Raw genomic sequence first — 103756 nt, 5'->3', positions numbered from 1 at the left:
CTAAAATAGTCTTTAAAATCTTAATTCAATACATCCCTCTAAGAGGTTAATGGTCATGCATTGATGATGTAAAATAATTTTACACTGTCATCCAATCATAAACAGTCAATATAACTTTTAAAGTCAATATCATAAAAATCAACAATTTTATTATATATAATGAATATGATTAGATGACGGTGTAAAAATTTTTATACGATCAATATATAATATTTTTTTTCTAAAAATAATCCCAATTAATCATTTTTTTAATAATACCTAAGAATAACATCACAATGTTATATTGTCATAAAAAAAAATATTTCCTACACTGGAAAAAATATCAATGAAACAAACACACCCTTAAGGATTTGTCCCACTATAAAAAAAAAAATTGACGCTAACTCTTATTTAAAAAAAAACATTTGATGGAGTTAGTTAGTTTTAAATTGTTGAAATGTGTACTAAAATATTTTTTTTAAATTTATCGTAGATTTTGCATTAAAGTATTAGTAAATAAAGCATGTATTGGTAATGTAAGATGTCTTTTATATTATTGTTTAATTACACATTGTGGTATATAATAGATTTATTGATTTTAATAATTATTATTTTAAAATTTATATTTATTATAATTTCTATTTAATTAATAATGTAAAAAAACACAGTAGCAGTGTATAGAAATTAAAGTATACTAAAATATATACTTAGTAGAAGAAATTATTTTTTAAGGTTATATATATATATAATTGACAATTAGTTTCATGTTTTTGTTGATTATTATTCATATTTAATTCCTCTAACTGATGAGTTTTATCTTTTTATTATTTTGTTTGAATTTTATAATTTGATATCAACTTCTCTATTTTTAGTTTACTTAAATCAATAATTATTAAATAAGGGAGTGTGGGTGCTATAAAATTTCTTTTGATATCGTGTTTAACTCATTCAAATTTAAAAAATTATTATTATTATTTTACTCAAATTCTTTTATGTGAAACAACACTTTAAAGTTTAAACCCATAAAATTCTTTGATGTAATAAGTAACCCATCCAAATCGTGCTTAAAGAATAACTGACTTATTATAATTTGTTTGTGTAACTTCACACGGGTAACCATTTTACTATTTTACTATTCTTTATAAAAACATCAGCATCCCCTTATGCACAACAATAGATAAATAATCCTACTCTATCTTTCCTGCAACATAACTACATATCACCATTCCCTCCCATATAACCGTACATTATCTTTCCTCCCACATAACCGCATATCTTCCCTCAAATGAAACATGATATATTCTTTTAAATTTCCTCTCACTTTTAATTTAATTATTTTCTCCTATCTCTATCATAAAAATATATATAGTTTTTTTATCAGTAACAACTTCCACACTTCATCTCGCATAACTCCCATTTTTATCCATCTTTCCTCTCATAAAATTAGAATTATAAAACAGTATTATTATATTTGTTATTTTTTCATTCATTTATACTTGTATCTAATGAACTTTGCGATTTCTAACATTACTTTATTAGATTGATACAAATGCAGTCATGCACGTTTAATCCAAGAGACTGGTTTTTCAATATAGATGTGTTTTTTTTATTTTTTAAAGCATTTTTTCTGGTGCGAGTACACGGTTTTGAAGCATTTTTATTTGGTTTTATTATTGTTGGATTAAACATGGTAGGTACTTCAACTTTAATCTCTTTCCTCAACTTTCTCTTTCTTTGTTTTCATAGTTTTATTGTTCTTACCTTAGTTCTAACCCAGGTCAATTTTGTGTTTAGATGTACATATGGAACAATATAGAGAGGTTGGGTTGAACTGATAAACATCCTAAGACCCAAAGATCTACTACATCTATCTTTGGGATATTGTACTTAAATTTTTTTCTCTTGCCATTTGAACCACCATCTCTCTTTGCATCTTATCATGTTGGACTTACTGTTCCCAAATTTTTAATTTGGATTTGAGGTATTTTGTTTTACTCCCCAAAAGGAGAATTTGATTAGTCTCTATCTCATCTATTTGGACATTGCAAGGAATGGTGAAAATATCCTAAGCAAAAGCATGTCTAAACAACGAAAACAATCACGTTGAAAAAAATGAAAGGTGTGTGCAACTTTGTTCTATATTTAAAAAATAAAATAATTTTTTTTTGGATTCTGAATTAAAGTGAAAGAAAGAAATGCATATTGGTTTGTTAAAGAAAACAAATGTTCCAAAGAGTCTTTAATGGAGATAAAACAACATGTATCTTGATGGGCTATAGAAGAAGAAAGTTGGAATTAGAATGATTTATAGAAAAAATAAAGATGTGTCACTATACTCTTTTTATTATTAGTTTAATTAGTTTTTCTTTTTTCATTCTATTTTTGTTTGACACACCTATATGTAGTATTAAATAATATCAAAATTAGTATCACCTTATTTGCTTTGACTTGACATGTTATTAGTATCCAAAATAAACCTTTGAAATGCAACTTAATTTTAAACCAACTTTTAAGAATGGATTTTTTAATTTTTATTTAAAAATGAAAATTATGATTTTAATTTTAAAACTGAATCAGGATAAAAAAACTACCTCGATCCACTTTTCAAATTTTAAAATTTCCTTTTAAAAAAAGTAAATAAGTTTTGAAAATGAATACTGATAATTGTTGAACTGAATAATCCACCATTTTGATTAAATGAAAAATATTTTTAAAATAAAAAGTAAATTTAAAGTATTGAATTCTTTTTAAAATTATGATATTTTTTTAGAATAAATTTAGAAAAATAAAAGCAGAATTATTTTTTTTATTATTTTGATTTATTTTAAAAAAAAATTTATAAAACTAAAAGCAGAAAAAAAACTCTGAAAATGCCACATAATTATAAACCTATTTTTAAAAATGAATTTTTATAATTTTAAAATCAACAGTAACTAATAATTTAAAAAGTAAAAAATTTTATTTTAAAAATTCTCATATTCCGAGAAAAGAAAAGAAAGACAAATCTTCATATAAAAAGTAATAGCAAAATAGAAATATGGATACACAGGCCCAACAATGTTTTTGCTAGTTTTTATAAATTACCTAGACTAACTAAAAATATGTGTAAATAAAATAAATTTGAGCATAAGTATTAATATTACATTAAAAAAATTAAAGTGATACTTATTAGTAGAAAAAAAGATTAATATTATATTAAAAAGTTAAAATGACAGTTTACTTTTTTTAAAAAATTATTATTTTTATACGAAATTTATTATAAGATAAAGATAATAAGCAAATAAAATTTATGTTAAATTAGAAGTTTGGTCTCTTAGTTTTCCAAATCCATAATTCTGATCCTCTTGACTTTTAATTATAACATTTGATTCCATAATTTTATAGATTATCGATTTTAGTTCCCTTGGTAAATTATTAGCTAATAATTGTGATGGTTATAGATATTAAATTAACTATAAATTAAATAAAATTATTAATCATTAAAAAAAAACAACATTAATTCTGTTATGATATTATTGTCGTTAGAGTCGCGTGACAAAAAAAGAGGGCAGAAGATGTATTTGTGAAAAAATGACAAGTGAAAAATTAGGATTAATAATTTTTTTTTTAATTTTTTTAAATAATTAATCATTTTAATTAATTTATAATTAACTTAATAAATTAATTATTCATAATTGTTTATTAATAATCTATCGAAAAGATAAAATTATTAATTTATAAAACTAATAAGACTAAATGTTACGATTTATCTCCAGAGAGAGCAAAATGATGACTTAAAAAAATTAACAGCCAAAATTGTAATTTACTGTACAGAATACTGCGTGATAGTGTGTTATAATACAATTATTGTGCGTAATATGAGGCTGTGAAAATTTGCATTATGATTTTTGGGTTGTTGGATAGTAACATGTTTGTTCTCTTGATCGTTGGTTCGATATGTACTGCTATTATCCGTGGAGATGTCTCATGACATATATTTCATGTAATCCATTGAATATTGTGTTTGGTGGGTTTTACATCTATTGATTGTGATTTACTACTGTGAGACTATCAATGCTTGGAATTGATTTTTATTATTATGCAAATCCTAGAACTGCCTGTCGCTTTCTAGTACTATAATTCATATATCTCAAGCAATTTTTTTTTCTTTTTTCCTTCTGAATGTGAGATTCTTGTTGAAGTATTCAAGAATAATTTTTCATGCTCAACAACAATGACGAATCACTTTTCTCTTTTCTTTTTCCTTTTTTTTTTTCATTTTTGAGGTCAAAGTGGTAGTGAGGCTCATTTGTTTTCTTTCCTAGATGAAACACTAATCATCTGTTTGGATTAAAGAAAAGAAAATGAGAAAGGAAAGAAAAAAATTAAAATTAAAATTAAGAGAAAAGAAAATTTAAAATTCTTGTCTCTACCGGTCAACTTTTTCTTCTAATTTATTTTCTTTTTCTCTTCAATAAAAAATACATCAATGTTCATGTTTTTCTTTCTTTTTATTTTCTTTCCTTTCATTCAAACATATAATAACATTCTTTTTTCATTAGATACAACTATCTTTAGGAAACTAGTAAATATATATTTAGATACTTGTGATGTATTGCTCAAAATGTATTTTAAATAAACCACTATATTTCATTTAGATTTTGTAAGTTAAGTCTAGATTTAATCATGATTAAGTTAAGCTAAGCTAAATAACCCAGATTTAATTTATGCTCGTAAGTTAAAGTTGAACCCTTATATTTCATCTAATAAATTTAGGTAAAGTTAATTGCGGACTGCCCACCAAAAGCTTTATGAGTTCGAACAAAAAGTTGATATTCAAGTTAGACTTCTAAAATGCGACTCAAACCCAAATAATGTTGCCTGGGAAAAGGTTTTTTGTAGGCCAAGTTTAATTTGGATTATGATTGAATTGAGGTAAAAAAATAAATACATTTAATTTGTGTTGAAAAATTTATAGATCGATCCCTTATAATTTTGCTTTTTTATTTGCTCTAAGGTTATTCATTACATGAGTGCATGTTTAAATTAAAATTGGGAGATTTTAAAAATGCTTTTTTTATTTTTTATTTTGAAAGTAATGTTGTTTTCCTTTTTACTTTATTTGTTATAATTTATTACTGTATATTGGAATTCATAAAAATGTTTTTCTAAACTTTAATCCAAAAATAGAATAACTTGGGTTGATTTTCTTTTGTTTGGAAAAATATCAATAGATTGTGCAAGATATGATTCCATGTAGCTGGTTGACACTTCACTCCTACATATCATTACTTGCTTAAAAAGCAACTTAAGATACTCTAAACTAAAGAAGGGAACAAATGTACTTTGTTAGAACCCTTAACAACGAAGTTCACATTATTATTACTTAAAGAAATCAACACTTGTTCTTTTACTTGTAAAGCTTCCAGATGTATTTTTTTGGGTACTTAACTATAAAAAAAGGTAGAATACTAATTCTCGTTAACCGAGTTTTCAGATCAATTCAAGAAATGATTAGGACTGTCGTAGATTTGTTTATTTGTTTATTGTCCATGAAAGCGACAGAGGTTGAATGGGTATATATTTCCATAAATTTTGAAGACTGTTTATAAAATAGAAGGATAAGTAAAACAAAAAAAAAGCAATAAAAAAAATTGTATAACTTGTCTGGATAATTTGTTTACCCAAAATATATAAATCACAATTGCCGTCTCAATACAAAGTTTTAGTAACTGTGATTTTTAAAATAACTATTATAAAATTTATAAATCTATCACACATTATCATCTTCTTTAATTTTTTTTCCTAACAGCGTTATGTTAATATGAATGGAACAGATAGCTTTTTAAGGTAAAATATTGTATTTGAGTATTTAATTATTAATTATACAAATCCCTAATTTATATTGAAAATTTTGGCTGACTGACTCAGTGAGCTTTTTCATTCCAATTTTTTATTTACAAGATTTAAATTGAGGACTTTATTTAAGAATTTAAATTCATTTTCAATCAAACATTTTATTTTGTTGACAGAAGTTTCGCTCAAACTAATATATGTTAATCTTCACATTTATAATAATCGGTAGCTACTAAGTGCATAAGATTAATTGATGGTGTTGTTTTAGGCTTCTAGCTTAATTAATGGTCAAAAAGTGAATTTTGTGTCCTATAGTATTTATCGTTTTTTACCTGGCTTGAAAATAAAAAGGAGTAAAATATATATGCGGTGATGAGCGAAATTAAGGTGTCGCGTGATACCATTTAATTTCACAGCGATTAATTATTTATAGTTAAGTGTGGAGTGCAGTGCAGGTCAAGGCCTGAGATTCGGTTCTTTACTTGTTGGGTTGTTCTGATCTTCTCTCATAGCAATCAAATCACACTCCCATCTTCTCATCTCGTAAACCCTAAACCCCGTTTTCAGTGACATCGAGATCGATCGAACATGGATGAGGAGTACGATGTGATCGTGTTGGGCACGGGTCTCAAGGAGTGCATTCTCAGCGGTCTTCTCTCCGTCGATGGCCTCAAGGTACGTACTCATCACTTTCCTATTTCTTTCATTTTCTTTTCTATAGATCCAATTCTCTCATGCTAATTCCTATTTCTTGTTCGATTCAGGTTCTGCACATGGACAGGAATGACTATTACGGAGGAGAATCCACTTCGCTCAATCTTATTCAGGTCTTTTTTCATATTTTCTTTCTTATCTTTCATTTCTGCAAAAGAAATAAAATAAAATAAATATTTGTCTGCGAAATGATGATTTCTCTGTCCTCTTCTTCAGCTTTGGAAGAGATTCAGGGGAGATGACAAGCCTCCTCCACATTTGGGAGCTAGCAGGGACTATAACATCGATATGAACCCTAAGGTCTTATAATTTATTTCACTATTTTTATTTTAGTATGCTAAATCGTGATGGATATTTGATATATATACTTACTTGATGTAGCGTAGTGGTATGATTCTTCTCAATTTGTGTGACATTATTTGTTCATTTGTTTTCTTCTAGTTTATTATGGCTAATGGCAATTTGGTGCGGGTTCTCATACATACTGATGTTACTAAGTATCTCTCTTTCAAAGCTGTGGATGGGAGCTTTGTGTTTAATAAAGGAAAGGTATGTTTGTGTGTTGGTGTTACTCGTTTATTTTAACGGAAGGTTTCTTTTGGTTTAGATGTTAGATGTCTTAATTAATTGTTTTGCTTGTGGGTTGGTGCAGGTTCATAAGGTGCCCGCAAATGACATGGAGGCCTTGAAGTCTCCACTTATGGGGCTATTTGAAAAACGCCGAGCACGCAAGTTTTTCATTTATGTGCAAAATTACAATGAGAGTGATCCCAAGACCCATGAAGGGATGGACTTGACAAGAGTGACTACTAAAGAGTTGATAGCGTATGTGTACACTTGTTTTCTTGCCGTGTTCATTATTTATGCAGATTTTAACGTCTCAGGCTCAGCATTTGCATTGCTTTCATACTCTGCATAAATATTTTGAAATTGGTTTAGGAGTAATTACTGTGGCCTTTTCCATGTCCTTATCGATAAGGTCATGAAATTTTGATTTATTTATATTTTTATGGATTTGCCTGAACTGCTACATGAATCAGTCATGTAAAGTTGGCAGTAAAGGTAAGTATATGGTTTATGGTCTGTTTTGTAGTTCTTATATTATATTATCATATAGAGTCAATATGTGCTTATTCGTCCAAATTCTTAGCATGTGATGATTTGCTCTTATTTGGCATCTTTTTTGTGTGAATATGTAATCTAATTACACACCAAATTTATTTTGCATGCCAGGATGGTCATATGTTTCTCTATATTAACGTATAGATCTCTTCATCCCTGTAATGATAAGAAACAGGAGTATTTTAAAGATTCTTTTTCTTTTTTTATTGATCTGTGACAGAAAATACGGTCTTGATGATAACACTATAGACTTCATTGGTCATGCTTTGGCGCTTCATAGTGATGATCGCTACTTGGCTGAGCCAGCACTGGACACTGTGAAGAGAATGAAGGTAAGTTTACTGGGTTATTATGCACTTGTAATTTATTCTCAGTCGTGGATTCTTCTTAATTGAAAATTTCTTCTGTTCCATTTGGTTCCCATTAGCTATATTTTGTTTCCTACTTGTAGTTATATGCAGAGTCTCTTGCACGCTTTCAAGGAGGGTCACCTTACATATATCCTTTGTATGGTTTAGGAGAGCTTCCCCAGGTATCCCACTTTCCACATGTCTACCCATCTGCTTCATCTCTTTTCTGGAATGTACTGTTGGAATTTGTTTTGCTAAAGGTTCGTTAATTTTCTTTTGTTCAGGCATTTGCACGGCTTAGTGCTGTTTATGGTGGGACATATATGTTGAATAAGCCTGAGTGCAAGGTATATACTCTATTATTATACATACATACACACATCTCTCTGTCTATATCTCTCAATTGACACTAGTGTAAGACTTGGCACTCTTGCACAATTACAACTTTAATAGGTTTTTTTTTATTAATCCAGTCTTCAGACTATCATCATTATTTAGATCTTGAATGCCATATTTTTGAAAAATTTGAAGAAAATCATGTTGTCAAATTGTCATCAAGTAGTTGATGTTTTAGTTTCTTTGAAAAATATATTAAATGCTAGTTTGAAGACACTTTTATTGAGTGGAAAACAATATTTGATTATGTGAAAATTATGAGTGCTAACTTTGAAAAATTTATTCATTGGTGTATGATTGATTATGAATTTGATATACACCACTGTCAGTAGATCCTAACCCAGTATATATAGCCTCTTAAATTATTGAACTTGTGCTTATTTCCATCCCTATTTTTGTACTATAATTGCTATGCGATTTTGATTTGTTTTGAAGTTTAAACAGCATGGTGATATACATTCTTACTTGTGGAATTTTTATTTTTTGCTTGAATGCCAGGTAGAATTTGATGAGGAAGGAAAGGTTGTTGGTGTCACATCTGAAGGGGAAACTGCAAAGTGCAAAAAAGTTGTTTGTGATCCATCATATTTGCCCGGCAAGGTATTAGAAACCAACCTCTAGTTTGACTATTTGCAACCAGTTCAGGTGATGGTGACAGCGAAAAATTGTTTGCTTATAAAGTCTAGGAGCCATGCTATGCAAAAAGTTTTGTTTCTGAAGGATGTTTAACTACTGTTGATAAAAAAAAATTAGTGGCTAATGGTGAACTGATATTAATTTCTTAAATGACTCTTGATGGGAAACTGCATCCTTCTTTAAAACAAAATTGTAATCATTTCAACAGGTGAGGAAGGTTGGTAGGGTTGCAAGAGCAATAGCCATAATGAGTCACCCAATCCCCAGCACTGATGATTCCCATTCGGTGCAAATTATTTTACCACAGAAACAGTTGGGTCGGAAGTCAGACATGTAAGTTTACATGCAGCATATTAAAAATATATGTATTTAGTTAAATTTGTAGAATATGTTACAATACAGATATAGCATGGGCAGTGGTTTCTTAACTGAAGTTAAAGTGTTCAGTTTCATCTGAATTATCAAACAGTTCCAGCATGAAATAAGTTTGCTTCTATTTTATTTATTTTGGAAATTGCTTATAAAATAATTTAAAAAATTTAATGAAATACAGGTAAAATCACTGAACCGTCAAGCTGACGAGTGAAAAATATTAGTATGCTTCTATTTTATTTGTAACAATTTGAGAGCTTAACAAGCTTTAGCTTACAGAGTTTTAGAATATTTGGATTCTTATGTTCAGAGTTTCATGATCTTAACAGTCCTATTGGGCCAGGGTTCTACTATTTGTATTGCATTACTACTAAATTGACCTAGACTATTGGTATAAAATATAAATGACCATTAGGTATGTGTTATGTTTTACATATCAATATCAATCTCCTGTCATGTTGTCCTTTGGTTCTCTTTTCCTCCTTTCTCAGCTATATATATTTTCACCAACTATAAATGTATGATGTTAAAACTTCTTATTAAACATAGTAAACAATACCATAAACATCATGATCTGGTTAGGCCTGTTAATTTTGCAATCATTCACAATACAAAAGATATAATAAAATTCTAAAATGATTTGATATTTAAAACTTGGAAAAATTTCTATAATGTTTTTAGCATGTGATGTCCAATCAATTATAAATCGTGTATTCCTCTTTAAATTGAATGCTCTATTCTGTTCTGCTGGGCAGGTACCTATTTTGTTGTTCATATACTCACAATGTTGCTCCAAAGGGAAAATTTATTGCATTTGTATCAACCGAGGCAGAGACAGATCAGCCAGCAATTGAACTAAAACCTGGAATTGACCTTCTAGGACCTGTTGATGAGATATTTTTTGATATCTATGACAGATATGAACCGGTCAATGAACCCACTTTGGACAACTGCTTTGTATCAACAGTGAGTTTACTCTGGTATTAATATTTGTGCTATATGTTGATAGGTTGACAATACCGTATTTAAAACTTTTTGACAGAGTTATGATGCTACTACTCACTTTGAGTCGACCGTGGATGATGTTCTCAACATGTATACATTGATAACTGGAAAGGTAAGTGTTATGCCTTGGTTACCACTTGTTTCCACTTCTTGAATTAATTTTTGAGCCACAGATAGTGACTGAGATTGTTCTACAGTAATACTGTATTTTATAATATCATATCACATATTTATAAGTCTACATACTGTAGGAATCGGTTATTCTTAGGGCCCTAATTCCTATATGGGAAAATAGTTGCTTAGCTACAACTAAATGCTATTAGTTGAACCATGTTGGCCATTAGTTTCACACTGGCTTTGGATTTTGATATGGCTTTTGGTTCTTGTAAATCAATTTTCTGCAAAAAAAAAAATGTTTTTTGTATTTCAGTTAATAAAATGAGAACAAAGTGACATTTTGGTAATTGAAAGTGAAAATAAGAAATGAAAACAGAACATTTTCTCAAAGTAGAAACATCCTTAGATTCCCTTCTTCCCCACTCCCAAAAGCTAAAAATGGCTTAGATCAATTTTATTTAATCATTTTAGAATGAGTTGGATTTCTTATGGGTGGACTAGCAACCTGTTTGGGCATGGGAAATCTTGATTGACGATTGATGATATTCTCTGATAACTTTCTTCTTGGTAATTGGGTAATATTGTACTCATAATTTTGAACAGGTTATTGACCTGAGTGTGGATCTTAGTGCTGCTAGTGCTGCAGAAGAGTAAAGAAAACTCGGTGATGTCCTTCCTTCATGATTTGTTGCTGATGGGATCCGTAATGGACTTGATAATGAATGTTATTAACGTTTATAATAAATTGATATAAAATATTTCTTTTTTTTTTAAACAAGATTTGTGTGGCTGGGGAACTTTTTCCCGTCCAGAAGCTCTGTTGTGCGTAACATTTTTATATGTAGACATACATTGCCTTCTGATGCAGTGGATTTAGTTTGGTAATGTAGTGTTCTTTTCATATTGTTAATTGCACGGCCCTTCAACCATTTCATCCCCCTGGCAATTCGTGTTTGGATACTTTTTTTTTCATTAGTTGAAATTCATGTGGGTTTTATTAATCTAGGAATGAAATTTACCAAATAAAGAATGAGACTCATTTTGTGGGATTTAATTGAATTTCATTTGATGAAAGAGTGTTGGCATTTCTTTGTAAGAATTTTTCTTAAATATTTTACACATGTTTGTGACATTAGATAAATTTCAGTAAGTTATAAATTCTTCCAAATGGTTTTTTTTTTTAAACTTTGAATAGGATCACTCTGTATTTGTAATAGTGGTTTGTATAAATATGAATTTTAACAAATTAAAAATTTAAATTTAAAAAGTTATGAACTGTTTTTTAAAATAAATCATATATTAAGTTATTAATTTAATTCACTTGTACATATTTTTTAACACATCATGCAAGCTATTAACCTCATTTAATTTTCAAATACGTAAAAAATTAATAAATAACAAGGCTTTAATAACCTTATAGTCTTAATAAAATAAAATTTTATTTTGGTCATTTGAAGATTTTTGTTTTGATTTTAGTCATTTTACTTGATAGCAAATACTAAAACTAAATTTAAAATCTTAAAAGGTCTAAATAATAACTTAAAGAACTAGCCAAAAGATTATTTAAGTTTAATAATATTAAAAAATAAAAATAATAAACATTAAAGTGCTATATTACTTTTACTTTTTTTAGTGAAAATGTGTATTGTTTTAACTTTACATTTAAATATTATTTTATTATAATTATATTTTTAGTAATTTAACTTATTGTTTTTTTTGTCTGTTATTATCATTCTTTTTTGTAAATTTAATTTTTTTCATTATTTATTTTCTTGAAATTTAATGATCATAATAAGTCATTAATCTTATTGATTAAATAATGACGAAAAATTACTCTAAAGGACTATCCTTGATGTAAATTGATCCCACGTCTAATACAAAATATATTTATATTATTACACGCAATCTAATATTTGACCCAGGAATGTTGGCAACTTGGTATTATCATAAGAAATCAATACGAGAAAATATTACTATATGTTTAAAAACATCACAATTGTATAAGCAATAAAATTAATGTCCTAATGCAAGCAACATAGGATTCGACAGCATTAATATAAGGAATTTAATTTTGAACAGACAACATCCAAGTAAGAAACATAAATATTTTGACAAGCAAAAAATTTGTCCCTACACAAAATAGTAAACTGTAATTCCACCAAAAAATGAAGCAAAGTTGAGGAGAGGAAAACCTTTTTTTTTAATCTCAGATGTCATCCCAAGCCTATATTAATCACAGAAGGACTTATTAACATTATAGTTCAGAAGGCAAGAATCCGTAGGCAAAGTTTAAGAGAAAGTACAAGCTCTAAAATCCTAAGATTTTGATGGTTCTTCGACCCAGGTGAAGTGATTACAAAGGATAAGAGTATCCACGCAAGTACTTGGAGTCCACACCTGACTCACGGACTAGAGCAATTCGCCCAGTTCGTGCCACCTGAAACAATAAGAAACATCAGAAAAACTGGATTAGAAGTGGAGAGTGCTGGTGCAATAGGGTGCATGAGCAAAAACAAGGCTGAACCAGCCAGTTGTCCGATAACATGTTTAGAACTGCAGAAGCCTTGAACTGGTGATAACTGGCCGGATCAGCACTAAACTGTTGATCCAGCACAGGCTTGGTAAATGACAGTGTTTAACAGTCTTTTCTTTAGTCCACCAGACGATGAACAATAGGAGTATATCACATGCTATACTGGCCACCGTGCATGCTATATTTTTCCTTTTTTCTGATGTATTTTGTTATTTTTATATTTTAATAAAATACATATACTCCAAATTCTGGTTGAAATGCAATTCTTAACCCTCTCCTTTGACTGTTATGCTCCCTAATTTGGTTTTTAAAATAATGGCTACTGGTGTGCTTTGTAGATGATAAAAAATGAACATCAGGCTACTACTGGTGTGCTTTATAGATGATAAAAAATGAACATCAACGTGTAAGAATGACATGCTAACTGCGTGTGTAGGGGGCTCATCCTCTACAGAGCATCAAAAGAAAACAAGGCCATCTAGCCAAGACCATCAAAACTGACTTCTTTCCTCTGGTATGAATATTCTGACCCGTGAAACAAAGGAAAACCTCAGAACAAAATAATAGCAATTGAGTAAACAATCTTGGACAGAATCAGGAGATACATTTGAGGAAGCAAATGCACCAAATTCGGTTCCGGAGATTTATGGAATAAGGAATTTAAACAAGTCAACTGTCTCAGCAAAATATCTACTATGGTAAGTGAAAGAAAACTTATAAAACATACCTCACAAATGCCATATGGTTCTAACAATCTCTGCAATGCAACCATCTTGTCCAAATCTCCAGTAAGCTGGTTCAAGATCATATCAATTAGATAAAAATTGAAAATAATGAAGGATCTGCCAATCTGAAGTCATCATGGCAGACATTTCCAAACTAGCAAATACTTTGAAGCAAATAAATAAACATAAAAATCAAATATCCGATTTTCTGTCATCAGCATAACCTTATTAAGAAAAAAGCAGTAACCTGCTGTTTTAATAACCATAAGCCTAGTCGGAAGGAAGAAATAATGAACTTAGAAGAAAAGCAAAGAAATTTGCACCAATATGGTGTCATCAGTTGTTAATTTCTACTATTTTTTAGGAAACATGTCATCTCAGTGCCCCACTTTTGTCATTAATATTAATGTGGAAGAAGGATAAATAGAGTTACTTACAAAGGTTAGGATACAATTCTTATTTAAATCTACAATTATATTTGTTAAGATGAGAAGAAAAGCAATTCTATTGCTGATAGCTTATCATCTCAATGAAAAAAAAATAGATGTGGAAAGCTGCAGACAAAGTGCATCACAGGATTCTTAGAATGTTAGGATGCTGGATAAATAGCTTTTGTTATCTATTTTCATGACCGAGAAAAATCTTTATGATAAACTGAGGACCAGTTGGGGCTCTAGTACCCTGCCCAATTGGTGGTGGTTTCGTTGACTGTTGGAACAAAACTTGATGCATGATCCAACAGATATTAAACTGGCAACAATGCAGGATCCAATGAACTTGTAGCAAAGTAACAATGTAACATTTAGCTAATTTAAATTGGTTTTAATGTAAATTTTAATTACACTATTGTCACTAAATTCAACATTCTCTCTACAGTATAGCTGTATCCAGTATCCACCATGTTTATGAGTATCAATATAAGTTGACATTAAATAAGATGCCATATCACTTGGTTGAAAAGTCTACATAAAATTCACCTCCAGAGTTATTGTGTGACCAGATACATCAACGGCTTTAGCCCGGAAAATGCTAGCAATATCAAGGACATCACGCCGTGCAGCAGCATTTACAGCAATCTTTATTAGCATCAATTCTCGCTCAGCAAATGGCAAGTGGGTGATATCACGAACCTGAACAAATATCAGTAATCAGTTTAAATACAGAAGAATGCAATGGCCAGATTTTTTAAACATTTAAAATGGTAAAATATTTATGCACTCTGTATCAATCTCATTCGCAAGTAAGAGATTTGATAAGAAAGAAAAAGAAGATAGGAAGATAAGGATTTACGCTTCAAGTAAGAGATTTGATAGAAAGTTTTTTGATAGGAATTCCAGAACTATACTATAGAGGAATGTCAGGGCACCCAAAAACTAGTAAGGATTCTAAAAATAAGACTAGTGCAAAATCTCAAGTTTCAGAATACTCTTTTTATTATTCACATAATATTAGGAAACAGAATCTGCTAATATTTAACTCTGCATTTAGGTCCCAACAAAGGCTTTCAAGAAAATGTCCTGTGCTAGTCATGTCAAGGTGCACAAACAAAAAAAGAAAGGAATTTAATGTGGTTTGTACGGTAAACTAAAGGCAAAAACAAGAGGGAAAGTCACTATGATCAATGAAGATTTCAAGGATTACATACTCAATGTTGAAATCTGTAGCTTAGAGAAATAACCTAACAACTTTGGCAAATTCCTTAACCTAATACACCTAAATCCTTACTGTACCTGCAATTTAGTACACTCTGATATAACTACTGATTTTACAACATAATAGGATTATAACATGGAATTACAGTTTCATGCTAATCAAGCATTAGCCTGTTCCTCCTCCACTTCAACAGTTTCAACACAAATTGCAAAAACAAAAAACTTAGTTGGGTTACATTGTGGACTACTCAGGTTCACATGTTGGGCTACGCCTGATATGTCAAATTCTGTATCCACTAGGACACTGGTGGGAGATCTACACTTAGTTTTTTTTTTTCAGAAACACTTTTATTTGATACTTCTCTCAGGAAACTGGCAAAAGTATGTGAATATTTCTCCAAAAAAAAACATAAACAGGCACTCAAAGTGCTACACGACACTGCAAACAGAAACACTAAAAAAATATATTACTCAAAGCAAATAATTTATGTATAGGATATGATGCATTTTTTTTCAAAGAGATTTTGAACCTCATGTAGCTCTACTAGCTTATAGAGTTGCTGCACCAACTTGCTAATTGACTCATCTGTCCCAGGAACCACAGTCGTAAGTCGAGAAAGTCCTTCAACTTCTGCATGTCCTACAGCTAAACTCTGGAAATAACAAAGCAGATTCAAGAAGATGAGAAAACAGAGAAACCAAAAAGGATTGGACTTGTGTGCTTGCAATTTGTACACAAATATTATAAAATAAAAAAGCAAACCTGAATGTTATAGCCTCTTCTAGCAAAAACTCCTGTAACAATGTTTAGAACTCCAGGAGCATCGTTCACAAGCATGGATAAAGTGTGTGATCGAATTCCACTAGTCTGAAGGCATTATCCCACCAACAGTAAGACATGTCATTCAGAAAATTGATGAATATTACATGCTAATGTACAATAAACATAGTAGTGAAGGCACAGGAGAGGGAGAATGGTACCTCTCTGATACCATGTTTGAATTTTGGGGATTTAGGTATTAAGGGAGGAAGAAAGATAAAAGAGAATGAAACACTGATTGATATTAACTGAGATGTATTTATAATGTATTCATGTGTTGATATGTTCATAAAACCTAAAAGTACCAAGCCTTATTTATATTAATCATAATCATAACCATAATCAATTAAGGAAACATATTATGATAAAATAAAGAAATATGGTAACTTGATAGAAGTATGGTTTGGATAGAAGTATGGTACTTGATAGAACATTATGGCGGAAGTTGATCCATGTAGCCGACCCCACCTAGTGGGATAAGGCGTTGTTGTTGTTGTAAAGAAATATGGTAACTAATCCTATTAGGTAATAAGGAAATTGGGAAACTATTCTCACTTCTCAGATATGATAAAATATTTTTTTGGATATTTCCATATATTTTATAACAAATATATTCAAATATACCAAAACCTAAAATAGAAATGACATCACTATCTAAATCAAACTCTAAAGGGGAAACATCAAACAAAAAAACACTAACAGAAACTGCAAATGAAGATAGTATACGTATATCTACAATGCATTAGAAGGAAACAAGAAAAGGGATACATTTAACGACAATTAGCAACGACAAACCACTTACATCTTCTTCATTGAGGACACCCCAGTGAGCATCAAGTACTTGATTGACTGTAAAACCATCTGGTGGCTCTATAGGATAAACATCTCCCTTCACACAAGCAAACATGTCAAAAGAAGAGGTCAGACTATATTTGAATTTACTAATGAGCAAATAAATCAAAGAACAGAAGGGAGGGAAAATATCAAACACGTAATGGAGTGCATTTATGCCAACGTTAGCTTCATTCTTTGCAATAGTTACTGATTTGTTCTTCTTTAGTCAATCATTGAAATTCTATAAACCAAAATATTAGAACAATTGATGTTAAGAAAAGAGCCAAAGACAACATAAATCTAACAAGAATATAATCCAAAGCACATGGGACAAACGGTGTTCAGTAGAAAAGACCATTAGCTGTAATATCATTAGGGTTTGAGATATGCATAAGTGTTAAAACCATTTTGCAATATTTGTCTAGTGTAATTTTACTATAGGAAACTAAACTTGTTTGTGATTTCTAAATTTAACACTTTTGATAGGATATGTCAATTATTTAATTTCAAGCTACTTCATTTAAATTTTCAAGTTGAAGTGTTCAAACAAAGGTTTAAAAGGATATGGTAGAGTTAAAGAGTAAATAAGATCATACCCCCACAGGTGTATCATGTTTGGCAACAGGTTTCATATTTTTTGCTCCCACCATGGCATTCACAGGTGTTCTTCCTTCAAGATCTGGATAAGAAGCAGCTGAATACCGCCAAAATGGAGCAGATGCACCCATCTTTTCCCTTCTTAATGCAATCTAAGTATAGTTACATCATCCAATAATAACGAATTAGTAAACTTTGCACAGCCTTACAATATAATGCTCAACAAAGTGGACAAGATACAAAAGTTAAGGAAATTTGTTGGGTACTCAATTGAACTTTCCAACCTTTCCAGTTCTGGCTATCTCTTTAATTCCAAACTTGCTGAAATTTCTTTGAACCGCAGCCATCTTCCCTGGATCTCCAGTGACCTGTCACATTAGCAGGAAAAATTCACTCAAAATTATGACCTGATTTTATCTCCAAGAATATCTAATGACAAATTGCAAGTAATGATGGTAATGATTGTGACTAAGTAATAGGTAGATAGAAAAGAAAATAATCAAAATATGAAAGAAACACTTGTACAAATAAGGTTAAAAATATCTACCCAGCTCATATCAGCACACTATTTATTCCTGATATCATTTAAAGAGGAGCAAAATCCTATTTGTGTAAAAATGAAAGACTCCTATCAAGAACAAAATAATAACATAAAAACAGCCAGTCCAACAAGTCAACCACAATACAGTCATACTCCAACCTTAGTGACCAAATTATACCATTACTATTTATGCAATGAAAGGAAAGAGTATATGAATGCATATAGTATGTTCCCAAAATGAGCTGTTTACAAGGCACTGTACCACTCTCATAACACATTTCACCTCCAATAGTAAATAATTATCTTAATGAAACAACAATGATATTTTTTCCCCACTTTACAAGTACAATCCAATTGATTGTGAGTACATATGAATACAGAGCATGCACTAAAACATGGAAATTAAAAATTAAAACATATTTAAAGGTGTCCAGCAATAACCTCAATTGTCACCGAATGTTGCGAGATATCCACAATCTTAGCTCTGAAGATGTCCACCAACCACTTCAACTGAGAATATTCCAGCAAAAATAAACAAATCGAACAAAATAAAACAGACACATAACATAACAGATGCATGCATGCATAAACAACAACCACAAACCACCAAGCAGGTACCTCCGCATGGTGCTTCGGATCCGCATGCACTTTTATGAGCATCAGTTCACGTTCCACCTGCGGTTCCCTCGAAAGATCCTCTACCTAGCAAGCAAATAACACAAACAGCATCAACTAGTCAGTGCACGTTTCCTTCAAATTCATTCTCTCAAAAGTTTCACTATCAAACACTTTCTTCAAATAGCATCTCACAAAAGCACACAATAAAAACGCTAGTTATACGGAATTAGCATGTTACAAAAAAAAAAAAAAAGGTGAACCTTTAAGACATTGACGAGCTTCTGAAGCTGCTCCATGACTTGGCGCAGCACCTTATCAGTCCCTGACACGACGATGGTGAAGAGCGCCCTGTCCTCATTGAGGCCAACGGCGAGCGACTCGATGTTGTATCCTCTCCTCGCGAACACGCCAGCAATCCGGTTTATCATTCCGCTCTCATCGCCGACGAACACGGAAATCGTGTGTCGCCGAACCCTGCATTGTCAATGGTAGTAATCATCAATTAGTAACGAATCGGAACAGAACAGTAACTAACCGGACGCAGAGGACTGAGTGAAAGGGAACAGAATAGGAAGACGTGCTTTGAGCGAGCAGGGGAGGGAGGAGAGGGAGGGCCGTTGGTGGAGACGGTGGCGGAGGAGGTGGCGGAGGAGACGAAGAGAGTGAGTTTATCGGCGCGGAAGGTGAGAGGTGTGGAGATGGGAGGCGGTTTGGGAGAGAAGAGAGGTTTGGGATTGGGAGAACGGAATTTGAGGGTTTGGATTGGAGATAGAATGGTTGCCATTCGGAGAGTGAAAGCAATGGTGGTGGTGGTGGCGGCGGCGGCACCGGGAGTGTGAGTGTGAGTGTGTCTGTGAGCGTAAGTCGTGCTTTCGTCTACTACTACTTTCACTGCACTGTGGCGGCGATTTTTATTTCGTTTTTTTTTTTTGGAAATGTTAGAAAAAGATTTTGTTAATGCAATTACTTCATGTCATAATGTTTATAAAGCTTTAATTACGTGAAATTTTATCACAAATTTAATGGGAATTGATTTATAAATAAGTTTTACTTATTTTGTTCTCCCTAAAAAAATATTATTTTTTTCCTGATCACGAGTCTCTGATGAACATATTAGGTTAGAAATTAATTTTGATTCGCGATAAATCCAAATTTAAATGATGATGCAAAACACAAGGTAACTTATAATTTATATTGTCGTTGATTTAAAAAATTGTACACACAAAAAATCATACATAATTATCTCCAATTAATTATTCTCTACTTATAAAATACAACGAAACCTTACAAGTCAAACTCAGTTTAAATTAGTTTATTCAGTATGTAACACTTTCCTTTATTTATAAATATTGGATTTTGTTAATTCAAGTCTTGAACTGAGAATTTATTTCAAGAAAACAAGTTCATAAATTTTTTTTATAAAATTTCAAAATATTTATTATTTTACAAATTAATTTTAATTTAAGTTAATATGAGTGCCAAAAACATATTTCTAAAATAAGTGTATCCGTTCCCAAATTTAATTATTAAGTTATTACAATTAGTTAAAAATACTACTTTATAAGAATCGTAAGTTATTTCTATTAAAAAAAAAGAATTGTAAGTTATTTTCGTAAGTTGGAATAAATTTGGTAAAAATTATTTTTGAATACCTTTTAAGTGCCATAAATTAAAAATTACAACCCCTATCCCCAATTACATTTATAAATGTATAACGTGGAAATAAAAATTAAACTCTAACCCTATCATGCTTCTTCTTCCTTGTCACCATAGATTCAAAGCAGGGGGTTGTCGGAAATTTTGTAGCAACGGTGAGCAAGTTCCCTATTCAAAGTTGTTGGAGTGAATTTTGGCAATTTGAAAGTTTGAAGCTGGAGTTTGGTAGTGGCAATGGCAAAGGAAGTGACAACTGAGGACCACTCATGTTCACTTGTTCAAGTATCATATTGGACTTTCCAATGACATTTATAGTGAATTAGTGACACATGTGCCTTTGCTTTTTTTTATTTTTTATGGTAGCTTCCTCTTCTTTTTTACTGAAAAGTTCAGGTGAGTTTTTATGTTAGCATAATTTTTACTCATAAACTTTTATTAGTTGTTAATCTTTTATTTTAATGCTATTTTAGTATGAACACTCAATTGTATTTGAGTAAATAAAAAATTAAATTAATAATTTGTTCCTTATAATTTTAGGAATCTTAGTTTGAAAGTGTTTTTTAGTCTTATAGTTTAGATTTTAATTCTTATTTAGTCATCTAATTTAAAAGTGATTTTTTTAATCTTTATCATTTGCATTTTAATTTTCTTTTGGTCTCTATAGTTTAAAAGTGATATTTTTAGTTCTTATATTTTATATTTTAATTCTATTTTAGTGCTTATCATCAAATATGAGTAATATTATCAATTACAATTAATTACAAAAATATCAATAAGTAATTCGTAATTAATTTATCGTAAGATAATTTGTAATAAAAAAATAGTTGATAATTTATAACTAATTTGTAATTTTATATATATATATATATATATATATATATATTGTAATAAGGACTAAAAGGTAACTCAAATACAAATTATAAGGACTAAAAATATTACTTTCAAATTATAAGAACTAAAAGATAATTAAAATATAAATTATAAGGATTAAAAAATATACCTAGATTTTAAGTTGAATTGTTATGCTTATATTAAAGAAGAAAGTTGTTATGGGGTAGACCCAACAAAAAAAAAAGGAACCAAATACAAGGTAGATAATTTTAGACTAAATGATTTATTTGATTATTTATCTTTTTTTATTCAATTTTATTTTTTATCTTTTAAAAAATTTAATTTAATTATTTATATTATTTTTTGTTTGAATTTAGTCTTTTATGTTTTAAAAAGTTTAATTTGATGTTTTATCTTATATTTTAGTTCAAATTTAGTCATTTATCTTAATTTTTTTTTCAATTTGATCATTTAGTCTATTTAAGATGAACATTGTTAATCATTTAAAAATGAATTTTTCTTGTTTAGTTTTTTCCCCTTCCCCTCCACTTTATTTTTAACTAAAAAAATTCATTCTTAAATAATCAAAGACATCAATCTTAAATGAATCGAATGATCGAATTGAATAAAAAAAGATAAATACTCAAATATAAAACATTTTAAAAGATAAAAGATGAAAAAAAAATAACATGACCAAAATAAATTCTTATAAAATAAAGGAGTAAACTGAATAAAAAAATAAGATAAATGATCAAATTAAACTTTTTAAAAGATAAGAAATAAAACTCAATAAAAATATAAAATAAAAGATCAAATAGATCATTTGGTCATGATTTTATAATAAAATATACATTAACTATTTATTTATAAGAAAAAAAATCCAAAATTTAATAAAATGAAATTTGACAAACACCTTGTACAACTCAATATTTCTTTTTATTATATTATGTTGTTGGTATGAAATATTTATCGACTTTATCAATAATTAATCTTTATTGAAAAATCTAATTATTCATCTTTATTAGGTCTTATTTTTCAATCACCTTTTTTTTATTATTCAAGGCTCAAATTTAAGATCTTGTTTGAGTCCACTGGTATTCAGACCAATAATTTATTAATGTACAACTTAATATTTAGTTTGTTTTTTCTAAAATCAAAGTCCTCAAATAAAAACAATTAATTTAACATTATACATTAAAAAAATGGAGGTACCGTGTTCCACCTCCGGTTACGAGTGTGGGAGGAATGTTTACAGGATGACTTTTTTTTTTTTTACTAAAATAGATTATTTGGTAAAAACATGTTTCACAAAACTATTTATCTAACATAGTTTTGTAAAATACCCACTTTCATAAATTAGTTTTGCAAAATAATTTATTTTGGTAAGAAAAAATTGTTTAGGAATTATTGTGGTTTCTTGTGCCTCTAATATTGACTTTTGTTCAGTTGTGTATGCAAAACCAGGGCAATTTCCAATGGGATTGCTATAACATGGAATTATAAGGATGAATTGATGGTTGAAGGGAGAATGAGAGTTAAAGGAAGAAGGAGGAGGGAATTTCCCCATTAGTAATATCAACTACTAACATTTAGCTGATTAAAAAAACCATAGAACCGTGACTTCAAACAATTTACCGTGGAGTTGGATTCTCAGATGGCCAAACCAATGTGAGTAAAGTTGTTTTTTAACAACCATATGACACTAATGGCGGAGAAATGATTACGCTGAATATATTATTCATTGCTATGTTTTTAAATTGCCAGACAACAAAAAAGGTCAAGTATCCAAATATGCATTTCTGGCAGTGTCTTTTTGGGGACACATACAATTAATTCATCAAAACAAGTTGATTAAAGGCAAAAATAGTAGAAAGTTTTTTTTTACCAATTTGAGAAGAAAGTTTAAGTGAGATTATTGGTCAAGTATGATATTTATATCATATCATTACACATCTCACTAAAAAATCATACAAAATCTATTAAAAATTTGTATGTTCTTTTAATATTAGAAGATTTTTTTAAATTATAAAAATTTTCAATAGAATATTATCAAATTTTGACACTTCAAAAAATCATGATTATCTTGATGAAATACTACGGTATTTATTTATATTATTTAAAAAACCAGCAAAAAATTATATTATTTAAAACCTTTGGTCGGATACCAAAACTTTTTTATGACAAAAAATCTTTTAAAATCTTTAAAAATCTCAATTCAATTCATACCTTTAGTCTTTTTAAATAGTATAAGTTTTTATCATTTTTTTTAATATTCTGTTATTCAGAGACACGTATAAACACTTGTTGACAAGACGAGTAGCAAATTGATAAAAAAAATTAAGAAATTAGAAAATTATGAAGATTAAATTATACAATTTAAAAATGAAAGATGAGAGGAGAAATTCATAATATTTAAATATTTTTTTAAATTCATGTTTAAGGAATTAGTTTACTCAATATCTTTTTGACATTGGAATGAGATAATATTCCTGTACAATTTTATTTGTAAATTCAATTATGCATGACTTTAACTAAACTATGTTCCACAAAAAAAATATGCACTATCATTATAAAACAACTGAAACAAACAAAATATTATGTTCTGAAATGAAACATCAAACATTCAAGAGAGAAAAAGTTTACGCTGACACCTTGAATTAATGCGTGTTGTGTGTTACATTTCAATTGGATAACATGCATGACTAAAGAATCCATCTAGCATAACTTAAGTGACACTCGCACAAAATGACATTTGCATATGTTTCCATCTTCTCTTGTCTCTTGCAAAAAAGAAAGGAATTGAAACCTTCAAACTCTTTAATGATTTAGTAGGGGGTGGCCTACAAGGACTATCGTGTGGCTATCTTTCTATATTTTAGGTGAGAAGTGATTATTTTTTTAGGTGAGTAGTGATTAATGTAGGCCACATTTAGATTAGAGGTATTGCACAGATAGAAGGAATAATATAGTATGATTGATAAATAATTATATATTTTAACAATGTAGTTAAAAAAAAATGGTTTAAAAGGTTCGTGTATATATATATTGGTGAAAAATGTAACTTAAATGGATATTTGTAACTTAAAATATTATTCTTTAATTTTAGTTGTGAGATACCGTAAGCACTAAACAATATTTAATAAAAAGCATGTAAAAAAGAAGAGAAAGATAGTCACGTATAGAATAAATGAATAGAAAAATAATTAAGTGAACAATGGAATAAAAAAAAAGAAGCAAATGGTTAAGGAATAAAAATAGTTTTTTCTCCATAAAAAATGTTTTTTTTTTCGTTAAAAATTGATATTAATACACATTTACTATGTTTTTCAATATATTTCTAATATAAATTCCAATAAAAAAAATTAAATTCCTCAACAAGTATTCCAAAGACATTGGTCGCCATTCAACAAGATTCAATAAAACCAAAAACAAAAAACAAACTAGAATATCAATATGTACAATAATTATTACTTTTAGACACACCTTGATCTGTAATCCTAAACCAAGTGATGGAGTAATGTATAATCCATCAAACAATCTAGACTGACACTCCAATCGTTCCAGATTATGGCACTTCAAAAATAAACATTTTAAAGCATATGTTATTTTATAAAATCAATGCTAAATTATTTTTTTTCTAAAACTATAATTTTTTTTTAAAAATTATTATTTTTCAAAAAAAAATATAATTTTTACTTAAATAAAAAATTTATGAGACACTTGCTAGTTGAAATATAAAAGATACATTTTATAATTGTTTTTCTTAAGTTGATCATAGCCATACGACATATAGGTAAGGGAAGACTTTGAATCCAGATGTAGTTTTTTTTAAAGGAAATCCATATGTAGTTAGTCGTTTTATAACTAATTTGTCTTATCAGCATTCCCTGCGATGAATTCTTTCATTGTAAGTTTGAAAGCGTGTTTAATTATAGTTCTATTAGAGACTTATTGTTATATTTGCAGCAAGTTAATTGTGAATTTAAATTACAGTTTCATGTGCTTTATCAATCAATTAAAATTTAATTACTTTAAAATATATTTTTAAAATAATGTTACAAAATCAACAAATACAGAACAATACATAATTAAATGAAATGTAAAACATCTCTGTAATTGTTAGTACATTATAATTGAATTCTTAAAATTATAAAAAAGTATATTATTTACGGAGTTTATTTTAATAGTCAGTGTAAAAGTGTGTATATTTTTATCTGATTAAAAATAATTTATAATATGAATTTTAAGGTAGTTATATTGAAAGTTAATAAATTTATTATATATAATTATCATGTGATTAAATTTGAAAATATCTTTACTATCCAGTAAATGTAAATGCATGTATTAAATATATTTGAGATCTTTGATATATATCTAATTTTTATTTTAAATGTTTGATATATTAAATTTTTTATTTTAATTTCCATTTAACTGACTTGATATCATCTTAATAACTCTATTAATATATATTAATTATCAAAATGATATCATGTTATCACTTTGACTAACAAAGATCTAAACTAAAACTTTCAATACATTGAAGATTCAGAAAAATAATATTTTTATCAAGAACTAAAAAAAATCAAATATATATCAAAACCTAAATGTTATATTTAAACATTATTATATTATGAAAAAAAATAATTATACACCAATAACATGAAAATTTTGTCATATATAATAAATTTATTAAATTTTTAAATAATTATTTTAAAACTATTCAAATGATTTGTGATTAAATGTTTTATAGTGTTATAACATAAACATTATTTAAATTTAAAGTTTTTAAATCAGCATTTATATACGAAGTTACGAACTGATCGAATTATTTAATTTTTTTTGTCAAGTTGGCTGGAATGAGTCAAACTGCAGGAATCATGGAGTCAGAATTATTTAAACTTTTTTGTCAAGTTATCTGGAATGAGTCAAACTGCGTGATCGAATTATTAAATTTTGAAAGATGTACCCATCTTTTATAATCGTTAATAAAATCAGTATCTTACCATAAAAAAAAACACTTTCTTACTAAAGGTTTTCTGTACTATATAAAATTTAAACTCAAAGTCTTACTGTAAAATATCATGCATGCTAACATGCATCGCTTAATGTAAATAATTCCATTAATAAATTAGTCAATCCAACTTGTGAATGAACAATAAAAAAAAAAATCCAATTTGTGTGTCTTTTATTAAAGAAAAATACAGGAGAGATAACGTAAGAAATGGTGGAAGAAGTAAATAAATAAATAAAAAATCTCCCAAAATGAGAATCAATATTGCTACTACATAGTGTAATAAACTTCTATAGTCAATTGAAGACAAATCGTATGAGTTATTTTATAATTAAATTGCTGGATCCTAACGGGTTGCTTGACTTCAAAGTTTAGGATTGAAATCGTGTTTAAAAATAAACAAATGGACAGTCAATATTGGAAGTTTATATTTAAATTTTTTTAGCAAGTTGCTACTAGCATCAAATTTAAGAGAAATTATCAAACATTTATTAATGTTTAACTAAATAATTTTCCCACGAGCCTTATCCTTTAAAAACAATTTAATTTGAAGGAAAATGAAACATTAAACACCTGTTTTTAGGAAAGTAGCTTCTTCCATTAGACCTGTATGCTAACGCAATTATGAATGTTTTAGTTTTATGTTTTAGGGTAGGGAAAATTTCATTTTTCAGAAAAAAGAAAAACTCTGGAAAGCAATGAAAAGGAGTCTCCGTAAGTCAACCGAAGCCATGGACGCACCAGCTGGTATAATTGAGAAGCAGTCAAAGAAGAAAAGAGATCCGCGCCATCTTTATCGCAATCGCGTTTAAGCCAAAAATAAAAATGAAAAGGAATTCCTATTCTTATTCTCATTCTCGGCGTTAATATTTTCCCTCCATCCCTGGCGCGATTCATTTTCTCTTTGGAATAAGAGAACAGAACCGAACCTGCAAAGGGTTGGTTCCATTCCAACATGTAGAGCACGCTCTTTGTTCTTTTCATTTCTGCCAAGTTTTTTGTTGTTGCGTTGCCAAATCCTTTCTCCTCGGGGCGCCGCCATGGAAAGCATTGCCGCGCAGCTGAAGCGCGGCATCTCCCGGCAGTTCTCGTCGGGGTCGCTGCGGAGGAACCTCTCGCGCCAGTTCACTCGCCAAGCCTCTCTTGATCCCCGGCGTAACAACCAGCGCTTCAGCATCGGCCGCCAGTCCTCTCTCGATCCTATTCGCCGTAGCCCCGGCCCCGTCCAGCCCGAGCTCACCGTGCCCGAGAACCTGGACTCCACCATGCAGCTCCTCTTCATGGCCTGCCGCGGCGACGCCAAGGGAGTCGATGATTTGCTCAACGAAGGCATCGACGTCAACAGCATCGACCTCGACGGCCGCACCGCCCTCCACGTCGCCGCCTGCGAAGGCCACGTCGAAGTCGCCAGGCTCCTCCTCACCCGCAAGGCCAACCTCGACGCTCGCGATCGCTGGGGCAGCACCGTAATTTCACTCTCTCCTCTCCTCGCCATATTAATTTACTATTATCTTATCTTTTTATTAAAAAATTTTAGTCACGAATAATAATTTTGTTAATTTTATAATAATAATAATTATTTAAAGAGAAAATAGTTTTACAACTCTGTATGCTGAAAGTATAAGGAGCGTTTATATTCATGATGACAGTATACACCTATAACGTATGAGTATAAGGAGCGTTTATACCGTCATTCAATTAGAAATAATGTTAAGTATAACTTATTTTTAAGTTTTAAGGTAGTTTACAGAAAAATCATTAACTCATACCTATGATTACCATAAAAATCATCCGACCTTTGATTGGTTGATTATATAAAAAGTGTATGATGATTAAACTCTATTATTATTAAGATGAGTTTAATTGTAAAGATTAAACAAATCAAAAGATGATTTTTAAGATAGTTATTATAAAATTCAATAAACTTTAACATACAAATCTTTGAGATTGGATGAGAGTGCAAAATTGATTTGATTTTCTGTGTTAAGTGGTGATGGATGTGTGGATGTGCAGGCGGCCGCCGATGCCAAATATTATGGAAATACAGAAATTTATTACATGTTGAAGGCTCGGGGAGCGAAAGTGCCGGTATTGTTCTATCGTTATTTGTTTGTCATGGATCAATAAGTAAGTGTAAATATGTTGGATTCAATTTAGGGACTTACTGATTAATTATCTTTGACGTGGTTAGAAAACCAGGAAGACTCCAATGACTGTTGCAAATCCTCGTGAAGTTCCGGAATATGAACTCAACCCGTTAGAGCTACAGGTTCGGAAGAGTGATGGTATTTCAAAGGTATGTTTCTCTTTCTTTCACTTGGTTACATTTGATTTGGTTATTCAATAGTTATGGCTTTTTTTGGCTTATTAGATAGCTTGGATTCCACCTGGACATGCTATTTTGTTTTGTTCATGGAAATTAAGGCATGTTGATACTTGCAACTGGCACAACTATTCTCACTCTGAGGGAGCATTGTTGCTTTCAAATTGGTCAACTGAGATACTGTGCTATAACATTTTTCTTTAGTAATGTAATTTGCATGACTAGTAATGTGTCATGTGATGTTTTCTACTGTGCATTAAATATTTGCATTGCCATATTTCGCGACCTATGCACTGGGCTTCCTTTGATGACCAATCTTATTATTTTTTTCCCCCAAATCTTTCATTTTTCCTTTTATATTTTGTTGTTTGGGTTTTATTTCAAGTGAGTACCAGCAAAATGGTAATTATTAGTATCTAATGTGCTGATGCTTCATGTGTAATAAAAGTTGGTGATACTTGTGGGAATTGAGTTCATGAATCTATAAACATCCAACATTATTAAGCTGAATGATGATGCATGTTAAACTTTCTTGTTTAGTTCTTCATTGTTGTTTGGTCAATCTGTTTTCAGGGAACATACCAAGTAGCTAAATGGAATGGCACCAAGGTTGCAGTGAAGATACTTGATAAGGACAGTTATTCAGATCCTGATACCATGTATGTATACAACTTAGCAATTGAAAATGTTTGTGTGAGTTTCTGTATGATATGCTTCTTGCCAATCAACCGGGTTGTTTGATGCCGGTTGGCTATGATATAAGTTCCTGTCTGAGTAACTGCATATATCACTACTTTTCACTTTGATTTCTGGTCAAGTTGATGATGGTCTAAATTGGTGTTTGTTTCTATACTTTATTTACTCAACATTGGCTCTAAATTTTGACCTTTTCAATAATTCACCCAGAAATGCTTTCAAACATGAACTCACATTATTAGAAAGGGTGCGGCATCCGAATGTGGTCCAGTTTGTTGGAGCTGTCACCCAGAATATACCCATGATGATTGTGAGAGAGTACCATTCTAAGGTAGGCTTACCCTCTCTGTTCCTCTGTATCTTTGCAAAGTACTCACCTTTCTTTGCATATATCAATGTTGATTTTCAGGGTGACCTGGCAAGCTATCTTCAAAAGAAAGGGCGCTTGTCTCCATCAAAAGTTCTACGGTTTTGTCATGATATTGCTAGGCAAGTAACCATTTTCAAGGGACTATGCTGTACGAAATCTCTGTCAACACACCTTTGAAAAACTTTCATGTCTTTTTCTTACTTCTATTATATCTTTCTTATATGGTCATTGATTTCTGAAAGTCGCCTTGGTCATTTTCTTGGCTTGCTAAGCTTACAATGTACCAAATGATTATAAATTTATTGGAGATTCTACCAGATTGTTTATATAAGATATCTTGATAATTTTTTGTTATCAGGGGCATGAACTATCTTCACGAATGCAAACCAGATCCGGTTATTCACTGTGATTTAAAGCCAAAGTAAGACCACTTAATACAATTTGAAGTTTATTTATGACTATGAGTGCGTTTTGAATTATATTTTTTCTCATGGGATTACTGTTCCTTTAATATATGAAATTTTGGTAAGGTGCCAGAAATATTTTGCTGGATAGTGGAGGGCAATTGAAGATAGCTGGATTTGGCACTGTGAGATTTTCACTAATTTCACCTGATGAAGCACAGCTGGTACAGCCTGAGCCTAACATTGATCTTTCAAGTAAGTTTTTGGGTATTTCCAAAAATAAAATCTTGGATTTTGTCTCCTTCCAAGTTGATTTGAAGGTTTTTATTTTCCAGTGTCCCATTTTCTTGCGTTAAGATTCAGCTTAATTGTAACTGGTTCAACTTATAAGTTTTGCGAATGCAATAGGAGTTTCCGTTTCAAGGATGAATTAAGTATATATACAAATTAACTGCCTTTGCGTTTTAAAGATTCATTGACAAATTACTCAACACTTGTAGAGTAATTTTCTCCATTGATAGCTCAATACTTGTTCTGTCTTTAAATTGATAGCTTGATGGTCCCTCCCCTGGCCCTTCAATGCAAATTGCTTGAAAATCCATACTTGAAAAAAATAAGTAAAGAAATGAACAAGCATTACAAGAAAGATTGTGATATATATTATTATATGTCAATCTAATAAAAAATTTGAAGATTAGAATTGCTAAAAGTATCTTTCATGGTTCAATTAATGATTTGGCTGTATTCATTGCAGGCTTGTATGTGGCACCGGAGATTTACAAAGATGAAGTTTTTGATAGAAGTGTGGATGCATATTCTTTTGGTCTCATTTTATACGAGGTACCATATTTTTGCATCATCCATGATAATGTTAATCTGTTATGATGTTTCATATATCAGATTAATTAGCTTTCAAATTAGTTTTTTCTTTGTGAGATTCTTGTTTTTATTGCTTTGGGTCAGCTTCTTGTTGCCTTCAGAACGTGAGTTTAAGTTACACTGAACAGTGATGCCTAGGCTAATGCTCTAAAGTGGAAAATGTTATGTCCTAACTATTAGCTATAGTTTTTAGCCAAGTCGTAAGCACTCAATCTACAGAGCTGAGATCACGAGTTGATGCTGAGAAGGGCATGGGCAGGGGGGGAAGGATGAGGAATTTGACAACATTGTCTTGACATTTCTTCGTATGTTTTATCACATTGTAGTTCCCTAAGATTACTGATGCACTTCAATTTCCATGAAAAACACTCTGTAGCTTTTCCAAAATCGTTTAGATTTTTTAAATTTATCACTCTAATCTTCATATATTAGTTGAAATTCAACATTTTTTTAAATATTATCTTTATGGACCCAGATGATAGAGGGTACACAGCCCTTCCATCCGAAGTCCTCAGAGGAGGCAGTTAGACTGATGTGCTTAGAAGGGAAAAGACCAGCATTCAAGATCAAAACAAAACATTATCCTCCGGAGTTGAAAGAGTTAGTCTATTTTAAAGTTAAAATTATGTCTTCAAGCTTCAGTTTAATTTTAAAAATGGTCTAACTATCATGGTGCATGCAGGTTGATTGAGGAATGTTGGGATCCAACACCTGTTGTGAGGCCAACATTTTCTCAGGTCATTGTACGGTTGGACAAAATTGTTGCAAATTGCTCAAAACAAGGATGGTGGAAAGATACTTTTAAACTCCCTTGGTATGGTTCCTTGACGGATATCCTTATAAAATTTTAGATTCTTTGGTTGAATTCAAAACGGTGAAGTGTAATACCTTGAAATGCTAAAATCAACCATCCCTTGTGGTTTGTGTCTGGGATAGGGATGTTTTACCTCGGGCCATTTTAGTCCGATTTGAGCAATGCTAGTTGCAAAAAGACTGATATTACTGTTCTACTTGTTGATGAAACTTCTTTGCTGTTTTCTAAACTTGGCTTTACCATGATTCATTTCAATGTGTGTAGGAAATAAATAACAAGGTACATACCACGTGGCAAGGAAGACATCAAGTCCAGGGTTGCATCCTCAAAACCAATTTGGGAGCTTCATGTTGGTGTACTGTTAATAGCCATTGCAATTAATAATTTTGGAATTCGAATAATATTAACTTGTGCGTGGAAATGAATATGCATGGTTCGTCCTATGTTCCCTATCCACTAGAGGGCCTGGAACAGCTCCTCTCTGTACAAAGTACCATAAACGACATATAACATTTATTCTCAGAAATTTTCTAATAAAAATGTGTTTCTATACTTATGGATAGACTACCATGTGCTTCTATTCGTGTCTTTTTCCACGATATTGTGTGGCTTATATCGATTCCCCACTCCCCCCTTAAACAATGCTGTGACATATGGAATCTGGTTTTTGGTCCCTAAATAGTCAAACTTGATGCTGTTTGCTGTGGCACTCGCTGAACGTTTAGCATTGTGTTTGGTCAAAGCTGATATGATTAAACTAATTTAAAATGTGTGAAATTAACCATTTAACTAATGGATAAATGTAAATTAGTAATAAATAGGAACATTCAATTCCTTAGTGAGAACTTAACCATTTAGTTATATATTTTCAAACTAATTTAAAATGTGTGAAATTAACCATTTAACTAATGGATAAATGTAAATTAGTAATAAATATGAACATTCAATTCGTTGGTGAGAACTTAACCATTTAGTTATATATTTTTAAACTAATTATAAATTATATAAAGACAACTTCAACTCGCGTGAACAACAAATGATGGGTAGTAAAATGAATAATACCATGAATAATATGAGAAGTCTAATTCAAGTTAGTTTAAGGTATGAGGGTTATCCCTCACTTATATATTCTAATGTGGGATTTTGATATTTTCCAACATTACCAACAATATTTAATTTACATCATGACATTTTGATATAATATTTCATTAAATGCACCAATCATTAAAATATTAAATCATAACCAACAATATTTGAATAATTTGAATAGACTATCTTTATTACTTTTAAATAAAGAATAAGTAAATTGGCCTAGAAATAAAAATTAAGTTCCATCTAATAAAATTGTGAGCTCAACAGAGAAAGTCTTGCCTATACACTGTCCTAAAACTTACGAGGTAGCACAGCCAATGAAAGTTTGCCAGCGTATTAAAATACTTTAAAAATTATCATTAATTAATAAATTAACATAAAATAACAAAAGCTGCACTTCTTATCTCTGGATTGCTTTTCTTCTCCCTAACCCTTTTCAAGTTTCACGCGGATTACTACCAGCGATTTCCCTTGGTGTGGATCTTCACCTGATCTGAAATTTTTCATTCCTTTTCTGGACATACTGAACAATTTGGTCTTCCTAAACTGTTTTTAAATGAATTTCTTTTTGTTGGTTCATTTTGCCAAGATGATTTGTGAAGAGGGAATGAGTAGTATAGAAGGTAATACAAAAATGTTGTCATATCATAGTGTTAGAATAGAAATTTGTGTCCTTTGGTTTTGGTAGAGCTAGGATTGGGGGCTTTCTTGATGAAAATGTTATAAATATAAGTATGCCATGAAAAATCTCAATGGTACTGATATGAAGTCCTTGCCAATGGTGATGTTGGGACATCAACAACATACCCCTTCTTGAAAATTCCATACAAAATGTGTAGCATATGCCGCATGGGAAGCCCACCAATTCGTGTTTAGTCAATTTGCAGTCCCTCACCCTTGCTCAGTAACCCAGAAGAGAGGGAGAAGGAAGCATATCAAATTCCAGAGTGAAAAAAAATGCAGCTTTTGTTACTTTATTTTAATTTATCAACCAATAACCTTTTATTGGCTGTGACTACCACGTCAATTTGAGCCTAGTGCCTAGGCAAGACTTTCTCTAGAACAAGGCTTATTACAAAGACACAGCTAGCCTTCAAACAAATGTTTTCTTTTTCTTCAAGGCCAGAAATAGAACCAAAGCACATATCATGCTGACAGCGCCTATCGCTGCAATAATTATCCACATCCACGGATCCCTGCATTTGCATACGGCATTTACAGGTAAGCGGTTATGTAAATGTGAGTCTTTGTCGGATGGTTTAATTTGTTTGTTTGTTTGTTTTTTTTTTTTAAATAAATAGTCATCTAAATTAAATATAAAATAAAAATGTGATTCAATTTAAATATTATATTAAATCTAAATCAAATCAAATTAATTTTTTATCATTTGATTTAATTTGGTTTTACAGTTTTTTTATTTTTTAATTCATTATCATAAATTAAAGTTTTTCAATTAAAGTTATATCATTATTATCTTATATTACTTTTAAAATAAATTTTATTTATTTTTAACATTTTTAAGTTAAAAATTACTATTTTCTATATATCTTAATTATAAAACAAATGAAAAGATTATTCAATATTTATCGTGGATTTGTCCGATTTAGTTTATTTTTTTTAACAAAATTAAAAAACTAACCAAACCAAAAAAAAGATACGATTTTTTTTTATATTTTATATTTTTATGATTTTTTATTTTTTTAATGGATTTTACGATTTACAAACTGTTTTGATTTGGTTTTAAAAGTTCCTAATTGCATATCTATAGCTTTTACTTATTATGTGACAAATTAAGTTAAACATTATAAAAATACATGGATACTAAAGTACAAACACTTATTTAATAAATCAAACATGGAAGTGGTGAAATCAGAGTGGAGGTTACGTTTGTGATGGGTGTTGTTTACCAAGTAAAACTCATCCCCCCACGTGCAAAATCAACACCTTTCATTGAATTCCCATCCAAGAATGGGTCATAACTCGATTGTTTTCGAGGTTTAAATTGACGTAACCTTCCTTGAGTTCAAATGCATAACCAGGATGCCTGCATGCATGTGGGTATTTCCTCCATCTGTGTTGTAACCATAACACGTATCAGCCCTTCCAATAACTTCTTTGTTCTTATCTATCAACCGCGCCCAGTTTTCATTACCATGCCGCAATAGGAAGACATGCAATAAGTTCAGGGTGCATCCTCAAAACCAATTTGTCAGCTTCATGTTGGTGTACTGTTAATAGCTATTGCAATTAATTATTTTGGAATTTGAATAATACTAACTTGTGCTTGGATAATTAATTTGGGCGTGAAAATGAATTTTCATGGTTCCACCTTTTTTCCCTGTCCCCTAGGACACTCCTCTCTGTAAAATGTACCATAAACAACATATAACATTTATTGTCAGAAATTTTCTAATAAAAATGTGTTTCTAACTTATGGAAACGACATATAACCCTTCTATTAGCGTCTTTTTGCACGATGTTAATTGGGTGACTTATATCGACCCCTCACAAAAAATGCTGTAACTTATATGGAATCTGGTTTTTGGTCCCTCAATAGTTAGGTCCTTTATACGTAAAAATTTCAATGATAAGAAATTATTAAGAAACAAACTTTAAGTCTCTTAGATTCAAGATTACTAATATATAGTTTTTATAAGTAAAGTTTTTGTAAAGGTTATGGAAACTAAATAGAAAAAGTTGCAGATTTCAAGCTAGAGTACATGTGCTCAAAGAAAAACTTAAAATTCTCAAACAAAATTTGAAGTGGTTGAACAAGACTTGTTTTGGGAATTTAGAAAATAGAATTGATAAAGCAAAAAAAACACACGAGTCTTTCTCATGAAGAAATTCAAAAAAGATTATTGGTATGGGTTAACAACTAGAAAAGTTTGATATAAAGACGGAACTTAGAGATGGAAACAAAACATCTATATTTCCGTGTCTGTCCTTATCTAACGTTTTCAGAGACGGAAGCTAGAAACCAAAAAATTCATTCAGATGATGTCACAAATCCGTCTCTAAGTCCGTCTCTGGTTATCAATTATAGGAAATTAAATATCCTAATATGTTAGAGACGGATATTAAAAATTCTAATATGTTCTTAATAGTTTTAAGCCAGTTTTATGAAGCTAGGTTCGACCCAAATTAAACCTAAATTCTAGTATCTAAAGTTGAATAGTTTAAGAATTTATCATATTATTATCTTATCACGATCTTGTTTAATTTTATTTAACAATTTAACTCTCATGTCTTATCTTGTGGCCTTTAGAATGTTGTACAAACATAAACAAAAGAGAGAGCACATCGTGAACACATCAAACTATGCATATAAGTGGAAATCAAAACACACAGATGGAGACTCTCATAACAAGGTATTACAACAGTTCAAACAAACTCCTAACTAACTATTATTTAATCATACATGCATACTCATAGCACTGACCATTAATTAATACTATATGCCATTAAAGTATCTCTAGTCAAGGTTTCAAATTGCGATTACTGTTGTAATATACTCCCTTGACGTTGCAAAACCTTTGATCATAGCCTAACAGTTCAACCTTTAGTTGGAGGCTTCTTTGCTGCATAGGTGTTTGTTGTTGCCACGTTTGGTGGTTTTGGTTTATGTATATGTGGCGCGGAGTATCGAGTAATTTTTGGAGGAGGATGAGGCCTTGGGTGTACTGAACCGTGTACTGGACCATGGGAAAGGGACGAGACTGCCAAAACCAATGCTATCAACAACACTAGCATGTATTTGGGAGACATTTTCAAGCTCTCACGAATTTCAATATGGTTCACAAACAACAGCTTAGGGGCCTTTTATAATGTCCTCATCATACATTAATTATCTGTCTTTTATAATGTCTTTTTTGTCTTTGGGTCACAAAGGACATTTGTCCTTCAACTTATTAAAAATTTTACACAGTAAAAATTAAACACAATTTTTCTCATGTAAACATAATAAAATCTTTATGTAACTGCACCAACCTTTTGGGTTACACTAATTGTCTCTTATTTAATTAGTTTTATCAATTAAATCCAATAATTCATAATATTAGAGAAAACGACTAAGATGCATGAAATATTACTGTGATAGTTCTTTTCAGGTGACCCTCCTTCATAGAAAAAATAGAGTTAAAAAAATAGATTTGAATAAAGTGTTGTGTTTTTTAGTGACCATTCTTAATAATTGTCTTTATAAATGATTTTTTGATGACAATTATATGTTATAGTCATAAATAATTTTGTTTAAACAATATAATATTAGTACTTAATTCATAATTGATATTGAATAATTGAATAATTACAGCAGTAACTTTAAAAAGGAATAGCAGTAAAAAAATTAATTGCCACTTAAAATATAATTATATTTGGTGTAGTGTAACTTTTCTTTTTAAAGTTTTAGAGTTCCTTTCTCTAACAACGCGTTCCATGATGCGAGTTTTTCATTAATTATGGATAAGCTCTTCTTTCTGAAGAGAAGGAAAGATCTCTCTTATTAAATTAATTGAAAGAACTGAAGAATAGTGATAATTTGATTACTAGCTGGTTCTTACATTGATGATAAGATTAGATAATATTAGGTATATAAAAGAGTAGCGCATTAACAGCAGAAAGCCATCGAATTTTAATAATTAAATCTTTCTTTTAAAAATAATTGCCCACAAAAGCCTTTGGTGGTATAGGGACCTACTTCTTTCGTTTCTTGTCCTTTCTGAGCAATCAATTTTTGAGTTTCCTTCTCATAAAAAAGGAGTCTTGCTAGCTCAGTTGGTAATTACAATACTTTGTATACTTTTTATATGTAAAATAATTCGAAAAATATCAACCTATTAAATGTTATTATTGTTATTATATATTTTGTTGTTGTTGATCGTTCGTCTTATAATAATTTGAATGATTAATATCATTAAAATATAATGTTACATATTTTACGAATAAACATTGGTACAAAATCTAGTTATTCATGTAAAATGGAAGATGTTACGCATCATGTTAATGAAATTATCTATAGAATGACTGGCCTTTTACAAATGCAAAAATAATTGAATCATATCGAATTCAATAATTTGTTTCATAAAAAAATACACTGCGCAATGTCACAAATTTCATAACTAACAAGCAAAATGCATGTTAAAATACAAGCAAACATTATCAGAAATTTGAGGGAGATATCAAACATGATAAGCATTATATATTAAATAAAAGTTTGTTGTCAAATCATTAAAAGTATATAAAAATTGATTAGAAAATAGAAGCGTGTCGGAATCCATTATAAATTAATGATATAGAATTAAGAGTCTTAGTCTTTCATATTATTAAGGAGTGTTTGTTAGGAGAATTATTTTAAGGTTTTTAGGAATCTTTAGTTGAGATTTGAGAATGTTAAATTCTTATGTTTGATATGATAATTTAAAAATAATTTCAAGCATCTCATTTTTTTGGAATTTTAATTGTTTTTTAATATTTTTTTTTTTCATTATAATAATTGCATTGTGGCCTCACATGCATGTTTAAATATTATTCCAACGATTCCCCACAGTGTAGGTAACCTTATAAAATGTGTTTAACCTTATGAAAATAATAACTTATACTAAAACAAGTTATAGCTAAGAGCACAAAAAATCTTTAAATAGAGACTAATTTAGAGATTGAAAAAGTCTTTTTTTTTTAGGGGAAAAGATTGAAGTCTATTTACTTTGCTCGAAAGATTCTAACTAAATAAACCCTTGACTTGTGTCACTCAATGCCCTGCTCCCCATCACATATGTAGTACGACTTGAAAATCTGACATCTAATGCTTAGTAATTAAAAAAAATGTTGTTTCGTTATCCTAATTATATATATAAGTAAAGGAATCTATTTAAAGGAAATCATTCTAAAATGAATTTTTTTTATAAAAACAAAAATATATAGGAATATTATGCCGCAGGCATTATATTTACAAGCTAGGTAATAGTAATTTCATCAGTAGAGTTTGTACATAACTCTTTGGAAGATGCTTTTCTGAGTAAAATTTCTCTTTCCACATAGAATGCTGGTTTTCGAGGCAAGGGAACTACTACACTTTCATTTGTTAACATTGAAATTATTTGAGACATTGTGGGTCGATCATTTGCATATTTTTCTACGCATATGAGACCAATGTGAATGCATCTTGTCACTTCATTGAGATCAAACAAATCATTAAGCGATGGATCCATTAATTGTAGAGGCACACCTTGATTCCATAACTCCCATGCCTGTTAGCATTTTAGTCAAATTAGATAAAGAAAATAACATTTAGAAATAGAAAGAGGTCAAGAAGACTTATTTCACATACATGTCCTATCAAATTCATCGGGCGGTCGTCATTGAAGCTAGTATTTCTTCTCCCACTAATAATTTCAAGGACCAACACTCCAAAGCTATAAACATCAGACTTTACAGAAACAATTCCTTCCATAGCATACTCAGGAGACATATAACCACTGCAAAAAAAAAAAAGTTCATAACTTAGCAAAACAAACATTATTAACATATTTTTCAACTACACTTGGACAAATAGTTTTCCAAGCTTACTATGTCCCAATGATCCTACTCGTAGTTGTTGTAGATTCTTGTTCCTCAAACATTCTTGCCAATCCAAAATCAGAAATTTTTGGATTCATATTCTCATCAAGAAGTATGTTACTAGCTTTTAAGTCTCTGTGAATGACTTTGAGTCTCGAGTACTTGTGAAGATAGAGTAATCCTTGAGAAATTCCTTCTATTATGTTGAAACGCTTCTTCCAATCTAGTAACTTGCTTCGAGTGCAATCTTCTTAGTGTTAATGAAGCAATATGCATGTTGTTAGAAATAAAGCAATCTTTTAGTGTGTGTGTGTGACATTTATGTAGTTATGTTCAGATAGGAAAGCATAAGGCAATGAATCATATATACATCTATAACAATTACTGAAAACTTCGTTGAGCCAACTTAATGTTTCCCTCCACGTACGATGGCATCGGTTGGTACATGATAATTAAAAAATATTGTCTTAATTTGCCTTTTCCAATTTAAAGCATATCCTAATTAAATAGACTGCACCATATTCCATACCGAATAGATAGAAATCCAAGCTTTTGTTTGGCATATACTCATAAATTAGAATCCTCTCTTCTTCATGAATGCAGCATCCAAGTAGTTGTACAAGATTCATGTGTTGAAGTTCACATATGAGCATTAGCTCATTTTTGAATTCCACAACCCCTTGTCTAGATGTTTTTGAAAGTCTTTTAATAGCAGCTTCTTGCCCAGTTGGTAGGATTCCCTAAATTGAAAAAAAATAAAAAAAATCATTAGTCCTTTTTAAACGAAACTTGTTACAACTTGCAACACAAAGCCAATGGTTTATAATGTCACCTTATAAACTGGTCCAAAGCCTCCTTGTCCTAACTTGTTTTCTGGTGAAAAATCATTGGTTGCCGACAGTACTGAAGTATACTTAAATACTTTTAGATTTTGTCTCTTCTTGAACTCATCTTCAAGATCTTTAATTGCCGAATCCAACATCCCAGTCTCCATTCTATTTCTTTTCTTCTCTATTTAGATAAAATTTTGAATCATATGAAGATTGAGAACGAAAGGGGTTATGCTCGATAAAATATCGAATGTATGTACTACAAAGATATATATAGCTAACCTTCAAACAGATGTTTTCTTTTCTTCAAGGCCAGAAATAGAATGAAAGCACATATCACAAATGGAACAACTACTGCTACAGTTATCCATATCCACTTTTTTGTACCTGCATGCGGCGTAAACATTTACATATAAGTAGTTATGTAAATGTGATTCCAGATCTACAGCGTTTATACATCTGTGACTAATTAAAGTAAGATATTAACAAAAATATTAATAGATGGACACTTCCAGTATTTTTTTTTATCGTTATATGGACTTAAACAGTATAAAAACTTATTGGATGCCTCATTTTTTTTTTATCGCTTTCTTCTTATCATATCACCTATTCAATATTCATTATCATTTTTCTCTCTTCTATTTCATGCTCTCTCTGTAGCCTAACATTATATGTGCACAAAACATATCTCTAAGTGGAGTATGAAGTCATGAAATCATATATAGTGGACTTACCTTTGTGGTGGGTGTTGTTGACCAATATATGAAACGTTTCGCCCCCACTTGCAAAATTAGCTTCTTCGGTTGAATTCCAATGCAAGAAAGTACAACCAGTTCCACCATCATAGTAATTTCTGTATCCATTACAAGCACAATTTTCCCAGCAAATATCCCGGCAATCACTTGGGCCATAACTCGAATTACCTAGATTGTTTAGCATGTTCATACTGACGTAAACTTCCCTGGTTTCAAATGCATCACCGCTATGCCTACATGTGGGTATCTCCTCCCACTTTTGGCACCCTCCATCTGTGTTGTAACCATAACACATATCAGCCCTTGCAATAGCTTCTTTATTCCTATCTATCAACCGCCCAGTTTCCAATACTTCCCACATTATAAGCTCTTGTTCATTTGAACTTGTTGTTGTAATTGTGAAGTAGCTTTCGTCGTCGTTTGAGACAATCGTGTACTTGGTGTTGTGAATGGATCCATTGTTGTTTCTGAGTTCTCCACTTGTCCAGGACAATCTTCCTCGTTCCTTGATGATCAATTCTCTTCTTATGGGTTCCCACTCGAACCTGAATGCCCCGATTCTGGGGTCGGATACAGCCAACCACGAAACAAGTGACCAGTTATGACCAGTTTTGTGATTAACTCCTAACTTCATCCCAGGGAGAAGAGTATCAGTAGGGTAATCAAAACTTTGCCACAACACAGTGTTTGTTCCATTGGGGTGAAGTTGTTGCACCACAAAGTTACCTGTATCCAACAGCTTGGCTTCGGTGTTGTTGTTGTTCAGTGGTTGAGGTGAAGAAAAAAGGATGATGGGTTTGGCATCTTTGGATGATTCAATTTTGAGTACACCAGAGTGGTTTAGCATCAGAACTGCAGAATGCTTGTCAACGGGTTGATTTCTATTAGCAACCCACACTGCGGAATTATCGTCCTTTCTGTTGTCACTGATGCTTAAGTGAGTGTAGTTTACAATAGGATTTGTGTTTAATGGGGAAAAATCCATGCAGTATATGTTGTTTTCTGAACATAGCTGGCTTCTCGTATTCAGTGTATCTCCGGGCTTCAAAATGTTATTTGCGGCAATAACGCATTGGACTGAAATGAGAAGCAAAACAAGAAAGAAATGATATTCTCCCAGCTGTTTATAACAGATCACCATCTTCGAATACTTTAGATTGCAAGATGTTTATTCTATATGTAAGATATATGATATATAGTCTCTATTGGTTTGGAATTAATAACGTGTGGTGGTGCGCATTTTAGCTTCAAGTACATTCTGCATGCACCTTATAATTATATTAGGAAAAAGATCAACTGGAGTGTATGGAAGATTGAAAGAAAGAGAGATCCACGTACGGCGAGAAAAAAATAAACAAATTAGATAAAATAATTTTTTTATTTAATAACCAAAATCAACTATATTTTTTTTAAAAAAAAGCAGTCCACTTAGCATAAATTGTGCCAAGAAGATATATGGCAACAACTAGAACAATGGAAGGCAGTCATGGTCAATGAGGTTGATATACCTAGAGTATCCCCAAATTGAAGAAAAAAGCAAAGCAACCAAAATGATATACCAGTGCTATCCCATCCCTGAATATATATATATATATATAAGTATTCATGGACATCTAAAATATTTTATTTTATATGCAACTATGAAAGGAAGAAAAACATAGATATTACAAGTATTATAATGTGACATGAAAAAAATAAAAAAAGTTATGAGCGTTAATTATGTATTTAAAAACTTAGTGTATATGTATCATTAGTCACTAACAAGTTGACATATATTGATAATTATTTCATTGTTATACATTGATAACTGACAGTTAATTAAAATAATAATATTTCGTGTAGTGTAACTTTTTCTTGTTAATTAAGGGGTGCATGATTATAATTTTGAAAGATTATTTTGACATAATTTTTTTTATGAATTTTAAAAGACTATAAGAATGTAATGATTTAATTGTAAGATTTTTTAAAAAAGATTTTTATGATTTAGATTTTATAATTCAAATTTTAATGGATTTAGAAAATACGAATTTATAAGATTTGAAAAGATATAATATGTTTTTAAGATTTTAAAGAATTTTCTGAATTTTAAAAAAATATTTAAAAATATTTATAAAGATTCATGAATTTTATCCACTTTAAATAAAATTCATTCTATACAAAGTATCCTAAACCTATTACATAGCAAATCGATTTTTCCTAACATATTTATAAGCACACTAGATTCATTCTTCTTTAATCATCAATCATGTTAATTATATAAAAATTATATACCACAATATCTACCCGTCATATGGATATTTTTTGTCATTTTTACAATAACTATCCCAACAAACAAACAAATATATCCAACAATTATTTCAAACCTCATTTATATATTTATCCATACATAAGTCAATTTTTTATATTCATTGAAATTTTATATATATATATATATATATATATATATATATATATATATATATATTCACATTCATTAATATATATAAATACGTAATCAAGATGTTCTAAATTAAATAGTTGGAAAGATCTTTAATATCACACGTAATCATTGGTCAAAAAAATAAAAAAAAATTATGAATGTGTTCTTTTTTCAAGAAAGAGACAAGGGATGATGTATAAGGAAAAAGAAAGCATGCCAATTGATAGGAAAAGAAAAAAAATCAAAAAAGTCTTATGAAATCTCAAAAGTGTAAGTGAAATTGTTTAATATGTATTTTTTATTAAAAAATCTTATGAAATTTATTAAAATTTATCCTAAGAAAGAATTCATCAAAATTTATATATTTTTGAATACCAAAAGAATTTTTAAGTTATAAAAAATCTTCATTGAATACCAATAAATTTGATTAATTTTTTTTATAAATTTTTTAATAGTTTTAATTAAATACTACAAGATTTATTTATATTATTTAAAAATCTTGATTGAATACCTTAATTTTTTTATAATTTCTTTTAAAAATCCTAATTGAATACCCTCCTCCTAAAGTTTCAGAATTCTTTTCCATGTTGAGTCTTTCACTTAATTATGTCTAAGCTTTTAGAAAAGGAAAAGATGTTTCTTATTAAAATAATTAAAGGAAGAATATTGATAATTTGATTACTAATTGTTACATTGATTATAAGATCGATAATTTATTTATTGTTATTGATAACTGACACATAATTAAAATAATAATATTTGGTGTAGTGTAACCTTTTCTTTTTAATTAAAGTTTCAGAGTTCCTTTGTCTAGCTAACAACGTATTCCATGGTGAGTCTTTCACTTAATTATGTCCAAGCTTTTAGAAAAGGAAAAGATGTTTCTTATTAAAATAATTAAAGGAAGAGTATTGATAATTTGATTACTAATTAATTGTTACATTGACGATAAGATTGATAATTAATTTATTATTATTGATAACTGACATTTAATTAAAATAATAATATTTGGTGTAGTGTAACCTTTTCTTTTTAATTAAAGTTTCAGAGTTCCTTTGTCTATAGCTAACAACGTGTTCCATGGTGAGTCTTTCACTTAATTATGTCTAAGCTTTTAGAAAAGGAAAAGAAGTCTCTTAATAAAATAATTAAAGGAAGAGTATTGATAATTTGATTACTAATTGTTACATTGACGATAAGATTGAAAGACTCACAGGATTGATGATAGTATTGATCATAAGATTAGTTGTTCACATGGTTGTAAGTTGAAAATATAATGTGTTGATATGATTAGATTAGTTGCTTACACGTAGGATTGAAATTAAATCACTTTATCTAAACTTGCATTTATAAATAATGGTTACACATTTCACTTTTTTCAACAAGCTTACCACATTCGGGAATTATCGTTCGTATTTATGCTATACATGTGCCAAAAATTAAAGAGAGTTTAAATATTGAAACGAGCACGCAATAGTTTCCGGAATTTAATTTCCAGAAAGAGGGTTATTTTGAAAAATAATTAAAAGGAGATATATACTAGTACTAGTAGAAAGGAGAGATATAAATAACAATTGCCATATATATGTTGAACATTCTGATCAAGATTTGCTTCACGTTCTACTTATCCTTGGTGACTATCTTCGGACTCGGAATGTATCTACATTCATGGAGGGAGAATCCTCTCTTTCTTTTTATCACATTATAAAATCTCTTATGTTTATATATTTATTTTTTCTCTCTTTATAAGTGTTAAATATTATTTGGTGTCTATCAAACATTTTATATATATTCAATTCTTCTTGTGGCAAGTCACTTATGAAACAATTGAACACTGCCTTTGTTTTTATGTGTGCTGGTGCTAGCTAGGGCGGTTTTGGAGTACGTTTGTGTGGAATGGGCAATGTTCAATTGCAGCGAATGACCATGCATGCGATTAAATATATAGTTGGGTAGCTGCAAAGTCATATTAAAAAGCATGGAATGGAATTTTGCTTTAGACGTAGACAATGAAACTGTTCTAAATATTTCGAGAGCTTAGACGAGTATATTTAAAGATTAATTTAATATAATTTGTTAAATCTCATTTTTTATGGATTATAAAATTACTATTCAAAGTTATATAATTAAGAATTTGTAAAATTTTACTATCAATATATAAAGCCATAAAAAATATTTAATTTATCTTTTTAACATAGTTAATATTAAAGAAAAAATTGAGTAGTTTTAATTTTAAAAAAATACTTTTAACAATAATAATAATTACAAGTGTTATCAAATATCATTTTAAAAAACATGTATATATTTGAAAAGGAATATTTTTTCCAATAAAAATAACTAATATTTTTAATGAAATACAAATTTTTATTCTCTATACTTCATGTAATATCTTTATTTTTAAAAATAAGTATAAATCTATATTATAATAATTGATAGAAGTTGAAATATTTTCAAGAATAATAAAATATTCTTCTCAATTCATATTTGTTCGAAGTTTTTACTTGTTGAATTAATATAATTTTAAAATTACAGTCTTACTAATAAAATAATAATATATAATACATCATATAATAAATTAAATTAATAATTAATATATATTTTAAAAAAATAAAAAATAGGCCTTGCAGTTGCCACCGTAATGAGAGTTTGGCTATTTCATTTAAGATTAAAAAAAAAAGAGGTCGTAAGTTGGAATCTCCAAAAGAATAGAAATAAAGTATTTGGAGATGGTCTGTTGTATACAAGGATAATCTCATTTCTTGCTTGTTTTCAAATACTCGTACTGCTGCTGCAAATAACAGTTTGAAGCCCGGAGATACACTGAATACTACAAACCATCTATGTTCAGCAAACAGCAGATACTGCATTAATTTTGACCCAACAGTTCCAAATTCTGATCTAGACTACACTCACTTGAGCATCATTGACAACGGAAATGGTGGTACGTAGTTGGGTAGTGTTTTTGGATGGAGCAGTCTAAAGGGAGAATTTATTTTTTTAAGAAATTTAAAAGAATTTATGATAAAATAATTTGTTTGGATACAATATTTTTAGTATTTTATGAATTATTTAATTTTTGGTATTTTATGAATCATTTTAATTGACTAAAACAGTAAGATTTTAAATTCTTTAAAAAAATAAAGAATTTGAAATTCTTTTTTTAGATATGCTAACTTTAATTCACGTTCTTGTTCGCGACTTTTTCTCACTTAACATTTGCAATTACAGATGACCAAAGTTTTTACGACCAACATCGATATAAGTTATTTTTCACTATCGTTGGCCAAAGTTTCTTCAGTCAGGATTTTTTTGTATGATGTCAACAAAAGTTATTTTTTGTCGATATTGGCTAAGATTTTTTTAGATGATGTTGGTTTGGGTTATTTTCTCATTGACGTCAGTCATGGTAACTTTTTTGTTGACGTCAGCCAAGAATATTTTTTGGTCGTTGTTGTCTAGGTTTTTTTAGTTGATGTTGATCAATGATTTTTTTGGCCGACGTCGGTTAGATATTTTCTATCAAAATCAGTCATGACTAACTTTTGAGTAGACACCTACTAGGGTTTTTTCAGCCAACATCAGCTAGGTTTTTCCAACCAATATCGACCAAAGCTATTTTTTAGCCAATAGCGACTAGGGTTATTTTTCAGCCAATGTTAGCTAGGGTGTTTTGGCTTATGTCAACTACATTTTCTTAGCCGACAGCGATAAGAATTTTTTTTTGCTAACATCGATTAGGGTTTTCTGACTGACATCAACCAGAGCTATTTCTTAACCACATTAGTTATGATTTTTTTGTTGATGTTGGTTAGGATTTTTTTTGTAACACCAGCTAGGTATTTTTGATCGACATCAGACATGACTATCTTTAGTCGACATCGACTAGGTTCTTTCAGTTGACATCTACTAGATTTTTTTTGGTCGACATCTGTCAGAGTTATTTTTTAGTCAACATTAGTCAAGGCTATTTTATAAACGATGTTGGTTAGGACTTTTTGTCCGACATTGGCCAAGCTATTTTTTAGCCAACTTCAACGAGGGATTTTTCGGCCAACATTGACCAATGATGTTTTTCGGCTGATGTCGAGTAGGATCTATTGGTTGACGTCGATCAAGCTATTTTTTAGCCGATGTTGGGTAGAGTTTTTTTGTCAACGTCTTCTAGGACTTTTTAGGCCGACGTCGGTTAGTAAGGGCTATTTATCGACTGAAAAAGCCCTAGATGATGTCGACCAAAAAATCTCAAGCTGACATTGGCTAAAAATAATCATGGTCAATGTTGTTTTGAAAAGACCGTAGTCGACGAAGCCAAACAAACCCTAACCAATGTCGGCCAAAAAATCCTAGCTGACATTGGTAAAAAAACCTAGCCAACCGACTCAACCAACGTTAGTCAAAAAATAGCTCCAACTGACATCAATTGACAAATATTTCCAGTATACTTTGACATAATAAACCCTATTTGATGTCGACTGAAAAATAGCCTTAGTTAAAATTATCAATATTTTATATTTTTAAATTATTAAACATTGGAAAATATTTTTTAATTAATTTAATTAATATTTCAAAATTAAATTGTGTTTATTTTCTATAAAGTTTAATATTAAAATTTCATCTATTTAAAATATAAAATTAAAATTTTGTATATGAAAAAAATTGAATTGTCCTATCCAAACAAAAAATTTAAAATTGAAGAAATTTAAATTGATTTAACTAAACAAAATATTTGAAAAATAAAGAAAATTAAAATCAAAAGCAATTCAAATTTCAAATATTTCAAATTTTTTAAAATTTTGAAATTCTTAATCCAAACAAAGTTACTCTTCCCCTCAACCAGTGAACAACAACAACACAGAAGCTACGCTGTTGGATACAGGCAACTTTGTGGTGCTACAACTTCACCCCAATGGAACAAAGAGTACTAATGTGCTGTGGCAAAGCTTTGATTATCCCACTGATACTCTTTTCCCCTGGGAAGAGGTTAGGAGTCAATCACAAAACTGGTCATAATTGGTCAGTTTCGTGGTTGACTGAATCCAACCCAAGTCTCGGGGCATTCAGGCTCAAGTAGGAACCCATAAGAAGAGAATTGATCATCAAGCAAGGAGGACAACTGTGCTGGACTAGTTGAGAACTCAGAAATAATAATGGATCCATACACAACACCCAGTACACGGTTGTTTCAAACGACGATGAAAGCTACTTCACAATTACTACAACTTCAAATGAACAAGAGCTTACGATTATGTGGGTGCTATTAGCAACTGGGAAGCTGATAAATCGGATGGGAGAGGCTGTTGCAAGGGACGATATGTGTTATTGGTACAACACAGATGGGGGGCTGTCAAAAGTGGGAGGAGATACTCACATGCAGGAAATCGAGGTGATGCATTTGAAGTCAAGTTTACGTCAATTTGAACATGAAAGTCGATCTAGCTAATTCCAGTTATGGCCAAAGTGATTGCAGGTCTATTTGCTGGAAAAATTGCACTTACATATTATACTGATGGAACTGGTTGTACATTATTGAATGGGAACTCAACCGAAGGTCATAGTTTTGCAAGTGGGGGCGATAAGTTTTACATCTTGGCAAAGAACACCCATCACAAAGGTACGTAATCACTCCACATTTTGATTTATTTTCCAACTCCTTTTATAGTAACACAAGAAGCTTATTGATCATATACATTTAGAGTTATGTTTTGTGGACACATGCATAATGTTAATTAGTCTGGAAAGAGAAAAGAAATAGAAGAGAAAAAGGTTATAATTGTCATAGGTGATATGATGTAATAAGAAAATGAGAGTTGTCAAATAGGTATTTATGCTATAGGTGTCCATGTATTAAGTTTGTTGTAATATTTTATTTTACTTTAGTGACATATATGTAGTTAACGTTAGGGATCCGGAATCATACTTACATAACTTCATACATGTAAACGCCTCATGCAGGTACCAAAAACTGGATATGGATAACTACTGTAACACTAGCTGCTCTATTTGGCCTTAAAGAAAAGAAAACATCTGTTTGAAGGTTAGCTAGCTATATCTTAATTTGTTTGGTTCTAGATATATATTTTATTGAGACTAACATCTGTTTGAAAACCCCTTCTTAATTACCATTCAAAATTTTATCTAAATATTATAGAAGAAAAGAAATAAAATGGAGACTGAGATGTTGGATTCAGCAATTAAAGATCTTGATGAAGATGAGTTTAAGAAGAGATCTAAAAGTGTTTAACTATACCTCAATTCTTTCAGCAACTAATAATTTTTCACCTGAAAACAAGTTAGGACAAGGAGGCTTTGGAATAGTTTATAAGGTGACTACGATAAACCGTTGACTGTGTTGTAAGCTGTAACAAGTTTTGTTTAAAGGATTAATGATCTTTTTTGTTGCACTTTCGGGAATACTACCAACTGGGCAAGAATTCGAAGCTGCTGTTAAAAGATTTTCAAAAATATCTAGACGAGGGATTGTGGAATTCAAGATTGAACTAATGCGCATATGTGAACTTTAACTCATGAATCTTGTCAACTACTCTTGGATGTTGCATTCACGAAGAAGAGAGGATTTTAGTTTATGAGTACATACCAAACAAAAAGCTTGGATTTCCATATATTCGGTATGGAAAATGTTGGAGTTTATTTAATTAGGTGATGCTTTAATTTGGAGGACAAATTAAGAACTTTTTTTAATTCTCATGCAACAACGCCAATGCGTGGAGGAAAACATTAAGCTTTTTTCTCAACTGAAATTTTCAGTATTTATTATGGATGACTCATTGACTTTATGCTTTCCTATCTTGAACATAACTAAGTAAATGTCATGCTTTGTTTAACTCTTTACCATACTAATAAAGAAAAGATTTTTGGTTTGTTTAACTCATATCTACGTGAAAGAAAAGGATACAAGTTATGTCTCATCTTTACATTCATTTTCTTAAAATTCATTAATTAATATTAGATTTCAAAAACATAATTTATGAGAATAATTCAAAGCTATTTTTGAAATAATTTGATACTTCTTCTATATACAAATATACACACTTGAATATTGCTTAATTTTTAACACGTTATTTTTTTCCATTAAGAAAGTTGCAGTAGAAGCGAGTTACTAGATTGAAAGAAGCGTTTTAACATAATAGAAAGAATTTCTTACGGATTATTCTATTTTCATAAGTACTCGAGACTCAAAATCATTCATAGAGACTTAAAAGCTAGTAACATCCTTCTTGATGAGAATATGAATAAAAAATTTCAGATTTTGAATTGAGAAAAATGTTTGCGGAACAAGATTCCACAACAAATACGAGTAGGATTATTGGGACATAGTAAGCTTGCAAAAACTCTATTTGGGACATAGAGGCTTTAAAGTTTTGCTTTTATGAAAATTTATTAGAATTATTTCTAGTAAATATTTTCCTTTACTTGTATGATTTTCAACTTCCATTGCATGAACAAGACCATTACATATTTTTGCTTGAAAAACGTAAAGCTTAGTATAGAATATTACATATGTTTTAGCAATAGCCAAAAAACACTTGGGTGAGTTTTCAAGTATCTCGATTGTCATAACCTTCATCAAATAGCTCAACCACCAGAAAGCCATTGTTATGTGTTTCTAATTTGTCTCCGCACCCCCTCCCCCCCTTTTTTTCCTTCTGTTATCAGTTTCTGTGGTTCTTGCAATTGGAATTCTATAGTGGTTGGTTGTTCATTTTCTTTAATTTCCTCGAAAGACGTGTGATTATTTTGGTCTAGAGTCTGCTAGAACATAAATATATTCTCCAGGAGAGACAATCCTGTTTTGCAAAACCAAATATATATGAAAAGAAGTAGAGTGTAAGTTACAAACAAGAGCTTCAAAATACTATTTATTTTTTGTTCTGTCCATATTAAGTTTCAAACATGACAACTTTATATCCTCTCTTAATAACACTGTTATTTTCAATAAATTATACATGCATATTTAATCATTTCACCTTTTTGAAATATAATTTGCTTAATAATAATAATAATCACCTAAAAAATAAAATAAAATAATGATACAGCTTAATTGTGTTTTTAGCCATTGAAATTTGGAATGAATCCAATTTTGGTCTCCCAAACTTTTAAAAAATAATCATCTTATTCCCTCAAATTGAATTGCAACATAAACACATTTTTTTTCTGTGTATTGATTTTTCACCCCTTCTAACACAACGTAAACACGTTCTTTTATATTTGTTTAACAGAAATAGGAGGATTTTTAAAATCGCAAAAACTAACCATGTACGAGGTAGGAAGAGGGTAAATTGGGGTGGGAATAACAAAGCCCATCATTAAAATGAACCAAATGGATTTAAAAGTAGGTAGATGCTATATACATTTCCCCTCTTTACTAATACACTCCCTTTTCAGTTTATTTTTCTAAATTACCCTTATTAAAACGCACCCCTCCCTCATTTTTCTCTCCCTCACATTCTTCATCAGAAAAAACACATTCCCCTGAAAATTTACCAATTACATCGTAACCCCAATGGCAACTTAAAACCATTCTCCCAATTGCATATTGCTAGTTCGCTGATTCTTGAAATGTGCATAATTTCACAGCTCTTGTAGATGCTGCTGGCAGTGGTCTGGGCACACATGGGACTCCGAGTAGGGTGTAGGTGTTCGAGGGCTTTTGAAAAAAACAAGAAAAATGGAGTGTATAAGCAAATATGGAGAATGTAAACAGAAACCGCCTAAAAGATTAATATTTTGGGCAGGATTAAAAATGGGTGCAAGAAGCAATTGGCCAAAATAAATTGGCATACCCATGAATGAATCTAAGTAACAAACAAGTCAAGCAGCACGAATTGAAAGGCTATAAAAATGCATAAGACGTAAGTAGGAAAAGTGGTAAGAAAACAACTCCTTAAACCTCTCCGTTCTACTTTTCTAACACCCTAACTCTTGCCACACTCCTCCGTTTTCTACGCTCCGCATAAGTAAGTTCAGTCACGATCTCATCTTTCAACCACTAACAAAATTCTCACTAACTATGCAATATAACCAAAAATTAGATCTAAGCAATTCGCACGTGTAGTACAACACATTCTTCATTCACTCTTTGTTTCTCATCTCTTACTGTGACTTTTTCAAGGTTAATTCATTCGATAATGGCATCGCGAGCAATTTTGAGAAGGAGGAGAAGTTTAATCCATCAATACTTGAATAACTGTTTTGCTTCTTCTTCGCCGTCTCCCAGTAATCGCTCTCTGGAATTCGCTATAGCTACGACGTCACCTTTGTTTCCTTGTAAGCATGGAACGACGCCGTACAGAGACGGTTTGTTCCATCGTTTCGGATTGGGACAACTTGTTCCTAGATTCGGAAGCGCCGTTCCGCTGGACGGTTTTTCGGGATTGAACGCGCCGATAGGTGTTCGGTGGTTGTCGCAGTCGGCGGCGGCAGCGGCGAAACGTCATGAACCGGACGAGAACGATGAGACGGTGGCGAAGAAGCGGAAAGAAGCGTCGCCTGAGGAGTGCGATCAAGCCGTCGAAGGCTTGACCACTGCGAAGGCCAAAGCCATGGCGAAACGGGCGCAAGAGGAGTCGCAGAAAGACGTGCAGAGCGTGTTGCGGAGAGTGTGGACTGCGTTTTTGGGAATTGGTCCTGCGTTGAGAGCTGTCGCGTCTATGAGTAGGTCCGCAGTTACGGTTTCATAAATTACTCGAAATTGCATTTACTGTTGATAACTGTATTTGGTTTTAGATTGAAGTTATTGTTGTGTTTCGATTATAGAAATTGTGGTGTTGTGGCTGCAATTGCTATTTGCTGTTGCAGATTGAAATATGAAACAGTGAAATGTTTGTTCGTTGGTGATTTGGCATTTAGGTTTGCTAATTGTTGCATTTACGGTCGAGAGTTGTATTTGATTTAAATTGAGGTTACAGTTGTGTTTAGAGTAAAGAAATTGCAGCTCGGGCTTTTGAATTTGTTAGATTGAAATTTGAAACTGTGAAATGTTGATTCGTTAATGGTTGGTTATTTGGTGTTTTGGCTTGCTAATTGTTGCTGCTGCTGCAGGGAGGACTGGGCGAAAAAACTGGTTCACTGGAAAGGGGAATTTGTGTCGACGTTGCAGCATTATTGGTTGGGTTCTAAGCTGCTGTGGGCTGATGTGAGGATCAGTTCCAGGTTGTTGTTGAAGCTTGCGGGTGGGAGGAGTCTCTCCAGAAGGGAGAGGCAGCAACTGACGCGGACTACTGCCGATATCTTTAGGCTAGTTCCTTTTGCTGTTTTCATTATTGTTCCCTTTATGGAGTTACTCCTGCCCGTGTTTCTAAAGTTATTCCCTAACATGTTGCCGTCAACATTTCAAGATAAGATGAAAGAACAGGTAAATGCCAGGAATTTTTTGTCTGTTTGCTGTTATCTTTGCTAGTTCAAAATAAACTGTACAGAAATTGCTTAAAATCTTTTTGTTCCATTCCATCTAGGATTTGGCTTCTCCATAGTGGGTAAGGATAAATTAAGTATTTTTAATTGTTGATGAGAAAATCAATGGTGTATATTTCAACACATCCTTGATTTGTTATGCATGTGCACATAATAATAACCGTTAATTTTCTTATCAACAATTGAAATCACTCACTTTAAAAAGCCGGATTCTTCCTTCTATTACCAAGGGAAATAGAAATTCTATAACTAAGCAACTGCTCAACATAATGTCCATTTTTTACCAAGGGTATGTTTGGGAATTAGGTTTTGGAGGGGAAGGGAGGGGAGGACAATTTTTTTTTTTTTTTTAAATTAAGAGATTTATTTAATGTTTATAAAAAAAACAAAAGATTAACATATTAAATTGATGCTAATCTATCATTTTTTATCTATTTGTTTATCGAATTAGAGAATTTTTTTTAGAAATAAAAAATTTGTTCTTCCTTCCCTTCTCTTCTAAAACCAAACTTCCAAAATACCCTAATAATCAGCGTCTTTGGTTGCAAATTGTATATGAGCTTGCACCAATAAATGTTCTATGTTCTCTGGCAGCCACTGGTAACAAATATCCTGATCAGAAACCATTTTTGTGTCTCTGTATTTGGAGTGTGCATGACTTTTTTATTTTTTCAGTTAGCATGAATGTGTGGGATTTGATTGCCCATTGTAGGGTCTTTGGGTGACTCAGTTGCTCAATGTGTAGGAAGCATTGAAAAGGAGACTAAAGGCAAGAATAGAGTATGCAAGGTTCCTTCAGGATACAGTCAAAGAAATGGCAAAAGAAGTTCAGAACTCCCGCAGTGGAGAACTAAAGAAAACAGCCGAAGATCTTGATGAATTTTTAAACACAGTTAAAGCTTCAGTTCAAAGAATTGTTTATCAATCTTTCTTTCTGAATGTTTTCCTTAGTTTGTCATGTTTATGCATTATTTCCTTTCTGCAGATTAGAAGAGGTGCAACTGTCTCTAATGAGGAAATTTTGGGCTTTGCTAAGTTGTTTAACGATGAACTTACTCTAGATAATATAAGCAGGTTTGTTTCTTAATCCTGTGTGACTTCAATATGCTGTTTTTCTCAGTTGTGAGGATCATGACTTATATTGTGTCTTTACTGCTCGTAGGCCACGATTAGTCAATATGTGCAAGTACATGGGAATCAGCCCTTTTGGCACTGATGCATACTTGCGTTATATGCTAAGAAAACATTTACGGAGGTAAGATGCATTTTATCATGCAAGTTTTTGTAACCTTTTTCTTTACTAATTTTAATTGCAAGTTGGGGTTTTATCTAAATTATTTGTAATACAATTAGGAAAATGAAAAAAAAAGATACCTTGTTATTAGAAAAGATTACCTTCCCTTACTATGTCATTAGGGTATAAAATAAGATAACAAATAATCTTATGTGAATTATATTATTCAAATATAAATACCAAAAGATTGAACACAATAAGAGTATTCCTATATCTTGTGGCTACAACAACAACAACCAAAGCCTTATCTTGATAGATAGGTTTGACTTCATAAAGAAAATAATGTCATTGGGCTCAATCAAATATCAAATTCCTGATAAATCCATTGATGTAACTTTGGTGCCCAAATTGAATTGTAATTGGGCCTATGTTTCAGTTGGAGTTTAATGCTCTGTTAACTTTTGAAAATTGGTATCATCATACATGATTAAATTATTACAAGAATAGTTTATTTCCATTTATTTAAGGTTGGATAATTTAGAGAGGAATTTTATTTAAAAAAGAAAAAATTGGAGAGGAATTATTTCCTTTCCTTATCTTTTTGGTCTGAACACTTTACAAGCCATCTATGGCCCTAAAAGATTTGGTTAAAAGTTTTGGTGCAAATTTAGGTTTGAAATGTAGGCCTTGTTCTATGTTAATCTCTCATTAATATATTGCTTCAAACTGCTATTATGTGCTACTGCATTACTGCATTCATTTTCTGATGTTAGATGACTATAATTAGCATCATTGGTGACAAAAACTCTGCAAAATAGTTTTCTTTTTCACCTTTTAAGATTATTTACTTCAATTTACCATATAACTTGATGAACCTCGTAATTGTGTTACTTGCAACATGTCCCCCTTTTGTTAGGATTAAGGAAGATGATAAATTGATTCAAGCAGAAGGTGTGGATTCTCTTTCAGAAGATGAACTTCAGGAAGATTGCAGAGAGCGAGGCATGCTTGGAATGCTTTCTGTTGAAGAAATGCGCCAACAGGTTTTGTGTTAGAAACAATTCATGATTTGTGTTCTACTTGAGTACTGGATCTTGATGAGGATATTGAAACCTCAGTTTTCTTGAATATCAAATGTTACTTTGGTGTTTCTATTCTAAAATTTGTGAACCTGCCTGTTCAGCTTCGAGATTGGTTGGACTTATCTCTGAATCACTCTGTTCCATCATCTCTTTTGATACTTTCAAGGTAATTCTAGCATGGCTTCCTCCCTCAGCTCCTCGATGGGGCCAAATAATAAGCTAAAGAAGAAACCTGCTGGATATGCATTTTGAAATCTCACTTGATATCCTTTATAGGTCATTTACTGTGTCTGGGAGATTGAAACCAGAAGAAGCTGTGCAGGCTACACTTTCTTCTCTCCCTGATGAGGTTGTAGATACTATACAGGTTACATCTTTACCCTCTGAGGATTCTGTCTCAGAGAGGAGGAGGAAATTGGAGTTCCTTGAAATGCAAGAAGAACTTATTAAGGTAAAATATGGAATGACATTGCTCTAGATACTTATCCTGTTAAAAGGTATCTTTGTTGTATTAGGATGACATTGACAAGGTTATTCTGTTTGATAGTGTTTGATATATGCTCTGGTTCATATGAGAAGAATCTACTAAAAAATACTAAATGATCAGTGACATAAAAAGAATCATTTCAATATTTTGTTTGACAGAATTCATTTGGAGTCTGATTTGTAAGTTTAACAAATAAAGTGTTGGGTGTTGATATGCTAGAGTTCATAAAGTTCAGTTTCTGGTTTTAAATAACTATTGATGAAAATTAAGTAGCTTTCTTTTGATCCAAGATTCCATGTTTCCAAAAAGCACAATACGTAACAGTATTATAAATAAAATGCAGGAGGAGGAAGAGAGAGAGGAGGTGGTGCAAAGGATGGAGAGTAGTTCTAGTCAAGATGATAAGGCCCTGAAAGAGATGAATGTTTCAACGGCAAAAGAAGCTCACCAACTTGCCAGAGACAGAGCATTTGAAAACAAAGAACAACTGTGTGAACTTAGTCGTGCATTAGCTGTTTTAGCTTCTGCATCGGTGAGAATTTGATATCTAAAACATTAACTTCCTTTAATTTGGTAAATTGCTTTTTTTTTTTGTATAATCTATACTAATTAACATGTAAGCTGTTTAATGTGTGCTTATGTCTTTTACTCTGGTGGTAGTCTGTAAGTACAGAGCGTGAAGATTTTCTTAGACTGGTTAACAAAGAGGTATGTTTGAACTTTCAAAATTCATCATTTGCTTTTACACCTTCTATAGATTGCATGAAATATTCTTTGGGGTATGCTAAAGTTTTCATGCAATAAATATAATATTATTTGAAATTTGTTGTGCATGCAAGTGCACTAACAGATATGTTTCCACTTTTTTTAGCCTCCACATCTCTTATTTTTGGACAAAAATATCTCTCGTCTTCGAGTTTTAATCTACAAAAATACGAAGAGATCTTTAACACATTTTATTAAGGTGGTGTCTTTAAATTTAAAATTCATTAGTTATCTATATATATTAATTACTAGAAGACTAAATACCAATAAGATTAAGTTGTTTGAAAAAGAAAACAGAGGAGTTTGTTTTTGGTTCAAAACAAAAAGATGGAGTGCTCACATCCATCAACGAAGACAGAAAAAAAAAGAGTAGTGTGTCTATGATGATAACTTTCTATAAGATGAATTTTTCAGAAAAGTCTTATTTTGGATTGAAAGTCTGTATCATGCTCATATTCTCATAAAATTTTATATTTGTCCAAGAGCATTTTAGACTTCATAAAAAAATATTAGAATTTATCTTTAATATGCTTTGCAAATAAGTGAAAACATTTACCTTTTTATTACATATTTATTTTTGTTTCAATTTTCAAAAGGATTGGCTTGAAAGGTATACAGAACCATTGGTGATATTTCAAGTAGTCATTGTTTTCTTGTAAGAAGTTATTGTGTGGTGTATCTAACTGTAATGTTCAAAGATTATAATGAACACAAAAATAATTTTTTAAATATTAGTTACATGGAAAAATACAATAATATATCCTAATTAAAGATAAGTTTGCAATTGTTTCTTACACAATTTCATATGCTTGATATTATTATTAATAATAATATTAGAACTGCTACCACTTTCAAATATTTCTCTCTATTAATGTAATCAAACAATCATTCTACAAACAATTCATCGGTGACATTGTTAACAGGTAGCAATTTAACTAGTGATAGTGAGGGTGAATTCTAAGTGTGGGGTACATGCCCCTTGCCCTATAATGTGCATTTGTCATTGTATGACAATTGATACACTGTAAATTGATCCCACCCTCTGTGACTGCATATATATTTAATCCATTTGCCATTCTTATCATTGGCTGTTTTGTATGTGTCCAGATAGAACTCTATAACAGCATGGTAGAGGAAGAGGGCCCAAATGGTAAAAAAGATGCCTTTAAGGCATATAAAGCTGCCCGAGAGGAACATGAACACACTAATGAGTTGGATGAAGGGGATAAGGTGTCATCAGCACTCATTGGGAGAGTAAGACCCATTTCATTTAATCTAGTCTTAGGGAAAACCTAGAAAAATTTGCACTTCTGAATTTGTAATTATTTGAAAATCTGTCAGGTTGATGCTATGCTTCAAAATCTTGAGAAGGAAATAGATGACGTCGATGCAAAAATTGGTGACCGTTGGAGGCTGCTGGACAGGTTTGCACTAGCTCTTCAACTCTAATGGGAAGAATACATTTCCACATTTGTTTTAAAAGTTAAACATTGTTTGGGATGTCAACGTGTGATTATTATTTCACAAGAATTTGATTAGTATTGTGCTCAATTTCTTCTTGTTTGCCACTTATACATGTTGTGTACTCTCTACTGGGACAATCTATGTTTGTAATGACTTCTGTGCTTAGATTAAGAGTTGTTTTGGGCCCTTTTTTGCAGAGATTATGATGGGAAAGTAACTCCTGAGGAGGTAGCCTCTGCTGCAATGTACTTAAAGGATACATTGGGCAAAGAGGGTATCCAAGAACTTGTCAGCAGTCTTTCCAAAGATAGAGGTCTGTCATTTCTCTCACACACATAAATCTAATATATATTCTTTTAATCTTGTCAATTCTTGATTTTGTTTGCTATGTAGTGCATTTAAAAATAGCCTGTCAGGTCAGGTGGTCCCCTCAGCCACTCCCCTTCGTGGATTGGTTGAGAGAGGGAAGCATCTTTGTTGAATGCTTTGACAACTTGTAATGTTTCTCTGAATAATATATTCGGTGACTTTATTTATCAAACTTATGAAGATTATTAGTTCATGAATACAATAGTTACTGATAACATATTTTGTTGCTACAGATGGGAAAATACTTGTTGAAGACATTGTTAAGTTGGGCAGTTGGAGGGAAGATGGTAATGCTCATGAAGATGATGAGACCAGGGAGAGGCTATGATCCATCATTTGACTTCCAGATACATCCTATTTGAATTCCATGCCACAAAAAATGTTGCGCAAATGTACTCTAGGTCATTCGAATTTTTCAAGTCATTGATTTTTATATTTATGTATTAATAAATAGTTCAATTGTAGCAGTCAGACGAAAATGAAGTGTGTGCAAGCTCTGTAAATTTTTGACTGCTGAGCACACAAATATACTTTAAATCTATAAATACGGCACTTAGGCCTTGTTGGCTATTGGAATGCATTACTGTACTAAAATTGAAATTTAAGTGAAACACAATACTATTTTAATAATTTATTAATTAATAGCTTAAAGCCTTAAACACATTTGTTAAGAAATAAAAACAATAATTATTAAATGAAAACTAAATCCTTTAGTATGTAGAAATCAAAACTTTTCATTCGATATTTACTATGAGATCTATCTTAACAACTTTTCTTAATGTCCTTTGTGTCTCTTTTTACACGGCTAAAAAGTAAAAAGACCATGTAATCTATTTTTTTCACTAGTGCTTTTAGTGGTTTCTTTTATTGTGTCAAAATCAAAATTATATTATCTTATTTTTTAGTAGTTTCACTATCTTTTTAGTTCTTAATTTCTTAAAGATTTATGTTTCTAGCTGAACTTTTTTTACGGATCAATGTTCCTCTTAACTTTTTTCATCCTTATTTTTAATTCTTTTAAAAGACTAAAAACAAGGATAACAAAATAAATTAAAACCAATCAAAAAAAAGTTCAGAGAATAAAAGTAAAAAATGCCAAAAAAAATTAGAGACTAAAAAAGATAATAAAACCTTTTTTCTTGAATAAAGGAGAAGCTATATAACTAGTAAACGTGTGGTGCTTGTATATACAATAATTTAAGTATTTAACATAGAATGACATAAACATATAATAGCTACTAAACAGACAAGAGGAAAATAAAATTCTAATACAATTTATGGAATCAATATTAATTGACACCAAAAGGGATATTTAGTTTAGGATCTTTTCAGATTATTTATAAATTCATTGATGTTGTTGTCTGAAGTACCACCCTGACTCACTGCTTCTATAGCCAATTCCTTCCATTTCTTAGCATTAATTCTCATTTCTCTTCCTAGGTCCTTTTCCATTACTACCCTGATGCAATTCTCAACCTCTTCTCTTGTTACAATCCCATTCTCATTCTCTTTGACTCTGATTCCCACTTTCCATACATCCTCAACAAATTTTGCATTTGTGGGCTGGTCAGTCCACTGTGGCAGTGCAACCATTGGCACCCCTAAGCACAATGCTTCAAGTGTTGAATTCCATCCACAGTGTGTGAAAAAACAACCGACAGCATGATTTGATAGCACTTCCAATTGTGGGGTCCAATTAACTATCAAACCCCTTCCACATGCATTAATTTCCTCCCCCAACTCTTTTGGGAGATTCTTTCTTTCCAAATCAGGGATGACCCACAAGAAGTTGAAGCCAGTTGCCATTAGGCCCAATGCTATTTCCTCCATCTGCTGTGAGCTGAAGCACACCATGCTGCCAAATGATATGTAAATAACTGACCCTGCAGGCTTTTGTCTCAGCCAACTAATGGCTGATGAATCTACTTGAAAGAGATTCAAAACATTGTCTGTGTCATTTGGGACTGCCTTGTCCAAGTGAAAGGATGGAACTGTTGGCCCAATCATCAATATTGGACATAGCTTTGACATGGAATCCACCACCTATACATCAATCATCATTGACATGGAAAATCATGAGGTCATAATTTGTTCAGCCAAACACATTCACAATTCAATTTTGTCACATGATTACGAATTTCCGTTCTTAATCAGTTAATTTTTTCTTGACAAAACTTAGGGAGAGGGGGTGGTGTTTTAGTCCAAGGCGGAAAAAGTCTTTGAACTCAAAAAAAAAACTTGCATTTACCGCACTCGAAAAGACAAATGGAAACTCGAATTTGTAACCCGTAAGATATATGATCTTTTCTTGCTCTACTACTCCGTTCTAGTTACCTTAATCAGTTACTGTTACTAGTCAACCGCTTTAATTAACATACCTACCACCAATAATTTAGTCATTTTAATGGATAGGGATGAAATTATTGTTTTGACTATCTCTAAAATAATCCAATTAGGATTGTGAAAAAAAATTCAAATATATAAAATCAATCCATATTCACTCTAATCTATTTTTCTTTAAATCCATTTAAATGGTCTAGTTTTATATTCAAATCTAATTTTTTAGATTTTAAATCAAATCCAATTAATTGTATATTTGTTTGGATTTTCAAACCCAAAATATTCCCTCAATTGACGTTAATCGAAAAAATCCTAGTTGATGTTAACAAAAAATATTCCTAACCAGCGCCGGCCAGAAGAAATAGTCATGGTGATGTTGGCCAACAAGCCCTAGCTAACGCCAACAACAAAAAAAAGTTTCAACCAGCGCCAGCAAAAAAATCTAGTTAATGTTGACCAAAATATAGTCCTGACTGATGTTGACCAAAGAATATTACCAACCGACATTGACTAAAAATCCTAACCGACCTCAAACATAAAATAACGCTACCTAAGATTGACCAAAAACATCTTTGGTCAACGTCGACCGAAAATGCACTGACTAACATCAGCTGAAAAATATCTAGGCTTATGTCAACCCAAATTGCCCTAGTTGAGATAGGCTAAAAATACCCTAACCAAGATTGATCAAAAATAGTCTTGACTAAGATCAATTGAAAATAATGCTTATATAGGCAAGTTCCAAGTTTTCAATTTTTAGCGTTTGATTACTAAAATTTGTAAAAAAAAAATTCTTATAACATTTAAGAGGATATAAATTGGATATGATCAAATTCATATCTACTTAAATGGATTGGATCTTGAATCCAAATTATTTTTTAAAAAATATGGATATAGATTTAAGATCCAATCCATTTAATTGGATATGAATTAGATTCTTAAAAATCCAATCAATGCCCACCCTAACTCCAATACATGGCTCATGATTACTTTTAAACATGTTGGTGCACAATCACAGGCATAAGATTATTATTTTTTAAACCATAGACATAAGAAATGATATCAAATGAATAGTAAATTACAACATATTCTTGGAAAGGAGTTGAAATACTGTGCAAGTTTGACAAGAAATATACCTGCTCCTCCAGCTTGTAGAAGGAATTGACAAGAATGATATCTGCTTTGTGGATGTTAGAAAATTGATTCATGACCAAGTCAAAGTAAGCTGGATAGAATCCAGGATCATAAACAAAGGCTGGTGTGTCTCTTAGATCAAGCAAAGGAAGCCCTTGAATAGAGATTGGAGGTGATGAAATGGGGACCTTAAGAAGTCCATGGTAGACATGATAATATATGTAATTGACTGCACACATTTGAGTGAAAAAAGCAGCTCCAAATAACCCAAATTCTTTGGCTACATCCAATACCCATATAACCAAAGGGTCATATACCACACAATCAATAGGGTGATCTGAAGAGTTGTATTTTTTTATGAGTTCCCTCAAGTTATTGGAACCTATTTCTTGCATGCGAGATAAATAGGTTGACACACTACCAGCTTGACCAAAACCACCTTGATCACAGCCATCTGATATGAAATCAAGTTGAACATTTCCTAACAAGGAAGAAGATTGAAGATGCATGGACTTGGAAATGAAAATGGTTGTGACCATAGTGACTCTCACTCCTTTGGTGCTCAAGCGCTTGCTGAATTGGAGCATTGGGTTTATGTGACCCTGACTTGGGTATGGAACCATTAAGACGTGGCTACATCCACTCACTCTCTCTTCCATCTCTTATTTCTATACTCACACAAGCTATAGAGGAGAATTGGCAATGGAGGTGATAATGATAAAATAGCTCAAGTTGTCGAAAATTGAAGTTAATTATAGGGTCACTTGTTAATTGTTATTTTCTTGTCTCAAAACACTCCGTGGGAACATGTCTTGTGACAGAACCTTACTTCTTTCGTATACGAGTCTTTAAAAGTCATTAGATTTGAATTGATAAAGACTCTCTCTTTACCGGCACCAATGTTAGCACCGCAAAAATTGTTTAGACTTGTAGCCACTAAATATTTACCTATCAATATAAATTGGAAACTCGCGTGTCTTCTGCAACCAACTATTTCTTATCCCAACAAGGCGACAACATAGTACATCCAAATCTCATAGCTTATTTTGTTTATTTTTAATTTTGCCAAAACAAGAGGAGTTCTTATCAATACCCAAGTGCATACACACGTATTTTTTTTTCTATAGAAATAAAAAAGAAAGTATATTTACAATAATTCATACATATAAATTTAATGCATGTCACACTTTCACGGTTTCACCTCAAAACTCTCTGTTTTGCACATTATATAGTGTCTCTTAACTTCGTAATGGTTTGGTTATGTAAATAATATTTTATTTAACGAAAAGAATCATTTTAGATAATATCTTTTGTAACATTCTTTAGTATTAACAAAAATTTATTAAAAGTTACGACAAAATAATTAATGAAAAATATTAAATAGAAATTAAAACTCACATTATTTTATGGATTATAATAATTTTCAATTAATAAAAAAATATTTAAAAGTATATATTAAAAAAATTTAGAGATTTTCTTTTAATTAAATCTTCATTTTAGAATTTCTTTCCTCTAAGATTTTGTTTTTGTACTTTTCATCCGTCATGACCATACAATTGCCTAGTATAACAATTATTTTCTATTCGTAATTTAAAAAAATATATTACATTATTTTATTTATATTCGAAGAGAAAAGCTTAGAGAAAACGAAAAGTTGGTGCATTTCTCAAAATTGAAACGTATCATAGCAGACAAAAGGAGGTTAAGAAGTCAAATTTTGAGATATCATATATGCGTTCCTTCCCCCAAATTTTGAACTTTAATTTTTTAGGGATGAATTTATTAGCAATTTACATCTTCAAAGATAAAAATACTATTTACTCTTTTTTATTATTAATTCAAAAGATGTAACTCATTCGGTTTGAATTTGAAAACTGATATGATATACACTAAACAAACTTGAAAAGAAATTAAAAACCTTGACTGTGAGTATTTTTTTAAATTCCCTAAAAAATAGGAAAAAAAAACAAATAATTTTAACAAAGTTTAGATTTTTTATCATTTAGAAGGTAAACATACTCATTTGTTTCATGTAAATTAAAATGTTAGTTAAAAATTGTAAAATTTAAAGATAAATTTAGTATATAATTAATTTATGGATTCATTTCATTTTAAGTTTGTTATACTTTGGTTTGAAATATATATATATATATATATATATATATATATATATATATATATATATATATATATATATATATATATATTACTTTATTAAAAAAAGTGATTTTTTAGATATTTAGTTTTGATATTCGCGTATATATTATTTTATTTAATTTATTTAAAAATTTACAATAATATAAAATATCCAAAAAAATGCTAATGACATTAATTGAAATTTTATTAGAAGAAATCTTTTATTTCATGTTTAATATTGTATCATATTTCAGTCTTGTGTTAATTTTTTAAACGTTTTATATAATCATATTAATATATTTTCTTTTACTAATAAATATTTGGGATCTAATAAATTAATCTAATAGAAACATATTAATATTTAAGTTAAACAAAAAATTACTAATATTTACATTCAATAAAAAATTACTAATATTTTAATCTAATAATGATAATTTACTGACCTTTTTATCCAAAATTAAAATTACTGATATTTTTGTCAAAAGAAAAAAAGAAATTATTGACATCTTTATAATCAAAATTATTGACATTTAAGTTCAATAATGATAACTTACTGATATTTTCCTTAAATCTATTCAGCAAGATCACATTCACAATCAATTTTGTGATTCGCCTTATATATCACATGGACTATTTTATTAACAGTAATAGACAAAAATTTAATCACCAAATAAATATCACACTTTTTACACTTTCAATAACTAAATTTTATATTTTAATCTTTCAATAACAAATTTATCAATAATTTATACATTTAAAAACAAAACTGCCTATTTACTGTTTGATTTAAACAAAAAAAATACTAAATTGACAACATCTTGCGGATATAAAAAAATAGCTAGTATCTAAAGTTACTATTAGAAATTTATAATTTTAAAATTGGAGTATATATATTAACATTTAGAAAGCATAAATAAATCTGAAACCCTTTTTGTCCTTTCAAGTTATATAAACGATTGGAACTCTAGAGATATCTAAGGAGCGCAAGACTTTAACTCTTCAAGTTATATAAGAAAACTACATATATTTTGAAATCAAATTAGATTAGAAAGACATTTGTACAAAATTTTCCCAAATGCCAATAAATGATAGGAACTGATAATTGTTAATGTTTGTACAATATTTTGCAATTGTCAAAACGGCAACTGAATTTACAATCAGTCACTCAATGCTTGTTACTATACCTCCCCACACCGTCCTTACCTCCATTTGAACCAGGTGTTAGTAAATTTCCTACTTATTTTCAGTTATTTCTTTTCCAACTTTGCTTAAATGGTTACAAGTATACCCCTATAGTACCACTTTTTTTTTATGTACACAATAAACAACCCGAGAGCCCTCTTCAATGCTGGCAGAAGTATAGTTCAAAATGACGAATCATCAGATTCAAAGACCAAGAGTGTGCGCGCAGCTATACCTCATCCATCTCTCGAACAGATGCCATCATTTCTCCCAGGAATAGTATCTCAATGCTGTGAAGAGAAAATACAAACCATCAATGTTAGATGACATATATATGAAAAGAAAACTGTTGGGAGAGGGGGAAGAGAAAATTACCCAATTGTTCTAAGCAGGGCTCCAGCAGTGCAAGTACATGATCCACCGAGAACCCAAGCAGAGAAACTTATCAAGAGGACAAGATACATGTAAGCTATCCCTAGGCACTACAAAGCTTCCAGAGTTACCGATGCCTTGGTGAAAACAGAAAGTACAAATGGTGCTTCTTCACCGGGGTGTATAGTAGTAGGAACTATAGTATATCCCTTTGGCTCAGGTTCCAAAACCATTTCACAGGATATTTCTCGAGAATTAACATAGTCTGTCCCACCAACTGATTCATGTAGGTAGATATTGAAAGCAGCACGTCTGCCACGAGTTTTGAGTATCCTCATTCCAATGTAGAACATCTGTGAATCATGGCTGGATTGATAATTTCTAAAACCAGCTGTTGTTCTTGAAAATCCCACACCCTATAAATATCATGAAATGAAATTTAAAGAAATTCAAGGGAAATGTTCTTTTTTGCAAATGTAGTATTAAATATGCAAATATCAGTAGTACCTGAGTCAAGGTAATGAATACATGAATAGGAAATGATGCATCTTGCCCAGTTGCAGTCAGTCTGAACTGTGGATTTTGATTCCATGTATCATAATCCTGACACCCCCCGGCACTGTAACCACGCCATTGACCATGAACAGAATGACGCATCTCTGATGGGTAGATACGGCAAATATATATTGATCGAAAATGAATCTGAAAATCTTGCCAGGACATCCAGAATATGCCATCTTTGGACTGTTGAAAAAAGTGACAAATGAAATGGTTACTTGACGTCAGCAAATGCTTAACACCGGGTAAGAGCAAATAGTCGGCTCAATCATAAAAAGATGCTAAGAAGTCAAAGCATATGAGTAATCCACAACAGAAAAGCATAAAGAACTACCTGCGGAACATGCTTCAGCTTGTGCTTTATCCTATCTGTCCACTCAGGCGATGAGTCAGACCATGGACCATTCCACTCCACTTCATTGGCCCATGGATTTCGGATCTGAACAAGTTTATGACCATCCACATCTCTTACCTAAAATTGTATGACAGCAGAGATCATTAAAAATCATTAGGATTGTCAGAGTACTCTCTGTAAGGCTTGAGTTGTTGGGTGAAGGCTCAAGAGTTGCCATGAATGACTATATATACTAAACACACTCCCTCGTACAAGAACCTTTTGGGCTTACAGCATGAATAATACACAACTCAACTCTACTTCATCCTCAAATTGAACTTAAAAAAAATAGAAGAACAAAGGTAATAAGGATAAACTCCTGACTAACTCAACATAAAAAGGCTTTCTTTCCATGTAAAGGACCAACTCTCTTAACAACTGAACTCTACTTCATCCTCAAGTTATATAGGTGAAGGGTTATAAATGGTTTTACATCTAACCATGACCGTGAGAATATAACAAATATAAGACATTATCCCATTACCTGCAGTATTGAGTATGCATGTCCTTGCACAATGCCACTAGAAGAGATGTGCACATCAGAACCTGAAGGACTTCCTGCACCTAGGAGAAAACCTTCTTGCTTGAAGCGTAACAGTTGAGACCACAATCTACCACTTGCAAGGTCAATTTGGGCTTCACCACTCCTCATGTCAATTTCCTCCCCAGCACCCCCCGTAAGATCCACCAGAGCATCCTGAACAAGCCCACCTTCTAGTGCTTCATAAGAGCCATGCAACTTGGCATATGCCTTCTCCAATATAGAGACCCAGAGTTCATAGGCCTTCTTACTAGTAGCAAATGCAGGTTTGCCCGGTAATTCACAAGGAATCCAATCATCAACAACAACAGGGATCCACTCGCCCTAGATATCATGAACCAAAATATGCAAAGAACTTAGATGCCATTTATTTGGAAAATGTTATCTATCCCGTTACAGCATGAAAAAGAGATAAACAATAAGAAACTAATATAAATCTGATTGTATATGCTTATTACCTGAACACAAAAGCGAACTGTATAAATTCCCTCCTCGTTGTAATCTGGAGTGATGATTACCTCTGATATACGTGAAACCTCTGCTAGAACAGCAACAGCACTCAAGAACCAACAATCACCTAAACGGCCCTGTTCAATATACATAACTATTAACACAAATTGAAAAATCAAAATACTAACAAAACATATATGAGAACAAACATTTATTTCAAAATTCTTGCAAGTGAGGTGTAAAACATGATACCTGACAAACATCTGAAGGGTTTGGAGCTCCTGAAAATAAGCACGGACGACAGTCAAGATGGTTCTGTCTGCCAATCTCACCTGGCCTCAACCACTCAGAAACAACCTGTAAACATGAAACAATATTAAGTTTGTAGGGGGGGTAATACAGTAAACTAAAAGATAATAATAAAGAGAACTACCTGTAACTTTGCAGGGGGGTTTGCAGGATCCACAAACAATGAGTGATCATTGGGAGGAAATTCCTGATCAGTAAAGCGTGTCTCTCCTCTGGCGTAGAGAGCTTCTTTGATGGCTAATTCTACAGATAACATCCGTTGATTAATCTCTTCTTGAGTTTCTATTCTAGGTTTTCTATACTTCCTTGAAAAGGAATCAATATCCACCACCATGCCATCACGTTCTGACCTTCTTTTCCTCCCACTAGAATACTGTCCATCCCAATCTACATCATCTCTGTCGTATAAATCTACATCAGCAGGATCACTGTCCCAACCATCAACCTAGACACAAAATGTGTTAATAAGATTAGGCAAAGTAAACATGATGGCTAGTAAAGCAGACAACAGTATGATGTTTAGTAAAGCATGATAAGAACATGTTCTGCATGTTGTAGCATTTAACAGTATTAGGAGGACAACTTATTCTGTTTCTGTAATTTATATATATTGTTTTTAAAATTTCAATTCTCTTCTTCCATACAAGAAGGGAGAGACAGGGAAGGGAGAAGCGGCAGCATACCCTCGAAGGTGAATCAGCCCACTGCCAATTATCTTCAGGGAAATCAAGTGCACCGAAGTCTGCCGAAGCCATTGAGGTATAGAGAGAAGAAACCTCATCATCAGTTAAGCACCTTCCCCAAAGAAAAGCATCCATAATATGCATCTTAGATTCAACCCCTTCACTATCTGACCGACCAAATGCATCAATATCTGTTGGTGGTCTAACACCAACCCACACTTCTGTCCCCTGCTCCCAAATGCTGCTACCCACACACAATGGTAATCCATTCTGATAGCCATCAAATCCACCATCCAAATAACATGTTGCTTCACCTAAATCAGCATCAATTGACATTGTTACAATATGCCACCTGCAATATATTTATCCACACAGAAACGTAAGAAACTTCAACAATTTATTGTGCATTGGAATAACATGGCCTAGTATAAGAGTATAATAGTGAAAGCCAAGCATACAACTAGTCAAAAACACAACGAGTAAAGTATACTATTATACCTAGACAGAACCATCCAAATAGATGATGACAAACTCAAGCAATTGAGCAAATAATATAAGTATTTTGCTCTATAAAAATCTCCTGTATTTCAAAATAGACTCATGCTTATAAATGGTCCGGTTTCAAATTTACCATGCCAAAATAGCAAAAGTCAGTCCTAACAGTCTTTAAAGGTAAAACTAGTTTATCTTGTGCATCTCAAGAAAGCTGGCAGAGATTCAAATTTGACTTTTGAATTCTTAATTATTGAAAAAACTGTGGAACTTAATCTGGAGAGATGAATTGTAAAACAATTAATAAGAAATACTGAAACCATATAATTATAAAATGCTTTAGGATTAAATTGGAATAACAAAATGTTATTAAACTAAGAAGATTACTGACACACATTTGAAGATAACCTGCAACAAAGAGGTAAAACATATATAACAAGAGAACTGAGTAACTGAACCTCAACTTTAAAAAACAAACACGATACATAAAATAAAGAGAAAGATCAAACCTTCCGTCTGCAATACTTGTTGCACTAATACTCCACTCCTTTGCAACCGTTGTTTGCCTATCACCTTTAGTAATCAATCTAAGCCCAACTTGTCCAGCCTCAATACCTTGTTCAGATCCAGCCACAAGAATTTCCCAGCAAATCTTCTTCTGAAACTCAGTGCCCAAAAGACAAACAGGACCAGATTCAGGTTGAATCATCAATGCAATGGAGAAGCTAACTTTTTGACTTTGACATAGACTGGAATCAATGGGACCACAATGCCTGCCACTGGCTGTTGGCTCATCATCAAGAACACATATGGCACCTGCCACTCCTGTCTGCACAGATATCAAAATTTCACTACAAATTAAGTAATCTCCAGAAGAGTCATCCTAATTATTTAAATTATGATACCACAAGTAGAGGGAGATTAAAAAAAATAGACTTTTGTAATGGATTATTTTATAAATACCAAAAAAAAATGGGTATAATTTTCATATAATGTCAGTGTAAATATTTGTATACTGTCAATCAATCAAAAATCACCTTAAATATGAATTATAATGTACTTATTAAAAAAATCAACAAAATTACCATGGATGACAATCTATGATCTGACGACAATCAGACAGTAAAAAAAAATCTACACTGTCAATGCATTCTAGTTAAATTCTTTAGAATAATTTTCCATCATATTTTTTTCAGTGAGTGATCCATCAGTCAAAGATAAAGGTGTGCATGTGCAGATATTTTAAATAGATGATTATCATAAAGAAAATCCAGTTAGCTGAAATGAGCTGGTAGGAATGGAACGAGTATACAATGAATCAGAAGTTTACTGAATACTTTGGAAAGGAATAGTAATGCAGCGTCAAGGCCCAAGATCACTGAAGGTGTATGAAAAGAGAGGCAAAAGGTGCAGTGTATTAAATTTGTTTTAGGAGAGGTGGGAGAGAGAGAGAGAATATAAGCCAGCAAAGGTGTGTAGAATGTAGGCTTGGTCTGGGAGAGATTAGACACTCTTGAAACTGTCTAGGAGTGTTTTCATTTTTGTACCATTGTACACTATACAGAATATACCAGGATCTGAATTCCCTTGATTCAGACCAGTTACTGCAATACAAATATTTTCATACTTAATTTCTTCCTTTTAGTCTTTCTTGCTTGTTGGTACCTATCAAACAAATTTGGTTTAATTAACAAAATTAATCTATTGAGAAACATATATCTGAAGAACAAATGAAAAATATATTATAAAATTAAGACTCTTATTCTTTTACACACACGCTTCAAACAAAATATATTTGACTTAAAAAGCTATATTTGTAACCTTGTATATTTATCAAATGGATTTGTTTTGTTTAAAAGATATTTTAAACAAAATAACATCAGTTTTAACATTTAATTTTTTAAATAAAAAATATCATTAAATTAAAAAAGGTTGAAAAACATTTTACTACTTAAGGCTACAGAGCACTATTATTTACATTATTTAACAAAAAAAAAGGGCAAATACCATAATTAAAAATAAAATTATTTTCTTTTGTTATACTGTTTCCACCACAATCCTGCTAATTCTTGAAAACCAAAATGGGAATGGAAACCATTCCACTATTAACTACATCATAGATGATACAAAAAGAGGTGATCATTCCATCCAATTATTTTTTTATTCCCATTGAAATCCCTCAAATAAATTTAACAGACTGTTAGAAAAACTGAAAAAAGATCCTACCAATTGTTTCCACTAATCATTCCATCCAATTATTTTTTTATTCCCATTGAAATCCCTCCAATAAATTAAACAGACTAAAAAAACTCAGATCCTACCAATTGCTATCAGAATTCAGAATAAATATCAAAGACAGTTAATGAACCTGAAGTGCACGCCGAGATAACTGTGAAGCACGAATCCTACGTGCAATGCTTGAAACCCTCTCTCGAGCAAAGGAATCATCTAGAACAGAATCACCTCCAACTGCACGTACAGCTGCTGCCATGGCAGCAGCCTCTCTGCTGCTAGCATTAGGAATGGAGGAGAGCAGAGAAGCTTCTATCTCCTTCCATTTACGTTCCTCTTTTTCAAGTAGGGCCTTCCTCCTTTCTTTCCCTCTGCCCTCCTCTTCACGCCTCTGCATGAAGACTTCCTCTTCCATCTCCTTTTCTCTTATGTAACTAGAAAATTCACAACAAAATATTTAGATAGAAAAAACATGGTAAAGATACTATACATATTAATATCAGATATTCAGGATAGTACCTCTCCTGAATGATTTCAAATTGCCTGCGATCTTCTGGCATCCACTTCTTTATTTTCTTAGCACTTAAATCAGAAAATCCAATGCTATCAAGAAAGAGTCTCAAACGAACCTCATCCTACCAGAGAAATGGATTATCATTGTCACAAGAATAAAAATAAAAACTAGATATCATCCACTATATGCAAAACTAGATATCCATTACCTGTGCTCGTTCTGCCTTTGATGTCAAACCAAGCAACAAAAGCAAATAACCACCAAACTTGTCCCACATGTACACCCACTCAGTATCAATGGCCTCTTCTAGTGCCAGAATTCGAGCATGAGCACACATTACTCTTCTATGATCTACATCGCTGGTTGGCTCATGGCGAAATGTCCTATGATATCTTAATCTACTAAAGAATGAACCTGCAACTAATTCTTCATTTCTCAAGCGGTCTCTTAATTTCATCACATCAGCTCTCGGAAGCACAAAATTTCCTGCCCTATCACGCATAATGGTAGGGTCTCCAATCAAAAGTGCAGCAGAACTAGCTGACCTCTGTGGTGCTGAGTAGGTTCCAGATAATGCATTTCTGGTCTGCAGTGCAAGTAAATATCATTAATTTACAGTTGAATTGCATTGACAAATGAAGGAGTTCTTTTCTGACAATAACATTCAATAATCAACAAACAGATAAAGGAGAACATATTTGTTAGAAAATATTTATGTGTGAGTATCAAGATTAAAGATAATTATTGAAGCAATTAACACATTTCCATTGGTTTAAGGTTACTTCAGCAAAGATTTTGATCAAAAATGGACTTTGTTAAAACAGGAAAAGCATGAACTACTAAGCTCAATGAAAATGCAGAAGATAAAACCAAATTAATTCAAAAGCATAAAAGATTTCCAAAACTCAGGATGATTGAGTATGAAGTACTTTAAAATAAATACAGCCACATTTACAGAGTAATTTATAATCAGTGGAAAAATTTCTCACTACATTTACAGAAGTATTAATTGCAGAGCAGTAAACCAAATTTTAGCAAGAACTTTGTTTCCACAAAGGAAGAAAATCTTTGGCAACATAGGCATACATAGCAGCTGTAGAGAAGGTTAGATTGACTACTGGCTACTACTCCAAAGTCCAAACAATGCTAGGAGGACAAGAATAAAATAAAGATATTGGCCCAATAGGGTCCTGCAATCTCGTTGGCAAATCTACTCACCTTTGTTGCTGATCTAGCAATTGCTTGAATAACAGTTTCCTTACCCAGGAAATGCACAGCATCTTCCATCATCTGTACATTTTACAAAGGTTAGAACTTTTTTTTTGCACAGCAAAAATATAAATTGTATTAATAATAAGATTCAGTACTAGGTGTACTGAAATACATAACAAGAAATTACAAAGGCATTGATGAGACAAACCCAACTAGAAAAGACAAATACAGATAAGCTAACAAAGGTTAGAACTTAGAACTTCAATTAGAAGGAAGAAAGAAGTTAGCACATTATAATAAGCCAGTTTCATCAGACATTTCGGTGCATATAATAAATCAAATCATTTAAATTTTGAAGTAGCTTAAAAGTCAGTGTCGGTCACAATGACTTCACAGACCTTAAGAGTTAGGCAAGGACGAGATACAGCAAACCCAAATGAAACAACTAGGGTAATTGCTGATACAGCTGCACCAGCAAAGGGTGGATAGATCTTTAAACTTGCAACAACCCCCCAGCCTTCGGTTGCCAGGGCAATCCCATATAGCATGAGAAAGGCCACACTGTAAATAGCAAATACAAGCAGTGGATACATAAAGTAATAAATCAGATAACAAGTAAATTCAAAGAAAAAATTAACCAACATATTTAAAAACAATAATAATAAAATTAGTGTTTGGGGTAAACCTGACATTCTTTCCACAATCTGCATGAGCATCATACACATACACTGGCAAAACTCGAGGAGAATATACAACAATGGGATTTGAAAGCAGAACCTGAGGAATAGAAAAAAAAAATCACCAAGGAATAAAACCTCTGAGCAAAACAAAGATGAACTCATGAAGCATAAAAGCATTTGGGATACAATAAAAAGCTGATATTACAAGATTGAAAATTAGAGAGTAACTCACTGTCAATGCCCGTCCGGCAAGAAGAAAAAGAAATGAAAAATAACCAACCGATGCTCCAACAAATGGTTTACCTGAAAAAAAGAGCAAAAAAGATAATGTTAGCACTTTAGCAGATCAGCCACTTTCTACTTAAGATATGCATATCAATGCCAATATAATGGACTTGAATAGAACCTTCAAACCATCCAACAAGAAATGCTGCCAAAGCCAACAGAAAAGCAAGGAAGCAAACAAAGACCATCTGTGTCCGGCTCAAATAAAAATTGTTTGATGCCCAGTGGTGAATGGCACCAATTGCTAATACCATAAGGAGAAGAACCAAAAGAAATGCTACTCCTATCTGCAGTAATATAAAGGAAGAGGTTCAGCCAAAGAATTTTGACCTTGGGGAAGAGGGAGTTAAAGAGACAATGAATTCAACACACTTACAGTCCAAGGCTTGACAACAACTATCAAAGCTGAAATAGCACCAAGCAGAAGCAAAAGACCAATTATAACAAAAATATATACACCACGAGAAAGTTTCCAATCATCATCCTTCCTGCAAATAGACATTTTAAAAAGATCAGACATCTATCACACAGCAATAGCTGTCAATTTACCATAAAGATAAATTGACAAATACAAGAAAGTGTTACCTACCACTTAAGCAATCCACAGCAAAGCGACAGCACTGCTGGAATGCAGACTAAAGGAAGTAAAGCAGCTAAGAAATCACCGTTTGTTGGAACTTGGTCGTCCCTAGTTTTGATAACTTCTAAATAGGACACCCCGCAAAATGCCACAAGAATAACTGCAGAAATAGTTACAGAAATAAGCTAAGTAGATATCAGCAACAACAAAAGCAATCTTATACTTTTGTATGGGGGGAGGATTTGTAAATACAAAATGAGAAAATACCTGCAAAAAGTCCAATAAAGATAGCAGAGGAAAGGGAGAACCGATATGTTGCAAACCATGAAATTATTGGAAGCACGCTCGTAACAACTAAACCAATTGCAGATGCCATTGCCCAGCCAAGAAAAACAGATGATGTGTAAGGGGAACCCAAAATTTTTGGATCACCATTCCATCCCTTGTATCGTAAATCGTCTAAAGGCTTCGCAGAAACTATTGCACCCAAAGCCAGTACAGATCCAACAAATACTGACATACTGATAAGAAGAACAATACCCTGTAAAAGGGAACAAGAAAAGCTTATGCATCAACAAGAAATTTAACTTGACAGAAAGAGTAACAAATGCATAACACACCTCCATCTATGAATTAAAATAATTATGTACATATGTCATATCCTAGAATGAAAAACAAAGTGATTTTATCAGGAGGAAAAGCTAAGACTAAGAGAAACCACATATCAGGAGATAAAGCTAGGAGACACCAGAAAACATCAAATTATAGACACCCTAATAGTAAGTAGGAAAGGCATAAGAACTAACCTCCTTTGTTCGAGGAATTCGATCATTTCCAGCACTCCCAGTACAATTCACACGAGGAACCCAAAATTGGTAACCATTACAAATCCATATGGGAATGGCAACAGAAAGGCATGCCACCAATAGTGGCACAGTCAAGGATATACCAAGGAGAACAGATGATTTGCTGCATAAATTATATGATGAATAATTAATAAAATGCAAACAAAGGTTAAAGCAGTTATGCTGATAGAAAAAAGGCATTCACATTCAATAGAAATGAGGTCAAAATTTAAAAGTATGAACAACTTTCAGGAATAGTAGGGCTTACCTTAAAAAGGAGAGCAACAATCCAACACAAGTGCTGAGTAGCCAAGCAATAAATCCATACTGAAGACAGTGAATTAGAGAGAGAGAGAGAGAGAGAATATGCAATTAGTTATTCGTTTAAACCTCAAACAAATACTTTATCAGACATCATGTTATTGAATGCATGCACTAAAACAAGAGTCTCTTAACAGAAAAAGCAACAGACATAAATAGTCAGGCTAAACATAACAATTGAATAAATTAAAGAGAAAACATGAGAGCTAAATGAAATCCCTAATTCTAGTTAACATTACAATAGTGAGGTTAGAAAAAGAAAAAAAAAAACCTCCAAAGGCAATCAGTACCCATAGGCTGTAGCTACTCCTATAAGGAAGGATGTCAAAAATCACAATTTTACTTGTAGGGTTGTTCGATTCTACAATTTCCATGAAGGTATACAATCCTGATTTAACAGAGGATAGCAAGTTGCTGGGATCAATGAAGGGAATGAACTTCAAGGAACCATTAATTTTCATGAGCTACATGACTGCACACCTCTAACAAGCCAAGAAAACACACATTGTAACTTAGTCCAAGTGGAAACCAAGATGCAAGGGTGTCAAAATCGAGATCCTACTTAGGACTGGGGCGAAAGATGGTAAATTGGGATGATCATAAATTGTGTGACATCAGATGTAAGATCCCACCAGCAAATCTCAAGTAAGAATTTAGATATTTGTTTAATAGTTATATTATTTAATAATTCAATGTCTATTTTATATTTTATAGCAATTATGGAAAGGAAAAAGGAACACCGAGAAAAATAATGAGAAGTCAAAGAATCAAGAGACCTTGTATAGATCCAGCATAAGCTCAAATTATGGGTTTAAGAAACAAAAACAAACAAATAAATAAAGCTTCGTCTCTCGCCACACCAAAGTGATTTGAGAGTAGAGTTATAGTGGTTCGGGGCCACATCTGAAAGAGAGGGGTTTAATTCTGAGAGAAGAGGGGGGTCAAGTGATTCAAAGAGGCTGAGACAATGGGGATTTAGGGATTTCAGGTTTTCAAATTGCAGGTTTGGATCACAGGCTGCCAGCTCAGCCCATCACAGAAAGACAAACTCAGTTCAACAAACTAGGACAATCCCACATTTCCAAAGAGTTTCCCAATAATCCCACCCCAAGAGCATATATGGGCAAGAGAATGGTATCATGATAGCACCAGTAAAGTTAGCCCTCTCACCTAAAGCTAATACATGTGCACTATAAGAATGTATAAACCTTAAAAGACTAAAACAGACGCATCAAAACCAAAAACTTTATAAAGAACAGAAGCACTTCCTATATTATAAATTTACAACAATTAGTCAAGTACACATAGCAAACAGCCAAACATTATCAGTCAGCTCAGCAAGATAAAAAGTTAAAAATCAAGTTCATCCATTTCAGTAGATGACAATGATTTGCATTTTTAATCCAAAAAACAGCCAATTCCGTACCTTCCTTGGTTTTGATGTCATTGACATTTCTTCTGCTGTAAGTGATCGAAGGAAAGCCATAATTGAACATATCACAGGAGATAACAGGAGCACCGCCAAACCAAACTCAAACTACAAGCAATAAAGGTTCAGGAAATATCAAAATGAGCATTGCAAGGTTTAAACAGTTACAACCCCAAGATCAAACAAATAAAATACATATAACAAGCTTCTAGAAATAGATGTGTGTGTGTGGGTGTCATTCAGTCCCCCAAAACAAACCACAAACATACTAGGAAGGGACTCAGCACTCACCTGCTGGTGTGTTGCATTAATAATTTTGATCGTTTTTGGACGGAATATGGCAACAATGATGGTTTCAAGTATGAAAATAAAACTAAACAGAACCCATGCTCGCTCTGGAGTACCCGTAATGTGATGCAATACAAGTCTGCACAACTGAAGCCACTTTTCAAGCCCATGTAGCCTCAATTCTTCAGATAATGAAATTTGATTAGGCATGGCATTGTCAACACTGGTGTTATCAGTATTTTCATTATGATCTCTATCTGCATCCATGCTACTCCTTTGCAACAATGCCAGTATAGTTGGATCTAATTCTAAACTTTTCTCTTTTAACATCATAGCAAAATTTGGATCCAATCCTTTGTCCTGTAATAAACTACTCAATTCTCGATCACCTTGTCTTGTCCTACTTTTCAGCATAGTTGCAATCCTAGGGTCATTCAAACTTTCCTGGAACGCAAGAGCCAAATTCAAATCCAGTGTTTGTTGATTTGCAGAGTTTGATGCACTAGAGTCATTCCCTTGACTATCAAGACCACTACTAGAACAAACCACCAAAGAATTATTGTGATCCAAATTTCTATCATCAGATGATGTTCCAACTTCTGGCTCATGAACAACTGAGCGACAGGAGCTGCTATGTAATGCTAAACTTGACCTTCCACTATCTATGCTTTTATCACTATTGATTCCATCCGGCAAACTAGTAGTTTGAGACAGGACATTATTCCAATTGCTCCCATCACCTGCAGCCATAGCCCTGCCAGCTTCAATGACATTACCAAGATTACCGGCTTCAACACTACTACTTCGTTTCATACTTGAGCCACAACCTTCAGAAAAGCTAGATGAACTGTTGTGCTCCTTTCTACGGAATCCTTCTCTCAGACGAACTACAGTGCTTTGTAAGGCATCTCTCCTCGCAGCCAATGGGTTTGTGGCTGACCAATGGCGAGAAACAGCCGCTCCTAGCAGTACAGATGCCATAACAGCATAGCTGATACAGTGCCCTAAATACCTGTGAGAGGCGAAAGTAGAGAAAAGTCAACAAACCAATAATAGATGCAATTGTGCTGAGAAAAAGGTCATTTTTCAATTTAAGAAACTAACCAGTAGTGCACTCCAAAACAGATAAGAAAAACACGAGATGTTCCAGCAATAAACAGTGCTGCAACACGACTATCAAGAAGTTGAAAACCATACAGGCAAGCTCCCAAATTCCAGTCTACAGAACAAGAAGTGCACAGAAAAAAAGCAAATCAAATAAACAGAGATGAAAAGTGCAAAAGAATTTTCTGTTAATATTAAAAAATAATATAATAAATACCAAGAGCTAATTAAATTACCAAGAATAATAACAGCAACTGATGTAATTGCTCCAAGCCAATTCTCCTCCTTTGCTGTTAGACCATACAAGATGGAGTATACTAACAGAACACATAGTGAGCCAAGATAGAGCAGTACAAGATGGGAAGCCCTACAAAGACAAACAAAAATAATAAGAACTTGGAAGAAAGCTTAATGAAATAGTAGTACTATATGTCTACATCCAGATAAATATTTGAGAAGCAATATAAAGATTTATTATCCAGCAAAGTAATTAGACCCATTAATAAAATACATGAAAAAGGGGGTATAAAAATAATAGCAAAATAAATGTCTGTCTAACAGACAGTACTGAATGCTATAAAAACACCTTACAGTTATTTGTCTCCACTACGATACCCAACAATGAGAACAAGAACTAGAACATACCTTCTAGATTGTCGAGGATACAACTCATTAGGGTCTGGGGGTTCTGGTAAACATGCTACTGGACCTACTTCAATACAATCAGAATAAGCAAATTTGTATGCCCTTCGCACGTATTCATCCACATCCAAGCCATTCCCTACGATGAATAATGGCAATAAGATTATGCAAATAACAAAAAACAAAAATAAAAAACAAATAGAATCAAGCCAAAAGCAGTATACGTACAAACGAACACTGTCTACATCAAAAACAAATGTCATCTATTACTATTATAATACTACTATCTACTGGAGTTATAACACAATGAAGCGTACCAAACTAAAGATGAGTGTTGTGCATGTAGGGATTAAAAATACTATTTTTTTGTCACTACATGACAGCCATTTTTAAATTTGATCCTTATATTTTAGGGTAACTCAACTTCAATATCACAATATTATGGCAACAAACAGTACAGACAACATTGAAAAGGGTTAGAAGCTAACTGAAAAGTTTCTTCACATAAGGACTACACTGAACATGATTATCGTGTACAACAACCAAAAACATATCTTAACCTTTAATAATAATCAGGAATAGCAATTTGTAAATGAACTAAGTGATTCAAAAGCATACCATTAAACACCATTCTGCAAATAAATAGCATGTTGATTGCTAAAGCAATTGCAGAGACTCCAAAAAAGAAACCAGAAGGAGAATAGCGGTCAGATGCTCGTGATCCAGTTGTAACATATACTGCACAGAGTTCATATGCACAAAGAAGAGCAACAGCCAAAAGAAGCAGGATTGCAACAGCCCCTGTCAAAGAAAAATGCAGATATTGGTTATTACAACTATAACATCAACCAACATCAAAACCAAACTAAGTAAATCATATAAAATTCCCAAACATACTATATCTTTATAAAACCAGGTAAATATACTTTTCATGTCTAATCTGTACAACACTGCTTCCTGGCTATATATCATTCACCTATTAATACTAAACTTAGACACAAAAAGCAACATAGAGAACAAAAACAAAAAAGTTGTACAGCTGACAAGAACAAAGTTTTCCGTCAATAGCTTTGACTGAAGACCTAATCAAAGAACATTTCCTGTTGCTTGTTCTACTAACAAAATACCTATTTATAAGCAACTTATTTCACTGCTGTTGGAAAACAAAAAATAGGAACAAAAGCCCCACATAGGTTGGACAAGAAGAAATGTAATAGGATATCAGCTTAGACGGCAAAAACTCTAAATGCCCTAGGCATTCTAGACAGAGTAATAACACTCAAGCAGAATCCCATGAGACTAGCTCACAGTTGAGGGACATATGTCAACTTATTTGAGCTTTCAGCAGTATGGCCTTCACTATTTGATTTTATTCAATTGCTAGCTCCAGATGATTCTCCAAAGCAGGAGCATTTCTTCCGCAAAACCACAGTAAGAAAAGGATAATCAGCAGAAATCATGATTCGCATGGCTTCTATCAACTTTTAACCTCACATGATGCTTGTTTTCTCCCAATCTCATTCACAAAATTGGCATCTTTAGTGGGTCATGTTAACTATGGAAATAAACCTATAGTAAATTTCAGAGTCATATCTAGAGCATACTACATATGGGGTCTATACCATATTGTTTCAACCTAGAGATTTAAAATTGTTAGATTTTTATCAATGATTATTCTCATTGAACCTAGTTATTCTTAACAAAGAAGGAACAAAAATTCCATTTTTTAAAAATTTAGCTCTGCTTCAAAGTCAATTTGGTATTTCTATTTGTACTAAGAAGCAAAAATGACAGGACATTTAGATCTAATTCTAAACTTTTCTCTTTTAACAACGTAGCAAAATTTGGATCCAATATGTACACACAACCGTCAACAATTTGTACACATATACAGAGCCTTTCAACAAGGACAATTTAAGGAACTATATACAGAGCAATTGCCAGGCTTTGTTGCAAAGGGGGAATCCTTACAACCAGATGTTGATTACAAAGATCCCTTTATGGCCTCAAACAGCCTCCTTAAGCTTGATAGTGTTGTTATGCAAGTCTTTTCTGGCTTATAAAGAAGCAGATTGCTCAATTTTATGTTGAAGTCACTGTACTTCTCAGTTACGATACATTTGGTTGTATATGCTAATCAAATTGTTATTACAGATGACGCTCATCATGGCATTCATTTTATTAGAAAAATATAATTATAATTCATCAATTTTGGACCAAAACTAGGGAAAACTCTGGTACTTCTAAAGAATTGATGTTGCTCAATCTTAGGTCAACATTATTATTCATCAACCAGTATGCCTTAGACATATAAAGGAAACAGGCATGTTGAAAGCTAGACCTAGACCTATTGATAATCCAACTGTTTACCTTCTGATTTGCTATGAGTGTCGTTAGTAAGTTTTACAATATTAGGGCCATTTGTGTGTTAGAAGTAAAACACACCATATCATTCTAATCTTATATATATTATTCAATCAAACTTGTTCTATTTTACTTCTTTTCACTAACCAAGACAATGTCATCTCCTATAAACATGATCAAATTATTATTTTTAGTCAATTTCTCAACTGTGGAACTTCTTTGTTTGGCATCCAATACTTTAACCCTGCTGTAGTTCCCAATTGTTCTCAATTTTTTTGGCAACTTTATGACCACTTGCCAACATATCCAGCAACCTTTTTGACCAAATTTTTTTTGGAACCAGGTTTGCACTGAATCCAGTAAAGCCTGTGCAATTTATTCCACTTTTCTAATGAGAATATCACACTAATTTTAACAATGGAAAAATCATACATGACAGCAGTTACAGTTATTCCCTCTTCTGTTCACTTTTTCATGAAACAGAGGACATAATCATCACATCCAAAGGCTGTCAATTGCTCAAATGATGGAAGATCATCCACAGAAAACAATCCACAACAGTATTACCAGAAACAGTCTCTACCTAAGTTACAGCATTTAGAAATTCAGGTTTCAAATTGAATAGAATATATAAGCTTAATAACTGTGAACAACACAAAATTTGTTTTGTTAAACAAAAAATAGGCCGGAAAATACATACTTGAGCTTTGCCACTGAGTTCTCCACCAGAGCATAATTGAATAAAATGCCAATAGAAGGGCAGTGCCAGCCATTATTACAGCCAAACCAATCAGGTCTCGACCCAATATTACAATCAACCAAGAGCCCCAAATGATAAGTACCAGAATTGGAGAAATAACAACTACCCATGCAGAAAGATTCAGGAAACCACAGAGCAAATGAAGTTGAGGACCTTGCAAGATATTTGGCCATTTCCGAGCAAAGATCCAACTGAAATAGAAACAAATAAATAAAAATAGATGCAAAGAAGCCCAAAACAATGTTCTGAAATTCATAGTACTTTAAATGCATGACAAAAGCAGCATAAAAACAACTTGTATTTCTTCTCAAAACATGAGATAACTTAGAAAGTCATCAATGTAGCCAAACTTGAACTTATTTGTTCTTGAAAAGCAATCAAGATGCCCAGACCAACATTATGTGTTACATTCTACAAGCCAGTTGCTATCACTGTGGATTCATCAAATATTTTAAAATTAATCACAACAGACCACATCAAAACAAGAAGTCAAATTACTCAATTTTCTGAACATGTATAGATATTAGAGACTCCTGTCAAACAAAGTAGGTCAAATCCTAGATGTCAATTTTTATTTTTATTTTTGCTCTGTTTACCTATACTAGTATTGTCCAGCAAAACAATAATTTTTTTTTTCTTGCTATCCAATAATCATAGTAAAATACCATTAAAGAGTTAAGAAATTTCTTTTTGATAATAAAACAAATAATATACACACAAAAGAAATCGAGTGCAATCGGCTAGAATATAATTCGAACTCAACTTTTATGAGACATCCTTTTCTTCTTAGCTTCACAGGTTTCTTCTTTAAGGGTGTCTCTATATTAGAGTAGTGTTACTCTCTCACTCTCTGTAATATGATTGTACCCATTCCTACAGGATATCCTGATAACCGAAGACAGCTCAGCAGTAACTATAGTTATTTACAACCATATCAATTCTGTTTCTATATATAGCAGGAGCCTCATAATTGTAAGATTGACTTCATTTTACAGAATTATAAATTTACATTTCAGTATTCATTTTCTCTTCCTCACAACTTTATCATGGCTTTGAGAGCTTTGCTCGAACCCAAGATGACCTCTGAACAACCAATTCATGCTCACCACTGAGATTGCATCCTCCGTCAACACCTCTCTCCTCCATGGAACCTTCTCTGGCATCATCCGCAGTTATATTTTCTCACTCTGTTTCCTAGAAAATGATTCGGAAAATTATCTACTTTGGTGCCAGCAAGTTGAACCAATAATCAAAGGCCGTCGTCTTCACCACTTTCCCACCAATACAGTAATTCCATCAAAATTCCGCTCACTTGAAAATTGTGGGGCAAATCACATCTGTGAAACCTATATTGCATCAGAGTAACAAGACTTGCTTCTCTCTTGGTTACAATCATCAATTTCTGACAGTATGCTTGCTTGAGTAATCAGATGCAAGATCTCTAAGCAATTATGGGATAAAATCCACTCCTTTCAATTTCACAAGAATGTGAAGGGCTGAAGGCCAGACAACTTCAGACAAGAACTTCAAAGCACAATGCCTTAAGATTGAACTATTTTTTAGTATCACCTTTGAATACAATCCCTAATTGAAGATCTAACTGTGATTGGAGATACAGTTTCACCAAAGGAGCAACTTAATGAAATAATCAGAGGCCTACTGAAGATTACGAATCTATTATTTCCTTGATTAGCAACTCAATTAATACAAATCACATACTACTCTGGTCTTAAATATAAGAAGGAAAAAAACACCTTTTTCTTGGTCTCAAATATAAGAAAATTTCAACTAACTTTACCTCATTTAATGCTACTATCTCTAAACTGCCCTTCAATTAATTGAGGTTTTAGTTCCGATGACTCATTTTTATTCCGTATATTAAGTTGGGAAAAAAATTAATTTTTAATTGAGATTGAGGCAATTAAATGTAGTTAACTAACTTTCTTAGTTAGCGTAAATCGTTTCTTTCTTATATTTGAGACTGGAGGGAGTATATGGACCATACAGAGTTTAAAGGTTATTTTGTATGATGTCCATAAGCACATCACATTGAATGATTAAAGGTTAGACTTCTCATCTTACATTTAGCACCCATCCCATGTGCGATACGTTTACTAAAAACACTAGCCGCTAAGGCATTACCAACATGCATCTTCACGTGAATTCCGACAAAATTACTTAAAAAAATGAGTGCAAGGTAAAAGAAAGCAAAGCACTCAGGACTACGAAGCATCAACCTCGTGTACAGAATTCCCAAATTACCGGCTCACACGGTTCAAAACCGCCATACTTAGCAGACCATCAAAAAAAACGAAAAAGCATGGCAACTGAAAATCAGTTATGAAATTCAGCGACAGTACACGGCAGCCAATGCCAGTAAATATCAAATTATCAATTATCTTAAAACAACTACTAATTTTAGCAACAAAAACCATACGCCACAAAAAAAAAAAAAAATCAACAGCATTAACATTGCAGCATGGCAACTGAATCTTAAAACTACAAACAAACCCAAAGCACCAAGTCAAAACAGGTAAACAGAAGCACAGAATCACGACGAGATACCTATAAATTCGCCAGGGCCTCCAATTCACAGCCCAAAGAATGAAGAACGATGCCAAGCCCAACACCAAGAAGAGGATCCCGCAAATCACGCAAGCGAGGAGAAGCGCACGGTCCATGCCTCTTCCTCCTCCACTCAAACAACGCGCATGCACCTGATTACAGCCACAGAAAGAAAGAAAAAAAAAACAGCGTTAATTGCGACGGTGCATGTGAATGCCGAAACGGAACGAACGGGTTTTGAGCTTACCTCGCTGTTGTGAGCTGAAATGGCAGCAACATAGTGGCGAATTCAGCTTAAATGAGGCATGGATGAAGCAGCTAGGGTTTCAAAGTGAGGGTTCAAGGAAGCTAGGGTTAGTAATAGTAACAACAAAAATTGAAATAGAAAGAAGAAGAAGGGTTTGTGAATTTGTTTGGGTCTCTGTTTCTTACACACACACTTGGGATTGTATAAAAGGATTTATGAAGAATGAAGATTAAAACCCTACTCTGCCCCCTTCTTCTGTTTGCTCAGCCTCTGTCAACTATATAAGTAAACATAGAATAAACTAAATTAGTAGAAAAATGAAAATTCTTCCTTTTTCTCTCTCCTCTACGTATGAGAGAGAAAGTAAAGACAAATAATGTGCAGAAAGAAAAGGAAAATAATTGCTTTAACGTTTTTTTATTATTACCGGTTTAAGACTTTTTATTTATTTTAACAGTTTTATTTGGACCAGCAGCGACTCACTTTTTCAACTCTCTTTCGGCATTTGTATATTTTTTCAAATAGATCAAATTCATTAAATAAAAAATAAGAGTCGTGACTTTTAATATATTCTTAAATTTTATTTATTATTAATACAAATTATGTTAGAAAGAAATGGATTAAGAAATATATTATCAACTTATACTACATTAATGTAATCATCTCTAACGATTATTTTTTAAAAATGTTAATTTTCATGTACTGTTAATATAAAATTTACATTAAGGTTTTTATTATAAAAAGTAACAAATTCACTATAGATTATTTTAATGTATTTTAATTTTTTAAAAGTATGCGTTTAATGTATTTTAATTAAATTCTTTTAAAAAAAATTGATTTAACAACATCGAATGTATTATATATATATATATATATATATATATATATATATTAAAATTAGAATATTGAATATTAAATATCGTTAACATGAAAAAGGTAATTGCTAAATAATTCTTGTGTTGTCGTTTTTTTTTTTACAGACATTCTTGTGTTATCGTTATAACTTATGATAAATGTTTTAATTAAAAAAAAAAACATTGTTGCTAAGATTATTGGCTGAGAGAGTCAATAATATAATAGTGACTTGATTAAAAGTTTGGATTTTGACATTTTAAATGGAATTTTAGACATTCTTGGTAGCTATGGGCTCATTTACTTCTCGTGATTGTGTCTTGGCCTCTTGGGACATCTAAAAATTTAAAAATAACCAAACCAACACTAAGATAGAAGACCAAAATTAAAAAGGAAAAACAAATGTTTGCCCACGAAATCAAGAGGGTGGCGTCAACAGTAATTCTTAATTCATGTGCTTTTTTTCTAACTCATGGATTTTTAAATCCCAGCTCTTCTTAATTATTGGAACTCCCAGATTCCCATTTCTTTATCATTCCATTATTATAGATATTAATCCAAGATTTTTTTTTGTTTAAACATGCTCCTGTCCTAGGTTTTATTTTTATTAATGTTATAATTAATTGTTTCTTTAAACACACTGGTATTAATTATGATTTGACTAGATCCTCAAAAAAATTATGATTTGACTAAAATATGTCAACATCGACTTATAAAAACCTTTCTATTGTTATTTGTTAGGAGTATTAAGCTTTCAATATTATCTCATCTGCTGTAAAAAAAAATATTATCTAATCAAACATTCAATTTTATTTAAACCACATATTTATCTAACTATCCATAACTCTGTAAAATACCTTCCGAAAAAAAAAAACTTCTATAAAAAATATAGTTTCTGCTTTGTTAAAAAGTAACACATGTTCTCTTCTCGTGCATTTGATTTTCTACGAAATGTTTAACCTTCTATGTATACTAATGATTTTTTCCTTTTGTTTTTATTTCATTGTACTCCACTGGTCCAAAACATTCTCATCTTCTTTCTCTTTCTCTCTGTTATTAATTCATATCCTACAGCTTTTCATATAATCGCATTTTTTTATTTTTTTACATTATATCTCTAGCTAAACCTCCTTCGACGAGGTTGTTCTTCTTTGTTATATTTATATATATAGAGAGAGAGAGCGAGACTTTATTTACAGCTTTATTTTTTCCCTTTTTATTCCACGGTTATATCTTCATTGCTAACTTTTTATTGCAATTCCAAATTTTTTTATCTCATATTAATTAGCTGTGCTATTTCATTATGAAGTTTTTCATTATTAATTTGGAATCCTTTTATTTAATAGACATTGAAGGTGAGTTTTCCTCTTTAATTTATGGTTATTTTACTTCATTACATTCTTTTTAAGAATTTTAATTTTTTTTCTATGTGTAGCATTTTGTACATCTAATTCATAATCTTCTTTTCTCTTCTCGTTTTTCTTGTCCTTTTTACTGGGACTATTATTGACTTCTCAATACGAGTCTTGTCGGAATTTTATTAGAAACTCATTCGGATATTTACTGATGAAGAATCTCTACAGTTGGTGCTTTACAAGGCTCTAGATAATAGAGTACAATGGTCCTTTTGCTGTCAAAAAATAGTTTTATTTTATGATTATTTTGTTTTTACATTTTTTATGACATTTTTTTCTTGAGTCATTTTGGGTTCTTACTTACTGATTTACTTACGTTTGTTAATAATCAACCGTAAAAAACACCTTTTAAATAAAATTCATGATTTGATGAGAAGTTGTTCAAAATGGATTTTAATTTTAATCATATACACAATTAAATACAGAGAAGTTTAAAAAGTAAAAAAAAAAAAACATTGAATTTACTCAAAAAGAGCGTGAAAAAGTCCTAGTCAATACAATGGCGTTGTATTGTAAAAAAGTTCGTGAAATATGGCTGTAATACTTGTGATCCAGAATATGCGAGTGGAAATGAAATTTGAACAATGAGAGGAGATATGTGTCTCACCAAATGGTGTTTACAAGCAACTAGTGCCCAGAATAACAGAATAAATATTTAATTTATAGATTGAATTTTTTTATTTATAATAAATAAATATTTATGAATATATAAATTACATTATAATTAAATTTTATCATAAATAAATATTTTAAACATATAAATTATATTATAGATTTATGATGAATAATTTATGTTTTAATATATTGTTATTTTTATTTTTATTTTTATTTTTAAATATTTAAATTCAAGTTATAACTAAAGATATTAAATATATTTTTTCTTTCACTTTTTTCTTCTTACTTTTTTTTCCTTTCACTTTCTTTTATTAACCAAACATAACAGCAAAGTAAAAAAAATCTAGGAAACTGAAAAGGATAACCAAAACTCAACTCAACTGACCAAAAAAAAAACTTTGAAAATAAGAATGATACAAGTCAAAAGAAAAATAGGCAATATAAAAAAAATCCCAAACGAAAATCGAAAGCATTAAGAGAAAGCAACCGTCAAAACAAATAACTGTACATTCACACTGTCAAATCCAAAAAAAAAAAAAAATACTAGGATGATTTTTTAAAAGACCTTGAAGTTATCAGAAGAATGATTTTGACCAAGTCCCCTGACTTGGGGGAACAAGGGTAATTGTTCTTGACTCCTAAACAAGCCAATGAGTTGACCCAATAAACTAGGATTCTTTTTATTATAAAAAAATTAGTTATTAATTTATTAGTTTTGTTTTTGTTAGTTGATAATCAAACATCATAGACACCTCATTAAGAACCTTTTGGATCATGGAGGAATTACAATATAATGTAAATAATTGAATCATGATCCAAATTCAATTAATAATATCAAATTGTTATTATTTGCTTAGTGATGGAAGCAATTGTCACACCATTCTTCACTGTCACAACAGGCCAAGAAGAAATAGTGTGAGGGTGAGTTTTTTTAACTTAAAAAAATAATTATAAAGTAAATTTTTTTATAGAAGTATTTTTTAAAAAGCATTTAAGATTTATTTCTTAAAAAAATAAAATTATTTATTTTGAGTAAACCATTTAAACAATAACATAAAAAATAGCTTATTTTATTTAAACAAATTATAAAAATAAACTTAAACAAATTAGCCCATGATATAACTAGATTCCATAGGAATTGGAGTGTTCTCTAACTTTTATCTCTTACCTGTATCCTGTATCAGTATGCACTGAGTTGGATATCAAAATCTTTACATATACATCCTCGTAGGATCATAATGTTAAAGTTCATCGGTGCTAACTTTTTATCCAATTATGAACCTTCGTCTCCCTCTCAAAACCCGTTAAATTTAATTGAGTATTAATATTCGGGAAATCTACATATCAGAACCGATACTATTCATCAAAACTACGGAAAATGGTAGAGGGTTGAATATGCTCTAGATCTGGATACGTTTTAATGACACTCCAATACATGTGTTTGCACACACATGTAACAGAAAATAAAAATTAAAAAAAAAAAAACAGAATTGAAAGACAAGTTCATTTTTGAATTATATATCCCAAGTTTAATTAATCCATATATCGATGCTGATGGTGTACAATTTCATTGCATTTGTTTGACACATTGAAGACATTGTTGCGGTGCCCCTTTCCAAAATTTGTGCAGAACATTAACCAATAACACTAACACAGAGCCTAAACCAATACACCAAATTGAGCTGCTGACAAATCACTGGGTTTGCAAGGAGTTTTGTGCTTGGCATCACCGACATGTAAACCTACCACTGCCACTGCCAGGGTAGGCTCTGGTTACATGGGTATGGAAATAACATGTTATATATATATAAAAAAAATCATAAGATAATATATTTTTTATAATGTTCTAATTTTAATAAGTGTTAAACAACTCCTCAAAAGTATACAAGATTTGAGGAGATGAAACAATGCATTTTCATTTTATTAAAGAGACTATCCCAGTTGATTGAGTAATCACTAGGACACGTCTTTCATTTATATGGATAAAAAAATGACTAACAAAAAAAAGGAAAAAACTTGATATCAAAATTTTGCTTGTTGCAAAGATTGACTCCTAATTAAATGTAATTGACTCATTGCAATGCTCGATCGACCAAATAGTTAAGACATCTTTTTTGGATTCTTATAAAACAGTATTGGAGTAAAAATAAATTTCATTATCAAATTTATTGAATTATGTTAAAAAATATTTACAAAGAAGTCATACAATGACCAACAAATACTAGTAGCGGATACATTTTTGATATGGTACATCAATTATTATTTGAAGACTAGTAGGTTAGGTGGTAACTTTTTTTCTTTTTTTTTAACAAAGGTCGTAACCTTACTCATTACCTTGTGCAGACTCGGGCACTAACTTTGGTCAGAACTCAGAAATCAGAACATTGTTCAATCAACGTGTTTCGACTTTCGATAGATTAGCCAAGCATATATGCCAGCACCGATGTCGGTCGCAGCCATGCTCATATTCAGTTTGCATGTTAATTAGCATCTTATTTTATATTTATGGAATTAGTGTTGTTGTTTCAAGTTGAAGAATTAATTTTAAATATATTTTTATATATTTGGTTTAATATTATAAAATAATTTAGAATTAATTCGGGATTAAAAGAATTTTAAGTAATTTTTATATTAGATTCAAAATTTTATATTAAATTTTATTTCTAAATTAATTTTATAATAACACATTTAAATATAAACCATATTATTTCAAAATCAATTTTGTCAAATATTTATCTCGCAACTAAGCTAACTCACCTGCAAATGCAATGAGTCACTAAGAACCTTTTGTTTAATATGCATGATACATGATACATGATGACAACAAAAGTGAATTACCTGCCATTTCAAAAAAAATAAATAACATGATGACTTATAGTTTTTTACATTATATTCAACCTTTTAATATTTTATGTTAAAAAAATTAAAGAAAAAGATTGTCTAAAAAATAAATTTTCTGGGTTATAACATACTTCCAAAATTTATTTGTTACAACTTACACCTATGTGATTTTATCTCTTCATGTATATAAATATCTACACTTTATGAGTTAATATACATAATCTGTTTAGATTAATAACATTTAACATTTAAAAAAATAATTAGGATGCAGGAATAGCCAATTTAACACCTACTCACCCTGTATCAATTTAACACCAAATAACTTGCATAACTAAAATCTTGAAAAAGTGTGCATATACTAACATTACATTCTTTTACGGCTAATCCAATCCTTCAGTGTTTAAAATTTCTATTTTTAGTTTAAGATGATACTATTAGTGACTCTTAAATCTTAATGAATAGTAGTACATAATATAGTTATCATGCAAGAAAACTAAATCCATATAAAGGAGCTGGACCTACGACTTTTAGCACCGCATGTTCACAGGCTTTAATAGTATACAACGATAGATTTGCATTTTGCAGGATGGAGAAAGCGATTGAAAATTGTGGGGTGGGAAGAAGTGGGCCACTTTTTCCACGAAAAAAGTTGAAATGCAAAACAAATAGTACTGTCAGCCACTCACATGCAACCCTTTTTAGTACAAAGCTAAATAATACAATTTCCTTTTTTTTCTTTCATTGGTCACACTGCCTTTCACTTTTTTATTTGACTCATTTTTCATTCAAAGCATGGCCCATAGGTACCATATAATCATTTAAAATTATGGAACTACATTAAGCGACTCATTCTGGGAGTAAGCACCATTGCCATTGACAAACACTCCTATAGAGGGAGGAGGAGTGGACAAAGAAATAAAATACAAAGATGATGTTATAAAGGCAGGCCTGTTTCTTTAGGCTTTTGAGAAACTTGGCCACACTTCTCCACTAGCTTACATGAAGAATCTTTCAATATTAGAAGAAAAAAAAAACAGTCAAAACTTTCCACTACAGAAAAGGGTAAGGGTATACAAGATGGAAGGAGAAGAAAGGAAGGACTTTAACACAAGCATTGAATGATACAAGAGAGGCCGCAATTTTTTTTTTACTTTTTTATCTTTCACCTCTCATCATTACTCATTGACAATTGGGATTTTTACCAGGGCCTCCATAGTAAAAGTAATGGCCCCAATCCCCATTACTGCCTGTTTGGACATCATAACAATTTGATTGCTCAGTGAAGGTGCCAATGCCTTTGGGAGCCTTGAGATTATTGGAGCTATCAACCACTTGAATGTTCCTGAAGTAGCTTGCTTTGCCAAAACCCTCTTCAGGGAAATGACCACTTCCCATTTGAGTTGATGTGTGCTGACCATCAGGCTCAGAGTTAACAACTTCACCTCCCCACTCAATCATGGAAGCACTGTCAGCCAAATATGAGAACAGGAAAGAAGGCCAATACCCCAATACATAGTCATTCCCAAATTGCATCCACCAGTGTCCCTCTTTTGGATCCTAGAAGGAGGAAAAATAGAAAAGATGACTAATTAATACAAATACACAAGTAACAAAGTTAATGACTAAAGTATTTGTTGGAGCATTTTGTGTAATTTAAAAGGGCATGAAGGTTGAAAATACAACATGTGTTCTGTGCATTTATAGGCATGAGTACAAGCAATTCATGACTTTTCAAAGTTCCTGCAGGCTGAATTGTTAACAGTGTCCCCATCATCAATTAAAATTGGGGTCCATATCCTGATCAAAAGAAATTGGAAGGAGATACCAAAGGATCTGTGATATAAAAAAAGATTCTAACTATGGTGCCACTGCCACCAAGAATTCTTTATATATACACCCAAGTAAAAAAGCTTTTACTACCCTGTTAATAAGTGAACACAGGAAAAACTCAAGATTCCATACTAGCTATGGCATTATCAAACATAGGCATCTTGGATCTCCACATGTCACGTTTCATAAATGGCTGAAAGATAATAGGTTTCCAAGAATTCAAAACACTTGGGACATTAAAATGGTCCACATGCCAAACACCTTGTTGGAAGAATAATGAGATGAGACCCATGATGCTTAAAGGGTGGTTTCTAATTGCAGATTAATAACCAGGAAAATTCCTGGGATTTTACCTTCCAGATAAGGATACTGATATCGAACTGAGAGTTTCGGTATCCAGAAACTGGGGAAATGGTTGCACCCATTGCTATTTCACTGTTGACCTGAATAAATCCCGAGCAAAGAAGATTGTAGCAGCCAGTAGCTTGATATGCATCACTCTGCAAAATACAGCAAGTGAGTTTGATTATAAAAAAAATATTTTTTTTTACTAAGACAAACAGTAGAACAAAAAAAGAAAGCCTCATATGTCACGCAACTACGCAAGCTTATAACATTAGAAGCTTACCGTCCAGTAGGTGAATAGCCGTGTGTTGTTATCACCGTATAAATCCGGGCTAACCTGTTATCATGCACATGAAGTCATTACAATTTACAATCATAGTTCTTAGTCAAAGACAGGTACTTAGATTGCACACTTGGTATGAATGAAATAATGACTATTATTTCTTAGTACCTGCCAGCCAGCTTCGATGCTGTTAAGATCTTGACCAAATGAGCCTCCTAATATCCAAAGCTGAGACAAGCTGAACTCATTAGTCTGCTGAATCTTGGGTTCCCACACATTTATAGTGGCTTTTGCTCCATAATACTTGTCTCCTTCAACATATGCTATTGCATGCTGATTAACAACAACACACAAAAACACCATTAGGAAATTGGACCAAGGCTACTACTTAAAACCAGATAGCATTACAAGGCACTTGAAACAGTTCTTACCTGATGACCACTTTGGTTAATTAGATCAGGTTCTGCAGACCTAGGCTTAGGGATTGCTCTGTGCTTCTTCCTACCATACCGTTTCACTGAACTTGCTCTCAGAACATCCTCCTCCTTGGTTCTCCTGACAGGTATTGTGTCCTCAGGGCATCTACCATTTGTATGCCACAGCTGAGTGATGGGGGTATGTGCTTTTGCTTTAGGCTTTTCAGATAACTTGTTCTCTTCAAAAAGCCCATCAGGGTGGAAAGTAGGTCTTGTCTGTTAAATCAAAGCATGGTATTAGTAAAAAATAATACATAAAAATGAAGGCAAATAACAGGGAAAGAATAGATCTTGAGTGAGGAAAATGGACCTGAATCTTGTGATCTTTGAGGAAAGGATGGTCAAATGCAGGCTGCTTCGAAACAGGTACACAGTCTATTGTATCCCCATCTGGACTCTGCAACATTGACAAAATCATATCATCATATTATTAACATTTGAAATACTATGTAACAAAATTAAAACCAATATCTTTCTTTCTACTTCTTAAAACCCCGTAGCTGATTAAAAAGGGAAAGCAAATAAATAAAAGAAGGAAAATCATTGCCTACTTTCTTACAGTACTTTCTAGTGACTGCTTCAAAAATTCAATCAATAGTTCCATATAAAAGATTAAAGGCAAAATTTAGTTGGCTTGAGAAATCAGCACATCCACATAAAAGATCTACATTTTATAAAACAAAGAGAGAAGAAAAGAAATCATCTAATACTTAAAAAAAAAAAAAATCAGTAGCAGCAGCTTGCAAGATGGGTTATTTTAAGTGAAAATGTTAGAAAGGTACAGAACCATTGCAGTAGCATCTCCCCTCCAGCAAACAAGGGCAAAAAAAAAAAGGTAATCTTTTTTATCACAAAAAAACTTCATTGGGTGCCAAACAGATTAAAACAAGAAGAAACACCAAAATGGGGTGGATGAAGAACACCCCAAAACACACACAAACATAAAGTTAAAACTAGAGAGAGAGAGAGAGACCTGAATGGTCTTAACAGGAGGCTTGTTCAGGCGATTCAAATGCTTAGTAACCTCAAGCTTCTGCCTTGAAGCACTGAGCCTAGCAGCAGAAGAGAGGGAGATCAACACACCCCATAAGCAGAAAACAAGAACAAGAGTTACACCACAACCACAACTAGAACCCATAACAAAAACACCCTTCAAAGAATGCACCTTCAAACTCAACCTCGGAGTCTCCAAACACAAGTTGACACCCCTCAAAACCCTTCAAGAGTGAAACTTGCCCCCTTTTCACCTTCTTCAGCCACAAAAAAAAAAATTCCAATGGGACTCACTAGCCTTGTTTCTCACTTCCTATGAGGGCAACAAGGGTACCCACTAAACAGCCACACTAAGCTTACCCTCTTTTGTTTTATTCCCTCTTTCTTAAAAACTCTCTTTTCTCTCTCTCTCTCTCTCTCTCTCCTTCCACTTTCCATATCATATATCATATTATATTATATTAAATTAAATAACTCGTTAAATAATTAAACAAAAACCGTCACTTTCTATTCTAGCTCCCTCTTTCTTGTCATTTTCCTCTCCCTTTCAGATTAACAATATCATCACCTTCTCGCTCTCTTTTTCTAACATTGTTTATTTTTTCTGAGTAATGTTTTATAAAAATAAAAAATATAAAAATAGACGTTTGCACGAGGGGAAAACAAAAAGCATGGGAAAAGAATAATAAAAAAGATGAAAAATAAGAGAGGAGTGACTGTGGCCTGTGTGTGGGTCTATGTGTTCGTAATTTTCATGAATGTGTGCAGTGTCCACACGCTAGTTTTGTCGTTTAGACAGACACTGATGTGAAATTGTTAAATTGTGTGAATCGTGTTTCTGTTTGCGTCCGTGCCAGACCCACTCCGCTCTATCGTTTTATCCTATGCATTTCAAAAATCAAAAAAAGGAAAATGTTTTTTTTGTTTATAAATTTTATCCAAAGAGTTTTTCTTTGAATTATATTTGTTGTTGCATAAAACGGATTTCACTTTTCAGGCAACCTGTTCTGAAATTTTCTTGTTTTTTTTTTCTTCTTTAGCAACAAAAAAGACTGGTTTTTTTCTTTTTTATGCGTAAAAGGAGGAGCAACTTTCGTCACAAATTCTGACTGTGTGACTATCTGTTACTCTTCCATTTTTATTACATTCATTCAAGAAAAAAAAAATCGCTTACTGAAAATTTAAATACTACTTTTATTATTGCACATTTCCGGTCTTAGGATTGGCAAAACAAATTAACCAAAAAAAATTGAAGTAAAAAATTAGTTGGTGATAATGTCAAAATAAAATATATAAATAAAACAAGTTTCACTTTAAAAATAATTTTGTAGAACTCAATTAATAAATATTGCCGATTTTAGGATATTATTAGAGTCTAAAAAAACAATATCAAGATATAATATATAAATAAAAAATAACTCTTACCTTAAAAAATTATTTTGTAATGCTAAGTTAGGTTAAAGTCCGAAATTTGAAAAAACTCACATTCAATTTATCCAGGTGGGTTAATCCATAAGTGTAAAGTGGATTAGTAGATAGTGTATTTAGATCAGATTTAGGGTAATATTGAATGGATTGTTTTTATGGTGAAAATAAAATAATAGATAATTAATTCTACTTTTTTCATGGTATTACCATAATTTTTTTAATTATATCTCATCAACTTAATTGAATATATTTTTAACAATTAGGTTAATTCATCTTGTCCCATCTTGAACCCATTGGATTAATGGGTTACGCAAGACAGATTAAAACACAACTATAAAGAACATTGTCATGTATATAATAAGTTTATTTTTTTATAATTTGGTAAAAAATGATATTTGCGATAAAGAAATATTGATTGATAATATAAATTTTTCAACTACGAATTCCTGCGCTGCAATTGTCAAACTTTCTTTAAAGATGCAACTGGGAAATTCTCACTGTGCTCAGTTTTAAAGAAAAATAATAATTAGTATGTTAAATTTTTTGGCTCGTCGACTGCAATTAGTACCTACCATTGTTCTTCCACTCTAGCATAAAGGATAATGTCAATCAATAATTCATCATTTGATAAATGAATAAGTGGGTCCATTTCTCAGTAAAAAAAAACAATGGATTATATTTAATCATTCACAAGGGAATCCGATGAAAAAATTATTTTGTAGATATTGCATGCAGATAATAATGATACAATTCTTTGAGAGAATCACCTGTAACTTGGCGTCGCACACATGGCCACATGTTTCATTTTTTTAATTTAGTGTTAATCTAAAGACAAAGATTCCTTTGTTCCAATTCTAAAATATGATTTCCTTTTGAATCGTATTCCATTTTTTTTGGAATCGTCGTGCAATTCTTCATCACCCAATAGGCAAAACATCTCAAGAAAATAGTTGTGATGATGGGAATACAAGACATTTTTTAGGGTTGATTTTAAATAATTAAAAATACTGAAATTGTATTAAAAGGGATAATTATTATATTTTATATCTTTATTTAATAAATATTTGTAATTTTTTTATTACGTTTACATACATGCTTATAGTTAAGCTTAGAAGCTGATCACAATTAATTAAATTGATAATAGTATATTCTGTGCAAATGAAAGCACTAGTTTCTAGATCTCGCAGACCACATGTCCTATAGAATGTACGTTTATAAATAAAGTTTTTTATTTACCGTATTATTAATTTTAAATTGATATAAATTTACTGTATTATTAACCGAGGCTTAACGCGTGCTTAAATTAATAATTATTTTAATAGAAATAATAATCTTTAAAGGAACTTTTGAAAATACTTATTAAAAGAAAACAAATATATGTCTATTTGAAGGAGCTTAATTTTGTAATAAACTACAGTTTTTTTAATTATTCGGAATTTTAAACCAAACATGTCATAAGTACAAGTTTAACTAAGTTCATATCATTTATTAAGATATTGACTTGAAATCTTACAAATAAAAAAACATTATTAGAAGAGAAAAATTATTAAAATTGGTCAATTAAATTTTTTAACAAAAAATAATTATTAATAAAATTATTAATAGTTCACATTAATTAGTAACATTATAACTCCCAAAAAATTAACTACAAAAAAAAAGCTACAGGTATAATTCAAAAACAATAGGATAAGAATTGCATTAGGTGCACATCGAATATGACCCAATCATGCTTACATCATTTTAACAAGTCTTTAATTTTTTATTTATTTTGTAATTCTATAATTTTTATAATATGCAAATCTATGGTTTTATCGTTTGATGCTATCATCAACTTCCTTTCATTTTATTATGATTTATTTTATTTTATCAGTGAATTTGATGACCAATTAAATACAGTTAAGTTGTTTTGGTTTAGATCGCATATTTTGTTTTAAAAAGATTCAAATCAAACCAATCCAATTAACATAGATGGCTTTGAATCTAAGTATTTTAAAAACCTAAACCAACTTATGTGTTCACCCCTACCCCTAGTTATGACATCACTTACAATATTTTTCATTAAGCTTAATTATATTAAGTTGAATATATTACAAATCATTCTATCTATTATGCTTTTATTTTACTAAAGTTTTTTTGGACGACAATTTAACCTTAATAAAAAAACGACTTAAGTGATTTTAAATTATTCAACAAATGTTTAGATGCATCAAAGTGCTTGCAATAACTTCAATTAAAGTGATTGTCTAATTTATCTGTTTAAGTGTTCAACATCCTGCATGGGGACCTGCAATCTTCTTCTTTTGTGACCTTAACTTCAAAAATACCCTCCTTAATGGACGTGGTTAATATCAAAACATCGAAGGTGTCATTATCAAAATTAAATATAAGCACATTTTGTTTAGTGCATCGTGAAGCCTTCTTGTCCAACTCGTAAGCAAAAACAACAACTGTCAATTGTTGATGAGCAATACGTAACACTTTAAACTCGCAAGCAACACATCCATGGTTACAATTTGCGGGAGTAATTATTATTTGGATTTTGTTTAATTTGTTTCGGTTTTGGTGGAATAACCACAGGATCAACGGGATTTGATTATAAACCATTTATTCATTTTAGTTTTATTTATTTATCTTTGAATATTTTAATTTATTATTTTATAAAATAATTGGAAAATCTTATTTAGTACGATAGAATTGGTTTTCGTGTGTTTAGTACGAACATGTTTATTTTCTCCCAAATCTGTTTACATATTTTCTTACTTTATTAATTAGAATTTATTTGAAAGAAGATCATTGGTCTGTTTTAACAATCGTGAGTTTCGTGCTATCAGTTTTCATACTGAATAGCGTCGCTCAAAATAATTACATGTCATCCATTTTCAATGACTCGTGCATTTCGTACTTTAAATTTTTGTAACATATAGCAGTGCTAAAAAAATAACAGGAAAAAAACGACACAATTCAACCATATTTGGGTAAAATTTACTTTTCGGAAGACAATAATTGTTTGAAAAAAAAGAAAGATAAATTAGTAAAAATTATATAACAAACACTGGCGTCATCGCTCTTTAGCAACTGTGTGTACTAAAGCTTTAACTGGCATTAAAGCATCGAGAATTGACTTTAGTATGTTTTGACAAAATCTATCTAATTGACATAATAAATGCCTTAGCTCTGTTTAAGCTTGTTTTGACAAAATCTATTTTCATTGACATAATAATGCCTTAGCTTTGTTTGAGTTTGTTTTGACAAAATCTATTTCAATGACATAATAAATGCCTTGGCTATGTTTGGATAGGGAAAAAAAACATAAAAAGTAAACAATACTTTGAAAAGATACAAATAAACAATGAAAATCGTTTTTAACGTTCGTCAAAATGTATAGAAGAGTCAGTAGAAAAAGTGTGTGTGTGTGTGCATTTTATAAAAAAATGACAAAGGACCAATCCCTTTGTTTCTTTAAGAAAAATGAGAAGGAAGAAAATATAAATGATAGGATAAAAATATTATTTATTATTATTTGTTTAAGAGAGAAAACATAAAAGAACAAATCTTATCCTCAAATATTTAGCATGCTAAACAAAAATATTAATTAATAATTCCGTCATTTCAAAATCAAATAATTTATATGACGTTTAACATTATATATAATTATTTTTACCTTTTATTTTTTTATCTCTTTTATATACGCGTCTAAAAAATGCTCTCGCAAAATTAAATAGAACATTAAAAATTGTCCTATTTTAATTGTAAAAAAAATCCCATTAATTACTAATAGTAACATTTCTCACAAATAAGTGCCATTAACAAAAGTAGCAAGAAAGTAATTTGGGATGGAAAAAAGACAACAAGATAAAATCCATATAAACTTTATGCCATATCTTTTTATATGTAGTCATATACATAAAGACATGTAGACACCTGTATTTTTTTTATGAAATATAAAGTTAACAAATTTAATTATTAAATTTTTTATTTTATCTTATTAATTGTATGTTAAATTTTACATAAATTAGTTATTTATAAGTATATTTATAATTGGCATCTAATTATACATAAACACATTATATGTTATATGTTATAATATAATTAAGTAATTAAGTATCAATTAATTTTTTTAACTTATGCTAATTTTTACTAAGTCATTCTTTTTTTTGTGTACATTATACAAATATCTGTCAAATTTATAGGATTCACATAACAATAAAAGATTTTATTATCTTGATATATAAAAGAATGATTTATTTAATATAAGAATTTATGTATTTAATTTTTTCTTGTGTTTGAAATTTTTTAAATCAACATAATATTGATATGAATTAATTCTAATATGTGTCAAATTTACACTCATGACGTTGTTCAATAAATTTAAGTTCAACTTCCTTTAGAGCAACCTAATATTGATATGAATTAATTCTACAAAATAAAAGTTTTAATCCAAAAAGTACATTAAGAAAATTTAAAAAATAAATAAGTAGAGTGGATTTGATATGCATGCAAAAATTGAGATGTCAAAATCCCTTGCACAAGTACTAGCAGTAGTAGCAGTAGCAGTCGCAGTAGCAGGTTTGGTCATGTTCCATGGCCCATGGTGATTAGTTACAGTGACCCAAAGTTCATCACTGACCCTACACGTGTACAGCCCCACTCACAGAAGAACAGAATCGAGGCGCTCAATTTTGAATGGTAAATTAAAAATTACGCAACGGTTCAATCTTCGAAACTTTAAAAGGAATCCAATGTTTGGTCTTTGACCCAAGTCACATAGGATTGTCCTGCGGATAACTAAATCATTAATAATGATAGTGCGTCTTTAAAATATTTATAACGTCCATTCTCTTTTAATAAAAAAATAAAATAACACATCAAAATTATTTTTTTAATTCAATGATTATTTTATTTCATACTAGTTTTTTTTTTACACATTTACATTTTACTACCTCATATTCATGTAAAATATAAATATCTGATTTATTTACTTTTCTTTATTTTTTATACAATAGTCGCACTGACCACTGAATATAGAATTTATGATTTTATTTGTATTAAGTAATCCTCTTACGATTAGGCTGATTTTTATTCTTATTTTCTTTGTATTTTATGAGATTTGTGTATAAAATACCAGGTGCAAATATTTACTAACGATGATTTAGTTCTAAACATTAAGCTGATTTTTAGAAAAACTATTGTCGTTAATTAAATTTGGTCGTATTAAATAATGCACCGTTAATAATAATAATTTGGTATATAGAAAATAATTTGAGGATCAATAAGAAAAATAAAAGGTTTGTGCAAAATTTATTTTTGCAAAATTCTTACGGAAAAAACACCCTAGTTTTACTATATTTTAATTGGAGATAGGTATGTATACTAGCTCACAAATTTAACCAGCTGGAATCGCCCAATTTGCAAAAATTGAGGTGTTATTTTTTGTGTCACAAACTAAATGTATGTAACTACTATGATTATTTAATGTATAATAAAAAATTGTTTAATGAATACAACTATGATTATATTCAGTTAAAAAATTAATTTATTAAATTAAAAGTGTGTGATAAAATTAATTATTGTAATAATTAAAAAGTATAAAATAAAAAAAATAAAAAAATCATGATTTATTTTTTAAAAAAGTAATAAGAAAAAATAAAATAAAAGTGAAAAAATAAAAAAAAATTAGAAATTAATATTTTAGAAAATAGTATTATAAGTAACATTTGAAAAAACATTAAAAGTCACTGATTTTTTTTATTGAACAACTAAATAATTTTTTCAACTAATAAAAAAAACTAAAAATTAACTAAAATATTTTCTATGAAATATTTATTAATTTTATTAATAATTAATATATGTTAGGAAGTCTGACCGAATGGAATTACAATTCAAATTATTTTTTTTATTGACAAGACTTAAAGTTAAAATATTATTTAAATGATTCAAATTTAATTTCATTTGTGTTCGTATATATAATTATTTAATTTGCTTACTATGAATTATCATGTTAACTAGCAAATTATAAATACAAATTTCTTAAGTTATTCTAAATATGCAACTTGTTAACTTATACTCCCTCTAAAAAACAAAATGGACAACGAAAATTATTTACCATAAATCTCAAATATAATTTATATATTATTTTTATTATTATAAAATTTATATATTAAAAATTTAATTATATAAAATAAATATTTATTTTATGCAGTACACGTACTGAACTTATTTATTTATTTAGTGTGTTGGCTACTATTTGTTTGATGATCATGTAAATCCTAATAATTTTAGAATGATTCATAATCCTCTTTTTTCCAAATTCTGACTAACGATTACATGGATTTTTTTAGAGTCCTGTTACCTTGTGTGGGAGTACAAGTTTCAGAGAAGCCATTGAACTTGTTATTATCTTCACTCTTTAGAACATTTTGGGCATCCTGAATACTCTAATGTTTCTCGAAGTGGTGAATTTAATTAAGAGAATGAATTGTGTAATGAGCCTGAGTAGGAATCTTAAAGATTACTGCAATGACTTTTTATTGAGGCAAGCCATTATATAATTCTTTCTTTATTTTAAAAGTTCACTTTTTCCAAAAATATAAAAATAAAAAATATAATACACTTTAAGCTATACATTAAAATATAGCATATAGCTTAAATTTGTGAATAACATAACTATTCATTGATGTAAAGATGTAATAAATATAATATTATAAAA

The 103756-nt window shown here is 31.3% G+C and overlaps 8 protein-coding genes, 1 long non-coding RNA gene and 1 pseudogene across 13 annotated transcripts; 4 read left to right on the top strand and 6 right to left on the bottom strand.

Moving 5' to 3' along the window:
- Positions 1-6043: 6043 nt before the first annotated feature.
- Positions 6044-11436, top strand: LOC100784639 (guanosine nucleotide diphosphate dissociation inhibitor 2). The gene is made up of 13 exons (XM_003531245.3): positions 6044-6489; positions 6579-6641; positions 6745-6828; positions 6970-7077; positions 7181-7353; positions 7871-7982; positions 8102-8182; positions 8285-8347; positions 8895-8996; positions 9241-9365; positions 10160-10370; positions 10447-10521; positions 11130-11436. Exons 1-13 carry the CDS (start codon positions 6403-6405, stop codon positions 11178-11180), a joined length of 1335 nt encoding a protein of 444 aa, XP_003531293.1. The 5' UTR covers positions 6044-6402; the 3' UTR covers positions 11181-11436.
- A 1181-nt stretch (positions 11437-12617) lies between these two features.
- On the bottom strand, positions 12618-19800 carry LOC100810297 (acetolactate synthase small subunit 2, chloroplastic). The gene is made up of 12 exons (XM_003532745.5): positions 19428-19800; positions 19107-19320; positions 18847-18930; positions 18670-18738; positions 17972-18055; positions 17687-17839; positions 17059-17145; positions 16200-16304; positions 15967-16089; positions 14762-14914; positions 13787-13852; positions 12618-12963 (listed from the first exon to the last, which is right to left on the bottom strand). Exons 1-12 carry the CDS (start codon positions 19628-19630, stop codon positions 12880-12882), a joined length of 1425 nt encoding a protein of 474 aa, XP_003532793.1. The 5' UTR covers positions 19631-19800; the 3' UTR covers positions 12618-12879.
- Positions 19801-26916: 7116 nt separating this feature from the next.
- On the top strand, positions 26917-32370 carry LOC100784109 (integrin-linked protein kinase 1). Of its 3 annotated transcripts, XM_003531244.4 has the most exons (12): positions 26925-27810; positions 28358-28432; positions 28536-28640; positions 29241-29326; positions 29574-29694; positions 29773-29852; positions 30092-30154; positions 30271-30392; positions 30892-30977; positions 31492-31616; positions 31699-31830; positions 32095-32370. In XM_003531244.4, the coding sequence occupies exons 1-12, from the start codon at positions 27385-27387 to the stop codon at positions 32099-32101; spliced, it is 1428 nt and encodes a 475-aa protein (XP_003531292.1). In that variant the 5' UTR covers positions 26925-27384; the 3' UTR covers positions 32102-32370. The 3 variants fall into 3 exon arrangements, 2 of the variants coding, with proteins under 2 accessions (XP_040874071.1, XP_003531292.1); XM_041018137.1 differs by having other exon boundaries at positions 26924-27810; positions 29574-29852; XR_005892550.1 differs by lacking the exons at positions 31699-31830; positions 32095-32370 and adding an exon at positions 31203-31321 and having other exon boundaries at positions 26917-27810; positions 29574-29852; positions 31492-31619.
- Positions 32371-33657: 1287 nt separating this feature from the next.
- On the bottom strand, positions 33658-36790 carry LOC121175293 (uncharacterized). Its single transcript, XR_005892549.1, has 2 exons — positions 34808-36790; positions 33658-34118 (listed from the first exon to the last, which is right to left on the bottom strand). It is a non-coding gene; the product is annotated as an uncharacterized lncRNA (long non-coding RNA).
- A 1997-nt stretch (positions 36791-38787) lies between these two features.
- Positions 38788-42535, bottom strand: LOC100809767 (G-type lectin S-receptor-like serine/threonine-protein kinase CES101). Of its 2 annotated transcripts, none has more exons than XM_006585153.4 (7): positions 41042-42535; positions 40590-40694; positions 40310-40488; positions 40007-40217; positions 39487-39727; positions 39248-39395; positions 38788-39167 (listed from the first exon to the last, which is right to left on the bottom strand). In XM_006585153.4, exons 1-7 carry the CDS (start codon positions 42201-42203, stop codon positions 38874-38876), a joined length of 2340 nt encoding a protein of 779 aa, XP_006585216.1. In that variant the 5' UTR covers positions 42204-42535; the 3' UTR covers positions 38788-38873. The 2 variants fall into 2 exon arrangements, with proteins under 2 accessions (XP_006585216.1, XP_025985380.2); XM_026129595.2 differs by having other exon boundaries at positions 39487-39724.
- A 5215-nt stretch (positions 42536-47750) lies between these two features.
- LOC113002305 (G-type lectin S-receptor-like serine/threonine-protein kinase CES101) lies at positions 47751-50204 on the top strand (annotated as a pseudogene).
- Positions 50205-52307: 2103 nt separating this feature from the next.
- LOC100818667 (mitochondrial proton/calcium exchanger protein) lies at positions 52308-59883 on the top strand. 2 transcript variants are annotated; one of them, XM_003531223.4, is made up of 15 exons: positions 52308-52456; positions 52612-53157; positions 53541-53853; positions 54658-54804; positions 54898-54986; positions 55075-55167; positions 56063-56189; positions 56330-56394; positions 56505-56679; positions 57059-57247; positions 57376-57423; positions 58588-58734; positions 58822-58904; positions 59142-59257; positions 59547-59883. In XM_003531223.4, exons 2-15 carry the CDS (start codon positions 52628-52630, stop codon positions 59639-59641), a joined length of 2217 nt encoding a protein of 738 aa, XP_003531271.1. In that variant the 5' UTR covers positions 52308-52456; positions 52612-52627; the 3' UTR covers positions 59642-59883. The 2 variants fall into 2 exon arrangements, with proteins under 2 accessions (XP_003531271.1, XP_040874070.1); XM_041018136.1 differs by having other exon boundaries at positions 54658-54986.
- A 552-nt stretch (positions 59884-60435) lies between these two features.
- Positions 60436-63676, bottom strand: LOC100781244 (flavonol 7-O-beta-glucosyltransferase UGT74F1). The gene is made up of 2 exons (XM_003531239.5): positions 62790-63676; positions 60436-61356 (listed from the first exon to the last, which is right to left on the bottom strand). The coding sequence occupies exons 1-2, from the start codon at positions 63444-63446 to the stop codon at positions 60631-60633; spliced, it is 1383 nt and encodes a 460-aa protein (XP_003531287.1). The 5' UTR covers positions 63447-63676; the 3' UTR covers positions 60436-60630.
- A 2313-nt stretch (positions 63677-65989) lies between these two features.
- On the bottom strand, positions 65990-86263 carry LOC100809231 (calpain-type cysteine protease DEK1). The gene is made up of 32 exons (XM_003532743.5): positions 85973-86263; positions 85726-85877; positions 83101-83351; positions 80655-80837; positions 80040-80175; positions 79631-79761; positions 79395-79509; positions 78294-79302; positions 78000-78110; positions 76521-76579; positions 76214-76376; positions 75675-75948; positions 75417-75567; positions 75204-75315; positions 74949-75114; positions 74775-74845; positions 74548-74639; positions 74261-74423; positions 73869-73940; positions 72859-73236; positions 72656-72771; positions 72273-72570; positions 70414-70733; positions 69413-69764; positions 68854-69174; positions 68673-68777; positions 68429-68557; positions 67914-68294; positions 67370-67507; positions 66985-67221; positions 66481-66893; positions 65990-66395 (listed from the first exon to the last, which is right to left on the bottom strand). Exons 2-31 carry the CDS (start codon positions 85839-85841, stop codon positions 66588-66590), a joined length of 6456 nt encoding a protein of 2151 aa, XP_003532791.1. The 5' UTR covers positions 85842-85877; positions 85973-86263; the 3' UTR covers positions 65990-66395; positions 66481-66587.
- Positions 86264-92547: 6284 nt separating this feature from the next.
- LOC100776799 (uncharacterized) lies at positions 92548-96171 on the bottom strand. The gene is made up of 7 exons (XM_003531230.5): positions 95603-96171; positions 94940-95026; positions 94585-94845; positions 94322-94486; positions 94154-94207; positions 93879-94025; positions 92548-93252 (listed from the first exon to the last, which is right to left on the bottom strand). Exons 1-7 carry the CDS (start codon positions 95765-95767, stop codon positions 92875-92877), a joined length of 1257 nt encoding a protein of 418 aa, XP_003531278.1. The 5' UTR covers positions 95768-96171; the 3' UTR covers positions 92548-92874.
- Between the last annotated feature and the right edge of the window lie 7585 nt (positions 96172-103756).

Source organism: Glycine max, chromosome 8 (assembly GCF_000004515.6).
Source record: "Glycine max cultivar Williams 82 chromosome 8, Glycine_max_v4.0, whole genome shotgun sequence".
Classification (NCBI taxonomy): domain Eukaryota; kingdom Viridiplantae; phylum Streptophyta; class Magnoliopsida; order Fabales; family Fabaceae; genus Glycine; species Glycine max.
The sequence above is the reverse complement of the archived record's forward strand: the minus strand, read 5'-3'. Positions and strand labels throughout refer to the sequence as shown.

Bases quoted from the DNA above. Each gene is read 5' to 3' on its own strand.
- LOC100784639 (XM_003531245.3), top strand. From the start codon at position 6,403: ATGGATGAGGAGTACGATGTGATCGTGTTGGGCACGGGTCTCAAGGAG. The intron at 6,490-6,578 runs GTACGTACTCAT...TGTTCGATTCAG, and splicing joins TCTCCGTCGATGGCCTCAAG to GTTCTGCACATGGACAGGAA. The intron at 8,183-8,284 runs GTATCCCACTTT...TCTTTTGTTCAG, and splicing joins GTTTAGGAGAGCTTCCCCAG to GCATTTGCACGGCTTAGTGC.
- LOC100810297 (XM_003532745.5), bottom strand. From the start codon at position 19,630: ATGGCAACCATTCTATCTCCAATCCAAACCCTCAAATTCCGTTCTCCC. The intron at 19,321-19,427 runs GCACGTCTTCCT...TTGACAATGCAG, and splicing joins CCCTCCCCTGCTCGCTCAAA to GGTTCGGCGACACACGATTT. The intron at 12,964-13,786 runs GTATGTTTTATA...TTATTGTTTCAG, and splicing joins AACCATATGGCATTTGTGAG to GTGGCACGAACTGGGCGAAT.
- LOC100784109 (XM_041018137.1), top strand. From the start codon at position 27,385: ATGGAAAGCATTGCCGCGCAGCTGAAGCGCGGCATCTCCCGGCAGTTC. The intron at 28,433-28,535 runs GTATTGTTCTAT...TGACGTGGTTAG, and splicing joins CTCGGGGAGCGAAAGTGCCG to AAAACCAGGAAGACTCCAAT. The intron at 31,617-31,698 runs GTTAGTCTATTT...TGGTGCATGCAG, and splicing joins TATCCTCCGGAGTTGAAAGA to GTTGATTGAGGAATGTTGGG.
- LOC100809767 (XM_006585153.4), bottom strand. From the start codon at position 42,203: ATGGTGATCTGTTATAAACAGCTGGGAGAATATCATTTCTTTCTTGTT. The intron at 40,489-40,589 runs GTTAGCTATATA...TTATCTAAATAG, and splicing joins AAGAAAACATCTGTTTGAAG to AGAAGAAAAGAAATAGAATG. The intron at 39,396-39,486 runs GTAAGCTTGGAA...TTTTTTTTGCAG, and splicing joins AGTAGGATCATTGGGACATA to TGGTTATATGTCTCCTGAGT.
- LOC100818667 (XM_041018136.1), top strand. From the start codon at position 52,628: ATGGCATCGCGAGCAATTTTGAGAAGGAGGAGAAGTTTAATCCATCAA. The intron at 56,190-56,329 runs GTTTTGTGTTAG...CTGCCTGTTCAG, and splicing joins TTGAAGAAATGCGCCAACAG to CTTCGAGATTGGTTGGACTT. The intron at 58,905-59,141 runs GTTTGCACTAGC...CCTTTTTTGCAG, and splicing joins CGTTGGAGGCTGCTGGACAG to AGATTATGATGGGAAAGTAA.
- LOC100781244 (XM_003531239.5), bottom strand. From the start codon at position 63,446: ATGGAAGAGAGAGTGAGTGGATGTAGCCACGTCTTAATGGTTCCATAC. The intron at 61,357-62,789 runs GTATATTTCTTG...ATTGATGTATAG, and splicing joins TCTACAAGCTGGAGGAGCAG to GTGGTGGATTCCATGTCAAA.
- LOC100809231 (XM_003532743.5), bottom strand. From the start codon at position 85,841: ATGGACCGTGCGCTTCTCCTCGCTTGCGTGATTTGCGGGATCCTCTTC. The intron at 69,765-70,413 runs GTTTGATCTTTC...AATATATTGCAG, and splicing joins ACAAGTATTGCAGACGGAAG to GTGGCATATTGTAACAATGT. The intron at 68,295-68,428 runs GTAATAAGCATA...CATGATATCTAG, and splicing joins CAGTTCGCTTTTGTGTTCAG to GGCGAGTGGATCCCTGTTGT.
- LOC100776799 (XM_003531230.5), bottom strand. From the start codon at position 95,767: ATGGGTTCTAGTTGTGGTTGTGGTGTAACTCTTGTTCTTGTTTTCTGC. The intron at 95,027-95,602 runs GTCTCTCTCTCT...TCAATGTTGCAG, and splicing joins CTCCTGTTAAGACCATTCAG to AGTCCAGATGGGGATACAAT. The intron at 94,208-94,321 runs GTACTAAGAAAT...GCATGATAACAG, and splicing joins GCATCGAAGCTGGCTGGCAG to GTTAGCCCGGATTTATACGG.